Genomic DNA, 144179 nt, shown 5'->3' with positions numbered 1-144179 from the left:
CCAATGGAATGTTGGGACTGTGGAAAGGCCCGGAATAAGCGTGTCTAAGAGGGCTGTGAATTTATGCAATGTGTATGTGATACCAGGCATGCTGATGGGTGCTCTATTTGTGTTGTATCACATGTGTGCATGCAGCCACACGTCCATTAGTGTCAGTCATCAGCGATCAATCAAATCGGATGAGAAAACCCCCCAGAGCTGAGTTGATGGATGGCCCCACTGGGAGCGATGGGGTGGCTCGATGGGAGCATCTCTGCACCTGTGTCACAGCTTTCATGACCCCATATTAGCCCCTCAACGCAAACAAATACAAACTAATACAGATCTCATGCTAAGGATAACAGCTTTAACCGTAACAACAACCAGTAAAGGAAACAACTGTCTCCTCCACTAAGGGTACAATTCCTCATCCTTGCTCTGTTTCCTTTTCTACCCTTTGCACCTCATCCACCCCAGACCTGGCAACCTGGACCTCCGTGGAAACACCATCAAAACAAAAAGTTATTTACTAGCAGTGGTGTATAAAGTACTTGAAAGCCATACTTGAGTAAAAGTACAGATATCTTACCTGAAAGTGACTTCGGTAAAAGTAGAAGTCACCCGTCAGAAAATGACTTGAGTAAAAGTCTTAAAGTAGCTCATATTAAAAGTACTTAAATATCAAAAGTATCTGGTGTTGAAATGTACTTAAGTATCAAAAGTAAAAGTACAAGTACCAAAATTAAAAATTCAAAGTGCTTTTTATAGAAGGCCTATACAGACACAAAACTAACCAAAATGTTTCTCCTCAAGATTTATCTCAACTGACTGAAAAATTATAACAACAATATGAATATAATGTATATAATGTAAAAAATTTGAACCCTAGATGAGAGAGAGAGAGAGAGAGAGAGAGAGAGAGAGAGAGAGAGAGAGAGAGAGAGAGAACCAACCTCCGCTGCTCAAGTAACGAGCCAGTTTGAGAATGTAAGAAGTAGAAAGTACACATATTTTTGTTCAAATGTAACGAGTACAAGTAAAAAGTCGTCAGGAAAATAAATACTCAAGTAAAGTACAGATATGTGAAAAATCTACTTGAGTACAAAAACAAAGTATTTCTACCTCGTTACTTCCCACCCCTGTTTACTAGTCGCACCCGTCGAGTGGCATCTCTCTCATCCACCAGAGGTCTCATTGGAAACCAGCCAACTGAGAATCTCATCTCTCCAAGCGGATGACACAATTCATGATACAAGAGCCTCAGGTTCATCTTTACTGCTCTGGCCCCGGTAGGGGATCCTCCATGCGGTTAACGTTGAGCTCAACATGTGTTTTACTACTTAATTGAATAATGAAGCGATGAGAGAGGAGGAAAAACCACATGACCGAGGACTGCACCAAGCGGCTGCCAGAGGAGGATTGTGCGGCGGAGGGCTGCATACTTGGGTTTTAAAGCTGCATTTTAATAAACGCTGTGGCTACATGCATGTCAAGGACGCTTTCATCATCTTTCATATGTGCAAAAAACTGATTCCTGACCGCCCCGCCTCCTTTTGTCAGACTCCAAGCAAGTGTGTTAAGTGTAGCATCATGTAATGTAATTGAACCCATGCTTTCTAATTTAAGCCTATTCCAGCCGCATGTTAACTTGCAGTTTCACTAATGCAGCCTATTCGCAGTCCATGTGGCTTCCTGTTCTCGTCCCGCAGTGTTTGGCTTCTTCGGACGTATTTGTTCTTTCTCCATCTTATTTGTTCACTGTGTGGAACTGTTCTTAAAAATCGTAACATTTTATATTTTCATTTAAGGACATTTTTATTAGTCATAATAGAGTTCAGACCGAACTCTGGATCATTTCAGATTATCTGCTTGAATGTGTGATTTGCACACATTCAAGCAGAGATTCTCCTGCCACCCCCCTAGTGAAAACTCTGGATAATGTTCGAATGAGCCCGTGTGAGAATACAGAACGGTGGGAAATTCATGTCTGAGAGCAGCTATATAGAAAGAGACAAGCCTGGATGTGGATGGATATATGGTCGCCTGGATAGAAAGTGCTGACATAGTTATTACCCTGTCGATTTACCTCAGCTGACCTTCCACCGACAATAAAACATGTCAGAAACTGCCGGTAGTCACAGCAAACAATACAAAAAAATAAAACAGAGGATGTGTCAGATTCGATTTACAGCCTGGAAACACATATTCCACTTTCTGGATTTTCTAGTATTTCAATAGATCATCCTGTAGTGGAAAGGGCCCCGGGTTGATTTCCGCAGCAGCAGCAGATTCGTATCCTGCAGCCAGACGCCGCAGCCACACTACCTGCTCCCAGCAGCCGCATCCCGAAAGGTAAATATTCCATCATGAAATAGTCATGTCAAACAACAACTCAATTAAATCCCCATTAAGGCCGACACGTGCAGAAACATACGCGGAAACAAAACAACGTACACTTAGGCATTTGGCAGACAGGTCATGGGCTGTGAGGGCGGAGTCAGAGCTGAACACAGCGGGTCTCCAGGCCAGGATGACCACGCCCCGGCCCAGCTGGAAACAATAAAGAACCTCATACTCCTCATCCCTTCCTCTTCCCCTCCATCTCCTGTCCCTCACTGCACCTCACAGGCTCTCCGACAGGGTCCGTCTCTTTGGGTCTCACTATCTTTTCTTCCGTTATTCCTTTCACGCATCGTCCTCCCTTCTTTTTGCCTCCGTCAGACTGTTTTCCAATCATCCCTGGGCCCCATATAACTTAGAGGGAGTGTCCACTGCATTCTCCATCACCACAGTAAACACTCAGTCAACTGGTGAGCCACTCTCTCTGGCATGCGTGCACGGGCCCTTTTAAAAACTAAACGCCAAAAGGAAAAAAACAGCAAGGGAGAAACAGATGGATGTTGTTTGTGTTTTACGGACAGACAATGGGAGTGAATTAGATTTCCAGGGGCGGTTGGAGAGGTAAACAGTTTTTGTAAAAATAGCAAAAGGCCGCCCTGACCTCTCCTGTGACACTGTCGCGTTGGTTTTTCTGGCAATTCATCACTGATGATTAGTAAACGAGGGCTAAGCCCATCTCCTGTCACACTGTGGGAGGACCACTGGTGCTCTGAATGCTAATGTCGTTTCATCAGCATCACACACACACACACAGAGACTCATACGGGACAGAGAGAGAATCGTTATCAATGTCTGTATAGCCACACACCCTGTATCAACTAACCAATCACGTGCTCCGGCACTGAACACGCAGCCAATTAACGCTCCCTTTGCTGTGTTGCCTGGTCGACCAATGTTCTGAACGAGCTGGAAGGGCAGGAGAAGGACATGATGGTGATCAGAGATTTAAAAACCATCACTACGAGCAAATGTTCTCCCACACACACTGTACATACATCAGGTACAGTACATGAGAAATGACACGATGAAGGAAAGAAGTGTTTTATTGTGATGGGTAAGAGGATAAAGGGGGGGGGGGTGACCGACACACTCCAGTGATCTATGGATTCTCTGTCATGGCTCTGCAGAGGGACCTCCCTCCCCCCCGCTCCACCCTCCCTCTGACCGTCTTGCATGATGTCACTGCTCTCAGTGGAGTAATGGAGTTTAGATGTAGCGCCGCACGCCACAGTGGCGTTCATGACTCCTGCCTTTCACATGATGAGAGAACAAATGCATGAAGAAAAAAAAAACCTTCCTCCTTTGCTGTACGAGCAATATTTACAACCTCACCTCGAGAGACCCAGCGTGTGAACACTACACAACAACACCTAACGCACACATGCAGGCACGCACGCACGGCTCCACCCACAGGCGAGGCTCCGCCCAGCCCTGTCTGCATTGCACCAAAGAGAGCTGCATGTTTTACGAGCCTGCATCGAGGAGACTCGGCAGCATCCAGCTCCTTCCTCCTCACATCCTCCTCTCCCTTTCCCTTCTCTACAGCTCATAAGAACAGCGTACTTTAACAAACCATAGATGAAAGGAGGCATCTTTATGTGCGTTTCTTTTCTGCGTTGCCAAGGTGACGAGTCCAAGGACAAGGTGTTTCCCTCTGGGTTTGTAGAGCCAAGCCTCCGGGGTCTCAGCCTCCATGAGTTGTTTTCTGCAGCTCTGCAACACACACAGCGAGTGACATGGCTGCATGTTCACCGCAGCGCTGTGCACACACGTCGCGGGGATTAAGTCTCTGTGTGGAGGGGGGGGCGAGGTGAATCAGCATTCTGCTCACGCCGCTTTTCCACTACAAGAATCAGCTGAACTGCTGAGGACAACAGTACGGCTCAAATTTACGGCCACAAGGCAAACGTGTCCCGAGTCTGCAATGAGGGAGAACAGCCCAGAGTCTGCAGCTGCGACAGTGACACAGCAAATAGCTTCCACACGAGGGACATGCTTCTATTTCTCTTCTTTTCTTGATCGAGACAAAACTACTCGCTGTTCCTGTGTGAAATCGTTGGCTTCCTCACAACATTTCTTGCTGTTTTCCTACAAGAAAAACTCAACATTCATTTAGTTTTTTCTTTCCAGATCAACATGTTTTTCACAAACCCCCCCCCCGGTGCTCGGTTGTGTCACACATTCACAGTTTTAACCGTCGTCCGAGTTCGACGGCTATAAATCATTAAACGGTATAAATTAACTGGAGCGAGACGTATGCTTGTAATAAGTGCTGAGTGCTGCTTGTAACAAGATCCTGTCAAAATGCTTCTAGGTGCAAGTTAGAGGTTCATGTATCTCAGGTCACGGAGCTTAGAACCGCCCTCGGAGTATAAACATTAACCTGTCTCAGTGGGGGGGCTTCACATCAGGGTCTGCTGCTTCAGTGCATCTTAGATCACTGACGCTACATGTGCTTCACACCTTGTCAAAGATGAATTCATTTTAAAACCCCATCTTTCACTCTTTTTCTCAGGTCTCAGGATCAAATAACTAACTTTTGAAAAAGGACAAATGCATCTTAATCTTGATTTTCTGGTTGTGTATTCTGCTCCAGTGGTGTACAATGCAGAGGAGGAGGACAGTCCAGAGGTTTAAACAGCTGATAACCAGGTGAATCCCACCCATACAAGACGTTTTCAGTCAGGACCACATTAAGTTCTCAACACACTGAAGCAAATCCTTTAGATTGATCGATTTTCCACCTGAGAGAGCGAGCGATAACACCGACTGGAATCTTGACTTGAAGACAACCCGTGAATGACCAGATAAACTCGTCAATTTCCACCCACTTGCTTAAATTGTCAGGCCCAACAGTTCAGCTCATTACAGAGTCCATGAATAAAACCAGAGGGATGAAACAGAGAGAAAGAAGCAGACTAACTCTGTTCCTCCCCGAGGGAAGTGAGTGCCACATGGGCACATGTGCTCGCATGAGGCTGATTAAAGTCCTGATCTCTGCTTGGGACTGATTTGGAAGTTTTATGACTCTCTCCTTCCCTCCCTTTTTCCCGCCTCGGTTGCTGCCCCTCGGCTGCTTTCATATGCTAATGGCCGGGCAATTGTGCGGGCCAACAGCCTGGAATTCCTCCCCACAAAGGAGAAATGGAGAGGGAAAGACAGAGGAGTGAAAAGGGACAGAGAGACAGAGAGAGAGAGACCAGACGAGGGTGTGCTGATCAGAGGAGGTTTGCAATGAAAGCACAGAAAGCCCAAGCGTGGTAATGGTGTGTGCTAGATGCTAGTGTGGTTTTGTACAGCCAATCAGGAGTCCACAATATCGTGAAAATTAATTTTGGGCGGAATTGTGAGTATATCTGAACCAGTAAGTCTTTTGAACCATTTGCTTAAATGATGAGCAGATTCTCACAATCGCTGCAGATCCATTTTCAGCATTGAGTGGAAGAGGAATTGCATTATAATTTAAAAAATCCACATTTGGAATTTGAAATCAAGCAACATCAGCTGGTATTAAGTGTTCAGTCTAGACCTGAAAGAAATAGACTATCAGTCAAATAATTGATCAACACTTCAAGCAAAAATTGCAGGTAGAAAAATCCCCTTGTCCAATAATTCTTGGAAGGGAACATGTGAAGCCCCTCCTGGGTTGTTGGGTGTGGTCCGTCAGTGGAGGTGTCTCCCAGTGAGGAAGCCCCCCCCCCACATTAGATTCCCAGAGCTAGAGGCCGACAGACAAAGAGAGAGAGGACACAAACACCACTTTTCTGTCCATCCAGCCACCTCAACTAACCCCTCCCTTCAGAGACAGAGAGCAGGTGGGCCAATTAGAGTCCCCAGGGTCCCCCCCCTCCACCCAGATGCGAGCAAGACCCTCGCTATAATTGGTTTCCTCATGTATGAATTATTAATCCTGGTGGCTCTTTGAGGTTTTTGACAGAGGAGGGTTGCGACAGTGCACCCTCTGACACTCAGACTCTCAGGTTTAACCCCCCCTCCCAAGTGTCATGTTAAAACAACTCTTCAGAGCAAGGTAGAGAGAGTCGTATCTGAGACGATAACAAACAAGGGGTGGTGCCATCTATGATTGTTTTAGTTTAAGAGAACAATCTCTGTATCGGGTTCTTTGAAATGATGTAGCTTGAAAATGCAATTCCTTAAAATGTCGAAGGAAACAGCAGCTTGTGAAATTCACAGAGGCCGGATGATGCAAGGATGTGTAATTTGAAAGCATAATCCAGTGGTTTATCGAGTAAAATACACAGAAATAGAATTCCACTTGCTGGAATTGGCAGCAGTGGATGAACTGGTCAAATATCTGGATGATATAAGCTTTTTTCCTAGGAATCGTAACTTTAAGGCTGCAGCAGTAAAGCTGCCTTCAGACATGCGCTGAACTCCGGGTAATATCACGAGATTATCCGGAGTTCAGCGCATGTCAGGAGCTGAACGTGAGAACGTGAATGTCCGAGTCGGTTCCTCCAAATAACTTACAATTTTTTTGGAATGAATGATGTTGGTTTGTTTGGTTTTTAATGATCAAATTTGTGCAGCACCAGTGCTTTATAGACCTCCTAAATATCAACATCGGACTGACTTTCATTCCAGCTGCACATTTTAAAATGGCCGTGGGCTTCACCTTTGCTTTAAGTCAGTTTACGTCTTTAGTTGCCTCCGCATTCTGACTCTAATTGAACTGTGCCATGTAGTCGTACAGATTAGCTGCTACCTCTGCACAATTTGTTTTGAAATTCCTTTTCTTTGCCATCATTTTTAGGCCCGTCAGAGTTTTCTTTTTGAAGAGCACTTATCTTTACGTAACTCGATGAATCCATTATTTAACTTTTTTCGTAGAGACCTGAATGATCACAGTTGCTCATGACAACGCTAACGATCCAACAATGAAGACATTAGCAGAGGTGCGGCCTTGTGGGTATTGGTGGCAGTCATGTTGACTCCCTGGCTCGTCTCCCTGTGTCTCATACCAGGTGTTGGGCTGTAAATATTTCATGAAGCCTCCGTGCGGTGCCACTGGTGCACAAAGGCCGTTCTGAGCGTCCGGGACAGCAGAGGCTCTCTGGAAACAGAGGCCTATCAGTTCGGCTTGGGACACAAACAATTTTCGGCACTGCTAAAATTAAATTAGGGGAAGGGGCAGGCCAGAGAGCAGCGCGGCCACATTGCTCAACACGTCCAGACTTCTTTACTCCTCACATCAGACATTCCATGGTAAAATGAAAAAAAAAGGGGAGGGGGGTATTGGTGGTGCACGAAACAATGAGGTGTCTGTGCGAGCATCCAGTGAAAAAGCCGAAAAGCCACGTCGGAGATATGAAGTGTTAGCGAGGGTGCCAAGTTGACTTCTGTGCCTATAGAGACAATGGATACATACAAGATGGCCCCACAAAGAGAGCTGTATGATGGAGGGAACAAATTCATAAGCTCAGATGCAAGTGCACATACGTCAACATGGAAAGGCTTTGACCTTTGCACCCTTGAACTTAACATGTCACCCCATTACAAGTGCACATTTTCCACTGTATTAAACCAAGTAGCCTTTGATTTAAGTCTGAAACCGATATGAATATGATGTGGATAAATATTTGTTCAATAGGTTCAGATGCAGTTGTATTTACTGACAATATCTCTTACTTATACTGGAGCCAAGAGAAAGAGTTTTCAGTCCAAGAATCACTCGTTAAATCCCTCGATAAGACTTGTTTCCTATAAGTTTAGAGTCGAGCCACCTACAGCTGCAGGAGGAACTCGGTGTGCAAAGCAGGGACACCAGGAGGTCAGCATGCCGAGCACTCCACGGTCTCCATTTCCACGCTGCACTACCGAATGAATTCTGGCTATTAATACTCGGCATGTCAGGGATGCCTGGAGAACGCCAGGGAGCAACAGGGGACAGGGCCTGAAGGCTAGCCCATCAAATGAGCAAGGTGAGGAGATGAAGAGGTGGAGAAGATTATGCTAAACATCCAGCCTTGAAGAAGGCCTCTTGGTGTAAGGAGAATCATGAGCCTTTGTTGCATGACCCCCATTAATCTCTCTGCCCAGGCGTCCTGTCAAGTCATGCTATTATCATCTATAAATGCTAAATCCCCCCCAAATAATACCAAAAAGTTAAAAATAGTGGGAGAACTGACCTGATCATTCCAAGCGCAGTACAGATTGCAGATCAGGCTCCAGTTGTTGTTAATCATACAGTCGAGAACTCTAAGATGAGCCATCTTACATTTGACTTAAGAAATCCGAGCCCCCTGCCCCTCAGCTGTGTGTGCTCAGCCCGGCGGCCCCCTGCTGGCACCGAGGCCACCTCCACAGAGAGGAGGGCACACGGAGGCAAGATGGATCAGCAGAAGGCTAAGGGCGCATCTCTGCGTCCATCTGGGAGCCCAGCGGGCATCCTGTCAGCCATGGCCATCACCCCCAGTCACGCTTCATTAACAGTATGTTAATGATCTATGCTGCACACAAAAACATTGGGAATTATCCCAAACATAGCATTCAAAAATACTGTCCCTGGAGGAGAGGGAGAGCAGCAGAAAAAAGGCGTCCGGTGCAAATAAGTCCAGCTAGGTATCGACGTGCAGCAGAGGTGTCTCCATGGTTATGCAGCAAAATGCAGACCGGCCGGTGGGAGAGAATCTTAAAAGACGACGAAACAGACTTTTTCTTGTCATCAGCCTCTGCCGTTTGGGACAGATCCCTATTTTTGTCTCTTCTCGTGATGGCGACTCGTCCCGACTGGCGTCTGTGCCTCCCTGTGCTCGTCTCTGCAGCGGTACCAGGCAGAGGCAGCCTGATCACCAGAACCACACATACTCACACTAAATCAACTTGCATCTGGCCGCAATGCAGGAGATAGCCAGGGAGAGAGCGATGTCCTTCTTCTTTCTCTTAACTATTCAGGACACAGCCGAGAGCAGTCGAAGGCGTCCCGGCATCGACTCAATGCGAACCTTCCTCCGCCGTCTCACGTTAAAGTTAAATCTCACTTAAAGCTTGTGACACCTCAAGAGGCTTCGAGTCGTCGATGGCGTCCTGCGCAGAGCTGCAGAGAAGAGGACTGTTCAGGGTCCAAGACCAATCCTGCAATTTAAGACAGGATCCTGTGCAGTGCAACTTATTTCATTACTCTGCAAAATAATCTTCAGTCTGCTTTGCAGGTGGAAGACTCGCTGACTAAAGGCAAGTAGAGTGCCGCAGCCCCCCCCACCACCACCACGGAGCAAAAAATCCCATATCGGAAGTCAGCTCTCTTTAAGTAAATGAACGTGCGCTTAAAGACTTCCTCTCGCTACAGGATGTCAGAGAAATCAAACTTTTGAGGGAGGAAAATATGCCGGAAATGCACGAGGAGATAATTAGGAAACGACTGGATGCCAGTTAATTGTTGTCTGGGATTGTTTATGTTCCTTCCACCCTTTGATGCTGCATGACGTCCAGATGGTTGTGATTGTGACATTAGCTGCAAGGCGGCTTCATCAGTGAGATGCTCATACAAGAAACGCCATAACCAATTAGCAGCGAGATTGAGCCTGAGGTGGGGTTTAAAATCTTCATAAATATTTAACAATAACCCCTAAGTACTACATGACACTCCCGTCTTACAGGGATCCACCGGATGGATGTAACCACGAAGACAAAGTAGCTGAGTGAATCTCTGGTGGTAGCGGAAGTTCCTGAGAAAGAGACGTTCTCAAGTGAGAGAGAGCTGCATGCCACTTGTGGGTTCACACACAGCTGAGGTCCGACTGCCTGCGTGGCTAGTAAAAACTTTATGGATGGTAGCGTGAATATGCAGATACAGAGGCACAAGTAGAGCTGCACAGCTACAGAAGATAGCAACAGAGCTAAACACCAAGTTAGAGATCTCTCATGTAATTATGAGGAGTGCAAAAACAATATTTTGGGCTCAGGACAAATTAGAATTTGGTGGGCCGCCACAGTTTAGATAATTAGTGGCATACAGTGCATCTATCTAACATTTAAACAGTTTGGAAGGAGACATGAGAGTTACACACATCACAAAGAGAAGGGTAAAGACAACTTGAGTGATCATTCAGACACAAGGTCAGGAGGCTACACTCACAGTCTGGTCAGAAAGGTCATTCATGTCCCACAGGCCACTGTCAGTGATCAGACAGGACGACCCCGGGCCCCACGACACACTATCCAAAGACCAGTTGGGGAGCTGATCTCAATGCTTTCCTCTGCTGGCACCTCATAACTCTTACAACCACCTAGCGTTGACCATTGTCAACACTCAGCCTGTGTGCTTTCTGTAACCTCGAGGCCCGGACCCCAGTGGCTGAGGTTTACTGGAGAATGTGGTTCCTCTCAAACTACGAGTTTCTGCGAGACAACCAGAAACCAGAAAACCTTGGTCTCACATAAAAAAAACAATGACAAATAAGATATAACAAGAGCTAATCTTGTACCAGGATCAGTTACACTTATATCTAGACCAGGAAAATGTAACATCTCAGAAAATACAGGATGATGGTCCAAAATGATTAACAGTTGGGGTAAATGAAGAATAAAATATTGCATTAATAAGATAACAAAAGTGTAAATAAACAGTGAACCACTGTGGCATCACGTGTATAAACACTCCCTCCACCACACGCCAGGAACACACCAGTAAAGAGTAAAAGCACGAGCCCCACCCCCACGCTGAAGCTAAACCAATCGAATCAATGCTGAGTTATGGATCTAATGGTGCCCTCCGGACACACACACACACAGTCAGAGACACACACCATCTTAAAGTATTCAGAACAACAGGCGTGTTTTAATGGATGTTAAGGTTACATCATATATCACTCATTGAAAATGCATGAGGACGCCAGGCAGATAAATATAACACACAGTGGAAGTCCTGTGAAGTTTACTGAGAGGAGTTAATGGATATTAAATTCAGTGAAGAAATGATTACACATTGTAGTCGACAACCTGATCCATTAGAGTTTGATAAGTAGCCCTCAGTTGTTGTTGGGAATCTGATTTGAGAATGAATTAACACAACAGGAAGTAACCAGCAAGTATTTCAAGTTGTTGTTGTTTCTGTGATATATTCTTTTACACTCTAATGTGTCAATTCTCTGTTTAGCTCTAAAAATCAGTTAAACACCTTCAATCTGAAATCCATGTTAAACCATATTTAAGATCTCTTTGATCCCAATAAGCCTGAATTCACCCAGTTGACAGCACGTTGGCGTTTTCAATAAATGACAGACACCCTGCGGTTCCAGCGACAACTGCAAGGTCGTAATTAAGTGGTCGGGGCCAATCGAGGGAGATTATATTTACTGTCAGAGACGACTTGCTTCGCGCTCGGGCTAAAGTTTGAGTTCCACGGTGTTGCCCGAGACGACAGGAGCTGTCACAACGGCCTGGACGTCGTTCCGTGGCATCGCTGCCATGATCCATTCATGAAACCGCTCCTTCATCAGCAGCAGGCCCTCTTTCATCCAGTCAGTGTGCCCTCGTTCATTTCCACCACTGACACCGAGAGGAAATAATGTGGTTTCCTGCCAAGACCTCGAACGCCCACGCCAACACTGCGGGTTAAGATACGTCCTGATAACACCCTGTTACACAAGGATCGCCTAGAACAAATGATGCTCCTGCACATGTGGTTTAATGCAGCTTTATATACGGTCATATGACGAACTTTGCCCCGTGTCTGCTTCAGCGCCGTGTGATACTTCCACGTAGCTGCAGTCTATAAATTCATCATCACATTACATAATCTGTGGCTTATGGAGCCTGCAGGGTGTTAAATATGACAGGATGTAAGAGGAGTGTGAATAGTCGAACAAACCGAGCTGTTGATGAACTCCACACACACACATACATACACACAACACACACACACACAACAAGCCCCTGACTCGTGTGTGTCATGTCTCGGAGCCGAAGATAGAGCAGTGATGGGGGGGGGGGGCAAGTGTTGACGGAGATGCCTTGGGCGTGTGTAACAGATAGCGTCTCAGCCTCACTGAGCATTAGACTGGTTCTGTTCTGCCTGTCTGCCTGCATCTGCAACCCCCCCCCCCTCAAACTCCTACTGCTCACCATCTTCTTTCTGCCCCCCCCTCCTTCTATTGTACAAGGGGGTGGGGGGGGGGGCATCCAGGCAGAAGAGGCTGTGACATTGAGGCGATTGGCAGAACAGCGAACAAACAAAAAGGTGGAGGAGAAACAGAAAAGGTTTGGCATATTTGCCTCCAAAATGTTAAACTCTCACCCCCTGTCCTCTTCCTGCTTCCTCCCTTCCTCCCCTCCCTCGGCGCATCCATCCATCCATCACCCATCCATCCATCACCCACCCATGCAGTAACCTGACTGTGGCTGGCCTGGACTTTAAACCGACTGACCAATAACATGCAGGAGCCATGCCGTGCACGGACGTCAGCCCTCCAGAAGAGGAAAAGATAAAGGGGGCCGCCCGACACATGTTACACACACACGTACATTTTTGTGTGACCTTGAGTCAGACGCAGCACGTGTGTAACGTGTGCACCGGTTTCCCTTTTAGTCTTTTCCAGGAAAAAAATAGCTACAGCCACTGGGAAGTTTGATTCCGATAAGAGATGCCAAAACACACAGTCCACTTTGAGATTGACGATAAACCGGGAGGCAGATCTGGTGTTTCCAAACCTGGGGAAACCCCCTCAGAGAGAGAGAGAGGAGAGAGAGAGAGAGAGAGAGAGAGAGAGAGAGAGAGAGAGAGAGAGAGAGAGAGAGAGAGAGACCACTTCTGTATTCACTCTCTCTCTCTGAGTGTTTGTCCTAAAACAGCCGTCAGTTCACGTCCAGGTCAGTGTTTTGTTTGCTGAATATGAAAAGAATCACGACCTTCATGCACGAGACGCATTAGATTTGCAAATGTATGCAAATCAACCTGGTTTTGTCTCAGCCGTGACTGATGAATGAGTCTAAACACTGATAAATGACTTTGAGATGTTGTTCTGCAGACGCTGTTGTGTGTTTTTGTTGAGATATTTTGTTCCCTTCGAGGACTAAAATACACCAATAGAAGAAGTGACATCATGAGTTTAATTCGAGCTCCGTGGCAACGCTGGAAATTTCAGTTTCTCTTTTGACGCTAAATGTGTTCAGCTGCACACGTATGTGGAAAGATTTCATCTTGAGGCTCAAACTGGCCGCTGTCGCATTCCCAGCCTGGCGTGATGATACTGTCCCGACCAACATTCACACATCCGGGGATTTCTGGAGAGAGCGAACAGCAATTCCAGGACAGTGATTATTTTTTCCCTCTCTCTCTCTCTCTCTCTCTCTCCGCACACACACACAGAGCATTCATCTTTCCATGGGATAAATATAGCCCTGCTAAAAACACGCGGGAATAGAGGACGGGTGAAAGACAAGCATGTTGCTTCGTGTGTGTGTGGGGGGGGGGTGTTATGGCGCTGGGAGGAGCTATATTTAGAGCAAAGCTGAGAGCATCACCAGCAGCCATTGATGTCGTGCTCCACCACATGAATGATGGTCAGGATCAATACCTGCTGGAGAGAGAGATACACAGCCGGGGTTCGTCTTTACCGCTCCACCTTTCTTTCATCTCTCTGATTTGTTCTTTCATGTTGAGCCAAATATTGATTTGAAAGTAAAGATTTGAAAGTGAAACGAGGAAGAGACCCAGAAATAGAGAAGTGTGATTTTGATCCAATTGTTTACTACTCAATTATTTCACAGGATGGTAGAAAAAGATAAAATCCCTTTCTCCTCTGTTTCATTCTCATAGGAAACCACTATGTTGATTAAAATTGAGTCAATTTATTTGGCAATCATTTAGATAATCCAAATTATTATGTCAGTTATCCTTTCAATCCTAAATGACAAAAATTATACAATTTCTGTTTTTCAGCTATACGTAAGATAACAAAATATCTTAAAATTTAAAGAGTAATAATAATATTTGTTGGACAAAACAAGACATTTCGATGATGTCAACATACACTGGACACAGATTAACACCATCTTTGTCAGCTTGTAGACTCATTTACAGTTTAATAAACACTCTGGAAATAACCGTTAGTCGCTGCCTTTTATTCTAACAAGAATCTCACTTTGTTCATAAATCTTTTGTCAATAGTGTTTCCCTAATATGGGCAGAACTGAAGGCCTCAGCTGCTCCATCCCTGCCCTGCTGGTGTCGGTGTGACAGTGTGAATGAGGCCAGGAGAGAGAGAGGCAGACGTTAATACACGTGGGGTGTTTTTCTCTTTAACGACCGGGGCAGCTGTGCCTAAATTACCCCCGCGTTGCTAACGTCGCTCTGACAGTAGCGAGCATGTGTGTCTGGGGGGGGGGGGAGGGGGGTGGGGGGGTAATATTTGAGAGCCCACTGCTTGCAGTATCCCTCATTAGCGAGCCAGAATGAAGCCGGGGGAGAGGGAGGAGGAGAGGGGAGCCCCCATCCCGCCCGAGGTCTCAGCTCCCATCAGCAGATCCTGAGCAGTGAGGCTTGAAAGTTGCCAAGTTTTTCGTGTTTGTGTTGTAGGAAGCGTCAGGTGGATAAAAAAAACACCTGCTTCCCTCCTCTGTGGAGCCTCAGGCGGCAAATCTCAGGTTAAATATTGGCACATTGACTCACAGGTGACTCACGTGTTCTGCAGAGATATACAGATGTGGTTCTCTGATTTATCAAGCAGATTCAAATCTCCCATCTGGGCCTCAAGCTACAAAAAGCATCCTTAGAGGGACAGGGACTATTTAAAACCAGTATTTGTATTTTTATTTTTCTTATTTATTTTTTATTTTTTACTCAGATCACTACTATGCACAATAATATTCAACACTTTACATCTATATTTATATCATGGTCACTTATAATGGTTACATTGCAATATTTATATTTCCATTATGCTATCTTGTAGTATTATTTATATTATGGACACTTACTTTTTAATTATTTTCTGTATCATGGTCACTACTGTTGCAATATTACTTATAATATTTTTGTTTTCATTACAATAACACTCACATCATTCCACTTTCTCCCCAGTACCTGCTTTTGCACAGTGTCTGTTTTGCAGGTTGTTTTTGTTTTTGTTTCTGTTCTCTCATTATGTGTAGTTTTTAGTAGTGTACATATTGTGATCTTTTTTATTGTGCTTCGGCACTGTTATTTAAATTCTGTTTTTCTCTTATTTTGCTGTAACAAGTGAATTTCCCCGTTGTGTGGATAAATGAAGAAATCTAATAATAAAACATAATCTGTGGGTTTAACTCTGAAGCTGGAGAGTGTCAGAGAAGTTAGTGGAGACGAAGCTGATGCATGTTTGATGCTTCCGCTCCACATCTGGGAGTTCTTCAGTCCAAGGTGTTTGTAGTTTTAATCACTGATGGGAAGTCAGGTGATATTATGGGAAACATTGATTGGGAAAGAAACAGATGCGAGGAAACCGGCACAGTAGTCCAGGCAAAGTAGCGTTTTACGACCGACTAATTGTAAAAGAATTTTTTTCATCATAGATCATTTCTATGAGGTGTCCAGAACAACATACTAAAAGTCCTAAGAAATCCTAGTTGAGGAAATATGTTTAATTCTCATCAATGTGCCAATAAGGCAACAATACACCCCAAAAAGACTATTTTTTTCCTTTACTCCAATCAAAATAAAACTTTACACAATGAAAGTAACCATGAAACGTAACATTTTTTGTATTACAAGTTTCTTTTGAAATGAATTTGACAAGCACATGAGCTCCACACTTATTGAATATGTCCTAATTTGCATAGGCAAACACCATTCATATGTATTACAAATACATACATAAATTCATTTTCAAAGAAACTTGTAATACAAAAAATGTTACGTTTCATGGCTACTTTCATTGTGTAAAGTTTCATTTTGATAGGAGTAAAGGAAAAAAATAGTCTTTTTGGGGTGTATTGTTGCCTTATTGGCACATTGATGAGAAATAAACATATTTCCTCAACTAGGATATCTTAGGACTTTTAGTATGTTGTTCTGGACACCTCATAGAAATAATCTATGCTGAAAAAAATTCTTTTACAATTACTTCTATTTTTGGCTCCAAAATGGGCTACTTTGCCTGGACTACAGCCCCCCCGACACTTACTGCTGCCAGAGTGAGGAGAAGAAAAAAAACGTCTTATCGATTCATGATAACTCCTTTATCTCATTGATTCTCTCTAATCTGCTCAATCAGGAGTCAGGACAGGAAACAACCGAATGCTCTTCTCACGAGCTCTGACAAACAGGAACTTCTACTTGTGATGTATTTCCAACACACAACCTCTGCAGACACCTCCGCTCTGAGCACCCGTCAACCTTTCATAAACCCTGGCACCGCTCGCACACCGCCTCACCAGATTCCCAAAGATTTATGTCGTCCATCCGCGGCTAGTTCTGACACAGTAAGAGGATTACAGCGCACAGACAGCCCTGTTGCCATTTTCTGATGATGGATTAATCCAAAACACGCCAACCGCTGCACTGCTGTTATGACATGTACCTAGCCAAGCCGGGAATCTCTGATGATGATGATGATGATGATTTGCTGATGTAACAGCTGAAGCCACCGTGCGTAAGAGGCGAAGGATGAGCTCTACAACGTGCTGTTTATCAGTGTTTGGCATGCAGACCTGCAAAACACCCGGGAAGATTAACACTGCAAGCACACAACTCTCTTTGTGCACTTAACCAGTTTGTCAGAGTGGGGAACAGAATGAACCCTATCACCCCGAACACTGGCAGCCGGCTGAAACACTTCAGCTCTCACTCGCTCTGGTCCTCTCCCTCTCCGAGTGCATGTCAAGGATTTCCTTAAAAGTGAGAAAACCTTTGAACTAACGCTGATGAGGTTACAGTCGATAAGTAGGATTCGTGGATCCTTCTCTTCTGTACAGGTGACAGTTGTTACCAGTAAATCCACATGCGAGCATCGGGCACAGCAGGAAAGCAGCACAAAGCTCACACTGTGTCAAAAATAGATGTTCCAATCTGGTGAAAAGAAATGCACATAATGTGTCAACAAGAAACGGGCGTTGACTGGAAGGTTCACGGCCTAAAGTACAAGGAGTCAGAAGTAGAAAATCTAGCATTTATACACTTAAGGCTCATTTAGGCTGAACATTAGATTCAGAAAGCTGAGAGATCGGCACGTAGCAGATGGAACGGAGCAGTACCACAGGATATCGTTTGTGCGAGACAACGAGACAAGAAACTGTAAACATCTATTGTTGTTGTTGTTGTCAGAAAGTCTGGACTCTGCACTGCCCTCTAGTGGATGTATAAACAACCATGCCGACGTAATAAGGACGTGTTGACAGTGACGGTTACATCAGATCGTTTCTCTTTGTGTGCGTCGGAAAGAAAAAACATTAATGAGCCTTTAGTCCAGCGACTGTGGAGCAAACCAATCCCTGATGAGCAGAAGTCTGATCTGGTCAATGACAGCGATCTGGTCGTATTCCAGCCTCTCACGGCCATATTACAATCCAGCAGCTGACTTCTACTGTCCACTATAAAAGATCATCCGTCCCCTTATGGCGCCACCATGAGTGATAAGCCCTCGAGACAGAGGATTGTGGACGACTGCACAAAGGCCAACGTTGTCCATTTTTTTTAGATTTTGCAGAAGTGCAAACTTTCAATGACCCGAAGGAGAAGTACCAGAAAAGTTATCAACTTCTCACTTTCTGCACGGACACGCAACGAGAGCTGTGTATTTATTCCTCATGAATAAGAATGAAGCAAATCAATTAACCACCCTGGAGCCGGCTTTGACCTCCAGGGGGTCTAGACACATCTGCATCCAAAGTCTTACCTCGCAGGACGGAGTTACGGCTTTGTGATGTTTGCTCTCCTCATTGGCCGGTGGGGAATCACTCCAACGTGCTGCCATCATTTCATTCCAAACCGCAGAGGAGGAAGAAGTCCTTTAGAGCCCACATTGAGGAGAGGAGGATGAAGTCCAGAGAAAAAAATAAATAAAAGAAAAAAGATGGAAAATCCTAATCCACAGCGTCCTCTTTCTTCATGTCCGTCAGCCGTGGAAATCTGGACAGAAAATGGACAAGTTGGTCAAATGAAGAAATGTTAACACAAAAGATAGATACACAATCATGCACTTCTCAGACCCACACTCTACAGCAACAATAAATGTCACATCTAAGCAGCAGGTTTATAAATGTATGATGAGCCTGGTCACTCAAGGACACGAGACAGCTGAACCATGCCACTTCTACATGAAGGTTATACTGGAAATCTACAAGTATCAGACAAAAAGGTCCTTTTACATTTTCAAATTTAGTGGAAGAGGCAATAAAAATCAATCAAACTGAGGTCAACATTGAGAGGACATGGAAATATTGTAGTTAATAATGCAATAACAAGTGTACTACTACACAATAGAGGCAGAAGACAAATTATTTAAATGACCTGCCCTTTCAAATGAATAACATACACATAGATCCTTTCTGATTCCATATTGATCATTAATTGATTAATTGAATCGATTCCACGGGTTCACTCCATATACATAAAAACACATAATGTACTTTAATGGACTTTCTACATTCCGGGTCATTTGATATCGATTAACAGCTTCTGTAGGTTTTCAGGAATCTTTACACATAATCAAATATATTTATATTAAAAAGTTCCAGCACATTTGACTTGATAACCAGTCTGTTGGGTTGGTTCTCCTGCATTGACCTTGTGTATGAGACCTATTGCTCGTTTCTCTAACACAAGGATCTATTAGAACTTGTATATATTATATATTATAATTCTTTTCCAATGCAGCATGGGTTCCAGCTTCCTGTGTGTGTCCCAGTGCAGTTGCTGGTGTGTGTGGATGAGAAGGAGCCGTCCCAGCAGGTGGATGGCTGCTGGTCGAGGGTGTCCTCCTGCAGAGACACCTTCCTACTGGTGTCCTCCTATAGAGAGACACCTTCCTCCTGCACAGAGACACCTTCCTCCTGCACAGAGACACCTTCCTCCTGGTGTCCTCCTATAGAGAGACACCTTCCTCCTGCACAGAGACACCTTCCTCCTGCACAGAGACACCTTCCTCCTGCACAGAGACACCTTCCTCCTGCACAGAGACACCTTCCTCCTGGTGTCCTCCTGCACAGAGACACCTTCCTCCTGCACAGAGACACCTTCCTCCTGGTGTCCTCCTGCACAGAGACACCTTCCTCCTGGTGTCCTCCTGCACAGAGACACCTTCCTCCTGGTGTCCTCCTATAGAGAGACACCTTCCTCCTGCACAGAGACACCTTCCTCCTGGTGTCCTCCTGCACAGAGACACCTTCCTCCTGGTGTCCTACTACACAGAGACACCTTCCTACTGCACAGAGACACCTTCCTACTGGTGTCCTCCTGCACAGAGACACCTTCCTCCTGGTGTCCTCCTGCACAGAGACACCTTCCTACTGGTGTCCTCCTGCACAGAGACACCTTCATACTGGTGTCCTCCTGCACAGAGACACCTTCCTCCTGGTGTCCTCCTGCACAGAGACACCTTCCTCCTGGTGTCCTGCTGCACAGAGACACCTTCCTCCTGGTGTCCTCCTGCACAGAGACACCTTCCTCCTGCACAGAGACACCTTCCTCCTGCACAGAGACACCTTCCTCCTGCACAGAGACACCTTCCTACTGGTGTCCTCCTGCACAGAGACACCTTCCTCCTGCACAGAGACACCTTCCTCCTGGTGTCCTCGTGCAGAGACACCTTCCTCCTGCACAGAGACACCTTCCTCCTGGTGTCCTCCTGCACAGAGACACCTTCCTCCTGGTGTCCTGCTGCACAGAGACACCTTCCTCCTGGTGTCCTCCTGCACAGAGACACCTTCCTCCTGGTGTCCTGCTGCACAGAGACACCTTCATACTGGTGTCCTTCTGCACAGAGACACCTTCCTCCTGGTGTCCTCCTGCACAGAGACACCTTCCTACTGGTGTCCTCCTGCACAGAGACACCTTCCTCCTGGTGTCCTCCTGCACAGAGACACCTTCCTTCTGCACAGAGACACCTTCCTCCTGGTGTCCTCCTGCACAGAGACACCTTCCTCCTGCACAGAGACACCTTCCTACTGGTGTCCTCCTGCACAGAGACACCTTCCTCCTGGTGTCCTCCTGCACAGAGACACCTTCCTCCTGGTGTCCTCCTGCACAGAGACACCTTCCTCCTGGTGTCCTCATGCACAGAGACACCTTCCTCCTGCACAGAGACACCTTCCTCCTGGTGTCCTCCTGCACAGAGACACCTTCCTACTGGTGTCCTCCTGCACAGAGACACCTTCCTCCTGCACAGAGACACCTTCCTACTGGTGTCCTCCTGCACAGAGACACCTTCCTACTGGTGTCCTCCTGCACAGAGACACCTTCCTACTGGTGTCCTCCTGCACAGAGACACCTTCCTACTGGTGTCCTCCTGCACAGAGACACCTTCCTCCTGGTGTCCTACTGCACAGAGACACCTTCCTCCTGCACAGAGACACCTTCATACTGGTGTCCTCCTGCACAGAGACACCTTCATACTGGTGTCATCCTGCACAGAGACACCTTCCTCCTGGTGTCCTCCTGCACAGAGACACCTTCCTCCTGCACAGAGACACCTTCATACTGGTGTCCTCCTGCACAGAGACACCTTCCTCCTGGTGTCCTCCTGCACAGAGACACCTTCCTACTGGTGTCCTCCTGCACAGAGACACCTTCTTACTGGTGTCCTCCTGCACAGAGACACCTTCCTCCTGGTGTCCTCCTGCACAGAGACACCTTCCTACTGGTGTCCTCCTGCACAGAGACACCTTCCTCCTGGTGTCCTCCTGCACAGAGACACCTTCCTACTACACAGAGACACCTTTCTACTGGTGTCCTCCTGCACAGAGACACCTTCCTCCTGCACAGAGACACCTTTCTACTGGTGTCCTCCTGCACAGAGACACCTTCCTCCTGGTGTCCTCCTGCACAGAGACACCTTCCTACTACACAGAGACACCTTTCTACTGGTGTCCTCCTGCACAGAGACACCTTCCTCCTGCACAGAGACACCTTCCTCCTGCACAGAGACACCTTCATACTGGTGTCCTCCTGCACAGAGACACCTTCCTCCTGGTGTCCTCCTGCACAGAGACACCTTCCTACTGGTGTCCTCCTGCACAGAGACACCTTCTTACTGGTGTCCTCCTGCACAGAGACACCTTCCTCCTGGTGTCCTCCTGCACAGAGACACCTTCCTACTGGTGTCCTCCTGCACAGAGACACCTTCCTCCTGGTGTCCTCCTGCACAGAGACACCTTCCTACTACACAGAGACACCTTTCTACTGGTGTCCTCCTGCACAGAGACACCTTCCTCCTGCACAGAGACACCTTTCTACTGGTGTCCTCCTGCACAGAGACACCTTCCTCCTGGTGTCCTCCTGCACAGAGACACCTTCCTACTACACAGAGACACCTTTCTACTGGTGTCCTCCTGCACAGAGACACCTTCCTCCTGCACAGAGACACCTTCCTCCTGCACAGAGACACCTTCCTCCTGGTGTTTGCTCACATGCATGTGGATCCAGGCTGGTATCAGTGTGAGGAAGAGGAGGGAGAAAGCACTGCGGTGCACACACACACACACAGACACACACACACACACACACACCCAGCATGAGCTTTATTCCTCCAGCGGCTTTAAGAGGGACAATCCCCTCGAGTCCGTTACTCGGCTGCTGGGGACGGATCCACGACAGGTTGCTGCAGAAGAAGAAGAACCAGAAGAAGAAGAAGAACCCTCACCTGTTAGGAACCCGGACAAAGCCAACCCGTCGTCCATGTTGTGAGTGCGGACCTGGAGTGTGTGAGTGTGTGGGTTCGATTCCTCCGGGGCTGGGGTGGGACCGCAGCCCGTCGGAGGAGATTAGAAAGCGGGACTCTCCGGCTCCTCGCTCCCGGGGCTGCGGAGCTCGCTACCTGTTAGCGGGTCGAACCCAGGGAAACAACCCGGTCACCCGCCCTCCTCGGCCGGGGAGAGCCGCCCACGGTCCCGCCTCCCGCCTTCATTCATTCCCAGTCATCCCAGTGCCGCGGCTCGACGCTAAACCAGTACGAGTGGGAAGAAAGTGACGTGCACCCGAGCGTGTGCTCCTGTTGGCGGCGCGACGGTCTGGGGACCGGCTCCCGACGCCTGCCCCGGCCACGCCCACAGGCTCCGCCCACTCGCAGGGCGGCGGCCAATCAGGCGCTCGGTTTAAATTTGGAATTTCGAAGCGAGCCAATTGGAGGGGTTGTTACATAACCATTCCAATAGAGTGCAAGCTGGTCGATAGATAGATAGATAGATAGATAGATAGATAGATAGATAGATAGATAGATAGATAGATAGATAGATAGATAGATAGATAGATAGATAGATAGATAGATAGATAGATAGATAGATAGATAGATAGATAGATAGATAGATAGATAGAGAGAGAGAGAGAGAGAGAGAGAGAGAGATAGATAGATAGATAGATAGATAGAGAGAGAGAGAGAGAGAGAGAGAGAGATAGATAGATAGATAGATAGATAGATAGATAGATAGATAGATAGATAGATAGATAGATAGATAGATAGATAGATAGATAGATAGATAGATAGATAGATATAGAGATAGAATGATAGAGAGAGAAAGATAAGATACATAAATATATATATAGAGAGAGACAGAGAGAGAAGATACATAGAGATAGAGGCAGAGAGAGGGATAGAGGCAGAGAGAGAGAGACAGATAACATACATCTATAGAGAGCAAGAGAGAGGGAGAGAGACAGAGAAAAATAAGATACATATATAGAGAGATAGAGGTAGAAACAAGCTGGTCGATAGATAGATCTATAAAGAGATAGATAGATAGATAGATAAATCTATAAAGAGATAGATAGATAGATAGATAGATAGATAGATAGATAGATAGATAGATAGATAGATAGATAGATAGATAGATAGATAGATAGATAGATAGATAGATAGATAGATAGATAGATAGATAGATAGATAGATAGATAGATAGATAGATAGATAGATAGATAGAGAGAGAAGATACATAGAGATAGAGGCAGAGATAGGGATAGAGACAGAGAGAGAGAGACAGATAACATACATATATAGAGAGCAAGAGAGAGGGAGAGAGAGAGAGAAAAATAAGATATATATATAGAGAGATAGAGGTAGAGACAGAGAGAGATACATATATATATAAAGAGAGAGAGAGAGAGAGAGGTAGAGACAGAGACAGGGATAGAGACAGAGAGAGGCATAGAGAGATAACATACATATATAAAGAGAGATAGAAAGAGAGAGGGAGAGAGAGAGAGAGAGAAATAAGATACATATATATAGAGAGAGAGATATAGAGACAGATACGATACATATGTATTTTTATAGAGAGAGAGAGAGAGAGAGAGAGAGAGAGAGAAATACGTATAAGTGACAATTCTGTACATGTGTATTTCTACTTTTGATACTATAAAAGTTTTCATACGTCTCCACATAAGTTATATATTTTTCCGATGACCTAACTTGTTTACTGGAGTGAAACTTCCCCTCTGAACACATTTGAATAAACAGCCTCACGGGCTCATAAACACTTTGCTCTCCCTCTCTGTCATTAAGCCTCTCCGTCCTTTTTTAAAGTGAGCAACTGAAATCCCAGGAACATCATTAACTGCCGGAGCAGAAGCCCGAGGCCTCACACACACACACACACATGCTGAGCTCTCCAGTTTCCTAACGCTCAACCAGTGGAACATATTTGCCCAGCACATTATCAACCGTCCTTAACTTTACTACGGGGACATGTAGGGCATGGCGGCCACATGGGACTCACATGAAGAAAAGAGGGCCACACAGCTGATGTGCAGAAAGACAAAGGCTGACAGTTTTCTGTTTGCAGGCTCCTCCAGCGGCACAATGGAAGATAGGACAATGGGCCTCCTCTGACCCACACTGTGGCGAGGTTTCCCTGGTTTCAGAGAGCCGCTATTGTCTAAAGAACTGGTGCACCCTCATCCAGACAAAGGGCAACTTAAACTGATGGAAGTGGGACTCGGCGTTACGGGACGGTGAACACCAGGTTCTTATTCATCGGATGAAATGTGTTTATTAAACTCATGCTACATTAATAATGCAGCAAGAGGAATGTATTGATTTGACAGCGAGTGCATCGGAGACTAAACTCTGCAGAGGAATGAAGTTTCTGCTTGTTTCCTTCCACCCTACAGCCCATTATCTGTATATGTGTATGAAAACCCACAAGGGAACTGTTCAAAAGTTTTCCCAAGAAAGCACTTTGTTGTTTTTGTGAATGGCAAAGTGAGGACAGAGGTTTAGATGAATGAATGGTGAGCAACAACAGCACACTTATATCTTTAATTTCACTTTTTCCGACCTTATTTCACTCGCCTCTGCTGAAGCATTTGTTTGAACTTCAACTGATGATTCCTTTGCAACAAATAAGTGACTGCAGAATCAGGTTCGACTCAAACATTCAGGAGAGAGAGATTACAAACCGTCTCGTGGCAGCAAAATGTTTGGCTGGATTAGGACGTCACATGAAGCCCAAGTTCAAAGCCCGGCAGCGTCAGGACAGGTGGACATGACTCCTCCGCACAGAATGCAAAGTGAGTGAAACCGGTTCCTCCGTCCACACAGACGAGACGACATCCACCACACGCCACGTACACACAGCTTTATTCATCAGGTTCTTCTTTAAGCCGTGGTTGAGCTTGAGAGTTTTAAGAGGATGAGGATCCCGACCCGCTCCAGGTTGTGTAAGTGGACCTGGCACAGAGTCTGATGACTGGATGAAACCCAGCAGCAGTCAATCCATCAAACCCTCTGGCCAGCCGGGCTGTAACTGGAACACAATGAACGCCAGAGAGGATGTTCTTTCTATTTGTGACCGAAGATGCGTCAGTGAAGCAGTTTTCCTTCAGTTACAAACTGGGAATGAAGTGTAATCTTTTCGTGACTGGTAGCTAAATTCAGATTAATTGAGCAGAAGCACAAACACAAATAGTTTGACATTTTGGGAAAATTACATATTTGCAAAACTCCACCAATTTCAACCTACATCTTTCACACTAAACCTGTAAGATGTTATTGTCTGAATCTACAAGTGAAACTATAAAACAGCTGGTTTAGAGGAACACTCTCTTTCTGTTGAGCTGGTGATGTGCAGTGGTGGGAAGTAACGAGGTAGAAATACTTTGTTACTGTACTTAAGTAGATTTTTCACATATCTGTACTTTACTTGAGTATTTCTTTTCCTGACGACTTTTTACTTTTACTCGTTACATTTGAACAAAAATATGTGTACTTTCTACATTCTCAAACTGGCTCGTTACTTCTACGCACGACGCACCTCTCTATCTCTCTCTCTATCTCTCTCTCTCTCTCTCTCTCATCTAGGGTTCAAACTTTGTAAAATTCTACATTATATACATTATATTCATATTGTTGTTATAATTTTTCAGTCAGTTGAGATAAATCTTGAGGAGAAACATTTTGGGTTGTTGTGTGTCTGTATAGGCCTACTTTAAAGAGCACTTTGCATTTTTAATTTTGGTACTTGTACTTTTACTTTTGATACTTAAGTACATTTCAACACCAGATACTTTTGATACTTAAGTACTTTTAATATGAGCTACTTTAAGACTTTTACTCAAGTCATTTTCTGACGGGTGACTTTTACTTTTACCGAAGTCACTTTCAGGTAAGATATCTGTACTTTTACTCAAGTATGGCTTTCAAGTACTTTTTACACCACTGGTGATGTGACATCTAATCCTATCGTCTCCAGCCATGGCTTCATGTGTCCAACGCATGGATGTGTGGCCATTCAAATGTACAATTCCCGTTTTGTTCCTTTTGTGCTGGGAGCAGTTTACCTGTAGCCTACTTTCCTGGACTGGCCCCTTCCTCTGTTCCCTCGACGGATCACTACAAAGCCGCAGCATGTGAAAACCGCCCGGCTTTTTGTCCCATCTTGCTTTCAACAAACCCTGCCTCCAGGTGAAAGACAATGGCCCCCGGGTTCCCAGGGCCATGCGGGTGGCAGCAGCGCTGGGATAAGTTAACCACTACTGCCAAGTGCTGATGTTTTATGATAAGGACCAGTGGTGTATAAAGTACTTGAAAGCCATACTTGAGTAAAAGTACAGATATCTTACCTGAAAGTGACTTCGGTAAAAGTAAAAGTCACCCCTCAGAAAATTACTTGAGTAAAAGTCTTAAAGTAGCTCATATTAAAAGTACTTAAGTATCAAAAGTATCTGGTGTTGAAATGTACTTAAGTATCAAAAGTAAAAGTACAAGTACCAAAGTTAAAAATGCAAAGTGCTTTTTATAGTAGTCCTATACAGACACAAAACTAACCAAAATGTTTCTCCTCAAGATTTATCTCAACTGACTGAAAAATTATAACAACAATATGAATATAATGTATGTAATGTATAATTTTACAAATTTTGAACCGTAGATGAGAGAGAGAGAGAGAGAGAGAGAGAGAGAGAGAGAGAGAGAGAGAGAGAGGTGCGTGGAGGCGTGCTGCGTCAACCTCCGCTGCTCAAGTAACGAGCCAGTTTGAGAATGTAAGAAGTAGAAAGTACACATATTTTGGTTCAAATGTAACAAGTAAAAGTAAAAAGTCGTCCAAAAATAAATACTCAAGTAAAGTACAGATATGTGAAAAATCTACTTAAGTACAGAAACAAAGTATTTCTACTTTGTTACTTCCCACCACTGCTAAGGACACATGGGGCTGCAGCCACAGGAACAACGGGGGTCTTTGTGGCTCCAGATGAGCAGATAGCACACAACTAAAACGCTGTGTGATTTGTTGAGGGTCTTTTTCGTCTTTCTTATCTCATTGCTCTGCACCTGAAGGGTCAAGGACAAGCGATAAAACCCGCCTGAGCGCAGGGTTCCTCTGAGCGTGTTAGCGGAGGTGTTGTTTACCGCCACAGATGTGAAACCTGAGAGCGTTCTGAAAGCACAACATGGAAACGGAACGCTCCAAACCTCCCAGATCTGTCTTTTGTTTGCAGCCGCTGGTATTGTCCACATAGCAACTCATTTACCAGGTCATTTCACTTGGAGAGGCCTTGTCGCCGGTGCTGGATCATTACCTTTCGGAACAAGCTTGTAAAAAGTCAGGCGGGAATATAGTCTCGCTTTTGGAAATAAAAATGTCTGGAACAACCAAAATGATAAAATATGATGCTTCGGTTTTAGACTTTTGAATCTGTGGACGTTAGTTTACATGAAGCGGTGACGAGTGCACAGGTTAAGAGCTCAACCCAGATCAAACCCTAATTACTTCACCATCTTTCCATCTAGAGATTATATCCCATGATGATTACAAATCAGAATAATCATAATAACTCCTCCATGTGCTCCTGGCTGCCCGTCATGTTGTGTGTTTGGAGTTTCAGGTGGTTTAGAATAAAGAGCGCGTAGCCACATGATAACACTCCCCGAGAGCACGCTGGGTGAAGTGAAGCTTGCTCGGCTCTGTTTGTCGACACGCACAATTGACTCTCTCAGTCACACGGATGATGGCAACAGAACACAGAAAATACCTCAGCGTGTGTGTCTGTGTGTGTGTGTGTGTGTGTGTCAAGTGTGTATGTTTGTGCTCCAGTCTGCAGGTATTTGGATTTCTAGCCTTCACACTGCAGAACTCTCCCCCAGAGGTCAAGCACTAAGAGCTTAATTGTCGCAGTAAAAACCTTATGAAAACACAACAGGCCTTAATGTTTGTTTATGTACGAACTAGTGGAATAAAGAGATTGTTTTCCTCAACAGTAATTGAGGAATTTATGATGAAAGACTATTAATTAATTTGACATTTCAAAGGTTTTGCTGCCTTTAAAGCTTCCTCCCGAGATTTCTTCAACATCTCTTGAAAGACCTTTCTCCATGTTTCCATATCGGACATGTGTAATTGCATTGTGGACATTACTGTTTCCAAACCAGTTGATCATAGAGAAGCTTTCCACCCTCAGTATGAATTTAAAAAACAGCTTTCTAGTGTCAAACTCTGCACATTTATCAACTCTGGTTATTTTCCAGAAATTTTCCAGAGGGCCTGTATGTGAGAACAAGTTTGAGACTGGATCAGTTGCTCCTGACATTTTTCCAGAATTTTTCAGGCCGGCTTCCTGGTAAAATGTGCGTAACATGTCAGAGTGAGACCAAGTGAGAATATTACAGTAAAATGTTGCTTATAAACCGGATGGACGCAAAACTGAAAAAAGAATCCAAATATCTCAGGACACGCGTCAGATGCTGAGGAAAATGTTTCTATATGTGAAAGACAAACTTTTGTGGCAGCTCAGTAAATGTGGGAGAAAAAAAATACTCAACATGTGGTATGAAATACATAAAGAGAGTTTTACTGACAAACTATGGGAGTGGAATTTGGTACACAAGAAATTACACATCACCAATTTTGGTTTAGCTCGGTGAATTGTTGTGTTTTTGTTTCCCGTCTGCAGCAGAGTCGGTTCAAGCTGGAAACAAATGTCAGTGTGGAGACGCCGCTCGGCCTGGCTGCTGCGCCCACTGTGTGTTTTCCATGAGTCAGAGGTGGGCGGCGCCCGGGCACAGCCATGCCAGCGTCCATAAGCTCGCTCCATCTGTCACCAACGTCCTCTCCTGGTGGGCGGAGCTTCTTTCAACTCATTTATCCCAAAAGGTTGGACGAGGCAACACAACATCACGTGGAACATATCATTTTTAATTTAAAGCTTTTTCATGACGTCATTCCACAAATTTGGATGAGCTGCTTTGAGCAACTTTTTAAAACTTACAAGTTACACACAAATACACATAGTTTTGTGCCGCTGTGTAAAAACTGGGCATAATTCGTGGTTTTAATTCCTCTCAAACTTTGTACTTCATCTTTCCGGTCTTGCTGATAACACAGATGTGCTGAAAAAGAAAGAGGTGGGAGAAAGAGGAATTATCTGGTGTTATTTCGTGTTAAATTAACAGTTTTAATCTTGTACATGAATATTGAATCTGATGATGGCACAATGTGTGTTTAAGATCATCGCCCCATATGGGACATTCCAGCATAATGTGCCATGTAGAGAGGTTTGCAGTGATTTAGGGTTCAGGTAATCTACAAAGATATGACACGTTCATAAATCTAACTTTGGGCGTCCCGGGGGTTCAACTCATATTTCTCCTGCAGGATAAGGACAGATAAGAGAGGGAAGCTTCAACTCTGCCTGATAATGAGATCCTAACCTCTGCATTCCACACGTCACCCGGTTTCAAACCTGCGTAATGAATACCACCCCCCTCAAACATGCACAGGACCCACACACACAATAATACAGTACATACGGTACGTGCAGCACCACACACACACACACACACACACACACACACACACACACAACCAAAGCGAGGGGAGTCAGAGTGGGGTTAGTGTTTCACATGAGTCAGAGGTAAATTTGAGGCCACGTCTTTGCAGAAATAAAAATGACGAAGCTCACATGGATTTGTTCTCACTAATTTCAGGGAATGAGAAATCTGGCGTGAAATAAACGGTCAGGGGGTCGGGGTCGGGGGGGGGGGGCGACAAGGAAAACAGGAATGATTGCACTCCAGACCCCGAGGAGTGTAGAAAGAGAAAGAGGGTTTACGAGACCAGGGAAGTAGAACGAAATAAAATAGTTCTACAGATGAAAAAGGGATGGTTTCTTTGCACGAGGGTAAAAATGTAGAAACCAGGAAAAAGAAAAAGCAAGTGATGAGAAATGAGATGAGGAAAACGCAATATTGGACAAATTAAAGTTTTTAAATTTGAATTCCGAGACTTCACAATCCAACAACTGGATTAATTCAAAAACAAGTATATGACATTTTATTTTTTTTGTGAGCTGCCATTTTGAAGCCTTGATTTTAGCATTTTTTCCAGCACCATCAACCAAAAGTGACCATATTTGGAAGAGAGGATTGTGGAGCCGCCTCCCACTCAGGTATAAGTGACATCTAAAGTCTCCTCAGACAGGGAGGATTCTCAGGGTGAGTCTAGATTTCAAGGGCAGCGGACGTCTCTTTGATTTGCAGCAGTTTCCTCTCCAAGCCCCGCCTCTTTCATCCCTTTCTCTCAGCTTCTCTAAAGGTCGTGTGCGGCGTGCGGCCGTGTCAGTTCGGCCCACTCACTTACATTCAGGTCACGGAAGTATTCATTGTAGTCCAGGGCATAGCCGACAACAAAGCGGTTGGGGATTTCAAATCCAACATCTATCAGAGCAAATGCAGACAGGAATGTTAATAAGTGAGCAGGATTATGCAAAAACTACAGGACACGTTTCAAAAGATAAAGGCGGATGAAGGAATTTTATTTTCACTCCTATCTTTGGAGATAGGTTGTTTTCAATATCTCTGTTGATTTATCAGAGAACAAATCCTGGATCTTGATTAAACAAATCCAGCGTCTTTAGGGGACTGATAATTCTGTGAAATTTGGTGCAGATCCAAATGACCATTCCAAGATCTGCCCCCTTAATCGAATCGGCTCCAGTTGAGTAGTTTTTGCATAATCCTGCTGGCAGTCAGACCAGTATTCAGACTATGAGCCAGACAAACAGACAGAAATTAAAATATAACTTTCTCAGCAGAGGAAACAAACCAACAATCATGTAGAAACCATGAGTACTTACAGTCGGTCAGATGTTCAGGCATGTTGGGGACCCTCTTCACCAGAAGACTAAAACACACATCACATGAAAAGTTAAAGCACAACAAAGTATTAAGATGAATAACTCCTTATCTCGAGCACTGTTTTTAATTTATCATCACTTCAACAAACACACGCCCCATTCCAGAGAGGAAACTTACATACGTGTAACATGCCAACACTCAAACAGCTTTACACAGAGTTTAAAAAAAAAAAAGGAAATAACTTTCAACACAAGTCATCAGGGAGGAAAGATGTTTATCTGGTGTGTGTGATCTTCGGAACACAAAGGGAACTGCCCATGCACTGGAGATAGGGAATGTGGACGAGTGATCTTCTTCTCCTGCTCGTCACACGCTCGGCATTTCCACTAGTAGGGGGGGGGACGATCGAATGACGGGCTCACCCTGCGACCTTGACCATCTTGGGTTCAAAGGTCTCCACATGCTTCAGAAGGGCCTTCATGGTCTTTCCTGTGTCAACTATGGCCTGAGGGAAGGGAAGAGCAAAGGAAGGGAGGAGAGATGAGGACGGAGGGACAGGGGACGTCTGAGGGACGGATGCTTTCAGAGACGGGAAAAGTGACAGAGAGATGTTTTGATCTTTTTCTCGAGTTTTATTCTGACATTTATTTACTTTTACTTTACTTTAATTTCCTAAATGTTGATTTTCTATAAACAAAAAAATGTCCCACTCACTTACAGAGATGTGTTTTAATTAAGTATATATGAAACACTTTGTTCTTTTTGACCTTTTGTAACTAACCCTCTTTCCTGATCAATAAAACAGTGAACGAAATTAAAACTAAATTGTCAAAGGCATCAAACAAGGTAGATTTTTAAAATGTTAAACTTAGACTGTATATTAAGATGAATGACACATCTCCACTTCCTCCAGTTGTGGAAAAATTTATTCATATAGTCCATATTTGGACTTTTTCGTTTTAACCATATCCCATCTGCTAACATGGAGGAGACATGGTTTATATGGTCATATACTGCAACCAGCCATCAGGGAACCATTCAGATGATTTGGTTTCACTTTTGTGGAAACTGTTGTGTTGTCGATCTTTATTTAAAGTCTCTGAGAAGTTGTAAGAAAAAAAGTATCGGACACTCACCTCAACAATCAGCACACACTTGGTTACATGCGAAAACAAAAACAGACACACATTAGTACATCGGGACCTCTGAGTTTTAACAAGGTTCCAGTAAAGTCAATATAAAGGCTGGTTGTTTGTCCAAATTTTACATTTCTTAGAGACGGTCTCTACGGCAACAATGTTAGCAGTATCTCAAACGCCTTTACAAAACCCCAGACTCATTCTGTCCTCCGCTGTAATAAACATCAGTGTCTGAAGTGAGTATAAAGTCACTTTGAGTGTCCGGGTGCTGCACACTTTCCCTCCAGGTTTCAAGTGACTCCTTGTTCCTTTTGGCCGAGTGCGAGCGGCTCTTTGTTTCGACCGGTGGAGAGTATCTATGGTTCGGGGGGAGCTGTTGGAGAGAATGCAGGCGGCCGGCCAATGTTCCCGAGCTCCACCTGAACCCTGTTACATAACACTCGGAGAAAGTAGCCGGGGACGTGTAAGACAAGATGGAAACACAAACGTAACTAACCTGTCATGGTGCATGCTTCAAAGTGTAAACACAACCTGGAGCCAGCTGGACCACAACTGTACCTTGGCAGATGTTTGATTCTGCTCTGCATCATTGTTTGGGATTTTTAGTTTTCGACTCTCGAGGGATTATTAGATTAAGACTTTTATGTCTTTTCTGTACCTCATCTTCAGAGAGTTTTTACTTCTGCCAAATCCCCAAATGTTACGAAACGGCATTTAAATTCACAAACTCAAATTCCTGTTTATCTATCTATCTATCTATCTATCTATCTATCTATCTATCTATCTATCTATCTATCTATCTATCTATCTATCTATCTATCTATCTATCTATCTATCTATCTATCTATCTATCTATCTATCTATCTATCTATCTATCTATCTATCTATCTATCTATCTATCTATCTATCTATCTATCTATCTATCTATCTATCTATCTATCTATCTATCTATCTATCTATCTATCTATCTATCTATCTATCTATCTATCTATCTATCTATCTATCTATCTATCTATCTATCTATCTATCTATCTATCTATCTATCTATCTATCTATCCATCCATCCATCCATCCATCCATCCATCTATCTATCTATCTACCATCTGTCTATCTGTCTGTCTGTCTGTCTGTCTGTCTGTCTGTCTGTCTGTCTGTCTGTCTGTCTGTCTGTCTGTCCGTCCGTCCGTCCGTCCGTCCGTCCGTCCGTCCGTCCGTCCGTCCGTCCGTCCGTCCGTCCGTCCGTCCATCTTTCTATCTTTCTATCTTTCTATCTATCTATCTATCTATCTATCTATCTATCTATCTATCTATCTATCTATCTATCTATCTATCTATCTATCTATCTATCTATCTATCTATCTATCTATCTATCTATCTATCTATCTATCTATCTATCTATCTATCTATCTATCTATCTATCTATCTATCTATCTATCTATCTATCTATCCATCCATCCATCCATCCATCCATCCACCCACCCACCCACCCACCCACCCACCCACCCACCCACCCACCCACCCACCCACCCATCCATCCATCCATCCATCCATCTATCTATCTATCTATCTATCTATCTATCTATCTATCTATCTATCTATCTATCTATCTATCTATCTATCTATCTATCTATCTATCTATCTATCTATCTATCTATCTATCTATCTATCTATCTATTTATTTGCTGGATAAATAGATAAAAGACAAAAAATACATTAAAAACATCCTAGCATGCTTACATTTGCTTATTTGCGCTATCTTTTACATCTAAGATAAATCACTCAAAAGCTAAAATATTAACCTCATGGTGGCGCCACATTAAAACAATGTAATAGATCATCTGGGTACCATGAATGCCGCTACAACATTCCACAGCTACATGTCGACGAGCCGTTGGACAGACTGAGCTGAGCTAGCGTATCTAAAAATCGTTTAAAGTGAAATGATAAGACAAATGGTTTAGCAGCCAGTATTTTATCCACGTGCCAAAGCCTCTGATTGTGTCTTCAGGTCACACACACCATGTTTGAGCTAGATTTTAAATCAAACTTCTCAGATTTGCTGAATACACCTCGGGCTAAAGACACTGGAGCTGTTTGATTCAACATCGTGGAAACTACAGGAGCTCACGTCAGCTTCACGTTAACATTGACTTTCTCTTTGCTGTCGCTGCTTCTCCCTTTGTTGTGCTGCGCTCGTATGACTCAGCCTCATCAGGCCCCACAGAGCTCAGGTGACTAATAAAGAGTTCTGTGATATTATAAGGGACTAAGTGGGAGGTTCGTGTTCAATATTTCCATCAGAGTGAGACATCGTGACGGGAGCGTCGACCTGAGTGACGCAGACGAACTGGAGTGATTCATGTTTTCTGTTCCAGCCTCAGCTTTTTCTCTCCAACCGTTTCACTTAAGAGAATTCCACATTAGCCTGTTTTTAAAGCGAGTGCGTGTGGGCATTAAATCAGCCGAAGTGAAGTTCTTCTCCTATCTCGGAGGAGGATGCAGTGAGGAGGGATGACTCCACACGATGCCGCTGTCCTCCCCTCCAGAGCCCGACAGGGATGAACACTCAGTAAATCTGCCTCGTGGGAACATTTGTTTTCCTGATGTGTCTGATGCATGGCGACGCCGGCGAAGGGCAAACCACTTTAACAAAGTCACACTCCTGTGAGATGCACACAGAGACGATGATTGGTCCAAAACTCCTCTTAATGTTGAAATATCGGAATGTGTGTGTTGCTTTAAGGGCAAGTGTTGGGCTGTACAAACATATTTAAGAGAGTTATACGATCAGATAAAGGTCATTTCCTGTCCTTGAATTAGTTGTAAATTCAATATATTCTTAGAGGAAAACTCAGATAAGGTTTATTCTGCTGTGGTCATGAGAGGTCAACAGTCAGTCAATACTCACAATCAAATACTCCCAACACAATCAAATGCTCCAATCAAATACTCACAACCCAATCAAATACTCCTGTTGTGAGCATTTGATTGTTTTGTGGTATTTGGTTGTGAGTATTTGGTTGTGAGTATTGGTTTTGTTGTGAGTATTTGGTTGTGAGTATTGGTTGCGTTGAGAGTATTGGATGTGTTGTGAGTAGGGTTGCAAAATTCCGGGAATTTTCAAAGTTGGAAACTTTCCATGGGAATTAACGGGAATATACTGGAATTAACGGGAATATACGGGAATTAACGGGAATTAACGGGAATTAATGGGAATAAACTGGAAATGTTGTGGGTAATTTATACTAACTGTATTTACCTTGTCATATACAGACATAAATATAAACATTTTGTTGTGTCATAGGCTGATTTGAGCCCTAAAGGAAACTTTGGGCACTTGACTATATGCTTCTGCATCATTGCGTCATTCTTAACATAGGTCTTTGCACAGTATTTGCAAATGTACACAGCCTTTCCTTCTACATTGGATGGGGTGAAATGTTTCACACATGAGAGAGTGCACGTGGCATTGTTCTGTAGAATAAGATGAGAAAAAAGTTTGTAAAAAAACACTAATGCAATGCCAGAGATATAAATAGTTAGCCAAACAATTGGAATAGTCTGTAAAAATATTTTACAATTGATGGATACATTATAATGGAAATAGGCTAGATGAACAGATGAACAATCCTCAATCAGGCCTCAGTAGCCCTGCTGTAGAGTGAAGCATGCTGGGAGTTATCTGTGCTTGTGATGGAAGAATGCACAGTGGAGGGTTGAAACTCAACGTTTCATACATCTTTAAAATAGAGTTTTGAATGATGTTTTTATTGCTCAGCGTTTAATTTGCATAGTTTTTTTTTTTTTCAAAATTCCCAAAATTCCCGTGCTTAATATTCCCGTGGAAAGTTTCCGGAAAGTTTCCGGAAATTTACCGGAAACTTTCCACCCCTTTGCAACCCTAGTTGTGAGTATTTGATTCTGAGTATTTGCTTGTGTTGTATAAGTTGTGTATATTCACATGGGTTTTCTTAAGTTGTGGAGCTTCGAGCTCTCAGGATCACTGTAACATTCTTGGGTTAGGGCCGTGTTGACGTGTTTAGCTGTAATTTACACGCACCTTTCCACGCAGGAAAGACAGATCTCTGCTTCCTATGATGTGCAGGTCCTCTGTGGATTGGTCATTCTGGGAAGAAGAAGAAGCAGAAGAAGAAGAAGAAGAATGTCATCTTAAGCAACAACAACATCATATAGAGATGTTGTAACTCTTTACTGCACGGTTGCTTTTCATCCCCTGTAATCGACAATAACAGCGTCTGCCAGGTTGCTGGTTGGGAAACGGAGGAACATATGTTTTCTTAAGGACAAACTGTATCCGACCGTAGTGTTTCTCAATAACTTGGCTTTACTTTGCATTAATGCAAGACAAATGCACAAAGGGACACTGGTTTTGCAACGGCTGTGAATGTATAATGTGATGGAATTGTTGTGCAAGCGTAATATATAATAATAGAAACAATATTGAAATTTTAATGTTATTCAAAGTTTGTCGAAAGCAGCAATCCCACCACACTTTCTTCAGAAAATACATGTTCTATCCTTAAAATACACAACAACAGACACAAGAGAAGCTGTGACAGGGACAAGATCCCCGTCCCGGGGGCAGGTCACATGGGCAGGTCACATGACTCCATCGTGACCCATGAGACTCACTGCGTCATCAGTCATTCTAGGTTTCATTATTTTTATGGATGGTCATTCTTACATTTCTCAAATTACATGGTCAGTGTTTTTTTTCTTTGCGACTGTATTTTTACTGAATTTTTATGTAATTCTTTTTTTAAACTCTCCATAATTAAATTCATGCTGTTCTCGCAGCTACTTAAATTCAATTATAGATAAATTTGAATGGTGACTCTTCCCCTGAGCTGCATGAGCAGAGCAGGAATGTGACCACATGCAGAGAAATATAAATCAGATCCTGTTGGACGTGTCTCTGCCAAAACAAACCGTCTAATAAGTGACGGTGTGGAAGAGTGATGCAGAATTATACGACGGTGAACATCATCCCTGCAGTCAACTCCTCAGTTTACACATTCCAGGTGTTAGACGGTGTCAGATGCTGTTTTCTTGACCTGAGCTGAGAAGTGTCCTGAGTGTGGTGATTCTTCACTTAGCATGAACAACAGTGACCTCTGGTGGCCGGGCCTAAACATACATCCCTGAGATACAGAAGAGATGGTCAGATTTACTTTGGTGCACAAATGTAGGACTGTAACAGGAGTATTATTGATTAAGGTGAATTCTCATACCATAACTCATAATCTTTTTCTGGAAGGGGAGGCCTGACTGCTTTTTTATTCTTTTAATTTTGTTTCATTCTTTTTATTTTATACACGCTATTCCCTTGCCTGTCTCCTGTCATCCTGCTGATTGTGTATGTTTGTGTATACATGGATGTATATGTGTATGTATGTATATATATATGTATATATATGTGTAAGGATATATATTGCAGTGCTCATTGTTAGTTTGGGGTGGGACTTTTTTTGTTGTTTTGTTTTTTTTGTTGTCTGTTTTGTTTTTCTAATGTTTGTTCTATAAAACGGTTAAAAACCAATAAAAAGAATATATATATAAAAAAAAGATGTAATTTATATGTTGTTATATATTATTTATGAGAATGTATTCCAGCTCAGAATCTTAAGCAACTAATCCATCTTTAAAGTTGTTGTTAAAGTGATATCGACTGGTCCTTACAACACGTTTATCATAGACAGAAAACAACTAAATAAATACTGAAATGTTTCTGGGGTTTATTATTTTATAGATTTATTAGACAGCAGAATAAAATAAATCTGTCATTTTTCTTTGCTGGTTTATTTATATATCTTTAACAAGCAAGACCATTTTCTTAATACTCTATTATATAATATTGTCCTGGATCAAGCTTGCACAGGAGTTAAAGGGATTATTAAAGTCGTATCTTATTTTATCTTATCTATAAGAAAACAAGATGTTTCCATGCAGTGTTTCAGGATATGAGGGAGTTGTTTACAGAGATTTGCCACTTGAGGAAAATGTGTGACTTCTGCTGTGACTTGTTTTCATGCATCATGCACTTCTCCTACCAGGTAGCTCTTCAGACGGATAAACTCCACCCGGGTCTCCATGTACTTGTTCGAGTTGCGGCCAAGAATTTTGAGGAACTCCACCAGATCGACACAGAACTTGTATCCTCCCTTCAGGACGCACAGCACCATTATGTTGCCGTCCCCGAAGTCGTCCTTGATATAGTGGGCCAGACGCTCCACCCTGTGGGAGACGTTACATCGATGACCTGAGGAAATGATGAAGAACTCTCCCTTTCCTTGAATGTGTGTTTTGACCAGTGGTGTATAAAGTACTTGAAAGCCATACTTGAGTAAAAGTACATATATCTTACCTGAAAGTGACTTCGGTAAAAGTAGAAGTCACCCGTCAGAAAATGACTTAAGTAAAAGTCTTAAAGTAGCTCATATTAAAAGTACTCAAGTTTCAAAAGTATCTGGTGTTGAAATGTACTTAAGTATCAAAAGTAAAAGTACAAGTACCAAAATTAAAAATGCAAAGTGCTTTTTATAGTAGTCCTATACAGACACAAAACAACCCAAAATGTTTCTCCTCAAGATTTATCTTAACTGACTGAAAAATTATAACAACAATATGAATATAATGTATATAATTTATAATTTTACAAATGTTGAACCCTAGAAGAGAGAGAGAGAGAGAGAGAGAGAGAGAGAGAGAGAGAGAGAGAGAGAGAGAGGTGCGTGTTGCGCCAACCTCCGCTGCTCAAGTAACAAGCCAGTTTGACATTGTAAGAAGTAGAAAGTACACATATTTTTGTTCAAATGTAACAAGTAAAAGTAAAAAGTCGTCAGGAAAATAAATACTCAAGTAAAGTACAGATATAGGGAAAATCTACTTAAGTACAGTAACGAAGTATTTCTACTTTGTTACTCCCCACCACTGGTTTTTACCTGTTCATGATGACCCCGTGTGGGATGTAGATGCTCTCGATGTCCTCGTGGTAGTGCTGTGGGTAGGTGAACAGGTCCAGACTGTGCCCGGCCCAGTCGTCTTTTATCTACATGTGAGGTCAGGATGTTAAAACGTGTTATTTCACAGGGAACAGACAAATACTATAAAGTTGTGTTTTTAACCACGGAAAGGGCTCAAGGATTTCTATGGTCGGGAATTTCACAGGAAAAAAAGTTGTTAAAAATACTGGTAACACAAAAAGTTTCACTTGATTCTTTTGTGTGTTACCAAGTAGAGTAGTTCTCTTTTTCAAGTGCAAGGTATAGTTTTGGACATTTAGTTTCAATACTTAAAAAAACATGCAAACTAATTCGGCAACTTCTTGCTCTAGTTTGGCTTAAATTGAATAAGTGCATTAACAGAATATTACAACACTTTCATTGTTTGTAGTAATAAGGATATGAGACAACAGCTTGTACGTTATCCTCGTACAACAGCTACTTGTATAATGGCTGAAGAATTTTTGTAGCCACAAATTATTAAGACGCGACCATACTTGCTGAATTATAGTTTTGGATGAATTTGGGCTTTGTGTTGAACGTACCACAATTCCTCTTTCCATTCCTGCAGCTGCGTTGACACAGGGAAAGCAATGGAAGTGAGCTGGGTTTGTGGTTATTCAGGTTGTGGAGACCGTCAGTAGAATACACAACATAAACCGGAACTAAAGTTGAGGCCTTTCCATTTTCTACTCTGCAAGAAAAAGGGCAGAACATGAAGTAAGACGACATTGGGTGAAGGCTTCAGATTCCCTCAGGGAGGAGCATGTCCTGGAGCTCAGGAACTCAAATGATTCACTAGAAATCTCTGGATACAACGACCTGCTGCCCAACATTTCTACTGTGAGAACCAAAGCATTTCTTACCGTTTTGTTTTTCCTCCTTTTCAGCGACCATCCACAACACAGGGGGACAAAAAGAAGCTGGAAAGTTGGGAGGAGAAGTGCAGGGCAGCCTCATGGGCCCTGGTCACACTGGAGTGGTGAAGAAGACAGCTCTGTTTGAGTGGTGCAGAATTACAAGGATAATCAGATTCATGTGATGCTGGCATGTGGCTGCATCACAAGCCAGCGGGGGGGGAGGACGAAGCTAATCGATGACAAATACTTGGCTCCCTGAAAAGTTGGTGGCAGCAAACAAATTTGGTTACTTTGATTTTCATCCAGCCAGTATTCAATTCATCAAAACAGTTTGGACAACATGTCTTATTTGAACATTTCTTTTTCCTAGCTTTTCTTTTTTCCGCTTGGGACTGTGGGAGGAAACTGGAATTTAAAACTCTGCACATGAATTTCTCACAGAGGTCATTGTCGTCCTCCGGTGGTTTCTGTCGTTAATTGAGGCTTTTTCTTTTAATTGGTTTTGTTGTGTTGGTGACGAACAAGCAGACCTGGTGCTCATTTTGCAGCATTTGCCCTCTTCATCGTCTTCAGGCCAACGATAGTGGACTCACAATAAACTCAACTTAATAATGCGTATGTCAGGATTCAAGGTTTTTTATTTTAATTCACATCTGTGCAGTGAATATTCTCCAATACTCTTTAAACACATGCACAAATAACAGTCAGCCATGAGAGAAGGACAAGGAACATTTTATTCTCAACCACTGGGATTCAAGAAGTATAACCATCAACTTTAAAAGATATAAATTGATCCTGTGCTCCTTTTGTTACATTTTGATGTGAATAAACAACATGGCAGCAAAGCAGTCGTCTGTATTACTGCTTTGTATTTGTATCCGTTGATCTGGGTGGTGAGCTGCTGCATGCGATTTCTCTTCCTCAGATTAATACAGTTATTTGAATAACTCTCGTGGAGCTCCGTCGAAGTCCTTTGGGTTTGGTCATTCTAACAACAAACAAAAAAAGAAAATCTCTGTAATTAGATTCATGCTGTTCTTCGAGCTTCACGTGAAAGCTAATTCTGGAAGATGATGAATCCTGAGCTGCCAGAGGAGACCGGGAATGTGACCACATGCAGAGAAATATAAATCAGATCCTTTTGGATGTTTCTTTGCCAAAATACACCGTCCAACAAGACGCTGTTTTTGAAGAGTCATGCAAAAACCTGAAGTCAATTCCTCACTTTATTCATTCCAGGTGTTAGCCAGTGCCATAGCTGTTTTATATCTTAAATGAAGAGGCTGGTGTTTTCATGACCTGACCTCTGCGGCCAATCGACCTTGAGGTGTCATGCCTGAAGCATGTCGGATAAATCCTCGACTCCATATTCAAACCAAGTGAAGACACGTCTACACCGGTCTTCCAGAAACGAAACCACAGTATGCCAGATTTGAAAGCGGCCTTTTGGTGCTTTTGAAACCGGAGGCTGTTCTTCGTCAGTCAGGAAGTGGCGATGGGACATCGTGGGCACGTTAAAACACATGCTTGACCAATCGTGAGTCAGTCTTGGGTCAGATGTAAAGCCACGTGACCAGGAAGTGATGATGTTACCAGGCGACAAGTAACTTTCATGCAGCCTTCATATTGGCTACTTGTTGTCATCCTAATAAATTCCTAAGAATCCATTAATGCCTATGATCTTCTTCTTCTTTGTTCGGTTTATTTGCGGGATCCTATACAATCCAATTGCCTTTGATGTGAGGCTAAAATCCTCATACATAACATAGGAGGATTTGCCCCTGTTCCCTTTGTTTGCCTGCGTCTTTAAATAAAAAGGAAATTCTACTCTGTTCCTTGCTGCGGGAACAGAGTAGAATTTCTTACAAAAGCAACAGTTGGAAAATTTCAATTTCCAAAAGTCGGTCAATCCCATTCACCACTTGGAAATCCACCACGTCCTAAAATCAACATGTCTGACGAAGCCGCCGTGGCTAAAAAAAAGCCTCCAGCTGTTGTGTATAAACGCAAGCCGTGTACAGGCAACTACTATGCTATGGACTTGCCTCTACACCACTGTAATATCCTCAAGATGATGGAACCCAAGTTACCCCCTGTGCATCCAGAGTCTATGTACAACCATTTACCAAAGCCAGTGGTTGATGCTATTACAGAAAAACCGGAGAGGTATGTCTCGTTAGACCACAAGTAGTGAGCTGTACAACAATCCAATTTATGGTGGAAGATGACGAGATTAATCAACATTTCTGTTTCATTTCATTCATTAACATCTGAAATGATATCTACAAATGATATCTTTTTAATAAATTCACCATCCTCCTCTGCTCCCGTCAAGGTATGTCTCCATTTTTCGACCAACAGTCCTGGAAGAGAACAAAGCAAACAAGATGCCAATGCGAACGATGGGACCGGTGAAAGTGGAGGTGCGCCATGTCAAGTTCCTCAAGACGCCCACGATTATTCCCCAAACTCCTGAGAGTGAGTTCTCCTGCCGATGACACAGGTGCTTATTTGAGCAGGATTGTGTGTTGTACTCCTCTGAATCTCTCCTTCATTTCTTCTCAGAGTTTGTTCGGCTCTCCAGAGCGAGGAAACCACCCGTTCCCCTGCAAGCAGATCGCAAGCCTATAAAACCGAGACCAAAGAGGGACTTTTTAAAAACCATGGACAGTCTGACTATGGTGGAGCCTGTGCCGGCCTTCGTGGACATCAAGGGGCACAGGGAGATCCTCAAGACGTCTGGGTTTGTCCCCGTCTTCTGCGATAAGAAGGTATTTCCCCACACAAAAGAAAAGTTGGTCTAGCCTTTAATTCCAACTGATATTATAGATAGATAGATAGATAGATAGATAGATAGATAGATAGATAGATAGATAGATAGATAGATAGATAGATAGATCTATAAAGAGATAGATAGATAGATAGATAGATAGATAGATAGATAGATAGATAGATAGATAGATAGATAGATAGATAGATAGATAGATAGATAGATAGATAGATAGATAGATAACTTTATTCATCCCCGAAGGGAAATTAAGTCGTCATAGCAGCCGGTATATTTGAATACAATAAAATACAATACAATAGAATAAAATTAAAAAATATTGAGATAGAAAGAATAAAAAAACAGAAGCACAAGATAAAATACAATAAAATAGGTAGATAAGGTGCAGTGGCAAGATGATGGTAAAAGTACTGATGATATGATGTTATTGTTAGACAGTATATAAGAATAGTACAGTTTATATAGTATATAATATAACATAATATATATTTATATATGATAGTAATTATACCAATATAAAAGCAGTATATGGTAATGGCAGCAACAGTATATATAATAATAATAGTAATGGTGATATAATAATAGTAATTATAACATGTACACATGTATAAATATGTGTATATAGACTTATGTAAACAAGAATATACAGAGTATGATATGATATATAGTAGAGGTATGAATATGAATATAAGTATTTGACTATACAATAGGTAATATAATATACTACGAGTCTAAGAATATGTAGACAGAGTGTGCAAAAGACAATATTATTGTATAAAATGATATATAATATCAATATGGTTTATATGAACACATATCACATATGATGTGAAGTAAGTGTATAAGGAGCGGAGTGTTGTACAGGTACACGTAGTTTCATGCAAAAAACAAAAGTAAATCCCTCTCTCGATCGACGACATTTGACGATTGTGATTTCAATTCCCCCGCAGTGCATTTTTAATGCCTGTTTTTCTATCTGCAGGAGTATGGAAAAATACCTAAGTACTTACTCAAGCGCTACAAGGAAAATCTGCTGAAGGCTGAGGCGGAGTATTCCAAGTTGAAAGAAAGGATCGATAAGGAGGCCAGGAAACAGATGTCAGACACAGAGAGAACATCCATCCTGGAGGTATGTGAACACTTTGCTGCACTTTCTTCCATCATAACAGGAGACAATACAATATATGCATTATCAAGCTGAGTTAATTTCCCGCTGACTCATGTCCCTCTCTGGTCGCTCTCTCTCCAGGGCCTGAGGAAGATCTGGAATCAGGCGAACACGGATTACCAGTTGTTACCGCTCGTCATGGTCACCCATTCAATGCTCGCCAGGAAAGAGCGACTGGAGGAGGAGATGACCCATCTGGAGACGGCCATCGCCATGTTCGAGGATCAATCCAATCCAGTCTTCCTCCCACATGAAGATGATTGACATTGACAAGTTCTCTTACCTGATCTGGGGCAGCTTTGTTGGACACTTTATTTATTTATTTCCCACTCTTTTGTTCTGTTTAAGAATAAACTGTATAATTATTATCTCTATGAATTAATTGATGCAATTTATAAAAATTAGAGTAGCCATGAATGTATCGACGAATGACATATATTGTGATCTTCTGAATCATGATAATCCAGATAAAAAATGTTCACGATATCTTAGGAATTTTCAAGGAAAGCAGAAATTTTGTGTCTAATAATGGAAAATTATCTTCCTTGACAGCGTAGCCACAAAGAAGATGGTATTCAGCCATCAAAAGAAATATATTAATCATGTCAGAAATCGATGAACTTAAATTGTCCACAAGATAAAACATATGAGAGACTAAGATTTTGCTCGTCATCAATTTCAAGTCACATCCAGCTTTTTATATCCATCCAAAATTTGTTGAAGGATGAATGAAGTTTGAAACACCGATTTACGAGGTTCGGACGCGCACTTGAATGCACCACAGCACCAGTGGTACTTGTAGGTTTCGCGAATGAAGAATTATGTATACGTGTTATTATTCCAATATAAAAGCCTCAAATGTAGCATCTGATCCACGGAGGATTAATAAACACTTTAGAAAAGGTTTATATGACGAAGACCAGCGCTCATAAAACCGTTTATTGGGAGGAATGTACGTTTTGTCCCATCTGGCTGCCCGTAGTTGTTTTGGATGTGACGTTGAGGTGACACATGTGTTGTCGGAAGTTCCTGCACTCCTCGGGTTTGTTGTTGTCTTCTTCTTCTCTGGTGGGGGGGGGGGGTCGCACATGTGACTCCACCATGGCTTCTCTGGTGCTCCGAGCCGCCAGCCTCCACCGGGCTCCCGTCCTCAGATGTCTCTCCACCCGGGTCTGTCCTCCGGGCCGCAGCAGGAACGTCCTCCTCATGGGACCCCCCGGGGCGGGGAAGACCTCCGTGGGGAGGACCGTGGCCCGCACGCTGGGGGTCCCGGTCATCGACGTGGATGACGACATCTTGGAGACCACGTGGAAGATGCCCGTGGCTGCCAAGCTGTTGGCCGTGGGGGGGCAGCGGTTCCTGGAGGAGGAGGGTCAGGTCCTGTGCAGCTTGTCCGCTTCCGGTTGTGTCGTGTCCCTCTCGGGATCGAACCCCCTACACGATGAGGCCATGCAGCACGTCAGGAGGGGCGGGGTGGTGGTCTACCTGGACGTGGACCTGGAGGACATCCTGCGGAGACTCACCCGGATGAAGGTGGACCGGATCGTGGGCCAGGAGGGGGGGGCGACCCTCAGGGACATCCTGCTCTACCGGAAGCAGTTCTATGAGAAGTGGCTGGACGTGCGGGTGCTGTGCGGGACCGGGGACACGGTGGAGGGCGTGGCCAGGAAGGTGCTGAAGGCCGTGGAGAGGTATGAAGGTGCAGAGACCTACGTGTCCACCAGGGGGTGCAGCGGGGGGTCCACCAGCTTCAGTGATGTGGTTGTAGAGGGTCTGGCCACAGATGGGGGTCTCTACGTCCCCAGAGGTGGAGTCCCACAGCTGGATGCTGGAGAGTGGCGCAGACTGGTGGACATGTCCTACCCGGAGAGGGCGCTGGTTCTCCTGGAGAAGTGCGTCCACCCGCTGGACGTCAGCGCCCTGGACCTCCGGACCATGGTGCTCCAGGCCTACGGGTCCAACTTCTCCAGCGAGGAGGTGGCGCCCGTCAAACATCTCCACCGCAACCAGTACGTCCAGGAGCTCTTCCACGGGCCCACGGCGTCCTTCAAAGATCTCGCCCTGCAGCTGATGCCCCAGCTCTTCGCCTACTGCCTCCCGTCCACGTGCAACTACCTCATCCTGGTGGCCACGTCCGGAGACACCGGGAGCGCCGTGCTCAGCGGCTTCGGGAGCCTCGCCGGGGCGGACCGCCAGAAGACCGGCGTGCTGGTGTTCTTCCCGGAGGAGGGAGTGAGTGAGATCCAGAAGCTGCAGATGATGAGCTACAGGGAGGGCCACGCCCGGGCCGTCAGCGTCCGCTCCGACTTCGACTTCTGTCAGAGGAGCATCAAGAGGATGTTTGGAGAGAGCGGGCTGACGGGCCACCTCGCCGTGGAGTACGGGACGGTCCTCAGCACCGCCAACTCCATCAACTGGGCCCGGCTGCTGCCACAGGTCGGGGGGGGCGGTTTCATTCCATGGCTAAACAAGTGTCAGCAGTTAATGTCAGAAAGTAGAAAAGCAATCGATGGTTCCCAAACACGTAAATAAGTACAAGTGCCTCAAAGTAAAAATGTGGAATATGACCAAAATGGCCACTAAATGCAAAATGGCAGGATTCCTGTTGCGTTTTTTCAAATTGCACCTCAGACTTTTTTTCATGATATAACTGTGTATTGAGTTTTGTGAAGATCGGTCAATGTGAACACGTTCCGGGGGTCTCGGGGGGCACCGTTGAACCATTTTATGACGCCAATTGAAATTTCCTCGAGAATATGTAAATTTTCACCACCTTCTAAATTTCTGCAAATTTTGGTAAGAATTTAAGCATGTTAAAGCCCTCAAAAAGCCAACTAATTTGCCGGAAAAATTATAATAATAATAATTATCCTTACACTTCCAATAGGGCCTCACTGTCTTTCAGTGCCTGTCAGTGCTCGGGCCCTAAAAAACATTCAAATAGAGAAAGATTAAAATAGAGAAAAAGATTAAAATAGAGAAAGATTCAAATTGAGTAGTGAAAATGTGGAAAATCGATTTTTGTGAAGATCGGTCAATGTGAACACGTGCCGGGGGGGCACCGTTGAACCATTATACGACGACAATTGAAATTTCCTCCAGAATATGTAAATGTTCACCACTTTCTAAATTTCTGCAAATTTTGGTAAGAATTTGAGCTTGTTAAAGCCCTCAAAAAGCCAATTCATTTGGCGGAAAAATTGTAATAATAATAATTATCCTTACAATTTCAATAGGGGCTCCCTGTCTGTCAGTGCCTGTCAGTGCTCGGGCCCTTAAGAAACATGAAAATAGAGAAACATTCAAATAGAGGAAACATTCAAATAGAGAAACATTCAAATTGAGAGAAAACATTCAAATAGAGAAACATTCAAATGGAGAGAGATTCAAGTGGAGGAAGGTTCATGAAGAAGAAACATTCAAATAGAGAAGTAAAAATGTGGAATATGGCCAAAATGGCCACTAAATGCAAAATGGCAGGATTCCTGTTGCGTTTTTCAAATTGCACCTAAAGACTTTTTGTTTGTCTGGTCATGATACACGTTTGTATCGATTTTTGTGAAGACCGGTCAATGTGAACACGTTCCGGGGGTCTAGGGGGGGCACCGTTGAGCCATTTTGCGACGCCCATTAACATTTCCTCAAGAATACGTAAATTTTCACCACTTTCTGCAAATTTTGGGTCAGAATTTGAGCATGGTAAAGCCTCAAAAAGCCAATTAATTTGCCTGAATAACAATAATAATAATCCTCACGATTTCAATAGGGCCTCATCTGTCAGTGCTCGGGCAATAATAATTCACAATGATAAACAACAGGTAAATACATTTGTGTTTATGTCCTTGGTAGGGATGGGTATCGTTTGGTTTTTATCCGATACCGGTTCCTAACCGATACTTTTAAAACGATACCGGTGCCTAAACGGTTCCTGAACCGATACTGTTTTCAAAAAAGTGCACAAAACGACGCTTGGCCACATTTAAGAAAGGCTTTTTTTATTGCCAAATATATTAACTGTTTAAAGTAGATCATAAATATAAATAAATACAAAAAACCCTTTTTAACTTAAAACTATGAATAACATACGAACTGTTAACAAAAGTTTACACTATACTTAAATAAATAAAAATAAATACAAAACACACCCACTCATATTGGAACCGGTTCTCGGTACCCAACCCTAGTCCTCTGCAGTTTCCTTTGTTTCAGGGAAGATGTGGTTTTTCTTTTTGTAGTTAAAACAAAATATAATAATGAGGCAATCATGTACCTGCAGTAGCATCAGGTAAATAAATGAAGACAATGAAAATGAAATATGTTTCTACACTGACACCCTTTGCTCCTCCTGCAGCTGGTGTACCACTCCTCAGCCTATCTGGATCTGTGCCGGGACGGTGTGGTCACGTTCGGGGAGCCCGTGGATGTTTGCATCCCGACCGGCAACTTTGGCAACGCCATGTCGGCTCTGTACGCCAAGCGCATGGGCGTCCCGATAAGAAAAGTCATCTGTGCGTCCAACCACAACCGCATCGTCACGGACTTTATCACCACGGGCCAGTACGACCTCCGGGGCCGGCCGCTGATGCTCTCCCACTCCCCGGCTATAGATATCCTGAAATCGTCCAACCTGGAGAGGTTTATCTACCACGTCTCAGGCGGAGACAGCCGGCTCGTCAGGGATCTGTTCACACGCCTGGACGGGCAGCAGCACTTCCAGGTTCCTGAGCCTCTTCTTGGCAGGATCCAGCAGGAGGTGCAGGCTGGCTGGTGCTCTGAAGACGACTGCCTGGACGCCATCCGGAGGGTTCACACGCAGACGGGCTACGTCCTGGACCCACACACCGCCGTGGCTCAGGTGGTGGCCGAGCGGCTGCAGGACGGCTCCACCCCCCTGGTGCTCTCCTCCACCGCGCACTACGGGAAGTTTGCTCCCGCTGTGTTCAAAGCTTTAGGAATCCCAGATACTCCCGAGGATCCCGTGGAGCAGCTGAAGAAGCTCGGGTCGACCGCCTCCAGACCTGGAGAGCACAGAGAGATGATGAAGTGCCTGAAGGGACGCAGCAGGGGGGGGCACACTGTGTGTCAGGCGGAGTACGGTGTGCTGGTGGAGGAGGTGGAGAACATGATACACGACTCCTTCCTCAAAGTTATGTAGGTTTATTTGACCTCCAGGGAAATCACGTTTTCACCCCATGTTGGTTTGTTTTTCAGCAGGATTACGATAAATTTACCTGAAACGTCCGGAAAGATCTCGTAAAATAAGAAATTAAATGTGAGGCGAATGTTGGGCCTCAGCTTAGCAAAGGTCAGACATAAGAATAAAAGGAAGCTAATAATAAAATAACTAAATATATACATTTCATGTATAAATGTATAATAAAACAGAAAGAATAAAGAAAGAAATACTAGATATAAACAGGTATGATGATAATTTGTTTATACATACATCATCAAAAGGCCACATTCTGTTCGTTTTCACCCCATGTTGGTTTGTTTTTCAGCAGGATTACGATAAATTTACTTTACAAAATTACCTAAAACGTCCGGAAAGATCTCGTAAAATAAGAAATAACAATTCGGTAGGTTTAGGGGACTGATATTTATGAGTGTGTGTAATTTGGTGCAGCTTGATTGAATGTGAGGCGAATGTTGGGCCAGACATGAGCATAAAAGCAAGCCTACTAATAAAAAAAAAAATATATATATACATTTCATATATAAATCTATAATAAAACAGTAACAATAAAGAAAGAAATACCAGATATAAACAGGTATGATGATAATTCGTTTTTACAAACATCAAAAAATAAATTTACTTAACAAAATTACCTGAAATGTCCGGAAAGATCTCGTAAAATAAGAAATTGAATGTGAGGCAAATGTTGGGCCTTAGTTTAGCCAAGGTCAGACTAAAAGCAAGCTTACTAATAAAATAAAAAATATACATGTCGTATATAAATGTATAATAAAACAGAAAGAATAAAGAAAGAAATACCAGATATAAACAGGTATGATGATAATTCGTTTATACATACATCATCAAAAGGCCACATTCTGCTGGAGCCTGCATCATTTCATTTTACTGTCACAGATCTCTAATGTGTTTTCCAGCTGAATTGAAAGCCTATTGATTACACAACATCTCTAAACATCATTATCCAGGATCCTGGCCCACTAGGGGGGGGTGTCTGCTCAGCCACTGCTGGCTGGGAGCACTGCTGTAGGATCCATATACCGAAGTATTACCTAAACAATAATTTGAATAGTTTATAATCATCTAACTCTCCTGTTTCACATATTTTAAAGTTAAAGGTAGTGATTGGAAAATGACATAAAAACATGTCATGCTTTTATTTATCAAAATGTGCCAATTATTAGTTTTTATTATCAAAAATGACAAACTGAATGTAAACCATAGATTTTTTTTAAAAACCAAAAGGAAACAATTAAAAGCCTTTTGAAGATCAAACAGCACAAAAACAAAATGTTACAGATATAGATCAGAAGTAGGATAAAGCGCACGTAGAAAGTGTGAATTTTAAAAGACATATTTAATAAACCTCTCAGAGTAGAGGGGTTGAAAAACCTTTGGTATGACTATTTCAAAATAAGACATAATTCCTGTCTCTACAAAATAAAATCGGTAGTTCGACATTTCAGGAAAAATGTTTCTCATTGAATTCATACCACCACCAGTCGTTATGTTAAATATTAAGCTCAACAGAAACTGCTGTTCTGCCAGAAATATCCAACCAGTGTGAATGTCAGTGTTAGGATTTTGTCTTTTCATTGATTCCTCTGATTCATGTCATTTTAATGTCACTGTTTCCTGGACTGAAGCTTGATGGCAGGTGACGCTGGATGTTATTTAAATGCATGTTAGTGGGAAACACTCTGAGAGGAAGTGGCTGTAATTACAGCCTGTGTTTCCTCCTGACCTTATCAACCAGGAAGGGCACCGTGACCCCGGAAACACCCGAGACTGGAAACTGATAGATTTCAGATGACACACACGCGAGGATCCATGCGTCTGCTGTTTCATCTGCAAGGACATGAACCTTCACATGGTCACAGAAACAGATTCTATATTTTCTCAATGCTTTATAATACAAATATATATTTTATTGAAGTGAAGAGCGTCTCTGTGGTGTCATTTTCTTCATGTTTACAGACAGAAAATGAAAATCGTAGTATACACATACTTTATATGACGTATCGCAAACCCCTAAATCATCTGCAACACTTCTTCTTTGGACATCTCTCACAGTAATACATCACACAGCAGGAGGGTCCAGAAATGAATCCTGTCTCTGTCAGTGGAGTCATTTAAATCCAGGTGCTGCCTCAGCAGCCGCGGTGGGACGAGGGCGGGAAGATAAGTTCCATAGATCTCCAGGATTGCTTATGACTGCAGTTGTGAAAACGGATGGACAGTCAGGGCAGATTTGACAAAGCACTTTGCCGGCATGCCCTCTGATCTGGATCTGCGTCGCTCTCTGAGCCTCCGACAAAACCCAGGAGGGGAAAGTGTCTTTATCTTCACCTTCTACACTCGTGGGCTTTAATATGCTCCAGTAACGCTCTCCTGGGATCGACAGCTGAGGTTTAGTCGCTGTTGGTCGAGCATGTGTTTATTTATATACGGTCCATGATTCTGACAGGATGCAAGATTTACAAAATGGTATTTTTAGAATATCAATCATTAATATCTGGACCAAAAACACATAGCAGACGATCAAAGGGCCAAACAAAGGATTATTTTTAGAAGCATTTGTGAGACTGTGGTTGATTTGACCTGCTGGTGTTTGTGTGGAAACGAGGGAGAAACGATCCATCGTCTCCTGACAGAATCAAAGAGCTGAGCTCCGGGCCTGTGGCGAACAGATAGAGAGAGAGAGAGAGAAAGGGGCCGAGGGACATCAAGATAAATTATGACTTTTACAATCACCCGTCTCACCGTGCTTCAAATCGCTTGGGCTCTTTTTCTCACACGCCGACGGGATGACCGATCCATTTTTTTGCTATGTATGAATATATTACATAGTTCATGGTCACATGTCGTAGGTTTCTACGAAGCAACTCTGTGCTTGTTCTCTCCTTTTCTACCCCCCCAACCCCCCTTCTCTCTGTGTGGGGTTTGCTTCTCTGTGAGCGTCGGCCTTATTAATCAAGCTGCTTGGCAGGTGAATGTGAGGAACGGGTGGGTAAGTGTCTGTAGATGGAAGAGGCTTGTGTTCAGGTGCATGTGTGAGTGTGTGAGTGTGTGTGTGAGAGGAAGAGAGAGAGAGATCCAGCTGTTGCGTGGCACCACGGCTGGGTGAGCAAGGATAATTGCAGGTACCAGGCTGTTCCCACCTCTTTAATGTGAACCTGTGGCAGAATGGAAACTGCTCTATAACACAGGAGGGAGATGGAGAAGTGAGAGGAGGAGATTTACGCATCAGAGGAGTTTGGAGAGAAGATCCAGTGAACTGGGCTGATTCGAGCTTCTGCTCACAAGAACACACACTCTGGATGTCGGTTGGAAAACCTAAAGGAAGCAGAAAGTCCCTTTTCCTCCAAGTAGGAGACGACCAATGGACGACCCATATTTTGGCCCTTATCTCAATCTTACAGGCACAACACAGAACTCATAACCACAGATGATGGATGGAAAATAAATCAATGTATAGAAATATTTCCCTTTTGGCTCAACTCCCACTCTGGAAGCATTTAGAAGTTTCACTGGTGTGGTGACGTTGAACTGTGAATTGTTTGAAAATAGAAAGGAAAAGATCTCAGTCCTGTTACATTAGATTTAATATAAAGACACATATTATACCATCCTGTGCTGATATGACCGATCTGTCCCTTTATTGAAGTTACATTGAACAGTGTATAAAACCTGCAGTGACATTTATTGCATTTCTAAACTGTAATTCACTGGTTTCAGTATAATTTAACTTTTCCTTTATGGTTCAAACAAATGCTAATTCAGAGGCTTGTCCACCGTGCCAGGAGTAAACCCACAATGGGAAACACACAATCCTTGTCCATCCTGGTACAAAGAAACAGTCACATTTAGAAATGTTAAAAACGCTGGCATGACAATCTGGCTCTGAGCGTTGGTTCTGAAGTGAAGGTAAAACACCCTCCAGCACTGCACAGACCAGAAGAAGTTTAAAGTGTTGGCAGCAGCACCTCTGTCTTGGCTTGGTGCTTCGACAAAGACAGCTTGCCAGTGTTCGGGGGGGAAGCCAGTGAGGGATTAGCTCACACGATTGCACCCCCACAAGGTCACTGGGGGGTTAGACGTGGCAGGGACTGTGGCCAACTGGGGAACTGGCATCAACTCATGCAGGAGGAGCTCGAAAGTGTTGAACATAAACACCCTGATGTCAAGCAGATATAAAGATTAGAAGAATCAGAGGAGACTTTTTATCTAATTTAAAAGCCTTTTTATCTATTTATACAATATATAAACATATTGGAGTTTGTCAGGGACAGAACATTAAAGTCCTGGACCATTGAATATAAAGATGGAGTCAAACATACGGTTCTGACATTAAGAAATAAGAATTGACAAAATCAGACTAAAGAAATAACTTATATTTCACATTTGAAGGTACCACGAGGGTTAGAAGTATTATAAACACACCAAAAATGTACAATATATTGATTGCATTACACAGGTCAAGGTAGAAATACAATTTAACGTGAAAGTAAAACATAAAAGGAACTGTAGTGAAAATCCAGCGAGGTTTAGCTCGAATTTCACAATTTTACATTTCACTTTTTTAATCAAATAAACTTTATTTACTCATTTGAAGTTACATTTGTATAGTTTTATCACCACAGATGTACAGATTTAATATTTGTAATCATAAACTTCATGAATATCTTACTTCATACTAAAAGGAAGATTCCCGGAGACAACTTTTTAATGATTTTATATACCAATATAACAATCCATTCTAATCTCTGTCAGATTAATGTAGCCGACACTGATGTTACCTTGTGTAGGATCAGGAGTCTGATCACTGGGTTGGGACCTGCTGAATCTTAATGAAGAAATGAAGGTGAGTAGGTGACTGGAGGAAGCCGGCTCTTCTCCACCAAAACAACTAATCTGATCCGACACCTCAGTGAAAACAGTGTGTGCTTGTCTACATTGTTTATGCAGTTTTCTGTGTAGTAAAACCGTTTGCAAAGTGAAGTCTCTTTTTCTCCATGATCAATGGTTTCTTTCTGGAATCAAACGCACCAACACATCTCAACATCGTGTTCACCGGAGGCTTCCCAGCTAATTACCTGAGACATTGATTCGCACCCCGACATACCTCAGCGAAGTGTGAGGAAGAGGAGGGGAGAAGAGCTAATGAAGTTGTCAACAGGAGCTCGCCACCACAACACGACTGTTACCGGAGCACAGGTTGAGCTCATTTACATTTTGATGCAAAGCTAAATGCATCTGTCCCTTTCTGCCGTTCAGAGTCTCTGAACAGCTCGCAGACAAAAGGCAATGGTTCGATCCGAGGGGAACGAAATAAGTGAAGGGCCGTGGAACAGATTACATTTAACTGATGCTCTCATCAGGCTCGTGGCGACCGTCTGCCGGGATCTTCTCCCATCTGTGATGTAGGAAAGAGAATCCATTTCTCTCTCGGCGAATGAAAAATCAATGACCCTGAGATGGATATGCGTGAAATGAGATATGAGCTTTGTCTCCGAGGACTCGACGGGGCTCAGACTGACAGCTGACTGACAGAGGTTAAGTGCCAGGGAAGGCCGACAGGCTCAGACGTGTAAATTTGACCATCTCCGACCCTCACACCAAATGTGTTGTGGAACTGAAGGTCAAAATGCTACATGTTCTGGGAAGAGATAGACATTATTGCAAAATTCTCAAGATATAAATGACAATTTGCTGTGACTGTCACAGACTGTCACAAACCGTCACACCGGTTTCATTGTGGTCACGACGTCCAGTTTCCCGCCTTCACGCCGGTCTGTTCTCTGCGTCGGGCGTCGTCCTACACCTCAGAATCCAATCACCAGGAGATTGACAGTCACATCGCAGATGGCTTTGCTTTATTCCTCATCACTTGCGCCCGTGCGATCACCTTCTCGCTGATGCTCCGCCTGAGGTGAGAAGTGATCAGTGACTGTCACACACTGAGTGATTCTCCTCCGCCGAGCCCGGGACACAGGGAGCTGCTGTTTATCAATGTGATGGATACAGGGGAAGCCACATGCATGTTACATGTCGTGATAATGACAATGTCAGCATTGGCGTGTACAAAGCACGGCAAGCTCTTAAAAATGCTTACTGTTGCCTTTATTATGTGCATGTGTTTGCACTTGTGTATGAACATGCCTGCACCTCCGTGACTGAACGGACGACTACTTGGACTTGTTGCAGTTTGAGATTTACAAACTCTCCTTTCCTAATACTCGATAAGAAAAGCCACACTGGTCCTTTGATTTTCATACTGTAGATTGTGACTTTGAGCACATCAACCATCAAGTAACTTACATAAAAAAGACTCACATGGAAGCCCAGTAGCTCAAAAGTTAGTATTACATTACTAATATGTTCATTCTAGGAGCCAACATGAGAGATTACTCACAACAAGCAACCAGGAAGCTATAATGTGTGTCACCATCACAGCTCTGACCAATGTCCTCATGTTCTTTAGAGGCTTTGTGTCTGACTCCCCATCAGAGCCATTGTTCTGCAGCACTTCCATCACATTTTATTACATTCACACAGTCACCTGCTTTGAAAACCTCCAGAGGCACGAGGCCAGAAACAGACCTCAAAAAGAAGATGCTGTGTCCACCTTCATCATCATCATCATCATCCTCCTGACAGATTGTTTAAGATTTCCCACAGGTTTAATTTGAGTTGACACTGTTAACAGTTATAGGCTCAAGACTAATACAATATAAGGAATACAACAATATAGTGGTATTGCAGAAAAATAGCAGCAGAAACAACGAAATTCAAACAAGCAAATGTGGTTATTAATAAGCTCAGATTTCAAATGACTACAAAGAGACACATTTGAGTTGCATGCCTCTGAATTCTGCTGACAAGGAGCTCTGTGCTTGTTTTTTAAAAGCAAATCCAAATTAAAAGCAGCCAGTTTTTCCCAACAGAGGGAAGAAGCAGCCCACTCTGAGCCCCATGAGTAATCTGACTTATGATACCACCAGACAGAGAGGGACAGGAGGGCGATGTATAGCAACTGTTTGGTTTCCTGTCTCTGGCTGTGTGCTTGTGGATATTTAGAAAAGAAAGCAGCCTCAGATACAGATGTAGGTTGGTCAAGAAATCCAGGACGTCTTCAAGTCTCAACTTCCCCAGCATCCCCCCCCCGACTCCCGGCTCTGTCACCCCTCGTCACGCCTGTCTTCCCTCACCCGGCTTCCAGGAGGAGATGCCTGCAGCCCACACAGCGAGACGTGACATGGTGAGAGGGAGGGAGAGAGAGGGAGAGAGAGAGAGAGAGAGAGATAGGGAGGAAAACCTGACGCCTGATAGCTTGGTGACAAATAAGAAATATATCAGCTCGCCGTCAGGCCTTGTAGGTTATATACATGTATATATATATGTGTGTGTGTATTAATATGTTTATGTATGTTTATATATGTAACAGTTGGTTTGTTGCAGGACATCTGTGAAGAATGGAAAAGAGGTTCCTACAAATAGTCTTTATCATGTTAAAAATTCACTATTTATGCCACTGGTCATGTCCCTCCTCTACTTATATTATTTGCAGGATTTCTAACAGAAACAACCTTTTGCAAATTTCTGTTTATCTACAAACGTTTTCTTTCTACTTGTTTGTTCAATCATCCTCTGCAACTGTACTTTACTTATATGCAAACATACAATATATAGGTGTATATTAAGTAAATACTTGGTATTTTATATAAATATATATATATATATATTACATTCTCTCTCATTCTGACTTGCCTGCTGGTGTGACTTCTTAATTTCACTGGTGTGTGGATCAATAAAGTTGTATCCTTTATTATCTTATGTTAAATCAAACAAGACATCTGCTTTAACCACAAAAGAAAACGTTTTTATTAATTCCCACCGAGTGATCACCTGACTCTCAAAGGACTCTTCGATCCATTGATCTGATTCAAGTGTTTCATCCGGATCAATCAGTGGGAGGCGTCTCCAGCTTCAGCACCTGACAGCTCCTTCGTGTGTTTCAGCACCGGACAGCTCCTGATTGACAGCTGATTTGTCCAAACGCGGATGTTTGTGTGTCTGTGTGTGTGTGTGTGTGTGTGTGTGTGTGTGTGTGTGTGTGTGTGTGTGTGTGTGTGTGTGTGTGTGTGTGTGTTACAGGCTCCTTCATGCTGCCTGTGGTCGGAAGAGGGCGGGTCTGTCGGCCAAGTGAGAAGCTCCATGAGAAATAACAATACATATAAAAAACCATCATAACACAATTACCTGCTATACCTGCTTCCGGGTCTGATTCAGTCTGTGTGCAACCAATACATGCTGCATAGGATCGAATCTGCAGCACAGAAACCGAGAGAGAGAGAGAGAGAGAGAGAGAGAGAGAGAGAGAGAGAGAGAGAGAGAGAGAGAGGAGAGAGAGAGAGAGAGGAGGGGGGAGAAACAGCTGCAAGCGGATACTCAACATCAACAAGCTGTATGAGGCATCAGTAAAGAAGAAGGGATTTGACGAGGAGAGGAGAGGAAGGGAGTTCCTGTCGTCTTGTCCTCCTCCTCCTTCGCTCTTTCATCCCCACGACACGCAACGTGCAGCCTCGCATGAATCTCCTACAAGTGGCGGAGGAGCGATGCTGTAGCTGAGCCAGTGGCTGATTTTTTATATATTGTATTTTGTACCCTGCTCTCCAGCTCGACTCTGTCATTCCGAACCTCTGCGGGAAGGGAGCTCTGTGGAAGGGACATGGCTGTTCTCCGGCTGTCGCTGCTGCTGCAAGTGGGATTTGTGATCGGATCAAACCATAAATACGGAGGAGAAGACACCGGAGCCCGGGCGGAGGTTCACGGAGCTCAGACCCACCGTCGGCAGCTGGCTCCTCATCCTCCTCCTCCTCATCCTCCTCCTCCTGCTGCTGCCGCGGAGCTGGCGCAGCAAATCCAGGAGGGTCTCCCCCGGGTGGTCGCGGCTTTCCTGCACACGGGGGACTCGACCACCTTGAAACACGCCAACTGCTCCCGGAGGTTCGAGCTCGCCTCTCTGCGGGGAAGGTCACCCGCCGCCCCGCACGCCTCCCTGGGCAGCGTGCTGGACACGGTGCTGCACGCCACCAACTTCCTCAACGTGGTCCTGCAGACCAACAGGTCCAGGGAGCAGAGCCTCCGGAGAGACATCGAGTGGTACCATGCCCTGGTGAGGAGCATCCTGGAGGGAGACGCCAAGATCCACCGGGCTGTGGTGACGTTCAGCGCTGACTCCTCCGTGGCCGGGCCCTCGATGCTCCTCCAGGCCACCAGGGCCGGTGGGGAGATCCTCCTGCAGGACCTCAGCAGCCTGGCCCACCAGCATCTGCACAACCGCACCGCCGACACAGAGTGGTACCACCAGGTCAGAGACAGGAAGAAGCCCACCTTCCATAAGAGGGTTCTGAGCCGGGACTTTAAAGCAGTTGACAGCTCTTTGCTCAGAGGAGAGAGTTTCATCCCTGACCGGACGCAGGTGAAGTGGTCTGCTCCCTACCTGGACTGTGAGGACGGGAACTTTGCTCCTCGCTGGCTTTTGACCCTGTCGGCTGCTTTCTACGGCCTCAGGAACAACCTGGCTCCTGAGTTCAGGTAGGAACATGATGGGTGTTTGAAATGTGAGCAGAGATTTATAGGATGATATGATCCAAAACTCCAGAAATCATAACTTTACCTTGAACCCTCATCACCCAGCAGGACACACATTTATGATATTATAGAAACTACAGATGCCTGTGAGAAAGGCTCATGTCAGTCCAAAGGTGAGTCCAGGTGGCTTCAACCACCAGTGTGGTGATCAGAGCTTCCTCCCTCTACCCCCCCAAACACCCTACACCCCCCCACCGGCCTCCTCTTCTCCATCGAGGGGGGGTTTTCTTCTCTCCTCCAGTCTGATGAGGCGGCGAGATGCTAAAAATAACCCTTGGATGTGACTTGATGTAGCCGCGGTGGAAACCTCTGGCTACAGGCCCTAATTTCATTTTTCAAACTCGCTCGGCTTCTCGATTTACCGCTCGGGAAATGCAGTGCAGACCTTTCTCTTTCTCTTTCTCTTTTCCCCCTCTCTTTCAAAAAGGGAGGCTGCAAAAAAAAACCTGCAATGAGTCACAAGCCTCGCCGAGATGAGAGACGGCCGATTCCAAGAGTCAAGCGAGGCAGCCGGAGTCAGAGGAGGAAGAAATGCCCGAAATGCGTCTGATGTTCCGGTGCCTTGTAGAAGCCGTGTGTCCTAAAGCCACCCCGGCTGCAGCCCGCTGGTGTAACGTGCCATGTTCATGCCAGCGGCCCTGATATGCTCCGGAATAGTCAAGTGTTAAGGCTCCATAGGATCCCGACCAACATCTTCCCGATGAATATTTAATCCAGATCGGTAGTTGTGTGTGTACTGGCTTCGATGAATCTTTAATTGATACACTCAAGTCGCTCACAGGCAAGCTGGGATTGCAAATGAGTCCGAACCTGCAGTGATTATACTGTAACAGGCGATCAGCTGCGTGTGTTACCCCCCGACTGAAGCCTCCCAGAGCAGCTACACAACACACACTCTGTGAAGCAATCTGAGAGCAACGAAACCCACAGACTCACAACTGGTGTCGTGTAGAGTTTATTCACGAAGCCAGATTCACGATATGGTCGAAGAATCGTGACGGAGAAACCTTCTCTTTGCCAAAAGGAGCCGTTTCACCGTTCATTTATATTTCCCCCTTTCAACCGGGGGCCTCCTCCAAGAGATCGAACGTGTGACACGCGTGGGTGTTGTGTGTTGTTTGTGTCCCCGGAGAGTTTCCTGTTCAGCGGCCAGGAAAGACCCACAACTCTGTGCTTAAAGGAGCAGGAGGGCAACATGGATTCACATGATCCTGTCGGCCATTTAAATAAGCTTACTGTAAATTACACAGTATCTATTGGCTGATGTATTATGGGGAAATGAAGAATCTGTACATTTAAGACAAGTTTAATGCTCAGGATACTTTAATGAAGGAGATGTGATCATTTGCTTTCTTGCAGAGTCACATGACGATTAATCTCATGTGTGTAGTTACCCTCAGCTTTAGCATAGTTAGCTTTGTGTAGCACAAAGACTGGAAACACAATGAAGGCGTTAATATAGTTAAAGAGGTTTAGAGTCGCTGGTAATGGCAAATTTAAATATTTAGCGAGTCTAGCTGCTTCCCCTGTTTTTGATGATATTGATTGATTGATTGAATATTTATTTAAGCCTCGGAAGACACATTGAGGGATAAGACCCTCATTTTCAATGGTGCCGAGGGTACAATAAAAAAGTTGATACATTAAAAGTTAATACATTGAATAAATAGGAATGAAATAAATGCATATATATATACACAGTAATACAAGGTATAAAACAATTCGTCAATAAAATACTATGGCAAAGTCAACTAGCATTTACAGTCATTTATATGCTAAGCTAAGCTAAGCTAACATGAATGTGGACACTGTTTATCAGGGAAACATCCGAGCTACACGTGGACTCCTCAGAGAGAAACAGTCTTTGATACACTTTGTTATTTGAAATAAATCATCCTAAGCGTTCGAGGAGGCGTGAGAGCGATCTTGACCTCGACTGACTTGTTGGACAGAGCTCACCTCTCGACTGTTTTCTCATAAAACTCAGAAGAAGAAACAGGGAAAAAACTGAAATATGACACCATCCTTTCAAAATGAAAGAAACCCCCCCCTTCAAAACCTGACTCTGCTTTTTCTCTCTGGTGTATTGATCTGATCGCTGCAGATTTTGCAGGGTTAGCATTGTCAAATTGATGAATGCACATCCAGGGGGTTGATTTGAAATACACCTGTTGTCGAGCCTCTCTCGCTGTTTGCCGTGTTTCAGGCGCTCAGAACAGCGCCCCCTGCAGCCTGCCTGAGCCCCAGCAGCCAGATAAAGAAACCGGAGAAGAGAGGAAACGCTGCCTCAGACATCAGCTCTCCTCCGCTTCCCTTCCTGATGAATACACAATCAATACGACGCTGAATTAATAATGAATGATGTAGAACAACAACCCTGCGTGGGCCATTTTGATTCCGGTGCTTCGAGGCTTCAGCCACTTCCTGTTTGGCGCGATGCTGCAGGAAGACGCCAGGGGCCCGGCGTTGATTTTCCATGCATCATGCATATGGAAATTATGAGTCTTGTTTCGCTCCTTTTCTTTTCTTCTTGGCTCGGCGAACACGCAGGTGCTAAACAACGAGTGAGTCTTGTCAGAGCCGGAGTGTGGGGACGAGTGTTGGTGAGAGATCGACCTGTTGTTTGTGTGAAGGTGTAAGAAATCGCACCTCTCACACTTCATCTCTTCTCTTCCCGTCTGTCTCTTCAGCTGCACTCCAGGCACAGGGGAGGCAGCTCAGACCACACACAGAGGACTGGCTGTTTCCAAGTGTGCAGTGTGTGTGTGTCTGTGTGTGAGTCTGTGTGTGTGTGTGTGTGTCTGTGTGTGTGCTATTGTTGGAGGCTGAGACATTCTTCAGGATGATACTGTACCGTCCTAATTGGCAGATCACTGTAACTTCAGACACAAACTCGTGACTCGTACACACACAGCAAAAAAAAAATACACAGAAGAAGGAGATGAATGTTTTTGTGAGGTGAACACACACACTGCACTTCACATTCAGCTCTCACAACACACATCTTAATTGCTTCCAGGCTCAAACTCAAGCAGCGGCGGCAGAATAACAAGGCAAACTCATTTTAAAAAAGGCCAAGCAAACTGTAAAGGAACACAAGTATATCTCAGCGTATTTCTCCAAAGGCCACACCGGTTTCTAATTAGATACCGGCACCTTCTTTCCTCTTAGCGCTTGGCTCTGGTTTCCCCCCCCCCCCCGTTCCTGCTGTGGGACGCACAGGCCTGGAGCTCCACGAGGAACCAGCAGCATCTGCTCAGATGCAGACCATCCAGAAACTAAACAGGGAGGAAACCCCACAGCTCCTGAGGCTGGGAGCGATAATACATGATGCTAAACTGAGATGAAAGGGAGTAGGAGGGAGGGGTGGGGGGGATTCAGAGCTGTAACGGCCAGCGTGTTGATTTCAGGGCAGGAAAAAGTCTGAGGAAGATTGGAAGCAATCGGTTTTCCAGTGAGTGTAAAGTCCGGCGCATGCTTCTGCAACGGCGTCTGCGGCTTTTCACGCAGTTGTGACGCAGGACTCGTTGTCATTCATGGTTTTCCCAGCGCTGCGCGTGTTGCCATGCAATTCCCCGACAGAACACTAGGCGGAGTAATGTTTTTTGTCGAAGTCGGCTCTTCTTTGTGTGTGGCACGAAGAAGAGCGACTCCTCAGAGCCTTTTTCTGGCGGACAAATCCTCCGGTCAGTGACGGGTTATACTAGTGGACATAGTTTCGGATCTCTTCTGCCAAGTGCTCTTCGATTTGGTCCATATTTGTTTCTTCTAAATCTTCCGTGGTTTCCGCCGGTATTATCGGGCATGAACCGGAAATGCGACTCCGGAAATGATGTAGTTAGCAGACCAATCACAGCCTTACCGCCTACGTGACGCTTCCGGGCCCGTGAAAACACAGAAGCAAGCTTTAACCTGAAGTAAGCACGGGTCAAAGATCCCTGAGCTGCTTCTTCTTCTTCTTCTCTCACAGCTGACGTCACTGGGACTCCACTGCTCGGATCCTAGGTTAAATGTATTCATGATAATGCAGCTAATGACTGAAATAATCTCGGTGATTTTCGCAGTATTATTCACCAGTAACCTCTTAAAGGATTAGAACATCTGTAATATCATTACTGGAGGTTCATCCTCCTCTAATCTGATGTGAGAATAGAGCTGCAGGAGGATAGAGGCGGACGCAGAGTGTGGAGCTGCTAAATGATTTGTAAAAGGAATTAAGCTATTTCATTTTTTCAGATTAAGGGACGTTACAGAACAACGGAAATATAAATGCAACTTTAACACAGAAAGTTGCTGCAAACCCTGAGTCAGCATAAAGTTGGTTGAATATCTCTTGGAAGACATTTAAGAAGAATCAATGTTTGCTTTCAGAATCAAACGAGAACTATTTACGTGACTTGTCATCGGATCCAATCAAAAAAATATCTATATATCAATCAGCAAATGTTTTCCACAAAACTGTCAGGTTTGCTTTGTCAGCAGCTGGAATCAATGAGTTCTCCTGCAGCTCAGACGTCAGAGCAAAGCTTTTATCGAGAGGAGGGTCAGGAGTCCAGAACTATGACAGGATGTTCCCACTCTCTAAAAAAAAGTCTTTATTCGTTTTCTGTGACAGACGCTTGGCCGCGGGCGCCGTGTCTTTCCTGATGGCCGGCGACAGAACTCAATACATGACCCAGGTCGCACCGGGACACTGGGAGACAAGCAGCATCCTGCCCGGCGGCCAGACTCACATTAGCTTCTGCTCGTCCTGTCAGCTTAATGCGTTTCCATCACATAAGAGACGTTTTCCTCGGGAGGGCTGCACGCTTCTTACGTTGTGATTGTTCCGTGACATAATGCACGATCTGTGCCTTCTTCTGAAAGGACAGCCGAGTGCTCCTGTCGGGACACCGGGGGGGCAGAGACGTGCGTCTGGCTACATGGACGAGCTGAAGGAGAATGTGTACATTATCCTGGGTTTATGTGCACAGTGGAAACGTCAGAGCTAATTCCTTTCAGAAGAAACTGCCAGATGCTTTTTGTTGTTGTGCAAACGTTCACGTTAACAATAAAAGTGTCCAGCACACATGAGATCTGAGCGTAGACGAGTCTCTCTGGCGCCCCTGCTGGTCGAGGTTCAGACTCCAGCGCTGTGCTCAGAGGCTAAACGGGCTAATCAGAATCAGAATCAGAAGTATTTTATTGCCAAGTACGTTCACACATACAAGGAATTTGCTCTGGTTATTGGTGCAAACAATGAACATAGAAACATAAAAAACGCAATAAATACAACATGCATAGGAGAGCAATAAAAAATGGGAAACCAGTATATATTTACTCACTGTTTACTTCTTATTTACTCACTTTTTACCAATATTTATACAAAGAAACATTTATTTTGAGATAAACATTTCTGAATAAAAATATATAAAAAATATAAAAAGTGAAGTAAAAAGTGAAATGCTAAATGCAAAACAGTGAACAGTGTCATATTGCAATATGCAATGTAATGCAGTACTCAAGAGTAATCAATCCCAGAGTCCACTTTCTGGGCCTGAATAGAGACGTACGGCTCAAAGCTCATAGACCCGACTTTCACTTTTCATTCATGTGTTCATCCTCGACTGACTAACAACAAAGACGCCTTCTCTGCCATGTTTTCATGAATATACTTTTGTAGCCTGCGAACAATTAGCCAGATTCAGTCGGCTTCTTAACGTCAGGACAGGTTGTGTCCCAGAGAGCCGAGCCGGTGCTGGTGGGACGCTCCTCTCTCCCCCGCCCCCCCCCCCCCCTGGCCTTTAGACCCACAGAGAATGGAGGATGAAAGGAGGGAGCACTCGTTTCCCGGGGCATCACTATCTCCTGCTCTCTGTGATGATCCCGTCTTTGTGGCCTTGATGGCCACCACCACCATGCCTCTTACGGTCCAGTCTTTGTGCGGCGCCCGTATTCAGACGCCCAGCACCCCCCCCCCGTTTCAGACCCGATGCACTTGCTCTCTTTTCTCTCTCTTTTTTCCCCCCGCAAGCTCTTTCTCATGCCATATGTCCACTCTGGCTGCGATGCTGATCGCCTGCAGAGCTGGAAGCGGACGTAAAAAAGAGGAGGCGATTGTTGGAAAGAGAGGAAAAGTAGACGGGCTATTTTCTCTTTGTACAGACTAGGGTTGCAAAGGGGCGGAAACTTTCCGGTAAATTTCCGGAAACTTTCCGGTAATCCACGGGAATATTAATGCAGCACACTCTGCACGTTGAGTTTCAACCCTCCACTGTGCATTCTTCCATCACATGCACAGATAACTCCCAGCATCCTTCACTCTACAGCAGGGCTATTGAGGCCTGCTGTAGAGTGAAGGACTAGTCAGGTAAGTTTCCATGATATTACTGGGAAAATATATTAGCATGCTGATTGAGGATTGTTCATCTGTTCATCTAGCCTATTTCCATTCATTTATCCATCACTTGACATTTCACCCCATCCAATGTAGAAGGAAAGGCTGTGTACATTTGCAAATACTGTGCAAAGACCTATGTTAAGAATGACACAACGATGCAGAAGCATATAGTCAAGTGCCCAAAGTTTCCTCAGGGCTCAAATCAGCCTATGACAAAACAAAATGTTTATATTTATGTCTTTATATGACAAGGTAAATACAGTTAGTATAAATTACCCACAACATTTCCAGTTTATTCCCGTTAATTTCCGTTAATTCCCGTATATTCCCGTTAATTCCCGTTAATTCCCATGGAAAATTTCCAACTTTGAATATTCCCGGAATTTTGCAACCCTAGTACAGACTATTGCAAGCAAAACCCGAAGCAACTGTAAAAGCCTGAGCCGCTCTTGTATCAGACATTTTGATGAATCCTCAGAGCAAATGGCCATATTCCTGTGCCGTGTGTTTCAATGCCCTTATTACATAACGGAGAAATGAAACGGAGGTAATTTCTCAGCAGCGAGGTGGAGAACAGCGGGGTCAGTCTGCCCCGAGGCGGGACCCGAGCAGCGGTTATTAATAACAGACGCACGGGCAGAGCGAGCGCGGCACTCGCCTGATATCCTGAGGGAGCAGGTCCAGGAAGCAGCTCCTGCTCACCTGCACATGGTGACGAAAGGGCTGCTGTCGGGTATAAAAGATGAAAACCATAAAAGTGAAGCATCTTGATCGCCCCCTAGAGGCTGGCTGCAGGACAGGTCCTCCTCCATGATGGTGGATGGGACATGGACGTGTGTTTGTCTTGGTTAGAAATATCTGATCTGAACCTGAATGCAGCAGGAAACTGACTCGAACAGTTTAACCTACTGGCTGCTTGTGAGATTTGATTTGACCTCATTCATGTGCTACAGTGGCTGCATGGTTCATTTATCCAGATTGTAAAATCATCAAAACTGCAGGAGGAGTAGAATGAGGTGTGAAGAGCGCCGCTCATTCGTCTCCCAGGTAATAATCTTCTCCATTAATATTTTGCAGAGGCCACCAGGGGCTTTTTAACAAAGCAGCGCTGAGGCTAAATGTATTAATAATATAATAATACAAATCACTACACTGTAATTGAAGCCTTATTGGCCAAAGATCTCTGGTAGAAACTTGCGGAGCTGTTTCTGTCCGGGACACAAATCCTGGAGATTGCTCTGCTCTTCGCTGTTAATCCTGAAGCAAAATTAAAAGCCACGTGCACTTCAATGTTCCAACAAGGGTCACAAGGTCGTTGCAAAGTCAGCCAGCGATTTGTTTTCATGGAAGAATCTGCAGGTTTTTGCCTGAATTTAACAAGTTACAGCATCAATTCAGTTTGGGGGAGAGTTGTGTAATTTAATGGGATTTTAAAAACTACATTTAAACATAACAATACTTGAACATGTGTTTTCCGGTGTCATAGGCTCTCGTCCTGCTGAGCTGTAACTCTGGACAGTCGTTCATCACGTCTCCTCTAAGTTGAGCGTTGTTAGAGAGTTTAGAGAGGTTAGCGAGTTTAGATTTTCCAACTCGCTGCCTCGAGCCGTTCTCCACTTTTCAGTCTTCCTGCCTGAACGTGGGCGGAGGTCACAGGAGAGGAGACGGTGCACGAGGCCTCGCTGAACTGAAGAGCATCGTCCAACCAGGCAGAATAAATATAGATTTTATACTTAACAAAAATATATATACTTGTATTTAGCTGCAGCAACATATCAGAGAAGAACCCATTCAACTTTGGTTTGGATCCAGATCCAGATCCAGATGCACAAATTTGTTTTCCACTTTCTTTATCTCAGTTTCCTGCCCAAGCTGCACTTGTACGTTGGTGAAGCAGAATCACCACAATAACCTCACGTTGTTTTTCAAACACCAGCATCTTTGCCTCATTTCCTCCCTCACCCGAAGACACCGTATACCGCACAACGCAGCGGATAAAATAATAAGTACGCAAATAGAAACACGAGGTTTCTATTTTTGTCGGTACTCAAAATGAAAGGAGACACCGAGCTGCCGTTCATTGTGTCTGACCTCATTTCACTGTTTCCTCACTCCAGCTATTAGTTCACTGGAAATATGGATTCTGACCCCGTGGAAATGGTTCATGCTTCAATCTGCCTCCAATCGTTTAACTGATTTCAATGTGCTGTTGAACCCAACACATATTTCATATTTTCAAATACATTCTTCATTGCTGAAATATAATAAGTACAATCAATTTAAATAATAAGTAAGATACATTTATGTTGTGCAAACTGAATTAATACATTCTGCATGTCTGCTGCTGTTTTTGTTGATGTGGTGTTTTTATGCAGTTCTTTTAATTTACAAACATCTCACACATGTCTGTGGTGTCACTGGTAATTAGTTTTCTTGATTTTGAACAAATACCAATATTGTCCTCGTCTTTCTACCAAAATATTGATCTCAAATCATGTGAATATCAGATTTATTGAAAGAAAGAGAACAACCTGTAGAAGTGCATCCTCCCTCACTTTGCACTCACATCCTTAATTCCCCAGCAGCCGTCCTAATGCCGTCCTCCTGTCTTTGCAGGGGCGTGGTGCGAGTGGACATTAATCTGCAGGATGTTGATATCGACCAGTGCTCCACCGACGGCTGGTTTGCTGGAACCCATCGATGCAACCAGACCACCATGGAGGTGAGTGTCCAACCTGCTGAACGTGCCGATCAGGCCGTGGATTGATTCTGTGTGGAAAACTAAACTGTAAGGTTCACGCTCTCAGTCATATTTCAACAAGCGGCTGAATGGAAAAGCACTAAATCACTAAATCTGTAGGTTTCATGATGAACGGGTTCGGATTCTTCTTTTATGAGACTGTTTTATCTGCTTAAAATTACCGTTTAAACATCTTGAAAATCGAAATACATAAAACAATATCTTTCCTTTTTGTGTTTACATCAAAATGAATCCGATATGACAGTAGCTGTGTAAATAACTTGATATCCATCCTCATAAATGGATCCTTCAATGTGTCAAGGACAGTGGGATCCTCTGGAAAAATATGAATCTTCGTCTCCGCCGCCGTCTCAGATATTACCTCCATCAAGGTCATGTTGTCATGAAATATGATGAGGGTTGATGGTCTGCGTCGTGTGGAACCAAGTGGACAGATGGGTCCAACTGGGCCGATTCATTTATAGTTCTTGTATTAGTTATTATTATGGTCACAGACACAGAGGGTCAAATCTTTAGGGTTTGTTTACAGGGTCAAGAAATTAATTTAAAACACTGAGAAAATAGTCCTGATCATTTTCATACGGAATGGGGGAACTTAAAAGGTGAAATAAAACCCATTCCTGGATATTTCAAAGTACTGTAAAAACACTTTGCTCAATGAGTTCAGAGAGAGACTTGTATGCCTGTGTTCAGGACCTATCTGATTACCTACATACTGAATATCAACAGAGGTGTCAAAAGTATTCACATTCATTACTCAAGTAGAAGTATAGATACTAGGGTTTAAAAATACTTTTGTAGAAGTTGAAGTATCAACTCAAGCTTTTTACTTAAGTAAAAGTGTAAAAGTACTGGTTTCAAAACTACTTAAAGTATAAAAGTAAAAGTAATGTAAGGAAAAAAAAAATTCCATTAAGGACAAACTCTTAAGCCGCGTCTCAGGGGCCTATAGTGCACTACCCCCCCTCCTCCAAAAAACACATTTTTCTAAAGGCCATTATGACAATAATGTTATATTAAAATGTTATGTTGAAAAATGTGGGATGCACTAGGCTACCGTTTGAACTGCAAATATGCCCATTGAAAATCATTTCATTTTATTACAATGCAAATACATATATTGTTTGAAGAGACCTTTGGACTCAACACTACCAATAATCAAACATGACTATCTAGAGGAAGTAAAAGTCGTAACAAGGTCGTGTTGCCTTTTTTTGTGTGTGTTTTTCAACGATGACAAACCAGAATGAAAACAAGCCAAAATTAAATAGGAGTATGAAGGCTATTTTTTAAATGTAAGGAGTAGAAAGTACAGATATTTGCGTGAAAATGTAAGAAGTAGAAGTAAAAAGTCGTCTGAAAAATAAATACTCCAGTAAAGTATAGATACCCAACATTTCTACTTAAGTAAGGTAATAAAGTATTTTTACTTACTGTCGTTACTTGACACCTCTGAATATCAAACATATTTTTCAAGGTAAAGTCCAACATGTGCCCAATCAAATCAGTTAATTTCTGGATATTTCAAAGTAACCCATGTTTCACTCTTAAAGACTCCATCTTCTGTTTGGGAACTTTATTATCGTGGAGACTTTTCTCTGAAGGACAGATCTGTGCAGAGACTGATGACATCACACATCTCCTTCCATGTAAACAACAATGGATCAGAGAGGAATAATAATCAACATGTAATGAACAGTGAAATTGTGTTTGGATGGAGTTGATTCTTTCTGTGGCACCAGCATGTGTGACCGAGGAGGAGTAGAACATGTTCACTTCCTGTCCTGTGGTGCAGCCGATCCGCCGCGTGGCTTCACGTGGAGTTTTGCATTCCTGTTTGTATATGAAGGTGCCTTAAAGAGTGAAATGTGGGAAAGATGCATGTGGGAGAACTGCCTTGAACACAACTGTCTGCATGGATGGTAAAAACTATAATTTAATGGCCTCAGAGCTGCTTTTACAGATGTATCCTCTCAAATACAATTTGGAGAGTAAAGCTAATCCCGTCTGCTTATGAGCTTTATGAGAGTCGGTGGTACACTTTTTCTTCTTCTTTTAAAAACAACAATTTCCGCTCTCATCCTGAAACGTGGTGGTGCTGTCCAGCAGCCAGCTCGTCCCCCCCCCCCCCGACGCCTCTGACCTGCGGCTCCGGTGATAGATTCTGAAGATGTGCTGTAGATCAAACTGATTCATAATGCATGTGATGTAATGGATTGCAGTGAACCTCCCTGAATAATTAATAACTCTCTTTGTCTGAGCACTTCCACCTCTCCACGGACACTCGATGTCAGGGACATTTGACATAGTGTGTGTGTGTGTGTGTGTGTGTGTGTGTGTGTGTGTGTGTGTGTGAGTGTGTGTTGGTGTGTGTGTGTGTGAGACATAGACAGAGTGTGTGTGGCTGCAAGGAGACAAATACATTGTTACTGGTATAGATTTTTAGCTTGGTTTGCAAAATAATGATCTCCATGCGCTTACACTGCAGGAGTGTGTCGGGGGTGCGCTTGCTTACAGCTGGAAGATGAAAGCAGCCGCGGCCGAGTGTTGTTACAGGATCCGTCTCGTGCTGCATGACAGCTTCATCATGCAGGAGGGCTCGTTATCGTCATATCTGCTGGATCAACAACACAGATGGGGAGAGGAGTGGAGGAGGGAGTGTGTATACGTCTGTGTGTGTGTGTGTGTGTGTGTGTGTGTGTGTGTGTGTGTGTGCGCGGAGGTACGTGGAACAAGAGCCGCGCTGATTCCACCCAAGTTGTTTTCTCTTGTGAATATTCATAATTCATAAATTACACACGATCCCTCTCACATAAATTGGAATTACAGCATTGTTGTGTCACTTACAGCCAACAACCTACTTTCCTGGGCCTTAATTAAAGTGCACGACGAGGTAAATCACAGGTGACGAGGGGGGGGGCTGGTGTTTCTCCAGCTATGAATAGAAAGCCCCAACAGCAGTGTAATCAAGTCTTGTCGAGCTGTGTGTGTGTGTGTGTGTGTGTGTGTGGTGTAATGTGATAAAAGCAGCACAGGGAGGGCTGCCCTTCCTTTGCAGCCAGGGATTCATTCTGTGTTATTGCTGTATTTTCTTTTCCCGGGCAGGTATTCCCTCTGCATGAGCAGCAATCTGTAGTTTAATGCGTTTCTTTGGGTCCGTTTAGATGAAACAGACGATAATTTCCAGCTGCTGTAGACGTGTGACTGGAAACAAAGCATTTGTGTTTCCATAAGGGGTCGGAGCAGTTTATTTACTGGAGTGAATCTCTGACGTCTTCACATTTCCATTCCCTCCTCCTACAACAACATTCTCCAGGTTGTGTTTTACATGCACGGGGTGAATTCCTCTCATTGCACATCCACTGTCGTTGTTCTTCTCCTTTTTCTTTCGTCTTAGCTGCAGGTTTTGTTTTTTAAGTGCCACCATTCCAGCAATTGAATTTTGACAAAACGCAGAGGTTCCAGGCAGCAGGCCCAGGCCGAGCCGTGCACGCTGCCTCTCAAGCTGCTGCTCGCCCGGCCAGGCGTGCAGCCGAGCCCAGACTCAGATGGAGGCAGATGCTATGGATGACTGATTCACCAGGCGAGAGGAGGAGGGCAAAACAAAATGAGGCTCGGACTGTTGAGGAGAGAAATACAATAACCCAACGGCTCCGGGAACCGGGTTGTTTGACGAGTGGCAGAGCGATTTTTTAAAAATCCAACGATTTCTTATCATTCTTTCCCAATTATTGGTTTTTATTTTCATTTATTTTTCTGTTATGGTGCCACAGGGGATCTATAGAAAGATTCCACTGAGACCAAGGTGGATTTGGACTCTTTACTTGACTTACATTGCATGACAATTAGGGCTGGGCAAGTTAACTCGTTTCAATCGAGTTAACTCAAGTGATGAGTTAACTCGATTAATTATTTTATCTCGCATTAACTCAGGTTAGATTATTTATTGTTTTATTGTGAAAGTCAGGCTTTTATTTTGTGAAAGTCTGTTGCTGACTGCTGCAGAACAGGAAAAAAGAAAATAATTGGCGGATAAACAATCGAGTTAACTCATCACTTGAGTTAACTCGATTAAAACGAGTTAACTTGCCCAGCCCTAATGACAATACACAACAGGTCTCTACATATATAATTTATATACAGACGGACATATAGTTTGTAGAATTAATAACTTCAGATGACCCTAAGATATAGAAAAGTCTGATTGAAACCCTGTCGAATTCCAGATATGTAGCAGAAAACTTATTTTCTGCATACAATACCATAACTTTCTGGAATTGAGGTCAATTTAATTACGTATTCATTATGCAGTACATATATATTATAGTAAATCGGTTGTTTTTGCAAGTGGGCACCGTGTATAATGCCATGAAATTACAGGAACATTCAAACAATGGAGAGAATGAAACCAACCCACGCTGCTGTCAGGGATAATACATGTGTTTATATCAACTCTGACTCCAGACCAGAGGCAAACACTGCATTTCATTGACTCAGTAGCTCTGACTTCGATCCCACTGAAACCAGATTCATCTTTACATAACCAAGCATGGAGCCGAAAAAGATTATCAACCACAATCTCCACTTCATTTCCTGCTGAAACGCTGTATTCATGGCGTCTGTGGTTGACGGTTCCTCGTCTTTTTCCTCTCATCTCTCACTAATGGCACTTCAATTAGTGTGTTTCACCGTTCTTCAGAAGTCCCGGACTCCGCCGCCCCGGGGGCACCTTTCACGGGAGAATGTGGCCGTGGATGATGATGAATGTTTCAATCAATTAGCTTATTGCTCAGAACAAGTGGTGAGGCCCTGGGGGACGCTAGCCGGTGAGAGGCGGTGACACAGAACCTGAATGATGACTCCAGCCCGCACCACGAGGCCGCCTGACGCTGCCGGGGGAGAAGAGAGAGATGGAGACGACCATTTAGAATCTGAAAATGAAAACATCAGGTTTGAAAATCCAGGTGGAGTCGTAGCACCTGGATTTAATCTCTAGACCCGACAACATCTGGGTCCACACCAGTGTTCAGGCTCCAGGGACGGATCTGTCCACCTCTTTGGTCCCGACTGAAATATCTGAACTAATGTTTGATGGAGTGATGTTAGATTTGCTGCCAGGATGAACCTTGATGTATTTTCCGACCTCCCCCCAGGAGCGATTCACACACTCAGCCAATCACGAGTCAGTCTTCGAAGCTGTCAATCATGTTTTTATTTGGGCTGGGCAAGTTAACTCGTTTCCAGCGAGTTAACTCAAGTGATGAGTTAACTCGATTAATTATTTTATCTCGCATTAATTCAGGTTTGATTATTTATTGTTTTATTGTGAAAGTCAGGCTTTTATTTTGTGAAAGTCTGTTGCTGACTGCTGCAGAACAGGAAAAAAGAAAATAATTGGCGGATAAACAATCGAGTTAACTCATCACTTGAGTTAACTCGATTAAAACGAGTTAACTTGCCCAGCCCTAGTTTTTATAGAATCAAATCAAGGAATTAAAAAGAAACTTATTGGGGAAACTTGGACTTACATCATGAAATAAATTGTTGAATGAATACTGGGGTTCATGTCCCATCCACTAACATGGAGGAGGCTCAGATAGATATTGAATGAACCAGACGGTGGCTCTGTCGTCATCTATCTTCTTTATTTTTGTTTTCCCTTCTCCATCTATTTCTATTCACAAATTCACTCCAGAGACAATGAGGCACAAAGCATTTGTGGAAAAAAAATCAATTTGGAAAAAAGCTTATCTGTTAAATCAAACTCCTGCTTCAGTTGAAGTCGGATAATTGAAAAAGCAACTTTTGAGTTAAAAGACAAACACGGACGCTCAGATACCAGACGGCTGCGTGTCAGTACTCTCTCTCTCTCTCTCTCTCTCTCTCTCTCTCTCTCTCTCTCTCTCTCTCTCTCTCTCTCTCTCTCTCTCTCTCTCTCTCTCTCTCTCTCTCTCTCTCTCTCTCTCTCTCTCTCTCTCTCTCTCTCTCTCTCTCTCTCTCTCTCTCTCTCTCTCTCTCTCTCTCTCTCTCTCTCTCTCTCTCTCTCTCTCTCTCTCTCTCTCTCTCTCTCTCTCTCTCTCTCTCTCTCTCTCTCTCTCTCTCTCTCTCTCTCTCTCTCTCTCTCTCTCTCTCTCTCTCTCTCTCTCTCTCTCTCTCTCTCTCTCTCTCTCTCTCTCTCTGCTGTGAGTGGATATTCCAGCTCTGTGGGTTGAACCTCTGTCACATCCTGACCTTGGGTCACGAGGTCGCCCCCCCGGCCCCGTCCCGCCACCATCTCAATCACTCGCTGTTTTCTCCGCCCGTGTACCTGCTGAATTAATAAACGCCGTTGGTGTTAAACAAGCGGCGCTGCCTCCTGCCTCCTGCTCTCACCCTCGGACTCGCTCTGGTTTCCTCTCTCTCGCCCTCTGTCTGCTCCACACATCATTTGGACTTACTCTCCTTCCCTGGAGGTTTGGTTCTAACCACTGTCCCCAACATTCTCCCAGTCCTGGTCCTGCGTTAAATAATTAACCTGGAGGAGACGGGATCTTTGATTGTTTTTATTCTCCTGAGACTTGTGGGAACAGTTCTGTCCTCCCTGACGTGGACAATCAGATTCTTGAGAAACTCTCCGTCGTGTGGGGACCAGCTTTTCGTCCTCAGGTTATATTCGTCTTTGGAGTTTTATAGATTTTTGTCTCCATCATGTCACAGTTATTAGATTCTTTTCTCCAGTTTTCTTTCCTGCATGATCACATTTTGTTCCTCTTGAGGCTGATGTGTGCACAGATCTAGATTTTCCTCCTCACAGTATCTGAATGCAGTGATTTTCTTTTGCATGTCTGAATAAATACCTTCTCCTCAGATTGTAATTGTAATTTATCTGATAGTTATTAAATATTTGTCCCAAACACGTGACACATGTGAACATTTGTGTCCCATTTATGTCTGAACAGATTCCTGGCCCCTCAGTGAATAGTGTCCCGTCTGTAAGACTGGAGCTGGGTCTCAATCCATCGATTTGACCCAATTATCGGCCACTGCTGTAGTTCATCCGAGGACGTAGAGGAGGACATGTTGTCGTCTGTCCTCAGGCTGAAGACACACTGCTCCACCCACACTGACTCGGGCCGATTGTGTAACAGCGGCACGACTACACTGTCACACACACTCAACATCTCAAAACCAGCCTCAACATCCGTTAAAGATGAACTAATTATTCACACCGAGTCAGTTGTTGTATCAAATACGACAGAAAGACAAACAGCTGATTGGCCTTGACCCCCTGCGGTGACCTGGACCCCGAGCCGTTCCCATCATGCATTGTTTCTGTGATTTACACGTCATTGTCTTTTATCCTGAGATCTTTACCTTTAATGTAGAACCATCACACGAAGGCCATGTTCACTATTGGCAGCCATGATAACGAATCCTCTATCTGCACGACAGCGTCTCCGCTGCACCTGCCAGCGCCGTCTCTCCTTAACGAGCTGATGTCCTTATTTAGGTTCACTCGTTTAACCTGAGCAAGACGTACGTGATGTTCTGAATTGATGGGATTCATTTTGAAAAACTGATTGTCGGCTGAAACTCATTCATCAGCGTGTCACCAAGAAGTGATTGATTTCAGAATCAGGGATGTTGCTCGATCTGCATGTGAAGGGTCGAGGACTCGTTCTGCTGCATAATGACTCGTCTGTCACCATCATTTTCTGTGGGAAAGCTACAAAGGACGGATTTACTGAAACACTCATGCTCATATTTGTCACGGTTTGGATGGAGAGATGGACCCAGATGCAGAGATTTCAAATAAAAGGGTAATTTAATTAAAGATGATCTTGTAACAAAACAAACAAAACATTAACACTAAACAGTTAACAAAACAAAAGGAAGCTTACACGAGGCTCAGGAGATCAGGAACGCAGGAATGGAAAAACAGGACCAACAAACACCGCAGGAAAAACAGACAATCCGACAGAGGACAAAGGGAAGACAGAGGGTTAAATACACAGGGGAGGCAGGGGCAATAGAACACAGGTGTAACACATGAGGGCAGAGGAAGACAATCACCGACAGGAAGTGAAGACAGAAACAACACACAAGGAACAGACTACAAAATAAAACAGGAAACAGAAACAGAGTGCAAACATGAAAACTCAAAACAACAGAGAACTCCCAAACAGAAAATACTTTTACAATTAACTAAAACATGCACTAAAGTGCCAGATCCTGACAGTATTCCTTTACTGAAAAACAAAGAGTGCAGCTTTAACACAAGGAAACCTGGTTTTAAATATTATGTTTATAACTATCGCCCTCAGGGAGGTTGTGACTTTTAGCAGAACTACTCAAAAACTACTTCATGGATTTCACTGGATTTTCCATGTTCTCCACACGTCGGCTCTGTGATAGGCCAGTGATCTGCCTAACGTCCCAGTGTGAGCTTTGATTGGCTCCAGCTCCGCCTGCGACCCTCAAACGATTAGTGCTTTGGTTTGTTTAATGCTCGTTTTAAGTTCAACGTGTCTCCTCGGTGTCGTGCACACATTTCCACAGTTTTATGTCAAATCCAAATGTGTCATCCTTCAGTAGAACTTCATTTCTCACTCGACGTGCCGATCGCTCAGAAAATTCCCCGGGCCCGTCTTCCAACGTGATGCATTAACGTTTATCTGCTCGTTTCTCTGACAGCTCCACCACTTGCAAAAATAGCAAGTGGTTTTAGGATCTTGGGAAATTCCCCCTGCCGTTGGAAACATGGCATCCTAGTGCGGCAGGGATTCCCACACCCATGTGAGCAGCGGTGGTTTCACACCGGGACCGTGACCCTTTCAACCTGCTGATCTCCTTTCAGCAGGAGAAGGAGCTGGAAGCCTCCTGATTAACTACGTCCCCGGCTATGTTGCCTATTAGAGTGTGTTCAGGAGCCTATAAATAGGGTAATTGCTAATTATCTAGAGTCATCGCAGCAAAGCTGTGATTATGCTTCAGAGTTGATAAGGGTGCTTGATAAGAAGGAAGCAGAAGACTGCTGTGCACCAGCAGATTTAAATTCAACCCTCAATTTCAGCAAATCCTTTTGTGCCGGGAGAATTACGCAGCGTTGTGGAGGAAATCCTAAACTCAAGAGCAGGAAGCAGGAGGAACGGAAGGAAACTGGATTCAGAAAGAAGGATTGAGTTTGAAAGCAGAAAGGTGAAGTCCTCTACTGGGAAACGAGTCAATCATCTTCTTTAGTTTACCGGTGTTAAGATGTGAAGGGAACTGACTCACTGTTATTAAATGCTCGTCCTCTTCTCCACTTATATCTCTTTTACCCCCAAATTGTGGTGTAAAAGAGATATAAGAGTTTCATATCGTCAACAAACGATACTTCATTTTACACCTGGTAAATGAAATTCTGACAATTGTCCTCTCATAGTGGACACATTGTCCCGTCTCCTCAGGACGGAGACATCCAGGCTGAGGACCTCCGGCTCTGAGCAGAGGGACAAAAACATCCCCGGACCCCTCTGGTCCTCCCTGTGGCCCCCGGCCCTTCTCCACTGTCTGGCTAATTGGCTCTGTGGATAAAAAGGTGGAACTCTTGAGTCTACATGGAATCACTTTGAAGACCTGAGTACACTCGCCCCCCCCCGGGCCGAGTCTTACATCTGCTTCGCCCGGCCTTTCTCAGCACGCCGTTAAAAAAACCGAGGCAGAAAGCAAACAGCGGGAGCAGCGAGGACGGGATGAGAGTGAAATGCAGAGGTAACATTTGTCTAGGGACCCGTGAGAGTGGATGAGAAACGAGTGCAGCAGCGTGCTCAACAAAGGAGGCAGAGAAGGAGTGAGACAGAAAGAAAGACGGAGTAGAGGCAGCAGTGTTCACTTCCACAGAATCTGTTTGCATGCACCTTACAATCAAAAAGTCAGTCTCTATTATCAACAGAAATCTTGCTTTTCTAATAAGTTTCAAGGCAAATGATGGACACACTGGTGGCTGGCTGCAAATAGAGTAAAGAGGATCTAAAGTAGGAAAATAGGAGTTTAACAGTCCCTGTGTATGAGTGGAGAGGAAGTGAAGAGCCGCTGGACGACGGTGGCAGTGTTCCCTCTCCTTCATGACATGTTCTTCCCCTGCAGGCTTCTCCGAGGAGGTCACGGAACGCTGTCCTCCCTCCGACCCTCTTCTCCAGCGCTCACTGTTCTTGCTCGTGCATGATGGGGGGGGGTGGGGGGTGCTGTGTATCTACCACTGCAAGTTGGGAGTGTCGGCTCCACTGTGCATTTTAGTGTGCGAGCAGGGAATAGATATGTGCTTGTCCAGTTTACTCTGACGCTGACATAAGCTGTGAAAGTGATTAGGAGGGCAGTATCCCGGCCGTGTGTGTGTGTTGTGTGTGTGTTGTGTGTGTGTTGTGTGTGTTGTGTGTGTTGTGTGCGCTGAGGAGCTGCTTGTGTTTGCTCGTGTCCCGGCTCGATGGCAGCGCTAAGCTCCCTCTAGGCCCGAGTGTTTATCTCACTGGTGTTGAGGCTTTGCTCTTTGGACGGCGGCCCAAAGCCGGGCCTGAGCGTCCGGGCAGCTCCGCTCGGGCTAACTGCTGGTTGACCTCGTTTAGAGGCCCGGCTGTGGAGCTGTCTCTGTGAGCACAGGACCGGAGCCGTCCAGCTCCAAGAACCGTCCAGCTCCCGGAGCCGTCCAGCTCCAAGAGCCGTCCAGCTCCAAGAACCGTCCAGCTCCCGGAACCGTCCAGCTCCAAGAACCGTCCAGCTCCCAGAACCGTCCAGCTCCAAGAGCCGTCCAGCTCCTAGAACCGTCCAGCTCCCGGAGCCGTCCAGCTCCCGGAACCGTCCAGCTCCCGGAACCGTCCAGCTCCCGGAACCGTCCAGCTCCAAGAACCGTCCAGCTCCAAGAACCGTCGAGCTCCAAGAGCCGTCCAGCTCCAAGAACCGTCCAGCTCCAAGAACCGTCCAGCTCCAAGAACCGTCCAGCTCCCGGAACCGTCCAGCTCCAAGAACCGTCCAGCTCCCGGAGCCGTCCAGCTCCAAGAACCGTCCAGCTCCCAGAACCGTCCAGCTCCCAGAACCGTCCAGCTCCAAGAGCCGTCCAGCTCCCAGAACCGTCCAGCTCCAAGAACCGTCCAGCTCCAAGAACCGTCCAGCTCCCGGAACCGTCCAGCTCCCGGAGCCGTCTAGCTCCCAGAACCGTCTAGCTCCCGGAACCGTCCAGCTCCAGGAACCGTCCAGCTCCCAGAACCGGCCAGCTCCAAGAGCCGTCCAGCTCCCGGAGCCGTCCAGCTCCCTGCCCTGTCTCTGCTCTGTCCCTGTCTCTGCTCCGTCCCTGTCTCTGCTCCGTCCCTGTCCCCTTCCTGTTCCCCTGGATGACGGAGGCAGAGCAGTGCACCGGGCTGCAGCAGCGCTCGAAAAAAACAGAGTCAGGACCGATTTATTGAGCCCAGTCACTGCCCGACAGCTAAAAGAAGAACTCTGACGTCAAGACACACACACACACACACGAACTCTGCCTTTATTTTTATATCTCAACAACTCACCTGTGAAGTTTCATGCACATCATGGTGCCGAGATTAGATGAAAAGACTAAATGAGCTGGAGGAGCCTGGATATGTCAGGAACAGTCTTCCTGATTGAAGGTTTATTAATATTCGGGATTATAAACTTGTGAAAACATTCGGAGGGATTTCATCTCAATGACAGGTTTGTTTACGTGGGAAATAATATCCTGGGTTTTATCAGGTTTTTCAAATATTCTGGTTTATGTTTAAACGTGTAAATATCCTGGATAAGCTCCTATGCCAGATCTTGAGATACTGGTGCATTTACCTTATTTTTCCAATTTCACTGAGAGTAAGGCACAACTCCTGTATTCTTTCTGTCTGTTTCAAGCAGCAGTGCATTGTGTGATTTCCCTGGTGCCTTCATACACACATGTCGAGCTGGAACAGACACAACTGCTCCACATGTGCCGAGTGATTCGCCCTCCAGCCAAATCCTCCCCTTCTAACCTGCTTTCTGTCAATTCTATAGTTCAATCTGTAATTACTGGCAGATAAGCTTTCCTCAGGGTCAGTGTTGCACTCTGTAGGATCATTACAAATACCTACAGAGGCCTATTAGCGGCTGATGAGGCACCGAGCTGGACCGGAAGCGCGTGGGCTCCTTCCAGAGAGCGGCAGGCCCTAATTAGCCCGGAGAAACCGGCTAGTTCCTGGTTTCCCGGTCAAGTGGAAGACGCCTGGCCCCCGCATCAATTAGTGCGACTTTTAGAGTTGTGTTTTTTTAATTCTCCTGCTTCGTGTCACAGAACGGTGACGGAGGAGAACTGCTGTTTGAAGTCAGGAGGATGTGGAGCTCGTGCACACGTGTGTTCACAGGTTCCAGCTGTAGAATTAACCAGTGGAGCATGGGAAGTGAAGTTAGAGCTGGAAGTTACTCAGGTCCACACTGGCTCGTAAATACTGGTATTTACACAGTGGTGCAGTTGAAAGATATATTTTGCAGGATCTTCTGATTTTGTAATATTCAGTTTTATTATTTACATCGTTACGTAATATTGTGCATGAGCCTCACTTTAATTAAAGCTCGGTTTGACCCATGTGCACAGTTCAAGGCCTGTTGTAGTCTATAGTGGTCTTTAGCACAGTTCCACTCATGGTCAAAGTGAAGGTCAGAGGTCAGAGGTCAACCACGGTGTCAGGTGTTCTTCCAGTCTAGGGTCAGGGTCAACAGAATGGCTCCCACACCAGTTCATATACTTTGAATAGCTGCAATAATAACTGTTCATTTGGTGGCTTTCACATTTCCACTGTCAGAGTCAAACTACTGCATTCTGGGAACCAAATTAGACCCCAAAGAATGGATATGAAGTAAGAAAAATAATTTGTAGAAGAAATATAGATTTCACTGGATTCACATTCACTTTATGGTCATAAGTATGTGGACACCATGGCACTTCTGATAATACTCATGATGCTACGTTGCGTGTTAAAGCCCAAGGTCTGTTTCACCAAATCTGTAACATGTGACACTCTTCTCTCCTGATAATTATGACACCATGACAAAGCGAGACAACCACATATATTCTTATATAATAAAGTATCAGTATTCAGGCTGAATCCAAGTGGATGGATCCTGCTTTAATTAAAGAGTAATTCAAAAACAGTGATGATTGAAATCTGACTTCAACAAAAACAGAGCTGGTGTGAGAAATTCCACACAAGCCAGAAAGAGAGAGAAAAGACTGTGTGTGTATGTGTGCGGGCGTGTGTGTGTGTGTGTGCGTGTATGTGTGTGTGTGTGTGTGCGTGTGTGTGTGTGTGTGTGCCTGTGTGTGTGCGTTGTGTCTATTTCGGAGTCCTGCGGCCTCTTCTAAGTGCTCCTCTGTTGCAGGCGGACCATGCTGCTCTGACAGCGTGACGCACTCCGATAAAAAGGCTCTCGCTCGCGGTCACACACGTCACCATGGCAATTAGCATGTCAGTGTGTGCATGTGTGTGTTAGCGTGTGTGTGTGTGTTAACGTGTGTGTGATTGACAGCTGCCACAGCTGGGACGTAAACAACAACGAGCGGCTGCTGGTGGGGGGGGGGGCCTGTGGTGCTGCAGAAACACACAGTTGCAGCTCTGGGTGTCTCTCCAACATGTGACTGAGCCATAAAGAATAAATGAGCTGCATCATATTTACTCACATGATCCAGGTGACAGTTTATTTTTATAACACAGAAGGATTGTAACCGTCAACAGTCACAGGGAGGGATCCTGTACACACACACACACACACACACACACACACACACACACACACACACACACACACACACACACACACACACACACACACACACACACACACACGTTACCCTCCATCATATAGAATTAATGAGCAGTTAATGTGATGTGAATTCTCTCTCAGCACAGTCGATGCCTTCAGCTCATTATGGAAAGATAAAAAAAAACAACATGGCCGCCTGAGCTGCTATCAACAGAACATCATCAAACATAATTAATAGCATATGTCAGGCAGATAGAAGTAGGTCAGTGACGGTAGCAGCTGTGTTCAGAACACTTTTATAATCACAACACATGTATTTTACCATAATATAATATAGCATAATATAATATAGAGACCTACATATATACATTGGAAGTACAATGATTAATTGATTAGTTGAGATGACTAATTAGATTATTGGCTTATTGTTTCATTTCAAATCAATCTGCTGCTTTTCCTGGTTTCACATGAAATATTATATATTTAGTCAAACAATGTATTTAATGGGCTCCAGGAAACTAGGATCGACATTTTTCAACACGTTAAAACCTGCAATTATACTTGTTAACTGCCAGTTTTCACTTGTTGATCTGTGGACACCTTTGGCAGGAATGTGAATTGCACCATGAATGTTTTGTTTGTATATGTAAATTCCACTGGGTACCTTTAAGTTAATTATCTTACATGATACAAAGATATTTCCCCTGCCGTTAAACTTAACAACTCTACAGCTCGTGTGCTGTTTCAATAAATCTAACTTCGAGCCGAGCCTCCGGATCTCCGTCAGGTCTCCATCACTTCCCATTGGTCGAGAGTCATTGGAAGCACGGCTGCTATTCTCAGCTCCGTTCTCCTTCTCCGGCCTCATGAGCCGTTATCGTCTCGGCTTCGGTAAACACGTCGACTCGTGTCGATTTAAAGAGAGAAGATTTGAGGCCGAGCGTGTTCACGCAGGAGAGAAGATGTAATCTCATTCCCTCAAGATGGAGAATTAATGCTTCTCCTTTAATCATGCAAATAAAGTCTGTTCTTAATTTAGACATTAATTATATCTTGTAATTTGGCAAACAGCACACAAAGTCTGCCAAGGATGCCCCCTGACAACCCTCCTGCTTTCCTCTCCGCAGCCCTCGGTCTGTTTCCTATCAGACTTCCAATCAAATGGAAGAGGTTTCGCTAATTTAATATCGAGTGGCGAGGAGGCGGCGGCGTGGGGGGGGAATCGCACGACTTAAATAATTAGACCCTCACAGGACATTTGAACCCACGTTTCACTCACAGGCTGCACTTCGGGTTCAGTATTGACGTATTTTAATTGCTTTTTCAATTCGTTTGTTATCAGTCTGAATTTCAGGGTATTTAAAATTCTTTCCGCGGATTTAATCAAGAAAAATACATTCGTCATCGATGTATAAAAACATTGTTTTTATGTTTCTCTCCACAGTGTTTGCCGATTCGTGGTCAAGGATTCGTCTTGGACAAATACAAGTGTCACTGCAAGAAAGGATTCTATCATCCCAACCGGGTCGCTGTCAATGGCTTCACACGTAAGAGACTAATAAATAATAAACCAGATTTTATTACTGTCATAAGGAGAATCATTAGTTTCTGTGTGTAGATTATAGGGTTGCAAAGGGGTGGAAAGTTTCCGGTAAATTTCCGGACTTTCCACGGGAATATTAAGCACGGGAATTTTGGGAATTTTGAAAAAAAAAAAACTATGCAAATTAAACGCTGAGCAATTAAAACATCATTCAAAACTCTATTTTAAAGATGTATGGAACGTTGAGTTTCAACCCTCCACTGTGCATTCTTCCATCACATGCACAGATAACTCCCAGCATGCTTCACTCTACAGCAGGGCTATTGAGGCCTGCTGTAGAGTGAAGGACTAGTCAGGTAAGTTTCCATGATATTACTGGGGAAAATATATTAGCATGCTGATTGAGGATTGTTCATCTGTTCATCTAGACTATTTCCATTCATTTATCCATCATTGTAAAATATGTTTACAGACGATTCCAATTGTTTGGCTAACTATTTATATCTCTGGCATTGCATTAGTGTTTTGTTACAAACTTTTTTCTCATCTTATTCTACAGAACAATGCCACGTGCACTCTCTCATGTGTGGAGACATTTCACCCCATCCAATGTAGAAGGAAAGGCTGTGTACATTTGCAAATACTGTGCAAAGACCTATGTTAAGAATGACACAACGATGCAGAAGCATATAGTCAAGTGACCAAAGTTTCCTCAGGGCTCAAATCAGCCTATGACACAACAAAATGTTTATATTTATGTCTGTATATGACAAGGTAAATACAGTTAGTATAAATTACCCACAACATTTCCAGTTTATTCCCGTTAATTCCCGTTAATTCCCGTATATTCCCGTTAATTCCCGTTAATTCCCATGGAAAGTTTCCAACTTTGAAAATTCCCGGAATTTTGCAACCCTAGTAGATTACAACAAATAAGAACATGCTAACTTTATAAATACTGTGTTTTTTCCTTTTGATTGCTTCTGACTGAAAGTTGATTTGTTTAATCATCGTGATCCCGATCTCTCTCATCACGTTATATAACCTCCTCATGTTATAACTACTGCTGATGAAAGTGACACGTGTTACTGCTCCTTCCTGGAAGCTGAAGTAGCCTCAGTCACCTGCGGGAGGCTAATCAGGGTCGGGATGGGAAATCTGTTTTTAATGGTGGTTACTTCTGCCAGTTGACTCCGTGTGTGAGTTAATTAAAAAAGTGCTTCTGCCGACACAGAGCCCCGGTGGTTCTCACCTGGCCGGCTTCACTTCTCTCTGCCGCACTTTCATTTAAATCCACTTTACCTCCCGTCTCCCAATGTTCCCTCGTGCACACCCCCACTCCCCTCCCTCCCTCCCTCACTTTTTGCATCATCTTTATTGCGCCCATTTTCTCACCCTCAGATATTCCCCTTCATGTGCCGAGAGGCTGCAGTTTATTTTGAAACGAGTCGATGTGTGTGCTGTTTCGACACCAGCTCTCGTGTGTGTGTGTGTGCGTGTGTGTGTGTGTGCGTGTGTGTGTGCGTGTGTGTGTGTGTGTGTTTGAGAGAAGACAATAATAGAGAGGAGAGGCGAGCCTGTTAACGAGGCGTACTGCTGCAGTCTGGCCCACCATGGGGCCAATAACAAGCCTGTTAATCCACAAGGGGACATCCTTGACACTCCTTTGCAGAGAGAAGAGCCAGTACAACTCACTTCCCTTTGTCTCCCAGTGATCTTCCACTGTGGATCTCAAAGAGAAAGAAGTGAGTGTGGCTGAGCTCGCTCTCTGTTGGTGCAACAAACCACAGAGAAGGAGAAGGAGCTGGAGGACGTGACTCACAGCGACGGGGATAAGTCGTCCCTTTGAAGGGATCAATGATGTGCAGAGTCATAGCTTTGAAAAATAGGCCAGTTCCCTTTTAAAGGAAAAATCCCAGCAAATCTCTGAGACAATGGCTGCTTCCAATAAAGCCTCCATAAAAGCTCCATATAGCTTCTCCCACTCTTTATCTGTCCAACCATATGTTCATCTCTCAGGGGATTTCTGCACGAACCAATAACAACAGCACCAGCTTCCCCTGGTCCCCTGGGCCGGTTTGGTTTTTACCTTAGTCTACGGAGGCAGGGTTTTTCTTTTTAATGGCCCAGGAGGATTTTTTCTTAATAACCAGCGGCATATTTTCAGGAGAAGTTTAACTGTAACTTAGCAATAACTACTTTAGGGTTCGGTTTAGCACCTAAATATGTGCAAGTGCTTCTCTCACATTTGTAGCCACAGTCTGCACGTTAGCAAATGGAAGACGTTAGTTTGGCTTGAATTGGTAAGACAGGTCTTGCTCCATCGTTACCATGGCTACAGCAGTGATTCCATCGGATCAGGAAACATGTGACCCATGCTCTAATCAGCTGACCAATGAGAGAAGCCTTGGAGATGGACATTTTGAAAATAACAGCATGAATAATCCCCCAAATTAAAATCTTGAAATTGACAATCGACAAATATTTCCCCACTTCCATCTTAGACCAAGATTCAGAGAACATAGATTTTTTAATGATTGTTCACATTCAATCAGCTCGTCACACAAATGTCTCCGTCCTTGTCAGCGCGAAATAACCCAGAGCCGGCCGGACTCTGTGGACTTTATCCCCGGGAAGCCGCAGTCATCAGCCCTGTGTGTTATGCCAGTGAGTGAACAAGGTGCAGCGGTGTTGACTTTCCATGTTCACACATATAGATCCATCTCCCTCGTGTTGACACAAAGTCGATGAATCCTTGTAAGGTCAGCGAGGTACAAGACGACATCCTGGAAGCTTCACTCGGCCAGAGAAGAACTTCCATCTCCTCCTTCATCTGTTAATACTGCTCTCAGCTGGGACACAGTCCATTCAACATCAAGGGGCCGTGAGCGGGACACTTGTTGCTGCTCAAGCTGCTTCAGAACTCTGTGAACATGAGGAATACTGTAAAGAAAGATGGAAGACACACCTGTAACTAGTTCTGTTAGCATTGAAGCCAAAATGTCAAGCATGCGGCCACTGCCAACTTGTGATTTTGAGGTAATTTAGAGTCTGAGTTTATAGCAAATCACTAAATAAAACCAAACAGACAAGAGAAATTAGTACTCGGACACATAGTGAAATAGATTAGATTAGATTAGATTTCTTTATTTATCCACACAACGGGGAAATTCACTTGTTACAGCAAATAAGAGAAAACAGAATTTAAGTAACAGTGCCGAAGCACAATAAAAAAGATCACAATATGTACACTACTAAACTACACGTAATGAGAGTACAGAAACAAAAACAAAAACAACCTGCAAAACAGACACTGTGCAAAAGCAGGTACTGGGGAGAAAGTGGAATGATGTAAGTGTTATTGTAATGAAAACAAAAATATTATAAGTAATAGTATAGTAGTAAGAGCTATGGCAAAAATAACAGAAACCATCTTGTAAAATGGAGGAGGTGCGGTCATGTCGTGCATCTTTCTATACAAACTATGGTTTAAACCCAGAACCCTGATAAGGTTTTTATGGTAAATGGTAAATGGATTTGTATTTATATAGCGCTTCTCTATTCTGATGATGACCACTCAAAGCGCTTTACAGTACAGTTTCACATTCACTCATTCACAAACACATACAGTGCATCTACTTGCAGCACTTTGTTATTCTATGGGAGGCAATTCAGGGTTTAGCATCTTGCTCAAGGACACTTCGGCATGCAGGTGGTTCAGACTGGGGATCGAACCCCCGACCTTCAGCTTGGAGGACCACCACTCTACCCCTCAGCCACAGCCGCCCTTTATGTCCCTGTTACCCTGGCAACTTCAAAAAAATACGAGAAATCTCAATCTAAATGAACTTGTTTGATCAATACCGACGAAAGAAATGAATATTATAATATATCAGAAATCAAACCCCTGGTTGACTCCCTTGTTCTTGACTCTGACAGGGACGGGGAACCAGGGGAAAGCAGCGGACAGCGGTCCCAACGCGGACGAGGCGTCCTCCAGCGACTGCCTGGCGTGCCAGCCGGGCTGCGCCTTCTGCAAGGACGACACGCCCTGCGTGGCCCGGGAGGACGGCGCCCTGCGCATGGCCGTGGTCTCCTTCCAGTGCCTCTGCATGCTGGTGGTCTTCATCAGCATGGTGCTCGTCTACTACTTCCGCAGGAACAAGGTAACACGCTCACCACAAAACAGGAAAGGAGTTTGTTCCATCTACTTCCATCTAGAGAGGAGATCTCAACTTAAACTCCCCGATCAGCTCATCAGTTTAAAAGCTCGTTCACAGACTTACTGATCAATTTAAAACATTTGTCAACACATTCTTCTTGCAGATTTACATATTTTTTAAATATTTTAAACGAGATAAGCATCTGGTCTCCGTGGCTATAGCTGGTGGTTTGAGAGTATTTTTAAATGGGCTGCACAGCTGTTTGCTGATCTCTGGAAACCGACCCTCAAGCATCTTGTCAATTAGACGATGATACGTTAAATATCCCAGGGAACAGAAATGTTCAACCCTTCTATAAAAAGTCCTCGAGACACGAGCGTCCATTTCACTTTGTTCTCCTTCAACCAACGAAGAAGAAGAAGAAAGGCAGATATCCACAATGACATCCTCTTGTTTCAGATGTGTTTAAACCTGCTGCAATATAAAGGGCATTTTAGGACATGTGTTCAATATAGACATTTATATCCATTGAGCAGAAATCAAACATTATTCTTTTATAATATAAAGACTTTGGGAATTTATTTTCGGTGCAAGGAAAGACTCTGACACTCTTTTGTACTTTTTTCGACTGGGGATTTTGGAACGATATTTTATACATAACTGAACATGAAAAATAAAGCTTGCATTTTTTTCCCTCAGCTGTTTTCAAGTAGATTTTTTGTCAGCGTTGTGTTTGCAGCCTGAACAATTGTCAATAAAAACCCATTAATTGATAAATCAGAGGTGTAATACCTGTTGCATCTTTGTTTTTCTGTCAGAGTATCAGAGCGTCTGGTCTGGTCCTGCTGGAGGCCATCCTGTGTGGAGCCCTGCTGCTCTACTTCCCGGTGAGTGTGTGTGTGTGTGTGTGTGTGTGTGTGTGTGTGTGTGTGTGTGTGTGTGTGTGTGTGTGTGTGTGTGTGTGTGTGTGTGTGTGTGTGTGTGTGCTCGTGTGCATCCTTTCACGTGCTTGTTTTTGACATATGTGCTGATAATGCTCATGACGTGCTCGTATATTGAGCGGAACACAGAAATCTTCTCCCTGACTGAAGGTTGGCATTCAGTCTGACCTTCAGTTCACTCTGTGTCTCATTCATCCGAAACTGTATCAGAGCTCAGAACAAAGTTTCGTGCCGGCTGTGGTCGCGGTGCAGGATTGTTGGACGTGTCAGATCGTGAAACCCTGGGTTCATAAATCCTCCCGTTTGGATTCTGTTGTTCCGTGTGACAGCTGCATGTAGCGTGGAGAAGCAGCGTTTCACGGCCGAGGTGTGTGAGATGAAACGGGACTGGCAGAGACAAACATCCCAGGGCTGGTTGGTGACCTCCTGCTAACTGTACACAGCGTCGGCCAGTGAACCCAGCAGCTCCACCATCTGTTGACCAGCCTCTCGAGCTGCTCACACACTCTGTGCTCAGTCAGACCTGCTCGGGAAACACACCCGTCCGACCTTCACCTTTCAGTATTAAGTGTTTTCAACCAAACTCAAACCTCACTTTAATGAAATTAGGTTTAGATCTATTTGTAGGTGAATGATGTTGTAACTAGGGTTGCAAAATTCCGGGAATATTCAAAGTGGGAAACTTTCCATGGGAATTAACAGAAATTAACGGGAATTAACGGGAATTAACGGGAATAAACGGGAATATACGGGAATAAACGGGAATAAACTGGAAATGTTGTGGGTAATTTAAAAAAGTTTGTAAAAAAACACTAATGCAATGCCAGAGATATAAATAGTTCCAAACAATTGGAATCTTCTGTAAACATATTTTACAATTGATGGATAAATGAATGGAAATAGGCTAGATGAACAGATGAACAATCCTCAATCAGCATGCTAATATATTTTCCCAGTAATATCATGGAAACTTACCTGACTAGTCCTGCACTCTACAGCAGGCCTCAGTAGCCCTGCTGTAGAGTGAAGCATGCTGGGAGTTATCTGTGCATGTGATGGAAGAATGCACAGTGGAGGGTTGAAACTCTACGTTCCATACATCTTTAAAATAGAGTTTTGAATGATGTTTTTATTGATAAGCGTTTAATTTGCGTATTATCTTTTTTTTTCAAAATTCCCAAAATTCCCGAGCTAAACTTCACATGGAAAGTTTCCGGAAATTTACTGGAAAGTGTCCGCCCCTTTGCAACCCTAGTTGTAACTGTCACCATGTCGACCACATCCTTTGAAGGAAGGACCATTTATATCACAGATATGTGGGACTGTCCTGCAAACACTCAAGGTTCAAGATGAAGTGCAACTCCAACAATAAAAACCTTGTATAGAAATCGATTTTAATTGAACAACCCTATAAATGGTGATGGTTGATCTAGAAAGACTTCAGAGCTGGAACAAATCATTGATTGATTGACGACAAATCAATTTAAACTATCACACTAAATTATAATTTATGAGCTATCGATATAGAATCTATTTCTGCACATACTCATTTGTTTATGTTGTAAAAGTCTTACATTGTCCTGGAGGAATAACAGTGGATTTAAGTGGATTTTTTATACTTTCCATATGACTTTTAAATTCTGCCAATAAGGAATAAAATAGTTGTTGAGTCCAAACAACAAACGGAACCTGACTCCTGGTCATGAACCCAGAAATGAATGATAACCGAGTGTGATAGAGTTTAACCACATGGAAACCATAGCTAATTGTTGTGGCCTCATGTAACCTGCAACTGTGATCAATACAAATCATTCAGAGTGATTCCAGAGCATCAGTTATAAAAAGATACTGACATTGATTTACATGAATCCACCATTACCTCTTCCTCCCGGGCGCCCGGGGCTCGGACTAATTGCGATTTAGCTGCGATCATGTGGAGCTCCACGCTGAGCAAAGCAATGCAGGGTGAATGTAATTAAAGCCGATTGATTTAGAGCCGGCTAATCGATGCAATTTGCTGCGACAAGGTCCTGAAAAGTAATAATGTTTGAAAATCTGCAGAGTGAAAGTAAACCGGCGCGGCAGGTGATCGGTGAGCGAGTGAATGAATGAATTGCAGATGATGTTCCTGTTTCTTGCTGGAGCGGCGCCGGCTGCCAAAGCTAAAAATAGGCGTCTTGTTAACAGGCTCTACAAAGAGAACTTCACTTTGTAGGTTCGCTCTGTGAAACCAGGTCGTTGTTTTGGAGAAGACAAATCGAAAGGCTGGTTCTGTAGCGTCATGCAGAAACGCTCCGAGTGAAACCACCACTCGGCTTGTTTGGATAAAACATCTCGGCTCGACCATGTGAAAACGGCGGCACGGTGGATTGATCTGCGCCCTGATGCATTTCCATGTCTCCCCCCCCCCCCCCGAGCCGAGGCTGCGAGGGGGGGGAGACGCATCACTCCCCCAATCTAAATATAGATTCAGAAATATTCCACCGCCGCTGCTGCTTCTATTTTAAATAATTCCACTGTTATTAGAGCAGGAGGAAGATGCAGCTCCTCCTGCTCTGTGGAGTAAAACCATCTCTCCCCCCCCCTCCCTTTGCTTTTCTCTCCCGAGCGTGTCACATGCAATAACTTCAGCTCCCTCCCTCCCTCCCTCCCCAGCTCTGAGATGAAAGGCGGAGGGAAGGAGGAACAAGCAGAGCAGGAGGAGAAGAGGCAAAATGATGGCAGTGCCAAAGCTCCTGCTCCTTCCCGTCCGGCTGCGGAGACGAGAGCCGGACACGTGTGTGTGATTCACGATGTGATCCCGGGATTAGCTCGCCAGCCTCACGCTTGTCTCTTTGCAGCTTCTTATTGACGCTGCTGGTGGGGTGGGGGGCTTAGATTAGAGCAAAGTGCCATCGCTACTTGTTTTTATTTCTCAGATACCACCATGAGCCCGGGGGGGAGCATTCAGTAATGAACCGGAGGCGTAGCCACCTGGTATCAACCTGTCAAACCACGAACTCTGATAGGTGCTCGGGGAAAATGCAAAGAAAAGGTGGGGTGGGGTGGTGGTGGGGGGGTGGAGTACACATGGTTTCACTTGTCATAACAGTATTCTTAGCGGTGCATTGTCCACGCTGCAGCTCATGTGTCACACGACAGCTTGAGGAGGAGACAACGCCACTTAGAGAACAATGAAATCTCCACGTTCACTTTGCCTTCTCATCACAGTTTCTCTCTCTCCACAGATCACTCACTCTGCTGTTTGGCGACAATATTTTTTACTCCTGACCCCTCCTCCCTTTATTTTGAGGTTGAATTTAAAGGGACTCTTACCTTTGTTGCATTTTTACACTTTTTGTGGATAAGGTTAAATTTGTATTAATAAGGTAATGACACTCTAAAATGCAAGACAGACCCACCAGGAGTAAAAACAAACAATTATTTCACTCTCATAATATTTAGTGAAAACTTCAACCAATAAAATTCTTCGGACCGAAGGACCTTATTGGCCGACAGACCTGTCTGTTTGCTGCATGGAAACAGACAGGAAGCCCGTCTGCTTCTTGTGGCGCATTCGGGCCCGCGTCATCAATGTATATAACTTACCGGTGCTTCTGAATCCGAATCCATTGCTTTGGTAAACAAAAACTCACGTGCGTGCGCGGAGGCAGTAGGTTGTAAATAAAGTTTCTTCAAAAAAACACCGCGGATGGGAACGAGGGGGTGGGGCATTGGAGGAAGGCGGGATGATTTGAATGTGCTGTAATTCTCAAATGCAACAAAGGTAAGAGTCCCTTTAAGGGAGTGATTATCCGTAGGAAACACAAAGCTGCGACAACGATCTTCTTCATCACCTCGTGTTGAGTCTTTTAAATCTTATCGTTGAACTCACTCGGGCTGCCACAATATTTTGGTCTTTTATCTCTATTATTATGACTCGTACCTATTTGTTTTCTTGTTGTGTAGCACTTATACTTTGTGTTGAAAAGCTCTCGATAAATACATGTAATTCTTATCATTATAAAGGTTAGAGGTTCGCTATTCTCTATGAACAGAATTGACAAACAAGATTTTGGGGGTGGAAGGAGCCAGGTTTCAGTTTCTACTTCATGAAAAAGATTTTAAAAAGCTACAGGAAGACCAAGAAAGCAGGAGTCTCGTCTGATGTCGCTGTCTTCCTCTCGTCTCTGTCATCTACCTGACGTTTGAAAACTCCAGGCGCCGCAGTGAGCCAGTAACAACCAGGCTGCTTAAAAGCATGTAAACACACCACATGAGACTGATCTTCCCTCCCAGCGTCCCAGCCCATCTGTGCCTCCGCCCCAGAGACGGCACTAGTTGTTCTTCTCTCCCCTGCGAGACGTGTCACGCCTCCTGCTCTGCCTCGAAGGCTCTCATAGATGTTAACGTGAATCTGCGAGTTTTATGTTTTTAGATTTTAGTTGACACCGTTTATGAAGCATCTTTTCAGCCCAGCTTGGGGCGTCTGTCGCTTCCCCTTCAAGGAAACCTTTCCCGTTTTCAAACCAGTGGTCTGGAGCCGGACTAATTCCTCGTCCGTCCCTGACTCCGTGTCCTTCCACCTGTCCACTTCCAGTTTTTCAGCCCAGGTGCCACTTCACCCCGGCTTGTGGGTGGCTGTGCATGGCAGGCGGGGGGGGGGGCCTCCCAGCGCATCAGGGGGCTAATGAGAAGCCGTGTGGCCGGGGGGATGATGTCTCCTGACCTGACAGGCCTTGACACACACGTCTGCCAGCGCTCTCTCTCTCTCCCCTGCGCAGCTCTACCTCCCATCCAAGCTGTTCTGACACTTTCAATCTGACTTAAGTGGATCTGGAGGGTCTCTGTGCATCCCCGGCCCCCCCTTCACACCCGCGCTTCCCTTTCCTTCCATCTGCACAGCGCCGAAGATGCACCGCTGCACCTGGAGTGTTCCTTCTGTCCACACGAGCAGAGACACGGAGGGTGTGAGAGACCGGGAAACAGAAAGATAGCACCGTTGCATGTAGGCGGGTTATTCCCTCTCTGATTCGTCCCTCTGCGTCCCGGCGAGGTGGGGATATCTCTGAGGATGTAGCTGGTGTTGAGGAGGGAAGGCGAGCGCCAGCCGGCCCCGGCCTTGGCTGAGCCGAGGCCGAGCTGGATGTAATTTACACTCGGCCCACCTCAGGGAGCAGGAGGAGAAACCATTACCTCCCTCCAGAAAGCTGCTCTTCCCACGTGGCTCCAACGAGTGTCAGCTTTCATATAAAAATGGATCCATTGCAATTAGAACTCTCCACCTCTCCCTTGCTCCCACCAGTGCCCCCCCCCCCCTCCCACTCTCTCATACCAAAGGTGTTTCGTGGATTTATATATATATATATATATAAAAAAGAAAATAAGACAAAGAGACGAGCAGCGAGCCGGAGACGATGAGCGGGGCGGACCGGAAGGCTGCCGCGATTTCCTGTCAAAACATTCAAAGTAGCGCGAGAGCTTTGTTGTGACAGAACGATTCCCGAGGCGGCGCCATCTCCTCCTCCACTCAGACGGAGACGGACACCCTAAATGGCTGAAAGTCATTTTTCTCCTCTTTAGCTTTATCTTTGGAAACCACGACAACAAGAATCTGTATTTCGGCTCCGTCTGTTCCTTTGACTAATGCCGGCCGACGGTTTCCCAGCTCTGGGTTTGAGTTGCTTTCAAATCAAAGAACTGACGTGTTTGCACTGGATCACGGACAGATGACTAATATGTGATATTTTCTTTTGCCATTTTCATTTCGCTAAGTGCTCAATTAGCATGAGGCTGCTCCTCCAGCCGTCATAGCTCTGAACCCCCCGGTAATAACTCAGCATTCACACCATGACTTTGAATTTGTGCAGGTCTAACAGAGGCACAGTTTCCGAGCATTAAAAACATTTGGTCAGAGTATTAACTTTTCTGAATCCTGAACACATTCATTTATAAATTTAAACACGAACAACAAGAAATTTTTGGAGTCTCCAAAATGTTTTTGTACCAACGGTGGATAAACAGATGGACAAAACTCACACAACTCTGCAGTTTTATAGATATTTTAGTTGCTTCCAGCTCTTTGTTTTTGTTTTATGGCCACAGCTTCTTGTTATTTCTAATCTTAGCGTTCATGACTGGCACCAAACATCTCGTCCTTAGTCTGCCAGAAATTATATTTACACACAACCAAGTTGCAGCCTTATGTTCGCAGACAGGGTCAATGACTGAAGCCAGAAATACTTTATATACATAACTAAATTTATACTCGTGAAGAACATCTTGTATCAAGCTCAGTTGTTGATCGCTGCCGAACATCGGAAAGTGACGGAGTAAACATGTTTTCCCGTCTGTTGAATCGACGAAACTCATTTCATGTCATCGGGAGACGAGTCCGACGCTCTGATCGATAACTCGTCCGTCTCTGACCTTCACGAGGACGACGATCAATCCCCAAAAGCTTTCACCCTCCTCATCGGCCACATTTACATTTTTATTGTCTGCACATTACAAGTTAATTACACACTGCTGATTTTCGGTGCACTTCTGCTAACTGCATTATTCTAATAAAAGAATCCACCCACTTTACTTTTTTTGAGTGTTATTGGTTGAATATCTCCTGTTTGCCCCAGAGCGAGAGCTAATTATCCAAAGCAGTCTAGCACAAAATGATTTGTGTTTGCTCGGTGGTGCATCCATTTGGGAGTCGTAATTTGGTTGTGGGCGTATGTTCGTCCTCACGTGGAGCCTTCGGGGACTTTAAAGTGCCAGAGTTTGTGTTTTTATCAAATTAAAGTTTGGCACCGACACCGGCTGTGTTTACATTTGGTCGTACTCCAGTTGAGGTCACATTTAAAGTATCAGTTTCCTTCAATCGACTCAGGTCTTATGGTGTTTTGTCTAAAGGCAAAAGTCTTCACACTTGGTGATGAATGGACACAATACAAGTCAGAAACCAGCTTTCAGAAATGCACTGAACTTTTATTCCTGGAGGATCTGAATGTGAGAAGTGGCACCAAGCTCCTTCAACATTTTGTTCTGCTACAATGAATAAATCAGGAAACTGAAATTACAGAAACCTACCGTCCTCTTCTCCGAGCAGCTTCACCTTCACTGTATACCTGTATACCTTCAAATAAACAGTGAAATAGAGAATATGGTGAATTACGAGTCAGCTGACAGACACACTGAGACTCATGAAGTCGACCGTTGTGTGGAAAAGACGAGTGTTTAGTTCGATGCTGCTTTTTCTCAGATGGGAATTCTTCTTCTCTGAGAAACTTTAAAGGTTCCCTCGAGAGTCTTTCTGTAAACAAACAAAAAGTTATGTTTACATTCAGTGTTTCTCTACCAAAGGCGAATGGCGAGTTGTGAGCACACAGAAGTGGGGTGTGTGTATTTACTTAATCATCAAACGTTTTTATTTATTTGCAATCCGTCTGCTTCCAGGCTTATTTGTTTGACCACACGTTTCCACGTCTGCTGAGAGTTGCATCACATGAACACACCCACGGTTCTGTTAATACTAAAACAAGGGTCCACGTTGGTCTGGCGTTCCTGATCCTTAGTACATTACAGCGTTGGAGTCCCATCCACTAACATGGAGAAGGCAAGGTTAATGACTTAAGCTGCAGCCAGACACCAGGGGGCGATCCAGATGCTTTGGCTTCACTTCTGCGGAGCTTGTTCTGGTGCAACCACCTGGATCATAAAAAACCATGACACAGAACAAACTGCTCAGTTCAGTGTGAAATGAACTAGTTTTGATTTAATCACTGATTTCACACTCAATCCTCAGTTCAGCTGGTGCAACAGACTGCTGCTCTTCTCCGTCTCCTCCGTGGAAACTCACCAACAAAACCAGGACCAGTGGTGTATAAAGTACTTGAAAGCCATACTTGAGTAAAAGTACAGATATCTTACCTGAAAGTGACTTCGGTAAAAGTAAAAGTCACCCGTCAGAAAATGACTTGAGTAAAAGTCTTAAAGTAGCTCATATTAAAAGTACTTAAGTATCAAAAGTATCTGGTGTTGAAATGTACTTAAGTATCAAAAGTAAAAGTACAAGTACCAAAATAAAAAATGCAAAGTGCTTTTTATAGAAGGCCTATACAGACACAAAACAACCCAAAATGTTTCTCCTCAAGATTTATCTCAACTGACTGAAAAATTATAACAACGATATGAATATAATGTATATAATGTATAATTTTACAAATTTTGAACCCTAGAGGAGAGAGAGTGAGAGAGAGAGAGAGAGAGAGAGAGAGCCAACCTCCGCTGCTCAAGTAACGAGCCAGTTTGAGAATGTAAGAAGTAGAAAGTACACATATTGGTGCTCAAATGTAACGAGTAAAAGTAAAAAGTCGTCAGGAAAAAAGAAGTACTCAAGTAAAGTACAGATATGTGAAAAATCTACTTAAGTACAGTAACGAAGTATTTCTACTTAACGAAGTAGAAACTTAACAAAGTATTTCTACTTCGTTACTTCCCACCACTGACCAGGACACACTCCTGTTCAAAATGGACAAAACAATCAGACTCACCTCAAAAGTAAAAATTAAAAACCCAGCATTGGTGAGCCAACATCAGATCAGCTCCCTGGAAACCGCCGCTGCCGCCGCCGCTCGCACCACAGCTGGCCGGCTGTCGTCAGCGCCGCATCAAAAGGGGAAACTCTGGAGTGGCTCAGCAACCACTGAGTCTCTGTGAGGAGCCAGCTGGTGGCTGCTGAGCTGAGGAGCGATCAGGAATGAAAGATAACTGCAAATTAAGTGAGCGAGCGTTGATTGAATGAGCGAGTGGGTGAGCGTGTGAATCTCGCGGCGGTCTGTGCTTTTCGCCTCCCGTCACTCTCGCTGTTGAATATTCCAACGGATTCGTGAAGAGAGACGAATCTATTCATCATGAATGTTAATCATGTGAACCTCCTGACACCCTGTTCTCAGCCCTTCAGTCAGTTGTGCGTTAAATGTTACACCATTTATGTGTTGACAGATAATACGTCTAAAGCTGATAAGGTGAACAGTTCTTATGATTTCTGGAAATATTAGATACATATATACCACAAAAGCAATCAGACTTATTTGAGGCTTTGACCTGCATAATGTAAAAGTTTCACAAAATTAGATTATACAAAATGAACATAGAGAAAATCAGTACAAACAGGTCGTTATAAAGACTTTATTATCAAGAGCAATAAGTATTTAAATATTAGAGCAAAGAAACAACATCTCAGAGGAAAATGCAGTTTGTTTCAGACTTTCTTTCTTTCATCTTGAATATGTTAGGTTGAGTCGATGGCTGGAGGCGGAGCTTCATCTACAGTCACATGTTTAAACCAACAACAGCCGATGTTCCCATCAACAGACGACATGTCCCGTCATCGTCCGGGAACAAAGCTCGTGTTAGTCACCGTCCCACGAGTCGCTCTTCATTAGAGCACGAGCGACGACCTGTTATGTGTTATAACATCTGCTGTCAGGTTAATATGTGCACAACAGGCCGTGTGCACCGTTAACAAAACAACAACAACACAAATAACTGATGCATAATTAGAGACACGAGCGGTGGAAGAGATGCTGACTCCACTGCCTGCTCCATAATGCATCACAAATGATGGATTAGATTACATTAGTTTTAGCTTTAGAGCTGCTGACAGTTTCCTCAGGGCAGAACCACGCTAGCTGTTTCCACCTGCCTCCAGTCTTAATGCTAAGCTAAGCTAACCAGGCTGTGACACGTTAATGCACCGATGCAAGATGTGAAGATGTGATTGCAATCAATCTAAGTATATTTCTGCAAATAACTATACATTTCTTTAAAAGGTTGAACGTCTTCATTTCTTATCAACAATGCATTTCCTTCAAACATCTGGATTAGAGATCAGTTTCTCGTGAGAGCTGTGAATGTCCATGAGGAACAATTCATTCAAATCAATTCAACCAAAAACTGATTCCAAGCTGCGAAGGAAAAATCAGATATGGTGTTTCTGTCAGTGAGTTAGACATCCAGTACTTCAAGAAGTTTCTTCCTCTCAGATCCCTGGAACACTTTGTTCTGTTTTGCAGTTTCCAACATGACAGCATTTTACTTCGGAGGGTTGAAGCAGAAGCAGGTTGTGTTAAATCAGGTGTCTGGGGAGTCTGGAGAGGGAGAGGTCGGCAGATGGGAGACATTCATCAGGGACACCTGCCGGAAACCAGGAGACAATATGACCTGATATTTCCTATAAACGGCCTCATTACCAGCTATGAAATCTGTGCTCTTTGGAGAGAGAGGTTCTTTAAAGGATGTTCGACTCATCGTTTTGAAAATGTTTAAACGCTCGAATGTTCAGAAAACACATCATCATCCTCAGACTGTTGCTGCAGCTCCTCTTTTCAGCCTCTGACTGAAACACCTGGTTTTAGCGCCTGTCTCTTTAAGACTCTTCTCTGGTCTGCTCTGATTGGCCAGCTGGTCCGCTCTGTTGTGATTGGTCCATTGCTTCCAACGTGTGTTACATTCGCAAAAAACCTCTATAACACACAAGGGGAAAGAAAAACTAAAAAAGCATCATATGTTTATTAAATTGTGACAAAAACAGAAAATCTACATTTATTTTGAGAGTTTAGAATAATCACGATATATAAATGGCGTGTGCAAGATGCTTGGCGGCACTCAGCTCTTCCAGATCCTCAGGCTGTAAGCGCGAGGCGAGCTGAAGAGCAGAACGAGTGTTGATAATTGTCTCCTTCATATTGACGTCCATTAGACAGGTATACCCCCCCCCCGATCCTCTCAATCCCTCCACACGCACTCATGCTGCACGTGAACACACACACACACACACACACACACACACACACACACACACACACACACACACACTCACACACGCTGCAGAACATCACCCGATCCCTCTCCCTTCTCACAGCGCTGAATCCAGCATTCCCAGCACTCAGCATCGATTATTAATGGAAAGTTTGAAAAGAGAAGAGGACGGAGGGAGGAGGAGGAGGCTAGAAACCGATCTTGCTCTTTATGCTCGCTGACGTGAAGAGGAAACTGCCCGAGGGTCACAGCCAGACTCTTCCCAGAAACCCTCCTGATGGGAAGTGCAGCGGCGGAGCGAGCGGCTTACGTAATGAATATCGCTCCTGCAGCACGTGGTCGTGAGGGGTCACGGAAATGTTTGAGGACGATGAATGAGCTTATTTTCAGAGTAAAATTAGAGTATTGGCGATGAGGAGATTGGAGAATTGATCGTATTGTATCAGATGAACTGGGAGAGAGCTGAGAGTCCAGTGGGAACACGTGGTTGGTTTTTATTATGCTGGAGCTAAAGTTTCACAATCAGCATATTCTTTAATAATTTAAAAGTCCACTCTTGTGAATTATGAGTAGGGTTGCAAAATTCCGGGAATTTTCAAAGTTGGAAACTTTCCATGGAAATTAACGGGAATTAACGGGAATTAACGGGAATATACGGGAATTAACGGGAATATACGGGAATTAACGGGAATTAACGGGAATTAACTGGAAATGTTGTGGGTAATTCATACTAACTGTATGTACCTTGTCATATACAGACATAAATATAAACATTTTGTTGTGTCATAGGCTGATTTGAGCCCTGACGAAACTTTGGGCACTTGACTATATGCTTCTGCATCGTTGTGTCATTCTTAACATAGGTCTTTGCACAGTATTTGCAAATGTACACAGCCTTTCCTTCTACATTGGATGAGGTGAAATGTCTCCACACATGAGAGAGTGCACGTGGCATTGTTCTGTAGAATAAGATGAGAAAAAAGTTTGTAAAAAAACACTAATGCAATGCCAGAGATATAAATAGTTAGACAAACAATTGGAATAGTCTGTAAAAATATTTTACAATTGATGGATAAATTATAATGGAAATAGGCTAGATGAACAGATGAACAATCCTCAATCAGCATGCTAACATATTTTCCCAAAATTCCCGTGCTTAATATTCCCGTGGAAAGTTTCCGGAAATTTACCGGAAACTTTCCACCCCTTTGCAACCCTAATTATGAGCAAAGCTGCTTGAACTTAATAAACTTTTGCTTGATGAAGACTTGAAAAAAGACTTTATCTCTGCCTTTTGTTGTTGTTGACAACTGTGAATCCTTGAGCGACTAAAAATAAAACATTTCCATTGCTGTTTCCACCGGTGAGAATGATGTGATCTCACCTTTTAAACACAAACTAAATGTGATAAAAACTTTTTTCCTGACACCCGCTCTCACATCGTTTAAAGCCGAGCCTCCGGGGAACAGCTGCGAGTTTCTGTCTCACCACAAACAACACCCGGCCCGGAGTGGCACGTGACCGGGATCCAGCTGCTGTTCTGCAGTTTATCCAAAACGCAGTCGGGAGCCCAGTGTTTTCCCCCTGTGTGTTATTTTATTTTTTTGAGCTGCTCGTCCTGTGCCCTCCTTCCGTCCCCGCGGAGCCAAACGTGCGTCAGCAAGTTGCCGAGCGGCTGAGACGCCTGAGATCTCTTCATCGGATCCTCAGCCTCCTCTCTGCGTTTCGTCAGGAATCCACTCAGGACTCAGTTTTTCTAATATTACTTTCTTCACCCTCTTAAAGGGAGTTCCAGAGGCTGCTCCATGCTGCAGATGTAAGACAGCTGAGTCATGTCAGAAGTATTTCTGGTCGACCATGTGTCACAGGACGGCCGCGGCCCCCCCCCCTCTCTCCTGTGGGGTCCTCTGTGTCCCTCTAACTGATTCAGACCCAGTGAGCGAAAAAAAAATCCACATGCCTGCATCTCCTCCGCGGCCTGAGGGATCGTATTAATGGCTCGGCTAATCCGATTACCATTAACAATCCCACTGGGGAAATCGCTGCACATCTGCAACGGACAGATAATTGTGTTGCCTCAGATGTTTGTGTCTTTCTCTAGTTTTTGTGCGTGTGTTTGTTCTCCTTCTTGGAAGATCATCAGTGTGTGTGTGTGTGGTTGATGTTTTTGTATGGGCGCCATGTCTCTGCGATTCTCGGTCTTTGGATCCTCGTCTCTGTCTCAAGGGCAGTTCCTCTGTGATGTTAGCAGCCTCAGATGCAGCCGTGTTATGAGTCATGCCAGCGATGGATGTAAAATGTCAGCGCGCTTCTGTCATGTCGTGTTTTAACTATTAAAGTCAACGTGATTCATGACATTTCCTCTTTGATTTTTCATTTATAGCTTCTTGAGAAATAGAGGTGAACCTTCAAAAGATTAATCAGCTGTAGAGTCGGAGCCGTGCTGGTAATGCAATGCCCGTTATATTTGAAATTATACTAAATAGAAGCAGTGTGGGAAGAATTATGTAAATATTGAAATCATTATCTTTTGCTTCATTATAATTATAATTAGTTTCTGATGCTTAAAATTTGTTTCATGTAACGATTGAGGTCTGAGGTTGTTGGGTTCAGGTGAATTTCAACTGCACTGCATTTTTAAACATGACTTTATCCGGCTATATTTGGAATAATTCTTTTTAATTTGTAAATATGTAACAAATTCATATTGATATAGATATTTAACAGCAGTTTAAACACAACAGGATGCCGTCTTGAATATGACTGGGCTGGTTTTGCTGTTGATATTTTACTCAGACTGGAAACTATCCAAACTCAAGGTCAACTTACCAGTTCTCTCTGGAGCTTTCAACACATCACACAGACGTCATCGACAGAGGGAATCTGCTCAGTGATGGATCTGTGAAGCTTAACATTTTATCAAATGCATCCAAGTTCATTTCCAGGCCTGGAACTCAATGACCATTCGCCCACAACCTGTCCTGAGCTTTCAGACAGATTGAAGGTTTTCATTAGTGAGTTAATGTTTTGGGATTAGGAAAGACATCGTTGTTATTCGAACTCTTTCTGTCTTGCAGGTCGGGATTCTTTACTTCCAGCCGAGTGTTTTCCGATGCATCCTGCTGCGATGGGTCCGTCTGCTGGGTTTTGCCACCGTCTATGGGACTCTGACTCTGAAGCTGTACAGGTAACACACACACACACACACACGAACACACACACACAAACGCATACATTGGCCCCTTGCCTCATGTCAGCAGGGATTATCTCCAGCGCCCCCTGTGGCCCTGAAAGTATAAGCGGTACAGATGATGGATGGATGAGTTACTTTAGTGCTTATGTGTCTTATCAGGTGATAAGAGAAGTGTGAGCAGTGTTTTTCTGTAACGTCAGGCATAGACTCAAGGTTTAGGACCACACAGTTTGCTCTGGTCCCAAATGATCTCCATATATATCGTTTGGAAGAGAACAGACCGAGAGACAAATGTGTGAGTGAGCAGAGGAAGGGAGAGAAGTGCCAGAGGGCTGAGAGAACAGGGGAGGATATCCAGCACTGAATAACCCGTAATGAGACAGCAGCTCCGCCGTGTTTAAAGCAACGCACTCCAAATTGTTCTTCTGTGGGTCTTTCTGTCAGGTGGATGTGTCAGAAAGGCCCGGTGAAGACGCTGATTAAGAGGATGTGGCTAATGCGAGCAGCGTAAACCCTCGGAGCTGCGAGTCAACATATCGCACAGATCAATTTTTGATGGGGGGCTCATTAGCGGCGAGCGCAGTGGACACTTCATCAATGTGCGTGAAGGGCAGAGCCTAAGAATAGCGACGGCTGGTCACGTGTCCCGGCTGAATTTAATTCCTGTTGCGCCGTCTTTGTGTTTCCGTGTATTTATGGCTTCATGTATTAAACATGGGAGAGGAAAGAGTCACTGCTGGAAACCGTGATGCATCTTACGGATGAAATGTTCTTATATTCTTATTCTTGTTCTTATAGTCCAGGCAAAGTAACCCATTTTGGAGCCAAAAATAGAATTAATTGTAAAAGAATTTTTTTCAGCATAGATTATTTCTATGAGGTGTCCAGAACAACATACTAAAAGTCCTAAGAAATCCTAGTTTAGGAAATATGTTTATTTCTCATCAATGTGCCAATAAGGCAACAATACACCCCAAAAGGGCTATTTTTTTCTTTTACTCCTATCAAAATGAAACTTTACACAATGAAAGTAACCATGAAACGTAACATTTTTTGTATTACAAGTTTCTTTGAAAATTTATTTTAATATGCAAGTGAGCTATACACTTATCGAATATGCCCAAAATACACCCAGCTCATGTGCTTGTCAAATTCATTTCAAAAGAAACTTGTAATACAAAAAAAGTTACTTTTCATAAATACTTTTACTATGTAAAGTTTTATTGTGGTAGGAGTAAAGGAAAAAATTAAGCCTATTTGGGTGTATTTGGGGCATAGTCGATTAGTGTATAGCTCATTTGCATATTCAAATTCATTTTCAAAGAAACAATACAAAAAATGTTACGTTTCATGGTTACTTTCATTGTGTAAAATTTCATTTTGATAGGAGTAAACGAAAAAAATAGCACTTTTGGGGTGTATTGTTGCCGGGCCTTATTGGTACACATTGATGAGAATTAAACATATTTCCTAAACTAGGATTTCTTAGGACTTTTAGTATGTTGTTCTGGACACCTCATAGAAATGATCTATGCTGAAAAAAATTCTTTTACAATTAGTCGGTCGGAAAACGCTACTTTGCCTGGACTATTAGTCCTTGGTCGTACTAAGCTGCATGCACATGGACAGTAGCTACGATAAAAAGTGAAATCCTTAAAACTCTTCTATAATCTGGAACAACTCATCCCATCATAGATGCTCAGTTTGACATATATTTTATATCTTATTCTACAGTGTATTTGCATGTTGTTCTGAGGGTCTCTCATCCTCCTCTTCCTCCTCCTGACAGGGTGCTAAAGGTGTTCCTCTCCCGGACGGCCCAGAGGATCCCCTACATGACCAGCTGGCGAGTGCTGCGTCTGCTGGGCATCATCCTCCTCATCGTCTGCTGGTTCCTGGTGGCGTGGACATCTGCCGTCTGTCAGAACCCGGACAGGAAGTCCACCCTCATCGACGTGGGCTACACGCCCGACGGGCTGCAGTTCAGCATGTGTCTGCTGGACCGCTGGGACTACATGATGGCTGTCGGTGAGCTGCCCCTCCGCGTCCACACGGGGGGGGGGGGGTTTACATAGATGAATACACGCTTCATTCTGTTTGGGCGCCACACAGAGAAAACACGGGTTATTTGAGGTATTCATGTCAGGGAAATCCAGAGGTAATTTGTCTGGCGCGATACATTAGGAGTTCAAAGAGTGTAAGAGAGATGAGGGGAGAGTGAGTGATGAGGAGAAGTGGGAGGAGGGAGACAGTTTGCCTCCATCTACATTTGGCAGCGCTCTCCTGTTTCCCAAAAGAAAGACATTAATCCTCCCGACTGCTGCTGCACTTTTGGGTGTTTCCTGTGTTTCTGGCTCGGAGGCGAGGGAACGACCGGCAGCAGATACAGACAGATGAGGCATCGGCGGCGCTCGGCGGGGGGGCTGCATCTCGCACTCAGGAAATCTGCATCCTGTTTTTTCACAGCTGCTGACTCAGGCTGCACGAGGGAGAGAGAAACGCGGTCCGATTTGAATTCTGGGTAAAACGAGTGGACCCCCGGCAGGGCGGACACGCTGCGATAGTGTAAAACCAGGACAGATTTCCTTTCTGTTCATCGGGGGGGTAAAAATAGGAATGTGCAGGTCAGCTCTGACGTCAAAAAACAACATGCAAACGCACAACAAGGTGCAGTTTCAGCAATGCAATTATATGTTGGATAATTAATCTTGTGTTTTACATTAGATATAAGCATATTTCTCTTGTGTTGTTGCTGAACCAGCAGCATTTGTTTTATGTTTGTTCACCACAAACCAGGATTTTATGTCTTCTACAGTGGAGAATTTATAGAGTGTAGATTATTATGGTTAATGAATCGTTTTCTGATGCTTTATCACTATAATCAGGTAAATAAGACTCATATTTCTTGTACAAGAGGTTTTTAATAAAAGTTTCTGCCGTAAAAAAACCTGCATGTTGACTATCGAGCTCCCTGTATATGAACCATTACATGCGGCGGCCATGTTGGTGAACAAGGATCCATTTATTATCTAGAGAAAACAACCACAGCTGTTATAACTGAGTTTGTCAGCTGTTGTGAGCAGATATTTGTATGTAAACCTGTGTTGTACATAGGGTTGCAAAGGGGCGGAAAGTTTCCGGTAAATTTACGGAAACTTTCTGGAAACTTTCCATGGGAAGTTAGTTCGGGAATTTTGGGAATTTTGAAAAAAAAAAACTACGCAAATTAGACTATTAGAGCAATAAAAACATCATTCAAAACTCTATTTTAAAGATGTATGGAACGTTGAGTTTCAACCCTACACTGGTCATTCTTCCATCACATGCACAGATAACTCCCAGCATCCTTCACTCTACAGCAGGGCTATTGAGGCCTGCTGTAGAGTGCAGGACTAGTCAGGTAAGTTTCCATGATATTACTGGGAAAAATATATTAGCATGCTGATTGAGGATTGTTCATCTGATCATCTAGACTATTTCCATTCATTTATCCATCAATTGTAAAATATGTTTACAGACAATTCCAATTGTTTGGCTAACTATTTATATCTCTGGCATTGCATTAGTGTTTTTTTACAAACTTTTTTCTCATCTTATTCTACAGAACAATGCCACGTGCACTCTCTCATGTGTGGAGACATTTCACCCCATCCAATGTAGAAGGAAAGGCTGTGTACATTTGCAAATACTGTGCAAAGACCTATGTTAAGAATGACACAACGATGCAGAAGCATATAGTCAAGTGCCCAAAGTTTCCTCAGGGCTCAAATCAGCCTATGACAAAACAAAATGTTTATATTCATGTCTATATATGACAAGGTAAATACAGTTAGTATAAATTACCCACAACATTTCCAGTTTATTCCCGTATATTCCCGTACATTCCCGTTAATTCCCGTTAATTCCCATGGAAAGTTTCCAACTTTGAATATTCCCGGAATTTTGCAACCCTAGTTGTACAACAATTGAACAATAGAGGTTGTTGTGTTTATGTGACTTTTTTATGTTGTTGGTCCTGTGCACTGCATATAAATGTTTTTTTTCCCCTGTGTCTTCATTGTGTTCCTCTTGTCTCACTCTTCCCAGCCGAGTTCCTCTTCCTGCTGTGGGCAGTGTACCTGTGCTACGCCGTGAGGACGGTGCCGTCGGCGTTCCACGAGCCGCGCTACATGGCCATCGCCGTTCACAGCGAGCTCGTCCTGTCAGCGATATTCCATGTGATCAGGTAACGACTTTTACATTCACATCTGGATGCTAATCTTACATTACAGCTAAACTTCAAAGGGTCCCATAGGAAACATGTTAAATATAAACTGTTATAAAAACATGTACTGAAATATGAAATATCTAGCCAGTATCAAAAAATGTATAAGAGAGCAATGCATTTTTCATTAAAGTCATATAAATGACTCATTAAAAACAGTCTTATTCAGTCTTATCCTCCAATAAACCGCTGCTCAACAGGAGCACCAGTAGGAAAAGAGACATTAAGTCAGCAAGCAGCCTCATTAATGTCAGTCACAAAGAAACATCGAGCACAGAAAGGCTCCTTTCAGAAACTTGATCTGTTGAGATGATATTATAATGTTTTGTTTAAAGGTAATTTGGCATAGTAAAAGTTGGTTAGTGTATAATTGGGTTATTAGCAAAAGAAAAAGCATCATCACATCAGTCAGAAAATCAACCACATACATACAACATATTGTCATTTCACAAAAAACTCTGTACTTACAAATATAATATTATATATAAGGTTTAAATGATCTGCTTGTCTCTAGAAGCCATTATAGGGAGGTTGAATTGATGTATATTTGTGTTATTTATGAAAATTCATCCTTTAAACTTCGACGATCACAGGAAGATCTGTAATAAATATCCGTTCCTGGTGCAGTCACGTCCGTGCATCAGCTCCCCGGAGAATAAAACATAATTACCAACAAACGCATCATCCTCAACATGTACAGATGCTGTCACATCCATTTACAACATGTTTCCACATTCACCGGCTCCATATTTAATATCATGGCGTTTGCTGGCTGGTGTCATTCTGACGTTTATGTCCTCCACTAGATCGTCTCATTTGCATCACATATAGGCTGAATGAGGCTCAACCCTTCTGTTCATGTGGGAGCTGTTTCTGTTTTTAATCTCCATTGTAGTGAAATCCGGCCTCTCCCTCCAGTGTTCACGTCAAATAGCTGCAGCTTGCAGGTTGTAAATGAGACCTTCCAGCTGACATTGCCGTTCCCAGCTGGTGCCCCCCCCCCCCATCACATTATTAAACATCAACCATATCAGAGCATAAACATAAATAACTAGAATTATTGGCACCTGTAAAACAACATAAATGTATCACAGACTTAGTCCAGGCAAAGTAGCGTTTTACGACCGACTAATTGTAAAAGAATTTTTTTCAGCATAGATCATTTCTATGAGGTGTCCAGAACAACATACTAAAAGTCCTAAGAAATCCTAGTTGAGGAAATATGTTTAATTCTCATCAGTGAGAAAAAGACTATTTTTTTCCTTTACTCCAATCAAAATAAAACTTTACACAATGAAAGTAACCATGAAACGTAACATTTTTTGTATTACAAGTTTCTTTTGAAATGAATTTGACAAGCACATGAGCTCCGCACTTATTGAATATGTCCTCATTTGCATAAGCAAACACCATTCATATGTATTACAAATACATACATAAATTCATTTTCAAAGAAACTTTTAATACAAAAAATGTTACGTTTCATGGCTACTTTCATTGTATAAAGTTTCATTTTGATAGGAGTAAATGAAAAAATAGTCTTTTTGGGGTGTATAGTTGCCTTATATGCACACATTGATGAGAATTAAACATATTTCCGCAACTAGGATTTCTTAGGACTTTTAGTATGTTGTTCTGGACACCTCATAGAAATAATCTATGCTGAAAAAAATTCTTTTACAATTACTTCTATTTTTGGCTCCAAAATGGGCTACTTTGCCTGGACTATGATAGCTTCTTGGAGAAATCAGAGTTGTGGGCATATTTGAACGTCTGGTTCTGCGTGACTCCGCCTTATCGTGAGTCTGTTCTCTGCAGAAAATGACCAGACGAGACCCCCTGATAAATTGGACAGTTGCCTGGTGTGGCGAGTTGAGTCTGACTGACGGGCTGCCACCAGAGACCACGCCGTGCACTGGAGCTTGTTACACGCGTCCATTTGTGTTACTCGCAGAACCGGCGATTTGATCCCACGGTGGCCAGTTACAGCTCCTCGCTTTGCCGTGGTGGTCGTCAGGTTTTAGTATGAGGTCCAGGTGCGAATGGGATGCGGAGAGAAAATGACGGCTACTTCCCTGCGGGGGAGTGTAGAGGGATGAGGAGGGGTTCGGCGTGCCAAGGTTATTAAATCCTCATCTGCACAGACACTCGCCATCAAACAGGAAGGAGGGAAGACTTCAGAGCTTTGGGGCATTTCATGAGCTGGACCTTTGCCGTCACTCATGCCTCTGAGCCATTACGGCAGTAACTGTTCGTTAATTAGCCATTTGCCAACTTCTACAATGTAATGGGGCTGCCAGATGACTTTCCGGTGGTTGAATTAGCATCTGACAGGACGTGCCTTCATATCCTCGCCGTGCTCAAGGTCTCACTGTGCTGAAAAGCCTGTTCATTCACTTGAAATAAAAGACTTGAGCTTCTCCTCACACGCTCTATTGTTTCTGCCGGTAATTATCTCATATTCCACCAACTGCTTTGCCACAGCGGGCCCAGTGTTTTGCTGTCTGGTGCATTAATAGGCTGCAGCTTGTGACCAGATCAAGGTCACTCCCCCTTTTTGTTGTGAATCCAATTGAAGGAATGAGGAGAAATATGGTGTCCTTGCTGGAAGCAGGGATCAAGTGGAGCATTATCCGAGGCGCTGGACTTGACGCCTGGACAGACAGTGTGTAAATCTACTTTGGCTGAAAACTCATTAAGTCTGCAGGCGTCTGTCTCCCCCGGCTCCATCTGTATCTCAGAGGTTTACTGCAGACGGAGCAAAGTGTGTGGACGTCACAACATAATTTAGTCGTGCTTCACTGCAGCTACCGTGTGAGCATTTTCAATTTGACAATCAGCTATCATAAGGCGTTTTAACATGGGTAATGAACAGCACTTTCATTGTGAGAGCATCTGGAGGCATCTGTTCTATGGAGATTCAATTTCTTGTATTTTATTCTTTCTCATTTCTATCCATCTGCTCTTTTTTTTCCTTCTATTTGCATTCTGACAGGTTCACTCTTGCCCCTGAGCTCCATCCAGACTGGATGCTGCTGCTGTTCTTCACCCACACCCACCTAACTGTCACAGTGACACTGGGTCTGCTTCTCATTCCTAAGGTAAAGTTTACAACATGTGATTCAGTTTCTTCCACTTGCCCAAGAAAAGTAAAATATTGCTGCTATTTTTTAGACTTTGCATTTGTCTCGATACCATTTGTCCACTTTCCTGATATCGACTCTGATGACAAGACAATACAGAGAATCGATCCAATACCAGTGCATTTGAATGAATCTACTATCAGCAGTATTTCGGGCATTACAGATGTTGACATTGGTATGAGAACATCTCTTATTTTGAAGTTTGAATCAACTAATAATGTATTTATCCGCTAGTTCCTGTTTGCTGGCGCCCACATGAGAGACGATATTGCCTCTGAGGCCTACGAGGACGAGCTGGACATGGGTCGATCTGGGTCGTACCTAAACAGCAGCATCACCTCTGCATGGAGCGAGCACAGTTTGGACCCTGAGGACATTCGGGTAAGACCTGGCTTCCGTTTACCTTTCCACCTCCAATGTATAACCTGGTGATAACGTTTTTTAAAATCCTACCAAAAATACTGAGCCATGGCAGTTCTTTATTGCAGACACCAGAGGAAATGGGCCATCTCAGTTCTATTAATGGCTGTGGCGTAAGGCCTTGTGACAGTCATTGGGAAAAACGTACCAACGTGAGCGGAGATTTCTGTTTGTCTGTTAGCGCTGAAGAAGTCTCTCTACCAAAAGATTTGGGCTCGTCAATCAAACTATCATTATACGGGATGGTGACAGATATATGATTAATTCAAGACCTGAGCTTAGAGGCTGTTTCAGACCCAACATCAATTCACACTCCGTTTCCTTTAAAGCTGTTCAGGACTGTGCTGTCTTTGCTTTTTCTTTCAGCTCGCATGTGAGATTCCGTAGTGCATCACCTAACAACTGTTTGTTACTCACGTGTCATGGATTTGTACGGCATGTTCTCTGTGCAGTAGAGTGTCTGCTTTTTTTCGTAACAGTGTTTTAATCGTAAGAATACCGATATATTTGCTTGTAGCAGGAGACTGACCACTTCTCTTTTGTCTTTCCAATCATTCTGGCAACCGTGTTTAGGAGGAGTTGAAGAAACTCTACTCCCAGTTGGAGATTTACAAGCGGAAGAAGATGCTGGCGAACAATCCTCATCTCCAGAAGAAGCGCAGCTCCAAGAAAGGGCTGGGTCGCTCGCTGATGAGGCGCATCACAGAAATCCCTGAATCTGTCCACCGTCAATGCAGCCGGGAAGACAAGGAGTTGGGGGAGCATGGGAGCAATCGTAACAGCATTTGCATGTTGAAAAAGAATCCCTTCGATCCGCCTCACCCAGGAAAACCAGCCAAGGAGGAGACGCTAAAGAACAAGGTTTTCTCCCTGAAGAAGTCCCACAGTAGCTACGACCACGTCCGCGACCAGAACGAAGACTCCAACAGCTCCACAACAGACAAGATGGAGGTGACTCCGGCGGAAGGATCCCTCCTGGAAACGCTTATGGGCAAGAAACTGGTCAAGAAGAAATCTAGTGAGAATGTAAGTGTCCCCAGCGATTCTACAGAATGTGTCCCTTTGGTCTGCAAGTCTGCCAGCGCCCATAACCTCACTGCAGACAAGAAACCAATTCATCCGAAAGCTTCAATGCTGCAGAAGTCACTCAGTGTCATCGCCAGTGCCAAAGAGAAGACTTTGGGTTTGACAGGAAAGGCCCCGAGTGCAGAGGACAACAATAAGAAGAGTCAGTCGAAGAGCAAAGAGACAAGGGCCGGTGCAGAGCCAGAAAACGAAGGCCCGTCTAAGATGATTATCAGCCAGTCGGTTGAGTACAAACAGACTGTGGCTAAAGGTACGATTATGAAACAGCCAGTAAGCGGCAGCGAGCCATCAATCTGTTCCGATCCAGTCAAGGGAAAGGACCTCTACGATCTCTCGGAGGTTTGCCCCTGGGAAGTGGAAGATGTCCCAACTCCAACTGAAAACAAAGTCCAAAAGCACGTATCTATCGCACCAAAGGAAACCACGACAGTTCACGGAGGGAGCACCAAGGGAGGCAAATCTCAGCAGAAGCAGAAAGCATCCGATCACTCGAGTGGCAGGAATTCAAAGGAGATTCAGAAGACGACTGCTGTTCGGGCAGAGGTTTGTCCCTGGGAGGACGGAGGTGAGAGTAACGTTAGTCAAGGGGAAGGGTCAAAGCAACAATTATCTAGTCAGACTAGTCAATTTGCTAAAACCCAGCCGCCTCATTCTGCAGTAGAAAGCTCCAAAACAGCTCGGGTAGACGTTTGTCCTTGGGACTTTGAGGAGCCTCAAACAACAACAGAAGTGTCTCGCTCATCAGATACGATAAAGCAGAAAAAAGGTACATCTCCTGTGGACTCTAGAGGGAAAAGTGTCCTTTCAGATCCATCCAAAGTAGGAGGCTCACTCCAGCCACCGACTAAAGCTGATGTGTGTCCCTGGGACTATGACAGTACTGCAGTATCTCCAAATTCTGAGAGGACGCCAAGTCCCTCTCAAGTTGCCAAAACCAAGGAAGACCTTTCAAAAAAGAAGGCTACCCCTTCCACAAGAACACTTGACAAAGAGAAATCAAAAGACACTGATGATGAGAAAAGTAGAACAAAATCTAAGGACAAGAGTAAATCATCAGAGAGACACGCAATTCCGCAAAAGCTGGCCGAGGTTTGTCCGTGGGATGTAGAGAGTCAGCCGGAGGTACCGCTGGTGGAAAAAAGGAAAAGCGTGAATGTTGGAGCCGCCAAACCAAAACCGGCTGAAGTCTGTCCATGGGAGTTTGAGGATACGTCAGCTAGTAAAGGGACAGACAAAAGTGCTTCTGTGGTCAAACAGAGCAATCCTAAAGGCGGCGTCGAAGCTGCTGCTAAAAAGGCAGATGTTTGTCCCTGGGACTTTGAGGAGAGCACATCAAGCAAGCAGGCATGACACTAAAACCTTAATGGACTTCTGAAAATATAGTTATTGATGTACACTTTTTTTCACTTTGAAAATCGTTAAATATTACCTTTTACTATTAGTCTGGTGACTTGGAAGAAAAGTAGATCAAACTCCACAAGTTGCCTTCCTTTCCGAGGTTTTGTTCCTGTTTTACCTATTTTCAAAATAAGTAAAATGTACAAAAAAACGACGTCGTGACGAGCATTCCAGATTATTACAGGAACATCCTGAAGTTAAATTGTAGACAAATTATGCAACTTTTGATTCCGCCTTTTCACTTCATGAGCAATGTTGAAAAACTGCATTTATCATGTTCTGTACTCAAATTTTTTTTTTTAAGTGCATTGACTTCATTACTTCCTGGGCAAGGATATGAAATTATGGTTTATAGAAAGAATATTGAACGTGAATTAAGGTTTGAAGAATTATAAGAAACTGCAGAAGTGAACGCCAAAGAAAATGGGAACATTTGCAAGGATTGACGTCGGTCTTTAGGCGGTCACGTTAATTTATTAGTGTCCAAAATCTTGGCAGAGAGGGAAGGACTCAGTGAGAAAATCAATCTATAGCACTTTAGCCAACCCCATTAATTAAGAACCGAGGTCGGACTCTTGTTCTTCTTGTACACTTTGTATTTTCAAGCTCATGGCATGATACACACAACGACCAAAATTAGTCATGTTTATTTTGTTTAGACCTATTTAATTGTAGTTCTCGGCAGATTAAAATGCTTCCAGGTCTGCTGGGATGTACTGTATGTGCCTAACCAACTAGCATTGTCTTGTATTAGTCTGAAGTAAAGCGAATGGGTTCATCTTGTGACGTTGACTTTATAGAAACAGCATGCACAGCCAGGTATCGAGGGTAGTCGGATGCTACCAGTTTGTCGACTAAGGCAAATTAATGTCTTGACAAGTGTATAATGTTGTTGTTTTATTTCCAAAAGCTCGTTCAGGTCGGTGAAGATTATACGAGAGCAGCACTAAACATGAATGTGTGTTTACATGACTCAAATGTATGCTGTAAAAAGTAGGGCCAGAGAAATTATGTGAGTGTGAAACTGGAGGGAAATTATTCGCACCAGCTTTGTTTATAAATCCAGCATGGGTTGTGTTTAGGTCGGCTTGTAACAAGTGTGTGTGTGTGTGTGTTTGAGTTTGTATGAGAGTTAATAAAATTAAACCACTTTCCTTAACGAGTAACCTGCGGAGCGAAGACTGTGGCTGGGTCCGAAATCACTCACCGATCACTACATAGTCCACTGTATAGTGACTTTGCCATTTTCTAGTGCTGTCCGATTGTTTAGTGAATTTTTGGGTGATTTCGGACACAGCCTGTATATAAAGATGGACTACATTTCAAATCCCCAAAATTGAAGCCTTATCGTTTGGATTGCCCCCTGGTGGCTGGCTGCAGTACATGTCCCAAACCCAGCCTCCTCCATGTTAGTGGATGGGACATGGACCAAATTAAAAATACATTTTTCTCAGGTAGTAAGGTAGTGGTTATCACACGGATGTACTGTATGTTCAAGTTTTTATTTAAGGTTTTAATTAGTTATTTGATGCTATAGAAACAGAGGTAAATATCATGATGAATCACTGGGATTGATTTGCTAACTTGTGATCTTACGAGTTCAAGATGGCCGTGTGCATATCTGGAATAATTTAGCTTCAGGTTTGTACGAGGGGAAGTTGAGTCCATCTTTATTCACAGTCTGTTCTCTGGTGTTTGATTCATGATCAAATCCTAACAGCTCCTGTTTTTTCCTCAAAGGTTGAACTTGCCACATCTCAGTTTACAAACATCTGATGGGAATCACTGCTTTAAAAGTAATTCTGGTTTGTTTTGACTTTAATTTTTAGCTCTTGGCCATGATTTCTGTCAGTAACAGTAACATTCTACTAACAAATTCAGGTTATGAGTCATTTTTAACGAGTGGTTAATTGGTTTACAGCCGCATCGATCTCATCCCTGTTTTCACCCATTTCTGTGGCCATTGTTCTGTTGCCACTTTCTGCGGATGAAGCCATTTATTCGGCTCTGGCACCAGAAGACAATGGGCCTGTTTGTAATCCCACCTCGGGAGACGGGAAACCACAGCACCACAACTATTTACTCTAAATTACCTCTGAATAAAATGGTTTATATGAGCTATTATTAATGTCGCTTTGTTTCCAGACCCCAGTAAATCCTTTGGTAAGTATAATTTTTACGATATCTGACAGAAACAATGTCCATTTACAAAAATGAAAAAATGTCTTTTGTTTGACCAATAATACTGAAGGATAATTATAACTTCTGTGTGTGTTGAAAGTTCACAAGTAGCATATCTGCATGTTCCTCCCTGTTTACTGCAAAGTAGGCTAAAACCCAATCGATTAATTACGCTAATAACTTTAGATTAGCCTTAGCAACGTGGTTTATCAATTATTCATTTGACTAAACCTTTTGAAGGTTTTGATTTGTTTCCTCGTTTTGCATCAAAATGTCTAAATATTCATCACTCTCCATCCTGGGATCACAGTGGAAAAACAATATAGACATTTCCCACTTATATTCAAAATAAACACCTGAGAATATTTGCAGTAATGTGAGTATCGATATAGCATCTACAGTACTTTATGGTATCTTGTGAGAATTACATGGTATCACTGAATGTCGTCACTGAGTGTAATTATCTGTGATTGCTGTCAAATTCCTCTCGACATGATATACGACCTCTGTAAGAGTCCTTACTAACTGTGATATAGAAAAAAAATATCTGTGCTCGTCAGTGAGAATTTTACTTTGAAGTCCTCATTCGATTAAAACACGGTTCGTAAACGGCTAAATTTCTGTAGCACATCCCAACGGAAAACAGTCCAGAGACAAATATTTGTAGCCGTTCTCGTCCGATTGTGCTCGACGCGGCTCCACAGCTCGACTCCATGAACGTGATTTAGACGTCGGGTCTTATATCAGCCTCCGCCAGCTGAGGAATTACCTCTGTCATTGACCCGAGGGGGGGGGGGGGGCCTTGTCTGAGATATTTAAAATGTGGCGTGTTTGCCTTTCAGCGCAGGGTTTGTCATCACCTCTGCTTTATGAGCTACTTTAGGAACAAGGTCTGAGAGGAGCTGTCACCGCGTGGGGATTGATTGTGATGCTCTGACGGATCTATATGATATTTATGAACCAGATGTTCCGTGTCGTCCATCATGTGCCCTGTGGTCGCGGATGCAGGATCCTATTACGTGAGATTACCTGACCTCCTGTGTGACAGCAGCAACATTTCAAAAGCCCCTCTCTGTTTTTTAAAACCGACTCTTCAGTCTTTGCAATCACTGCCGCATTAGATTTTACTGCCCCGGGTGATGAATAATATGCCGTATATATTTTCTGTCCTTGTAGGAAAGCTCTTTTAAAAGAGGAGATGAGTTTATTTCTTGATGGTCACGTCGTGTTCGACATGACTTCACACTGAGCTCTGAAGCCGCTGGGATTTGGGAAAATTTAAATATGTTTATTTCGGGAGAAAAGGCGCAAGTACAAGCAATATTTTATAACATTTACAAGGAAAGAAGTTGCCGGAAAAAACCTTTTTATCGGTTTGTGTTGATTGTTTTAGCTTTTGCAGGTTTTGCCCGTGAGATTTACAGATCAGTGACAGATGGAGCACAGAGGAAACAGTCGTGGAGCAGAAAACACTTAAGGCTCATTTATGCTGCTGTTACGTATGAAAAGTGATGATGTCACTGCCCACATACTTTCATACTTGGCATCGTTGTTTGCACGAAAAATCCACTAGAGGGCAGCACAGAAGCAGCGGTTTGTGGCCGTGCCCAGGCGAAGTAACATCTTATCGATTCCTTATTTAAGTTCTATGGTCGTCACACTCACCACTGGCTACACTGCCCCCCCACGATTTCCAGTGGTACTGCACTGTTTCATCTATTTTGTCTTTATCCATACGTTTTCAGAAGATCTCCATGTAAAAGTGGAAAAATAGTAATTTCCACCGGAAGTTAGCATAAAAACGAATTAGCTAAGAGGCTATTTTGTTCAATTTAGTTGTTTTTGTTGTTGATAGTCAAGAGGTGTAACGACATAATTAAAGGGCGGAGTCCATATATGAAACGGACAAAAAACTCGGGCTCTGTTTCCGTAGCTAACATTAAGCATAAATGAGCCTTTACGGTGCAATATCCCACCATTATAATAGGAATTATGTCACATTTTTGCATAGCATTCGATCTGCTCTGTTGTTAAGGTAGCATGCTAGCCGTAGCATCCCTCAGTTGAGTCAGTCCATAGCGTCTGTGTAAACATAACCAGCGTCCTACTGTCCGTCTCTCTGGAGAGTATGACTGTAGTTTAGCCGTACTCATCAATGAATCAGTGAAAGTTTGAATCTCCGTCATTTCACGCCGGTGTTCAAATCCGGAACGTTTGTTCTTGTAACACGTAGACGACATCGTGTCCTGTAGCTCCTCCTCTAGCGATCGGATCGTTGCCATGGTGCGTTCTGTCGCCCGTCGCCTCTTTCATCTCAAACCCCGACTTCCGTTTCCTCTTGTGACCAAACCGAGTCCGTCCGTCACCCGATGGCAAACACAACTACTACTCTTGCTACTACTACTATTCAATGCTGTAACGTTGTAAATCTTGCTCTTGTGGCTTCTGCATGAATTCCAGAAATTAGTAGGACCGATGTTTCACTGCCCTTGATAGAACAAAAAAGAAGAAAAAAAGGATCTTTTATGGACTGTTACAAGTTGTATAGTGAGTGGTACTGTCCCTGACCCACTGTATTACGTGCTTGTTATAAATATTGCTCTATGACAAGCCTATAGCATCACTATATGGGAATATTTGGTAGATTTATATTGTGTTATATTGTGATAGCATGTACATAAAAGATACCTCCTCTGCAATAAATATTTATACGAAAATTAACTGTGTCTTTCACTATTTCTGAACCCAGTGAATTTTCACTCTCGTCTTTGCTCTTGGAAACATTTCTAATCCCAGGGGAGGTTTAGACGAGACGCTCCCATGATGCATTTCTGCTTAGTAATCATCCCTGTCTCAGGTTTGTTTGCTTATTCTTATTGCAGACACGCAGTTGGTGAAACCCGTGGCCTCTAAAAGCCTCGTGCATCATAACCACTTTAGGATATGCACGACTTGGCAACTGTCCTGAAATGCTTTCATGGCGCGTTGTGGTCTTTTGAACCGGGATCAGTGGAGGCTCTGCAGGAAGCAGCAGACAGGAGATGGTATCAAATGCTGACTCCAGACCCCTGCAGATAAAACCAGCGTCCTCATTTTCCAATTCCAAAATAATTACTGGCTAAGGTGATATTCTTTATTCCTCGAGGCGAAAGGAAAATCGCTTCCTGCTCTATTAATCCACCCGTTTTCTTCAGCCCCATTAATTCTGCCTAATGAGCATTACATGAAACAAAGTGAGTACAAGTACTTATATCTGTGACTATACAGGCAGTGATGCAGCAGAAATAACATCGCAGAGGGCGATTGTGCAAAGCAAACATGTTAGCATTGATTACAGTTTACTGGAGCACTTTCAGATACACAGAGGATCAATACGTGGCTGCAGCAAGGAACTCACCAAGTTCAGAGAAGGAGACGAGGAAGAACAGCAACATTTCATTCAGCATTCATTTATATTAGTTAGCGATTAGGTAGAAATCATGCATAAAGAAATTACATTTAAAGTTCTCAACATGAATTTCGGGAACAGGTTTTCTTTTTTAAAGCTGCAATACTCATCATTAAAGTGAGAAAAGGCTTTTAAGGTCTTTAATGTCACATTGTTTTGGTTCAGTCTCACTGATTTCCATCAACCCAGACTCCAGCATCAGCAGCCAGCTGTTCTCTGGATAAAACATCTGGTCAAGGTGCCACGATACTCGAGGGTCACCAGACACTGTCGTCAACTTGACGGCTCCCCGAAGAACACAAACCTCCTCCAAAGATATAAATAATAAAACTAAATAAAATATAATAATATAAATCAAAGTAAGTATAAAACTGGCAGTGGGAAACTGGTGCCGACAGTTTCCCACGCTGCTCGGGCATCATGAAAAAGCCGTTGGCAAGTAGTGGAGCACTGGGAGAGCACATGCACGTGATCTGGCCATAAAGAAAAGTGAAAAAAAGAAATCCTGGATCTTATTTATCTGAATTCCACCCAAACTTTATTGGTTCTTTCTTGGGTTATCGGTTTGGTAGTTTTAAAGTAACTCCGCAGACAGAATGGGAATGAAAACACAACCTCCTACCTGCCTGAAAGTGTGTCTGAACTTGGTTGAGGCCTGATCAGATAGACAGAGAGTAAATATTGGACTTATATGCATTTATTTATATTTTAAACATTCAGTGTAAATGTACATTTCCACCCAAAATATGTACATATAGACTGAAATCATCCGAAGTAGAATTTTGGGGATTAAACAGGCTCAGTGTTCCCCTGATGCTTTGTATTGATTTGACATTAGCTTCAGTGCCAAATTCTATTTGATCAAACAAGCAAAGGTCTTTAAATCCCCTGTAAACACCAGACTCACTTATTACTGCCAGTGTGAAGCCAATCGCTCCTACAGGCTGAAGATAGATGGTGAGTAAACATTATATTTAAGAAAGATAAATCAGATTAACGTCTGTAAGAACCAAACAAAAGCAGGAATGACTAACGACAGCCGAGCAGCAGCAGAGGACACATCCATCACTGAGCTGTGGATCTCCCGTGGAGCATGTGAGAGTCACAGCTGGACGTCCCTGTGTCTCTTTGTTGTCTTTGCGGGACAGCGGGACACATCCACCGGCTCGGCAGGACTCATCCTCAAAACCTCAGACATGAACCTGTTTTGTGGATGAGGCCCTGTGGGTGGAGACGGACGACGGGACAGAACATGAGGGGAAGCTGATCACTTGGCACCAGGCAGCGTGCTCTCCGGCGCTGACTCATCTCCCGTCTCTCGGATGAAGGGACGACCAGGAGCGAGGAGGACGGGGGGGGTGGGGGGGTGGGGGAGGGGGTGTTCTCATGTGTGGACTCATGAGCAATAACTGTAACGCTCATGACTCACACACAGGGGTTGCGTGATGTGCGTGTGTGTGTGTGTGGAGGGATGCACCTAGTGGGAGATACGTGGGCGAGAGACTCACACCGGTGGACGTACACACACACACATGCTGCACAATGTGATCTGGTTTTCTTGTATTTATTAAGAAAAAGGACTTAATTCTCCAGAATTTATGTATTTCTCATTCCCTAAATACGTTTAGACTGCTCTCATTCTGTCGCTTTAAAGTGAGCTACTGTCATTCGTAAGATTTAAAAGGTCAGTGCAACCAAATTCTCAATTATTCCCATAAGTATCTAATGATGCGCAGTTTTTGATTCATTTTACTATTTGTTGAAGGCTACACAACCAGTAACCAGTGAGGCCGAGACCAGTCCCAGCATCAACTGGGAGATGGTAGAAGGTTGAATGAAGATCAAGGAGGACGACACCAGAGAGCCTCTCTGCTTCGTTATCCTTTAATCAGCCTTTGAATTTCCATTTCGATGTCTGTTGACCCTTCGACTTCTCGCTCCTCTACGAGCAGAACGGTTTCACTTCTCATTTCTTCCAGTGACTCACCAGCAGGTCCTGTGCTCCAGTGGGTGCGTTTGATTTGTTCGACACCACAGCCGTGTGGGCAGAGCCTCCACCCACCGGATCCTGTTCCCTCCGTCCTCTGAAGCCACGCTCCGGTCTGGACGCCCACACACAGCTTTCCTCAATGGTGGCTCCATCGTTAGAGGAGCACCCCCCCCACCCACCCCCCCCTCCCCCTGGTGATGTGAGCACCCATGACTCACAAAGCGCCTCTGTTACGCTCCACCACCACCACCAACCACCTCCACAAGAGAATCCACAATACACACATTAATACATTTACACACCCGCGGTCAGGTACCCGCTCGCAGCTCGATACTCATCCCTGCGTGCGTAAGATAATGAATAGGTCATCCGATGAGTAATTTCACGATGGAGGGATGAACAACTGGAAACCGCTCATTATAACCTTGAAGCTGGCGTCACTCGGCTGCTGTCGTGAGCAGGTGGACGAGCTCGGAGCAATTACTGACGCACACACTGACGAGTTAATGTCACCGGAGGATATCCAGAAACCTGCATCTGCAATTGACTTCATCCTAATTACAGCTTTTTATTCTCACCTTGTAGATCAATCATGAAGAGGATCAATGTCTCTTCCTGTTAATCAATGTTTAATTATTACAGCTGCTTTCAGACCTGCACTGAACATTTTCCTGAAAGTATCCACAGGGGTTTGAGTCGATAATGACACAGGTCATAAGCTCTAGACATTTTCCAGAACTTTAAAACTCTTGAAACTTGAAAATCCAGTGGCCGTGATGATTAAGTTTCTCACAGATGTGAAACTGGAAGAAAACAACTATCTCAGGATGAAAAGAGAGGAGTCCCACAGGAAGAAGATGAAGACATCAAGACAACTCGAGAGGTTGTGGTGAAAAGGGCAGATGAAATTATACGTCATGTTCTGCTTCCTACATTTTCTTGTTGTTTTGAACAGCACCTTTCAAAAGTTCTTTTCAAAGAGGACAACCAAAACCAACACAACAAATCATCAGAGACAAGACAGACATTTAAAAATCAGCCTATTAAACTGTACAAGACTCTTATTAATAGAACCTTCCATTATTCTAAAATTAGACGAGCCTCCATTTGATTTGGCAGCTGTTCATATGATTGATTGCACTAAATTATCATGAACCCAAAAGGCTGATGGGGAATTTATATCTGCATGGCGCTGACAGGATGAGGTCAGTCTCTCCGCTCTGTGATATCGAATGAAGACTCTGGATTAAAATGCTAGACGGTATTTTTGGGAGATGAACTCCTCGAATATTGGTAATCAATGTTGTTATTAGTGTTTCTGAAACTCAAGATGCCATTACTCACCGGGCTCCTCCTCCTCCACGGCCCCGGGAGCCATTATGTATTTATGAGCCAAATTATATCCAAACTGCTTATCCAAGACAAAGTGTGCATGTTACAGAGGCTGTGTAGTGCAGGCGTTTACAATTATCTCTGCTGAGGATAGCCTGCGTGCACTGATTACATTTATTCAGACTCAGTGTCGGTTACAGTCCCTGCAGACGTGACAGCAGGTTGTGAATTTCCAGCGCCCTGGCGTGCAAACACCTTGTAGGCGAAGGAGGAGAGCGTTTTCTGAAATGATGAGTCCTCTCCCCGGCTGCAGCTCTCTCCTCACATTGTTGTGATTAACTGCCCGGGCCCGATGACACCTCTCCCAATTAGGGAGGCCCTTCAGCCCTGCACACGGAGAGGAGCCCGTTTGTCTGAGAATTTCCTCTTCTTGCTCCTGTCAGACGATATCCTCCAAGACAGAACCCCTCCACCCATGCACACACACACACACACACACACACACACACACACACACACACATGGATGCACTCCACCTGTGTTTCCATGTCTGACAATATACTGTAGGCTTTTGTTTACGTCTGTGCATCTGTGTTTGTTTATCGTGCATATTTTCATCTGTGAGTGCAAAATGATTCATCTCTCATTTTTTTTATCTCATTTGAAATATTACAAATTAAAAGAAAAGCATAGTGGCACCAGGCCAAAGGAGGTTGTTAGTGGTAAAACCTGTCAGTGTGATAAATAGAGGGAAGCTGTGTGATATTGCTTATGACTTCTATTCTTTAACTGTGGCAGAAAAACTGTGATTTCTTCCTATTTACTCCTAAAATGCTCCTAGTTTAAATTGAAGGGCCTCGGGTCCTGACACAGCACTTTCACTTCAATTTAACTTTTGCAGCGAAGAGAAACATAGTTCATACAATCATGGATATAAAACACATAAAGCATGAACATGTTCAAATCAAACACATAACTTATATCAGAAAAAATAAATTGTGACTTTTATTTCTATGTGTTTTTATTCTGTCGTCGTTGTTTCCATAGTATTCACCACCTTTCACACTGGAGAGTGGACGCCTGGTTGCACACCGCCCCCTGGTGGTGGTGCAACCCCACGTCATGACTTCCTGAGGTGACGTTGGCTCTTCATCAGCTTCCTCCTCCTCTTCCTCATCTAAGAGAAAAACAAATCACCCACTGTAATAGAACATTTCACATAAACACCGTTATTTTGAGTTTCCAAGTCGTTAACTTATATTATAATATGAAAAAACCCACTCTGTCCATTCTAAGATGTCAATTCTTGTTTTTTTGTGTCTTTTTGACAAATAATGTGTGAAAATGTGTCTTGAAAATGTCACATTTGAGATATTTCTGTTCTGTTGCAGCCTGGTAGTCGTAATTTAAAAATAAGGGGAAATAAAATCAAGATATTAAATTTTTCTCCACAAATATTAACCATAATCACATTGTTCCTGATATCAAATAGTGTGTTTGCAAGAGAATCCATCACTGACTTACCCAGGAAACATTTGTAGGCGCAAACAGGCAAACTCAATATGTGAATTAAGCTTTTTAATGACAACTAATCCTGCATGTAAGTGTCGATGAGTCATTACAACCAAAGATCTACTTGAAATCCAGCTCAGCAAATGAATTTCATTATTTCATGGCTCATAATTACACTCATGGTGAACCTGAGGGAGAATCTGCAGTGTTTACACAAACCTGGAGGCCTCACAACAGAGCAGCTCCACTCATCTAATAATCCACTGTATCGTGATTTCCTCCCCAGGTCTTCTCCTCCTCTTCGTCATCACTGTGCTTTTCACCAACGCAGCTGCCACACACGGAGCCCAAGGCCAGGACGCTGGTGAGTCACAGTCACACAGACGTGTGTGAATGAAGGTAAGTCAACGTACGTTCAGTAAATAAATATAAAAAAAGGCTTTTCTTTGACGTCATTGGTCTTAATCACTCAATTGTAGCAATTTCCAGAAGGCGGTGGTGCTTTATCTCCAGCGTCCCTGCCTCCAGGTAGCAGGCAGGCGGCTGATTGATGGGAGCGAGGTGGCCTCTCTCAGGGACCGGAGTGCCATCGCTCACTCACCGTTAGTCACCGGCTCTCAGCCGTCTGAGCAGGAAACGTCTGAATCACTCTGTGAAACAACAGGAACACACATACAACGGTGAGAGGAGGGAGAACAGGGTTAGAAATAACACTTAACTGTGATAACTTGGAAGAGACAGAGGAAACGTAACGCTTAGAAACATGAAGTGAGGTCAAAGTAAAAAGTACCTGAAAGGAGATCTACCAAAGTTAAATATCAAGTAGGCTCTTTATTAAGTAGATGACGCTTAAAAAGTTGAGAGAAACATCAACCCTCAAGGTCGTCCAGTTCATTTTCTGGTGCCTACCAATCAAATCACATGACCTTCATCCGCTGTCGTCATGGAAATGAACTCTGGATGTGTTTTCATGTAACATGATCGTTAGCTCAGGAACAGCCACTTGTCAGGAGATCTTTTTCTCCGCTGCTGTTTTCAAGGTCAGAAATGAGCTTTAGATCAACATGTGGAAGAATAGAAATTGACTTGAATGAAAATAGAAGAATGAAGATTAAATATATGGAGGAGAAATGAAATAAGGATGTGTTTTCACCGAAACAGAGAAGTCAGGTGTTTATGGATTATAAGAAGAATAAGGATGGAATTAAATCCACATTACACTTGAAGTTTAATAGTTAATTCTCTTCAGACTGAGACTTTTTAAAGATAAAACAACCTGCCACTCACCACTGGTGATGGAGGTGGAGAGCGAGTGTCTGCATCACAGCCTGAAAACATGAGTCAGTCTCATAGTAAAACTCACAGCGAGTGGGTTTCACTGGAGGAGACGAGTGTCTGGATTTCAAAAGAGATTTATTGATTTGTACCTTTTTGAAATCAAGCTTCCTGTAAGTCTGGCGACAGAACAAGTGGATTTTAGATTAAAATGTGTACTTGAGGCTGTTTTTTGATCAGAACAGCAGATAACAAGGAATTAAATAGAGTTATACTATGATGAAAGTATATTATAAAATGTAATAGTTTAATTTGCACATAAAATGCTTTATCTTTTTCCATTAGCATTATAACCTATTGGTTATTTTTGCTACCATAAACGTTAATTGTTTTGGGTACTAAATGTATGAATTGATTCAAATTTTTCACACAAAAAATATTTTTTAGTTTAATCATTTCATTGTGATTTTAGGGGACTTTAGTTTAGTAATTTAGTTTTACAGTAATTCAATTCCAGCACTATTTGGCTGCAGTTAGATGCAATGACCACTAGAGGGAGACATTTATCCACTTGTTCCAGCGAACACAGAATTGGCTCCATTTGTCTTCATGGGAAACTTCAGCTTCAGCCTGTTTGACGCTGCTGTCAGATTTATAATGTGTCCAGAGTGAGAAATTAAACTTTATACTGTTTATCTACTATTTTTATCTCACTGTTACAATCCTCTGCAGCACAGTGAGGCCACGCTTCGCTCCATCTGGGGCCTGTGGTACCCTGAACCGCCACCAGGGCCCAGTGAGAGGAACCCACACCCTGGACTGTACATCCTCAGGATTTCTCTCCAGCAGCAGGTGAACAAAGCATCGATTATGAGCCGAGCTTTGTTTTCATGGAACAAAGGACCATAGTGAATTTAGAAAGTCTTATGATCTCTCTGGCTCTGACGAGGGAGGAAATGAGAGACTGAGCAGCTTTGTCTGATGTCTAAGACAAATTCTTCTTTTGGTTTTCAGAAGTTTCTCATTAAGATTTAAGTTTCCTGCAGAGTTTAAATATTTTTGCAGCTAAAACTCCAGCCCGGCCTCTTTTCAAAGCAGCACATTCGACTTGTAGTGACTGAAACTCGAACCTCTGAGCTGCTCAGACTCACAACAGGTTTTGTTTGAGGTGAAAACATGAGGCTGGGTCCAGGGCCAGCATGACTTTGCACTGGAGCCCATTTCTCCTGAATGGCGTCTTTGTTTCTGTCACAGAGCCACGATAAAGGCCTTGGTGGGATCCCTTTCCACCGCCTGTGGGACAAAGACCATAACATCCCCAAATCTGAGACCACCAGGCGCTGCTGCACAGTCCGACACATGGAGGCTGACTTCTTACTCTCATGTGGTCGAGAAGTTCAGGCTCTTTCAGCAGCAAACTCTGAGAGAACAGAGTAAACTCACTGTGCAAACAAAGCCATGACGATAATGAACTGGATTGAAGATTGCAAAACAAGTTGAGCTTTCTGTTTCCAGCTGCATGAACAGGTGTGTGCAGCAGCTTCTGACTTCACCTACTTTAGGAATCTGCTAAATTCACGTGCATGCATATTAAACTGTGATTTACCCATGATCCCCGGCTTCCTGCACCAGAAGAGCTGCCTCAGCTTTCTTTCAAAAGCAACTGCACTTGTTTGCTTTGAGTTATTTGTCCCGAGAGTTTCCCTCATTGATCTTCCAGGTAAACTTCCGATCACAGTGAAGAGGGGATGAGTCACCTCCTCTAATTGCACGTGTTCGTTAGCGTGACGTCAGCAGGATGTTAATTGGAGCGGTTTATGCAGAGTGCGTGTGTTGAGTTGTCGGAGGCCGGAGGCAGCAGCCGCTCTCCTGCTCGGTGGGGGGGTAATTAAGACACAGGGACGGTGATAGGTGAGCGTGGGCTCCTTCAGCTGGTAATTATACTGTGGAACGCTGGTTTATTATTGTCCTGTGTGCTCATGAACTTCTCCTACATTTATTCTCTCTATAATAAACTGTCCTTTTCTCCTCGTCAACACATCTCAGACTCAAAGTGTGAAAGTTTGGCACAGAGACATTTGGTTTACACCTTTTTAAAAGATTCAAATATCACAACCTGGATTTGCTTTGACTTCCAGGAAACAGTCTGAGCAACAAAAGCATTAATATGTGACAACTACCTCCAGGAAGGTCAAAGGTCGTATAACACGGAGGGGATTCAGCATTTTGCTCCAGGACACTTAAAAAGTAAAGAAGTGTAAAAGATCCTCTGGTTGAATAAGGACTTTGACCATGAATCATCATGTTATTTATTAAACTGAGTGATAACTTAACCACCAAGTTATTTATCCCCAAATGTTATGAATATACATAAGAGTGAGTTACACCCAGTTTAGGTGCAGCTGTGGTGCCGTCAAACACATAATTTCTCCAATATAAAAAAGGAGATTTGTCTGTAAAGTGTAAAACCTCTTAACAGTTAAACAGTATATAAGGAGTATTTTAGTATTACAAATTATAAATACTTAAATCAAATCATGAAGTAAGATTCAAAAACACAAAAGGACAAATAAGGAGACATTTACAGGGTCGGAAATAAAGCAGAAACTACAGTTCTTTCTATTAAGAAAGTCAAACACTGATAATAAAAAAGAGAAATTAGTAAATTTATACGTGACACTAATGAGAATAAAAGACACATATGATTCAAAAATATCCGAAAAAATGAGGGTTAAAGACACAAATGTCAAATTGTCTGAGTCACTGCTTGAATTTAAAGTTTGATTAAACAAAAAGGAGAATTTGTTGCAGCTTTATGATTTTTTTTACAAAATTCAATAATAACTTAAATAAATATATAAACATAAATGATACAACTTTATTTCCACCGAATATTACAGAGTAAAGTATAAAATCCTCAGATTAAAACACACACAAACTGCCACTGGGCTGATTTCTGTCTCGGATGTAAACGGTTAACCCCGGCGGTCGTGGTGGTGGTGACGTCACGCTCTGGTTCCTGCAGGCTCGGGCCGCAGTTCTGTGAGAAGAGGATCTGAGCAACTAACCAACCGAGCTAACTAGTCCTCCAGTCTCCACTGATCTCCACCGATCTGCAGCTGCTGGATCCAGACCGATCGACGACATGGGAAACTGTCAGGTGAGGAAACACGATGTGGGAATAAAGATGTTTAGGAGAAATAACGGTGATGAGTCAATCTGAACCATCAGCTGATCGGAGAGGGATCGACTCTTTAGATCTGGATCCACTCGATCTCCAGGATTCTGTGGATTCATATGCTGAGAGATATCAGGCTCTGTCACGAGTTGAAAACCTGCAGCTGCTCGGTTCAGATCCTCGAGTTTCTGCGCAAAACGAGTAAATCCAGTTTAATCCGATTTATCGAGGCTGGATTGAAATGTACAGGTTTCACTTCCACTGTGTTTGGTGTTTTATCTTGATTATTTTAATACTGAACGACCGTGTGAAAGAAAACCGTGAGTGGGTTTTTTTTACGCAGAGGAGAGGAGCCACTCCCCTGCGGAATTCATCACTGCTCCGTTACACGATATGAATGAGTGTGTGCGTGTTATGCAAGAGTGAGAGTGAAAGAGGAGGGGTACAGCTTTTTGGTACAATTCAATTTCATTTCTCATAAAACATGGTTAAAGAAAATGAAACCAAATCCAGCATCTGTCCCCGAATCTGAATCTGCACCAAACGTTTCTCTGAAATCAATTCTCAGGCTCCGGTCCAGTCTCAAAGCAAAGTTTGGTGGAAATGGGTTCAGTAGTTTTTGCTTAATCCTGCGATTACAAAATAAATAAACAAACCTCAGAGCTCATATAATCTAGTCGTGTGAAAAGTGAAAAGACGATTCCTGGATCTGCCTGTTTATCCGGATCCAACCAAAGTTGACATTACTGTATCATATTAGCATCAACTGTACACTAAAGTGGTTTCTCACACAGAGAACAAGCATCAAGCAGATACTTTACATCCATCTGATTCAAGTGAGACACAGTTCCTGCTCTTTCCTGTTGGATCTGAAGTGTTCCCAGTGAGGGGACCCTCTGAAACCTCCCCTCAGACCCCCGTCGGCCCCTGAGCCGCACTTTGATTACTGCTGGCATTCGTTCAGCCCCCCCCCCCCCCCCCCCTCCCAAGTTTGTTTAAAGACCTCTGGCCTCCGGATTCCTCAACTGAAGCATTGTGTCCCACTCCTCCCCTCCCCCCACCCGCCAGCTGCTCCTGCATCGCTGTCATGACACGAATCCCTGAGAACTTTATTTAGACGCTGATTCTATTGATCCAATCACAGAGTTCAGGAGTAACACTCGTTTGTTTTGTTTCCTCAGCCGACGATCGTGCCTTACGAGGACTTCGATGTCATGATGGACATCAAAGCCATCCGCAAAGCCTGCAAAGGGTTCGGTGAGTTGGGAATAAGTGTGAGTTTTATACTCGCATATTAAACAGTTTATTCTTCTGCTGCATCTGTTTGTGTTTTTAAAATGTTTTTCAGGAACTGATGAACAGGCCATTATCGACATCCTGGCAAACCGCGGCGCTTTCCAGCGTCAGGAGATCAAACAGGCTTATTGTGACAAGTATGACGATGTAAGTGGGATTCAGCAACACACAGACTGATATTATATATTATCATATTGTTTTCACACAAGGAACCATTTTATTATAGTTTAATTTTGATATATCTGCATTTCTATACCTTTCTCATGACCACAGCGCTAACTAGAGCGTAAACCTCAACAGTCCTCCTATGAAACCACATTTAAATCCACTAGATCCATATTTTTATAATCAAGATCCATTCATTATTATCCCAGAAACCCTCTTGCATCACCAACCCAACAGACAAATGGACATGAGTGAAAACATAAGGTCCTGTGTCTCTGCGTCAGGAGCTGGTGGACGTGTTGAAGAGCGAGTTGACCGGAAGCTTCGAGAAGGCCATCATCGCCATGCTGGACACGCCCCTCGTCTACGCCGTGAAGGAGCTGAGGAAGGCCATGAAGGGGGCGGGGACCGACGAAGACGTCCTGGTGGAAATCCTCTGCACCGCCACCAACGAAGCAAGTTGCAAATTAACTAAATACGATTGAATCAGTGACATACAAGTTAAGAAATATACTGAAATATCTAACTTTGTAATTCTTGTGTTTGCACCAGGACATCGCCATGTTCAAGGAATGCTACTTTCAGGGTAAGACGAAATCCCACTAGTTGGATGTGTTGCATTCATGAACATGTGGATAAACGTCTTGTTTCCGATCCCTGTGTCATGAACTCTGGGAACTTTGGAGGTTGACTCATCAGCGGCCGACCTGAGAGACATTCAGACACTATTCTTATCCCTGAGGAGCAGTCACATTTTGTTTAGTCAAGGCCCATCCTGCTGTGACTTCCTGTTTCTTTGTGAGATCGGTTCTTATCGCTGCATTAAAGTAGGATTTCCTACAGTCTTGATTTCTCCTACCCTCCTTGAAGTATCCAAAAGCATCAGCACGATCCTGGAGTAAATCCCAAACACTCCAGATTCTCTCTGCCACGTTGCACTGAGTCACTCTGGACAAGAAGCTGAAGCGACTCTGGTAATCATAGCTCGGCTGAGAGGGTTTGTTTGATAACTAGGCTGCTTCCCGCTGGGGCCTGAATCCCGTCGGTTTGATACCGAGTCACAGGGCAAAGTACAGAAGTGACGCCACAGCCCACAACAGTAGTTATAGCAGTAGTTATTATTTACACTAGCTTCCATGATGCACACTCTGTTATTAGCAGCTCGCTCATTCTGCAGATTTGAATCACCTCTCTCCTTGTGCCTGCTGTTTGTAGCTTTGCAGTCTTTGTCCATGTTCATGTGGTCGCCTACTTGTTTGGTTATATTTCACAAGTTGAATTTTGAAAGGCTTGTGTAGCATCAGGGGTCAAAATCAGATTCGAACCCCAGTCTGCTGTTACAAAGGCAGCTACGCCACCAGAAATCATGAATCCTTCAATGAAGATCCTGGTCTCATGAAACTAAAAGGCAGTGGAGTCACAGGACGTGTGATTTCAGAAAGAAAACAGGTCCGACTTGGAAAGTGGGAAAATTATTAACTTGAGCAAACAGGACAAGTTGAAGAGAGTTACACATTAGACGACTGAATGAGTATCTAAGCGTGTAGGCCTCATCTTTAAATACTCACACGTCATATAAACAGAATGATTAGCATTTATTTTTGTCATTAAATTTGTTTCTCTTTTCTATTCTCAGTGCATGAACGGGACCTGGAAGCAGATATCGAGGGCGACACGAGCGGAGACGTGAGGAAGCTCCTCACCGCTCTGCTGCAGGTGAGCGGCTGCACTGGTGTAACTGAACTCCTCCCATCTGTCCCGGCACTGAAATGGAGATCTCACTCTCCCTGTGCCCAGTTATGCCCTAGGAACCCCCCCCCACCCGACACACACACACACACACACACAGAGCAGATTCAGTTGCATGAGTCAGACACTTAACTTTTCCCTACTCAGCAATAAACCTCTGCTTCTAAATCCAGGGCGAGCGAGACGAGAGCTACGAGGTGGACGAGGAACTGGCAGAAGAAGATGCTACTTCCCTGTTCGAGGTAACGTCCTCCTCTGGAACACGTGGTCACACATGTGCCGATCGGTGAGTGGTGGATAATAGGAGATATAATCTGTTTCAGGCCGGAGAGGGCGGCTTTGGGACGGACGAGTCGACCTTCAGCCACATTCTGGCCTCCAGGAACTACCTGCAGCTCCAGGCCACGTTCAAGTCATACGAGCAGGTCGGTTTGTGTGTCGCTGCAGTGAAACCCAGTATCAGCTGTCATGTGACATGTGTGAATTAAACAGGGACCATTCGAACTGCACTTTCCCTGCGGCTCTCAATGTCCTGAACATTTTTTTTTTTAATGACCTTGTCTTGACAAATTTTGATAAATTACTAATCCGATGTGGAACTGAAGGAACTTGTGGAGCTGGAAAATTAAACGTCGCCGCTGTAACTTCACCTGTTGTCTCCACAGCTCTCGGGAACTGAAATCCTGGACGCCATCCAGAACGAGACGTCTGGGACACTGAAGAAATGCTACGTTGCTCTCGGTGAGTGCGAAACACAAAGTGTAGCATGTTGAAAATACTCAAAACTCCCATAAAAATGGGGCCATTGAATGCATCGTCCGTATGCAGCTTACTGGAGAGGATCTGATGGAGTTTAATGAAACCTTTTCCTCCGTCCTCACAGTCCGAGTCGCTAAGAATCCTCAGCTCTACTTCGCCCGGCGTCTGAACAAGGCGATGAAAGGAGCAGGAACTGATGAGGACACGCTCATCCGCATCATCGTGTGTCGCGCTGAGGTAACCGAACATTTCATTTTACAAGTCTGGCTCAAGGTCAATACCACTGGTCCTTTAACGGTTTCTCCCTCTGTCCACAGTTTGACCTGGAGACCATCAAAGACCTGTACCTGGAGAAGTACGACGTGTCCCTGAAGGACGCCCTGAGGGACGAGTGCGGTGGCGACTTCAAGCGCCTCCTGCTGGCCATCTGCCACTGAGGGACGGGAGGTGAAAGACGGAGACGGCAGAAGACGTGTGTCCCGACGTCGCTGCTGTCCTCTGTCGACACACACTAACAAACACTGCTCGGCCTCCATGTGACGTGGGAGCAGGAGGGTGGAGCTGACGGAGGAAGTCACCCGGCTTCATGTCTCGTCCAAACTGAGCGCATGTGGGTGACTCTGTGTTTTTACTTTCACAGATATCCAAGTGTATTTCCTTTTCTATTACCGTGTCCGTCAATCGCTGCCAGTTTCCTATCGTCTGTTTTTAACCTTTCACTTCTTAACACCTTTCCCAGCATTTTACACAGTGACGAGTTATTTTCAGTCACTGTAAACAAGCACCAAATTTTATTATTGGAGTGAACTGCAGTCAGGCTGATGTGATTGTACCGATGTGATCAGGTGATTCAAGACTTGGTAGAATGAATCTAATCTAAAGCTAAAGCCTGAGTGAGACCTGCTGCTGCAAATATACCAACTACACAGGAGTATTAAAGAAAAGAGAAGAAGACAGTTTCTTATTTTGTAATCTGAGAATTAAGTTAAAATGTGGAGAATTGAAGTTGAGGAGGAGAAACACAGAAGAAATGTACTTTTTCAAATATGGCATTTCTAGAATAAAGTAAAAATGTTAACAAATAAGTCTAAATCTCAAGAAATTTGTCAATCATGATGTTTCAATTGTTTTTTTATAAGATTAAATAACTAATTAAAACCAAAATAACAGAACATATCTTTGAGAAAAAACATTTAACATGCACTTTTCCCTTCTTCTAACATGGGGGAGGTTTAGGACCTATACTGCAGCCAACCACCAGGGGGCCAGTCATGTCGTCCATCTTTAGGTACAGTCGATGTCCTGGCCCTTAAACTCTCCCATTACTTACAATTCATACTATAGTGTTATATATTTACCATCGTATAAGTATTACACCGTCTTTTACAAAATAATTCTTTATTAATGCCTAGTTATTTCCCCCGGGGCCGTTTCCTTTCACCCTCTAACTTCAGTGACTGTTAAACTTTGTCTGCTGTTAAAACGATGGAAGCTTTGAATTGAAGAAATGTGAACGTGTGTTTGGAGGAAGATCATCCGGGATCATGAAGGAAATGAGCCGTTATGTGAATGGAAGAGCGGAGAGAAAACAGATGATATATTTTATTAGTTGCTTATTGAGAGAAACTCTATATTGATTTACGATATGTTGCATTTTTATCCAGTACAACTATAAAAACTTGACAAATCCAAATAAACCTCATCTTGATGTGATTTTTTTTTTTAAATTCACGACTAACACAGTAGATGTTTTAATATATAACTTTATTTAGCGGACTGTTTCAAGTAGGCCAGAGGTTATATACCAGAGGAGAAACCTGATTCAACGTCTGTTTCTTTTGTGTCTATATGAGGCAGCTGAGATTTGTTGAAATGACCACTATTGTAAACAGTTTGCAAAAGTAGATACACAAGTAAATGACGTCAGTGTGGTCGTGGGATTATTGTTTCACTCTCTGTAGCCAAAGACTTTTAGTTTAACTGCAAATAAAAAGGCCTGTAACTACATCGTGTCCCTGTCGATTTATTTGAATGTTGTTTTGTTGGATTGTCGGGTTTATTTTTATGCAGAATCGAAGGATCTAAGCTGATTTTAAAGTGTGTTGGTTCAGTGACTGTGAATAAGATCCTCTCTCATTCTTAATTCCTGAACGTCTGTTCTTGCTCTATATGGAACTCTGGTGAGCAGGTATGAGGCTACTTCCTGTGAGAAGTGTGGAAGGTCAGTAGAATCCAAACATCCACAGCGGGTGAGAATAGAGATGATGCTAATATAAAAATATTATACAACAACCCTTACAAACTGTCCTCTGATGCCTTTAGGTCTGTAGGAAATATGCTTTACTTTATCCACACTTTCCAAAATGTCTGCCTGACACATTTAGTATAATGAATCTACTAGGGTTTAGCCCAGTGAACTGTGGGTTTGAAAATGTAGGACAAGTAAAACGTAAATACAAATGCATGTATAATGTAGACAAGAAAAGTAGAAATGTAAAATACCTACAGGCCTGTTTTTCTAAATGTGCAATATGAAGTTGGCATAAAGGTTAGAATTAGTTTTTCAAGGATTTCCCATTCCTTGAATTGTAAAATTTATTTTTTAATGAAATCTGAAACATTATCTTTTACATGTGGTGTTTTTAGAAAAAGGTGTTTATATATTTAGGGGGATCATCATCATCATCATCATGAATAATATTCCTAATAATAATAAATGCTTAGTAAAATAAAATAGAAAAGTAAATACAAGTCTTTATTAGGTAACTGTCTTTATTTTAAGTTCTTAGACTTTGATAAATTAAAGAATAAACAACAACAAGTCAGTATTGTGAGAATTGTCCTGTGGCACAGTATTAAGAATTACGAGCTTCCATGTAGCACCTGAAGGCACCGTTATCTTCCCCTCCCTCCCTCTCTCTCTCCCCCTCTCTCTCTCCCTCCCTCCCTCCCTCTCTCTCATTTTTCCTCCACTCGTCTGTTTATTTTGTTGATAATCGGTGAATTCAGAGACTCCATCATCCAGAGGCGCAGGAGCGTTCCAGGTGTTAGTCGGATCCCTGGACTCTGCTGAAGGTGCGTGTTTCTCTCGGTTCCTCGGCCTTTGTTGCTCCTTTTCTCTGGTAATTACAGTCATTAGCATCCATCTTGGTGGGAGATAATTAAAAACACTGCAAGGAGAAGTGCTTCGCTCTCTTTGCAGCCCATGAGCAGGACTCCTCTACATGCATCATGTAAGGTTTATAACTTATGTCTTTTATTTTATTTCCCCACTAATAAAAAACTGACAAATCAGGAGTGACAGGAGATCAAGCTGCAGACCAACCTGCTGTGTTAGGGTTTGAATCTGCAGATATCTCAACAGGAAGATGTAAAGTTTATTCTCCCATGTCAGCATCTTATTCCCATGGGTGTAGATCCCAGGTGAAGACGTTGAGTCAGGGGCAGATTGATTCCTGCAGGACTCACTCCTTCATTGTGTTTGGATGCTGCAGCAACAACATGCACATGTCACCAGTCCAGGCAGCATCGTCTCCATGGAAACGTCCAGAGAAGCGTGATGGACACTTCCTGCAACAAAAGTACTACTTACTACCACTAAGAAAACTACTATACTACTACTAAAACTACTATACTTCAACTATACTTCTATTGTACCCACTTTTATAAAGCGCCTTGTGTAAATCCCTTCATTCCTTCTGTCAACCTGCAGATATTAATCCACCTCTTATATCCTGTGAATTATTTTCTTCCTGAAACTGTTGTTCTCTTCTTGCTCCTCTTGATTTTGTTGCTTATGAATCAGTAACTGAGAGTTAACATTCATTAACCATTAAGCATTCAACTCACAGTGGCCTGATCATTGCCTTTATGGTCCATGGCTCCAGTATTACTTAATCATTATTTACTAAGAATAATCCTCAGTGGAACAAGACTCTTGGTGATATTTAAATTTTACACTTTAAATCTGGAGAGACACTTTTCTGTTTGTATGAAATAACTTTTTATCTTTTCCAAAAACCGGTCAGACTTTTTGTATTTGTTGCTGATTATATTGCACCATAAGCAATATAAAGTTTGAGTCCTGGATCTAAACTAAATCCAGGATTTAGCTCATAGTGAATGTTTAACTAATGCAGGATCCATCACGTTGTAATGAATTTATTAATGTGTAATACATCATGACCTCACGTGGTTCTGGATTAATAAATCATCAGCTCAATATTATTTTTGTCTCCATCATTAAGTTATTTAGTACAAAGGTACAAGTATCCGATTCTGTGGTAATAACATCTCAACTGTTATTAATCAATCAATCATTAAGTGAAGAGCCACAAACTGATGATGTCCTGTTAACCAGTTATTGAAGATTACAGTGGATTAACTCTATTATTATGAATGAAAACAGCTCAGGCCTCGTTTATTAATGTCTTGTTCTCATGTTTCAACACACGTGACTTGATTCATGTACATCTCCAAAAACTCATCAAGTATCACCTGCATCAATTCATGTTTTTCTCTTCATGCAGAAATGAAGATGTGGAATTAAGAATCATACAACATATTAGAATCCTTGGTTATTCCTGCAGTTTACTGTAAATTCCACATAACTACTGCTGTTTATATTATAAACATTATATTTTATGATATGAGCTTCTCACTTCTTGCAGTGTAGCCATGAAACTGATGAACACCATTGATTTGTTTAGTATAGAAACATTGAGGTAATTAATGGCGTTGCATATTCATAATTACAAGAACATATTTCGTAAATCTCTTAATTGCTGGATTCAGAGCTCATAATTACAATATCCAAACCTCGTCGTCATGGTAACAGCTTTAGTCAGCGTTCAAGTGCTGCCAGATGTTCACGGCGAAGGATGGAGCAGCGGGAAGTTTCTGTTTCTGTTTAAAACAAGAAGAAATGATAGAAGGCGTTTGTTGTGATATAGTTAATCAGAATACTTCATTGGGAGGATTACAAATACATGTTTAGGTCTTGGGAGTATCAGTCTGGAGTTTAGACAATGAAATACTAATAGTAAATTATCTAAAACATGGAAAACCTCTGATCCCAACACTAGTTTTCTTCCCCAGGTCGGAGGAGATGTCGTCCGTGTGGCAGCCGGAGCCGTCGGGCTACTCCCCCTGCCTGGAGATCGACTCCAGCTGCGTGCGATCCAAGGAGCGGCTCGGCTCGCCGGCCTGGCTGAAGCAGGAGCAGGATGACCTCCGCATCATCAAGTGGGAGAACTTCCAGTCGGGAGCCTCGGCCGATTCTGTGCAGGACAACACACCCAGCAGCGCCATGCCAGGTAACCAGCAGCAGAGGGGGAGTAAACCCAGTCAGATCATGGTCCTGACTATTTACTGGATTTACAGTCTATACTAAAAACTACACAACCTGTGTGTGTGTCTCTCCAGCTGCCTCACATGCAGAGAGCCTGCCCCCCCGGGTGCTGCTGACCATCACCAAGCTGCAGTGCATGCTGGAGAGCAAACAGGAGCGCATCTCCGCCCTGGAGCGGCAGGTGGAGGACCTGGTGCAGGACCGCCGCTTCCTCAGGAGCCAGATCGAGAACCTCACCAGCAACCGCTCCATTCCCACGTTCGCTTGCCCCAGTCCCGTCACAGAGGGTCGGTGTCCGAAGCAGAGTAGACTCATTGGTACTGTTTTGATTTATTCTCATCCATCACTTCTCTTTTTTCACACAGCGCCCAAACCCAGCAAGGTGCAGCACTCGGAGAGCAAGTCCCGGAAGAGAGAAAGAGCTTCGTCCAGCTCCTCCGACGGCAGCGACAGCGGCTCCGAGGCGTCCGACCTGTCCGAGGTTTCAGCGGCGTCGAGCGAGCACAGACGGAGGAAACATCACAAGGACAAGAAAAGGTCACGGAAAGGGAAGGACTACAGCAGGAAGAGAGGTAATCAATATATATAAAGTTTAGATATAGAAAAAGAAATAACGTATATTAATAGTTTACACTTGGCTACTTGGCCTATAATTGACTTGTATATCTGTAACAACCATAGTGACCCTGCCCCTTGTTTCCACCAGCTACAGGTGTCCAGTACGTGATCCACCGCTACAAACAGGTGCTGTCGTCCTTCATCAAGAAGAAGAACATGAGCGAAGCCTTCCGTCACCTCGGCATCGACCGCAACACCATCGCCAACACGGCGTCCATCGCCGAGCTGCACCTGGCCGGCAAGGACATGGTCCCCCTGGTGGGCATGTTCCGCCAGGGGGAGGAGACTCTGGTCAGCTACGCCCAAAGGTGCACCTTGGTCATCGACAGTGACACGGACCTGTCCCGGAGAATCGACCAGATGAAAGCCAACGGCGAGCTCCTGCCCATCGCAGGGAAACGGCCCAGGGTGTCGCATTCCCACATGCAGCAGCTGGGGGGCGCTGCAGACAGTATTCTAATAGGTTGATCGAACATTAGAAGCCTTCTTCCAAATCTTGAATTAGTTTTCCTCTCAACCTGAACTGATGGATCTCAATGTGATTATGTAGCTTTACTTTTTTCCTTGAGACCAGAAGCTTGAAATCTATATATATATATATATATATATATATAAATAAATATATATATATATAAATATATATACACGTAGCATTCTAACATGACAAGATGTGGACGTATGTTTTTTTAGTGTCATGCACATTTATGTACAGTTGATTTCAATAATGGATTTTTTTAAAACTGTGTAAGAGATTGTGTGTAGTGTTAGAAACACCCACAAGATGGCAGTGCTCACACATGAGACAATTCATTACAAATCTCCTTTGATCCAAAATGGTGGATGGATGATTTTTACATCTCCTGCATTGGCTGTGTTACTTTATGTTTATATGAAGGTATTTTAATGCAATGTAATTTCAAACTGCATTCATGTGTTTGCTTAATGTTTCCAAACTGCCAACAAATGAAAATAGGACGTTTGTTGAGCGTCCTGATTCAGAAGCATCCATATAAGGCCTTTAATGGAGCTATTGGTTATTTATCCTCTACACTAGACGATTTAAACACTTCATCCCAGATCTTATGATGCTAAAAAAACAAAATCTTACACAAAAGATCTGTGACATTAATGTGATGCAGCTGGAGGGTGATCTATCCAGTGTCTGGGCCAGAGGAGCGGACAGCAGCAGATGTGCAGACGGATGGCAGAGCTCGGTGAAACATCCTCGGGCGATGGCGATGGCGAGTGTCACTTCAAAGTGTCGCCGCCGCTTTCCCGTGGCGTTTGCTTTTCACGCCGAGTGACAAACGACTCGTGCCGAGCCATTACAGAGGCTGCACCCGGGCTCTGTCACTGTCAGGGCTGTTCACGTGCCAGATATCTGCTTATCTTTCACTCACACATCACAATCCCTCCAGCCCTCCATCCCCCCCCCCCCTCCACCACCACCTCCTGCTATGAACCCATTCAGTCATTCCTCATCACTCCTCTGTCTCACTCTCATCCCTTCATTTATCCCCAAAAGCAACCAGGACAGAGGCAGGTGGGTGAGGGTTGTGGACGGTGTAGTAACATTTATCGCCACCAGAGGCAGCAGTCCACCACCTCACAGCTGGTTTACAGTCTGATGGACCAACTCCTGAGTTATACAAATGTCAGTTCTGCTCTCGTCCCCAGGACACGATGTGATTCTGAAAATCCTCACGTGAAAAAGGACCTTATGGACTCTTTGGTTTTTGCACACCACCCTTTTCAGTCAGCATATCCAGAAATAACCTGCGTTTGAGTGGCAGCTGTGGATTTGGAGCTAATGACTGCGGGTGATGAATCTCAGAGCTGGAGCTGGAGACGGGACGTGGGCCTAATCGAGCCTGAAGCGTCCTCGTCTCCTCCCCCGGCCCTTTGACTCCCACTGATGTGGGGCCAGCTGGGACTCCATTTTGTGTCTTTTCTGATTGCAGGTGCCGCGTCACTGCAGAGCCTCCAAGTGCCTGGTGGCTACAAAAATTCCCCCTTTCCTCCTCCTCCTCCTCCTCCTCCTCCTCCTCCTCCTCCTCCTCCTCCTCCTCCTCCTCCTCCTCCTCCTCCTATTCCTCCTCCTCCTCTGATTCTGACCTTGACAAAAAAAAGAGCATCTGGTCGTTCTCTCAGTGAAGAGTTGTAATAACCACCAATTACCTTCCTAATGGTTCAAGTAAAATGAGTTTGAACTGGTGGCTTCAGATGAAATGAGGTAATATTTTGTTTTACTGCTGCAGGATAAAAGCCTCGGACATATTTGTGAAAGATTATAAAGACTTGTAACGAAAGAGCTCAGACTCGAGCAGCTGATTCAAAAGCTCTGAGGGGAAAACACTGTGTTTCTTGAGAAACAGTGGGTGACCGTTTTTCACAACTACTGAGGTTATTATTGTCACATGTTAAGTTCCAGTGCTCATCTTGTGTTTGACATGTCTTTAAAATCTTGTTTGTCTTACAACAGGTCATCATGTTGTTTTTCTGTCTCATTAAACTGCTGCCAAAGTGGGAACCCACCCACTGCATTTTCCATCTGTGTCAATCTCTTTGCAGATAGTTAGATTGATGTCACTCTCACATATAATTGATAAATATAAAAAGGAAAAAATACTATTTTTAACAAAAGCTATTGGGCCTAAGTTTATTTTTTCTGTGGCTGTGTCTGAAATCACTCACTTATCACATATCACCATTTTGAAGTGGTGTCCTAATGTTTAGTGATTTAATGTCCACTCATTGTTTCCCACAATGCATCACGAAAAAGAATGAACAACCAATGGGCACTACCCGAGATATTTATACCATCATGCATTGCACTAACAGCGCAGAGACGAGAGGAGAGAGAGCAGCAGGTGCATATGTGATTATTATATTGTACTTTATGCTTTTAGTGCTGATGAGTTACAGTCTGGTTTTTAAAGTTGATCACTGTACTTTGCCAAATTCATGAGTCGTCCCAGTCCTGCCTGATATTTAAACCAGTTTAAATCTTCAGTTTGTCTGCAGCTGAGACCGGATCGAGCTTTAAACTCGATGACACATCCCCACGAGAAGAGAGGACTTGACTTGGCTGCGGACCAGTGATCATCAGAGTTACTCATGTTTCTGCGGCACACGTTCACATGCAGGTTGTGTTTTTCCACCGGGCAGGATGTGCACACGCAGGACTCACAGGTGCTCGGGCAGATTTTTTAAATCACCAAATGTGATCTGACAGTCGGCGTGGGCGTGCACGTGAGACTCTTCAACCCTTTTGTTGCCCTTGGTCTTCCGGCTAATGGAATCTCAAAATAACCTGCGCACTGTTTGAAGAAGTGGGTCACCGCACCAATGCGATGCCAATAAAATACAAAAGCATCAAGTAGTGCATTATGGGTATTTCCCCCTGTGGTGGAATTGAGGTGGGGGCCGGAGACTGCTGCATTTTTCCCAATCCTTTTTTCTGCAGTGACATTAAAGCGGCTGGTGGAGCAGTCGACCAGGAGCAATCATAGATTCGTCTTCTATTGGGAGGGAAAATATGATTATTTTTTACTGCATTGGACGACTGGATCCCAGCAGAGCGGCCTCATGGAGCCGCTGAGGCACTAGAGGACACTGTTGTATCCACATTCTTCTGTTTGTGGTCAAAGAAAAATCACAAAAACACCCCTGAATGCACAGTTTGCTGATTAGATTCAGTTTGACAGTCACAAGCTTCCACTACAATACAGCTTGAGTTTTTATTACAACCTTTAAAAATACACAATAAACCAAAGATACAGACACGCGCTTAAATAAATCCCTTCTGGGACAAAACGGTCGAACAATCAAACAGGGGAATCGTATCACAGCGATTCATGAGATTTCTCTTGGTAAATATAAAACCGGGGGAAATGAAGAGATGTTTATCTGAAACCAAAGAACCTCTTCTCCATGACAGCTGCTCGGCCGGCGCTGCCAGAGCAACAAGTCGAGCTGGTGTGTTCTCCATCTGGCTGCCACTGATAACAACTGACTGGGGGCTGCTGGGTAATGGTGTTGTGAGCTTAAGAGCATGCAAGGGCGAGGGGGTGGGGGGGGGGTGCAGAATGTATTCTGGGGGCAATCCAGCAAAACAGGACCCGGTAAAACCAAAAATCGCAAATTCAGGTGGTCTGTTCGATGCTTCCGCTGGGAGGGAGGAGGAGGATGAGGAGGAGGAGGAGGAGGATGAGGAGGAGGAGGAGGAGGAGGAGGAGGAGGAGGAGGAGGAGGAGGAGGAGGAGGAGGAGGAGGAGGAGGAGGTATGATTCGTCTCAAGATGGCTGATGTATCTGTGTCCAGCACCTCTGTGGTTTTGTAAAGGCCGTGAAAGGACGTATGTAAAACTGGGACGACCTCTATTTTCAGGGTCACTGAGAAGCACTGACTGTTTTTACCCCCCCCAGGTGTCCTCAGACTGACAGGGGGGGGCCGCGTGAGAGAGGAAAGAGTACAAGATGATAAATGGATGTTTTGCAGTCGGCCCTAGAGCGTTGTTTTTTAATGTATGTAGCATGTTTTGTTGCAGTGCAAACATCAGAGGTCATGTATGTAAAAGAAAAGAGAGAAAAGGTAAAGAAATGAAATAAAAGAAAAGCAGAACTGCACAGGAATCTGTTCTGTTCTGTTTCTGTCCCTGGGGACAGCTGCGTCCACGTGGACACAGAAGACAATGGGATGTGACGCAGAAGAAGACGCAAGCCGACAGCATGAAGGGACCTCCACCCCCCCCCCCCCCCCTCGAATCCTGTTGGTTCCTCGTGTGGTGACGCAGGACCAACCAGACATGACACCAGACAAAAACAATTTGAAAAGGGCTGGGATCAAGTCAGGCGTAGAACTGGGAATAGAAACGTATCACAGTGGATTCCTGGATAACTGCTGATAACCAGAAAAGATTTGGATTCTGTCGAGTCGAGTTTCAGAGTCGCTCCGAAGTCGTTAGGATCACGATGTGTGTGTTTCATGATGTGATTCAGCTGAGTCATCGTCCTCTGGGGTCCCATGTGTCCAGGTTAATGACACACAATTGAAAGTGTGAAAGTCAGAGTGGGATCTCATGACACACACACACACACACACACACACACACACACACACACTCGCTCTGAAAGCTCTTGTCCTTATTTCAATTTCCCTCAGATTACACATTGTGCTTTTCTGTGTATTCTCTCTGACCTCTATTATACTAACAGCTGTTAATTACACAGTACTGGGTTTCCCAATTAATCTGGCTGTTTCACACATTGTCCCATTTTTTACACAAAAGCACGACATGCATACTGACTCTGTCGACATGAGAAGAGCACGGGAGGTGACTGTATTTCTGTGAATCTCATCTGAAAGCTGCTGAACGTGGAAAACCATGTATGTGACCATATGGAGAAAAATCTGATTCAGCCAATTATCTAAATTAATATTGTTTTCTCCATCTGCGAATAAATGCACGAGAAACCACAAGAAAATCAAACGTGTCAATTTCAAACCCTGAAAACAAATCTAGTTTCAATCGGAAGCCGTTTACTTTTGCAGAAACTTCCGGGGAAACTAAACAAACAAACACACAAACAGACAGACATGAAGTCAGAGGAGAGGAAATGAATACTGATGAACAACAGGGGGCATTAGCATCAGTGAGGTTACACAACTCCTCACTGGGGAAGAGGACACACTGTGTTGTGAGGATGAGTCACCGCTGGGACTCGTGGGATGAAGAGGAGTGGGCAGAAGCTGTTTGTTGAACTTCACGTGTCTAAACTTGAGACTTTCTGAAAAAACAGCGTCAGAAGAATTCCTGCTTCATTAGCGACGTGGCTCCGGGGTCAGATGGAGACAGAAATACATCAACAATCATGCTTTTAATTTGCTGCAGATATTCACTGTATGTTGCCTAGAGAATTAATTATTTCTACATAGCAGCATCAAGTGAAAATGTTAAGGTTCTTAATACTTTTAATATCTTTAATGCAAAACTAAATCCATCCTTAGCCTTTGCTGAAGATGGATCCTGCTGGATGGAAAACTCCAAACCAACTGAATTAAAAATTGGATTTTCAATTTCCACATTTTATTTTGCTTTATACATTTATTCAGCAGCTAATAGAACATTAATGGTGAACTACAAAGTGAATAATTTGCCACGAGCAGGTCAAATTAACATTTGCACAGTTGAGGTTGAACACGTGTCAAAGACGCTTTTAATTGCATCGAGATCGAACTGAGAATTACATTTTCTCCGATCAAAGGGTCGCTATAAATACTTCGTCAAACGGCTCACATCACACGGCCGCGACAAATTCATTAACATGAGAAGCAAAGCTCCTACGCAGGCTCTTGTTTCCACTGTTCGTCAGGCACAAGGCTGCTGATCTAACATTTACGTTTCTAGATTTAACCTCCAGGCATTTCTGACACGGTTCGAAATAAACAACAAGCTTCGATTTGTCCTCTGCACAAATAAGAAAAACGAAACGCTTCGATCTTATGTTGTTCTAACAAAGCCTGACCACAAACACGTCAGCTTGAGCCACAGTGGAGCTTCAT

General features: G+C 43.7%; 6 protein-coding genes across 7 annotated transcripts; 5 read left to right on the top strand and 1 right to left on the bottom strand.

Moving 5' to 3' along the window:
* Positions 1–29303: 29303 nt before the first annotated feature.
* On the bottom strand, positions 29304–39821 carry prtfdc1a (phosphoribosyl transferase domain containing 1a). The gene is made up of 9 exons (XM_061093850.1): positions 39804–39821; positions 39199–39305; positions 38308–38491; positions 36297–36362; positions 32234–32251; positions 31520–31602; positions 31097–31143; positions 30601–30677; positions 29304–29351 (listed from the first exon to the last, which is right to left on the bottom strand). Exons 1-9 carry the CDS (start codon positions 39819–39821, stop codon positions 29304–29306), a joined length of 648 nt encoding a protein of 215 aa, XP_060949833.1.
* Positions 39822–42069: 2248 nt separating this feature from the next.
* On the top strand, positions 42070–44338 carry LOC133027227 (enkurin-like). Its single transcript, XM_061094258.1, has 5 exons — positions 42070–42284; positions 42454–42596; positions 42684–42889; positions 43889–44035; positions 44156–44338. The coding sequence occupies exons 1-5, from the start codon at positions 42070–42072 to the stop codon at positions 44336–44338; spliced, it is 894 nt and encodes a 297-aa protein (XP_060950241.1).
* Positions 44339–45229: 891 nt separating this feature from the next.
* LOC133026868 (threonine synthase-like 1) lies at positions 45230–49455 on the top strand. Its single transcript, XM_061093849.1, has 2 exons — positions 45230–46510; positions 48426–49455. Exons 1-2 carry the CDS (start codon positions 45281–45283, stop codon positions 49227–49229), a joined length of 2034 nt encoding a protein of 677 aa, XP_060949832.1. The 5' UTR covers positions 45230–45280; the 3' UTR covers positions 49230–49455.
* An 8544-nt stretch (positions 49456–57999) lies between these two features.
* On the top strand, positions 58000–112714 carry gpr158a (G protein-coupled receptor 158a). Its single transcript, XM_061094137.1, has 12 exons — positions 58000–58868; positions 67921–68026; positions 83262–83364; positions 87300–87526; positions 88342–88410; positions 102336–102445; positions 104241–104479; positions 106538–106676; positions 109711–109816; positions 110093–110239; positions 110347–110430; positions 110852–112714. Exons 1-12 carry the CDS (start codon positions 58000–58002, stop codon positions 112712–112714), a joined length of 4062 nt encoding a protein of 1353 aa, XP_060950120.1.
* Positions 112715–127515: 14801 nt separating this feature from the next.
* Positions 127516–133654, top strand: anxa13 (annexin A13). Of its 2 annotated transcripts, none has more exons than XM_061093597.1 (11): positions 127516–127660; positions 128860–128935; positions 129027–129121; positions 129427–129594; positions 129692–129725; positions 130776–130855; positions 131062–131130; positions 131212–131313; positions 131554–131629; positions 131772–131884; positions 131965–133654. In XM_061093597.1, exons 1-11 carry the CDS (start codon positions 127646–127648, stop codon positions 132082–132084), a joined length of 948 nt encoding a protein of 315 aa, XP_060949580.1. In that variant the 5' UTR covers positions 127516–127645; the 3' UTR covers positions 132085–133654. The 2 variants fall into 2 exon arrangements, with proteins under 2 accessions (XP_060949580.1, XP_060949579.1); XM_061093596.1 differs by having other exon boundaries at positions 129424–129594.
* A 3100-nt stretch (positions 133655–136754) lies between these two features.
* LOC133026602 (coiled-coil domain-containing protein 106-like) lies at positions 136755–138083 on the top strand. The gene is made up of 4 exons (XM_061093492.1): positions 136755–136962; positions 137072–137284; positions 137363–137569; positions 137704–138083. Exons 1-4 carry the CDS (start codon positions 136755–136757, stop codon positions 138081–138083), a joined length of 1008 nt encoding a protein of 335 aa, XP_060949475.1.
* Positions 138084–144179: the final 6096 nt, after the last annotated feature.

The sequence above is a fragment of the Limanda limanda genome, chromosome 20, assembly GCF_963576545.1.
Source record: "Limanda limanda chromosome 20, fLimLim1.1, whole genome shotgun sequence".
Classification (NCBI taxonomy): Eukaryota; Metazoa; Chordata; class Actinopteri; order Pleuronectiformes; family Pleuronectidae; genus Limanda; species Limanda limanda.
Note: the sequence above shows the minus strand (reverse complement) of the source record. Positions and strands in the feature narration are given on the sequence as shown.

What these genes read in the sequence shown, in the direction of transcription:
- prtfdc1a (XM_061093850.1), bottom strand. An exon ending in CACGGGGTCATCATGAACAG is followed by an intron (nt 38,492 to 39,198) that starts GTAAAAACCAGT and finishes CGTCTCCCACAG; the next exon opens with GGTGGAGCGTCTGGCCCACT. An exon ending in TCCGTCTGAAGAGCTACCTG is followed by an intron (nt 36,363 to 38,307) that starts GTAGGAGAAGTG and finishes TCTTCTTCCCAG; the next exon opens with AATGACCAATCCACAGAGGA.
- LOC133026602 (XM_061093492.1), top strand. Translation starts at nt 136,755, where the DNA reads ATGTCGTCCGTGTGGCAGCCGGAGCCGTCGGGCTACTCCCCCTGCCTG. An exon ending in CCCCAGTCCCGTCACAGAGG is followed by an intron (nt 137,285 to 137,362) that starts GTCGGTGTCCGA and finishes TTTTTCACACAG; the next exon opens with CGCCCAAACCCAGCAAGGTG. An exon ending in GGACTACAGCAGGAAGAGAG is followed by an intron (nt 137,570 to 137,703) that starts GTAATCAATATA and finishes TGTTTCCACCAG; the next exon opens with CTACAGGTGTCCAGTACGTG.
- LOC133026868 (XM_061093849.1), top strand. Translation starts at nt 45,281, where the DNA reads ATGGGACCCCCCGGGGCGGGGAAGACCTCCGTGGGGAGGACCGTGGCC. An exon ending in GGGCCCGGCTGCTGCCACAG is followed by an intron (nt 46,511 to 48,425) that starts GTCGGGGGGGGC and finishes CTCCTCCTGCAG; the next exon opens with CTGGTGTACCACTCCTCAGC.
- anxa13 (XM_061093596.1), top strand. An exon ending in TCTGCACCGCCACCAACGAA is followed by an intron (nt 129,595 to 129,691) that starts GCAAGTTGCAAA and finishes TGTTTGCACCAG; the next exon opens with GACATCGCCATGTTCAAGGA. An exon ending in ATGCTACTTCCCTGTTCGAG is followed by an intron (nt 131,131 to 131,211) that starts GTAACGTCCTCC and finishes AATCTGTTTCAG; the next exon opens with GCCGGAGAGGGCGGCTTTGG.
- gpr158a (XM_061094137.1), top strand. Translation starts at nt 58,000, where the DNA reads ATGGCTGTTCTCCGGCTGTCGCTGCTGCTGCAAGTGGGATTTGTGATC. An exon ending in CCCTGCTGCTCTACTTCCCG is followed by an intron (nt 88,411 to 102,335) that starts GTGAGTGTGTGT and finishes TCTGTCTTGCAG; the next exon opens with GTCGGGATTCTTTACTTCCA. An exon ending in GGACTACATGATGGCTGTCG is followed by an intron (nt 104,480 to 106,537) that starts GTGAGCTGCCCC and finishes CACTCTTCCCAG; the next exon opens with CCGAGTTCCTCTTCCTGCTG.
- LOC133027227 (XM_061094258.1), top strand. Translation starts at nt 42,070, where the DNA reads ATGTCTGACGAAGCCGCCGTGGCTAAAAAAAAGCCTCCAGCTGTTGTG. An exon ending in TATTCCCCAAACTCCTGAGA is followed by an intron (nt 42,597 to 42,683) that starts GTGAGTTCTCCT and finishes ATTTCTTCTCAG; the next exon opens with AGTTTGTTCGGCTCTCCAGA. An exon ending in CCGTCTTCTGCGATAAGAAG is followed by an intron (nt 42,890 to 43,888) that starts GTATTTCCCCAC and finishes TTCTATCTGCAG; the next exon opens with GAGTATGGAAAAATACCTAA.